The following is a 117,370-nucleotide window of genomic DNA, read 5'->3' as shown; positions in this document are numbered from 1 at the left end:
CTGAGGGGAGTATAGAGGATCTCTTAGAGGAAACGCAGGAAAATCTATGTGCAAAAAGAAACAGAGAAAAACGTAAGCAGAAGGGCAGGATCATGGTAGCAACAATAAGGGAGGTTATGGAACACAGGGAACACAGCAGGATGCCGCCACTCAGAGATGAGGAAAGTATAGGTGTGGAAATGGCGGGGAAGAAGAGAACCGGTAGAAATCAATCCTGGGAGTCCTTCAGGACTGTCAGAATTTGTATGAGTATGTGAAAATGTTTTTCTGTTTGTAGGTCTTTGTCTGTGTATGGGTATGTATATTTGTTAAGGGAAATGGTGCAGAGTGTGTGTGTGTGCTCATGTGTGTGTGTGTGGCATGGGCATCTGTCCTGAGCTGAGGAGAGAAAGTCTGAAGAGAAAGTCTGAAGAGGGAATGAAGGGAGAGAAAAGCTATGTGAGTTGAACGTGAGCTTGTCCCTTTAAGGAACTGAACTCCTCCACAGAAAAAGGGGGGAATGCTTCAGGTTTTTGGAAATCCATAGCCCTGGCCAGGCTGCGGGTCTTCAAAATTTTTGGCTATGCAATCCCTTCTGTTATTTGCTGTGAATGGAGGGACATGGGATTTGATTGTATCATGTGTTCAGTGTTGTGAGGAGGTGACCAATTTAATTTGTGTGGAAGGGAATTGGATAAAAGTGAATTAAATAAAGTGGAGGAGAAATAAGAATGAACTTGTGATGTTGAGATGACTTTGAGAGAAAGAATGTCTATAGGGTGGTACACAATTTTGGAAAAATATGGTTAGAGAGGGGACTAAAGGGAAAGAAGTTTTTCCCTGTAATAACACCACAATTAAGCACCAGAGAAAGATGGTTTGTTGATGGATCTAGTAAAGTAGAAGAGGGAAAGAGGAAGTCGGGTTTTGCAATTGAAGGGAATGGGGAAGTGATAGAGAAGGGAGCTTTGCCTCCGAGTTGGTCGGCACAGCGATGGTGAACTCTATGCCCTGGCCAGAGCTTTTGAATTGGCTGAGGGAATTGAAATCACCATCTGGACTGATTCGAAGTATGCGTGGGGAGTAGTTCATACTTTTGGGAAAATCTGGCAAGAAAGGGGTCTTATAAAAGCTGATGGGAAACAGGTGGAGCATGTCCAGCAGGTGGAACAACTTTGGAGATGCTGATGCGACCCCATAAAATTGCCGTAGTTTATATACCAGCTCATCAGAGAGGCCATAGCTCAGAGGTGGTGGGAAATCGGTGGGCAGATAAATGGGCAAAGGAGGCCGCTGGCCAATTGGAATTACAGATGGTGGCGGTGCCAATTTTGGACCCTCCAGAGAGCCCAATCTGGAAACCCACTGAGCAAGGAAAGAAAAAGTTAAGAGAGGAGGGTTGCAGAGAGACAGAGAAAGGATGGCAAACGGAAGGAGGGGGACAAGTAGTATCTCCCGAGGTTATGAGGGGAATTCTGGAATAAGTGCATGAAGGAGGGCATCGGGGGACCGATGCTTTGGTAGATGCAGTGAAAGGAAAGTTTTGGTGCTTAACTATGTGAACCATAGCCCATAGTGTGTGTTGGAAATGCTTAATTTGCTTAAAAGTCAACAAAAAGGCAGCTAGAAAGAAAGAGGCGGGGGGGGACGACCGTTAGCCTTTTGGCCGTTTCAAAGGGCACCGGTAGACTGAGCTGCCAGAAAAAGGGGGGGTGCTGGCAGAGCCCATAAATGAACAGGGTGTTTGCAGAACAACCCCAGGAGGAGAGAGAGAGAGAAAGAAAGAAAAAGAAAGAAAGATGAAATGCCTCGTTTTTAGCTCAAGGTTTGCGGCCCCAAAGAGGGGGAGGCAGGGGGAGTTCTCGGAAGATCGGGTCGAGGAGGTATTCCATGGAATGGAGGGCTCGGGAAACAGACAGGCGCGGAAAGGACCTGGAGAGACGCAGGCTCTCTGGGGAGGGGAGTTGAGTTGAATCACAATAGGGCAGTTGAGTGTGGATTGTCTCCAATAGGCATGGGAGCGGCTAGATTCATCTTGATGGGAGCTATCGCCCTTTTAATAAAGCATTCCTTTCTCCTGGCTGAGAGGCAGGGAGAAAGAGCTTCTGTGTTCCTGCAGGGCTGTGATGGATTGCACGTGGCAACAGCCTGTTGAGGCATTGGTGTGCGGTTTTCTTTTTGAGAGCATTTGTTTGTCTGAATGTGCGCGTACATGTAAAGTGGAGAAACTGTTTTGAGTTGTGAGAAGAGAGTTGAGAGATTGTGTGAGTCTATTCCTTAGGCGGCTGCAGGTTCTAGCCATGCCTGCATCCACCATTTATTCTGGTTTTGTGTGTGTGTTGTGATTTGTGTGATTTGAATGCATATGATGGGAAAGTTGAAAGGTTTTTGTCAATCCTTTCCCATTTGTTTTTTTGTTCTTTAATTGTTTGAGGAGTACGTGTGTTTCATTATTTGCCCAGTCTCACCCAAACTCCCCCCCCCTTACTGTCTGCCTCTTGCCTGCTTGTTGCAGTTTGCGGATCCAAATGAGGGGACAGAAGGGTGACAGAGGGGAGGGGCAATGCTTTTACAGAAGATCTTTTATTCCCCCATCTTTTTAGGATTCTTCCTTTTACAATACCTTTACACACACCGGGGGCAATCTTTTAAGTTTCAGAGATGTCTCTTTCCTTCTCATTTCCAAGAAGGAAATGATTACTCCTCTTGTGAAAAGGGGGGAAATGTGGGCAGTTTCAGAGAGGCAATGGCTAGAAAGGGGGGGGGCACCCCTTTGCTCTCACAGCTCCACTCTGCTCTGCCCCTGGCATTCCAGTTTTAGAAAAGTGTGTGTGTTTTTATAAATTTTATATGGATTAAATTTTAATCACTCCTCAACATGGCACATGATGATATAAAAACAGGAGAGAGAGAGGAAAAATTTGGACAATGTATGGTTTAGTAGAGCTTCCATGGACTGGAATGATCTATCTGAATTTTGTTTTCTTTTGGTTTTTTGTTTTTAACAATTTTGGCTATGGAAACAGTCCAAAAACACTAGATAAGCTCTTATGTCAATGCTTTCTTTTTTCTAGTTTTATAAGTTTTCATTTTAGGGAAGTTATTGGGAAATTAAATATTGGCGTTAAAGTATAATATTGTTTTTATTGAAAAATTGATTTTAAGTCATTGTATATATATTACAATTAGAGGTTTGGCTCTAAAAGTCTTGACCCAATTTTGGGGGTTTTGAAAAAAGTCTTGTTGTTTAAGCAATTGGGTCAGGTGGCGAAGAGATGGCCAATCTACTTATTTAGGGTGGTATTTTGCTAGGGCAGAAAATTAGTTTTATCCAAAGTAGTGTTTAGATATATCCAAAACTACACCTACCAATCTAGTCACATGGGACAAACACCTTGGGGGATTGTGTGTCTAGAATATTTATTTGTCCTGGAATCTTGTTGAAAGCCAAACAGGTGTGTGTGAGAGATATGTGGTATGCCAAAGGACAACCCAAAGACCAACCAGGTTCAACTCCAGGGGAACCTCCAAAAGGGGGGTGGCCCTGGGGTGAACTGTTTCTCAGAATGGGTGTAAGGCTTTCTTTATAGGCTAAAGAGACACTTGGAGAGGCTAGGACCAAAGGCAGGATTAACATGGACACAGCCTTTTTAGTGACAATACTAAGTCTCTGGATTGCTCCTAAGAGAAGACGAGGAGTCAGTCCATTTGAGATGGGTGACTCTATCTTGGAATTCTTAGTGGAGAAGTAGGAGACATGCATGTCATGGGGAAGAAATTTGTCTGCAAGCATTTGAAACAGTTATCTGCGCAAGTCTTGTCCTTGTCTCCCTATCTACAGGAACACAGAGCCCTCCTGTTGGAACAAGCAGGCATCCTTTTAAGTCTGGAAATCAAGTTAAACCAGACGGAGGGGAGTCGGCAAATGAGTTGGGAAAAACCCTAAGGAAGACACTGGTGTTGCCAAATACTGCTGGACACTGGACTGTGCAGAAAAAGAAAAATGCGCCTGAACTTTTCTTCTAATACCTTGTAGTTTTGATGACCATAATAGTTCCTGAACCTGGAAAAGAGAGTCACAGGGTTCAAGGGAAGCTTTGAAGATGTACTCAATTTAGAACAATAGGGAATGTATATTCTCATATAAGAACCTGGGAGAAGATGATGATTGGAGCTGGTTATGGAGCTGGTTACCAGGGTTTGGGTGGATAAAACCGCTTTTGCTTATAGTTGTAATCATAGTTTGTTTTTGCACTTTAATTTGCTGTTGTATTCAATGTGCACCGTTATGTCTTTACAATCTAACAAATTGTATAACAGAATGTTGTGATTTTGATAAAAAGGCTAAAATGATGTTATCTGAAATCGAGACAAGGTGGGCAGAAAGAAGAAGGGGGGATTGTGAGCTGGGGGTTAAAAGTAAAATAAAAAGTGTCTCGATTTCATAAGGAACAAGGATGAAGAATTTGACCTTTAAAACATTTTGCATATGCATCAAAAGGAACAAGGAAGTGACAGCTTATCTATTGTAAAATTGGTGATGGGGCAAGGTAAGAAAAAACCCCTGTATGTGCCTCAAACTCATGAAAAGGGAAATATGCCACCGGACCCTGAACTGAAGGGGGACTGGAGGATATGGGTGTTAGATAAAGTTATTTAGGTTAGAAATTTGTAGTTAATTGTGTATAAACTGCTGGCTGGCGCCAGCAAAGATATGCTTGAGTAGGATGAGACCCTGAAACAAGTAGGTGATAAGTGTGATAAGAGTTGCAGGAACATCCTGCTGACATGTAGAATCCAGCAATCAAGGATACTTGTGAAGTAAGATTGTGAGCTGAGCCCTTGAAGAGGGGGAGGACAGATAGGATATAAAAGTTTTGTGTTAACTTCATTCAGGGTTCCTTCTTGCACGGAGGGACCCGCCTTTGCAAACGCGTTACAAATAAACTCTTTTCTCTGTATCATCGAACCTTGTGAATTGGAATTCTTTTGGGAGGCTTTCCCGCTGACACCGTTGACCAGGGCTGTGGGTCTTGTCTGCTCAAGCCGCACCTCTCTGGAAAACCCAGGTAGAAAGCAAGGGGGGGCTGACAAGATCCGCGTGCCTCAACAGGCTGCAAGAGTGTGAGGGAATGACCATAAGCCGAACCTGGGAGCAGTGGGTGTGTTAACGCCTCCTAGCTTAAACAAACTCATCAGATCTTAGCCTATCAGCAGAAAGGCAAGATCAAATAATATGATTCTCTACAGACTATGTGTAAATTGTTTAAACTTTGAATTGTAGTGATTTGTATAAATATATTACTATTTTGATATTGCAGAACAACAGTGAAATTTCAATTATAGTCTATTATTAGATTTTTTCTTGCTTTCTCATTTTTTTCTTCACCTCAATTTTTCATGGGGGTGACTCTTGAATCTTCAAAGCCAATGTTTTCCACATTGATACTTTCTTAAATAATGCCATCCAATTTATCTCCCATGCCACCACTGGTATGTTTTCCATCTCTATTTTTTTCCAACTGGGTCTACCCAAATCAGACTTTGAAAATTTTGATGATGCTTATTTCAAACCAAGCCCACTTGGTTTTAATTGTGCCCTGCAATCCTAAACAAGTCCTCTGAGAATTCAGTTTTACTGAATTAAATGGAGCATACTCCCAGCTAAGGGAGTAAAGGACTGTAAAGATAAACATTTGAACAGAGGTACATAGGCTATATATTTTTAAGAAGTTTTACTAGAGCAGTAAAGCCATGCACTTCACACTTGGGTGAAAATATCACTAAATTCAGCTGTATCTAAGCTTCAGTCCTGTGCACATTTATCGGGGGGGGGGGGGGTGTTCCAATGAAATGAAAGGAACGTAAAGCTTAGCAGACCTGCACGGATTGGAGGCATGGGATGGAGCTGAGCGGTCCCAAGGATTTCAGCAGAACTTCCGTTTCCCTGCAAGGCATGGGTGTGCCCCTTAAGCAAGTTCTCCTCGTTTTCAGATCGTGGCGACGCGGCCCCCTGGTGCGATTCACCCCCCAAACACACTTGTCAAAGCTCCCTCGAACTCAGTGGAATGTAACTTAAAATTAACGCATTAGGGTTGAGGCGTGAAAGAACCCAAACTTCCAACCTCTTACTTGCAATCGGATTTGGGGAGCGGAGCGTAAAGAAACACACCGCGAGGTTGATCTGGGAACTGCACTCCCAGCTAAGGCCCAGCTTAAAAATACAGTATTTCTGAACGGGGGTGGGGGAGAAAATCATTCAGCTACCCAAACGCGAACCCGCCAAATGTCTGAGAACTCTACGGAAAACTCCACTCGCTCCGCGGCCGCGTCTTCGGCTTTCCAGGCAGCGCCGCGAGCGAGTTTCCAGCCCGCCCGCCCCGTCCCTCCCTCCGCCCCAAGAAGGCGCCCGGTGCCCACCTGTCGGTGCGCCCAGGAGCGCCAGCAAAGCGAGCCGAAGCGCCCAGCGGCCTCCCATGGCGGGGCGTCCCTCCAGCCCGACCTTTCCGGCGAAGCCTCCCGGCCCAAATGCGGAGGGAGGGAGGGAACGACACGCGCTCGCGCCCAGCCAGACTCGCGCGCAAGGAGCCCCGTCCCCGCCACCTGCCCCGCCCTCTCCGGCAGCCCCCCGGCTCCGGCGGACGGTGTTCGCGCTTCAAACGCCGGCGGCCCCGGGGGGCAGGAGGGGGCGCGCCTGCGAGCTCCGTTTGTCTGAAGCGGTGCAGCAAACTTCAGCCGTTTGCTTTCTCTGGAGGAGGGGGAGCATTTAACCGTTTTGTGCTAGTCGTTCAGCCTCGGAATCCAAAGCAGAAAAAGTGTTCTAGCGTGAAACAGAAGTTCCCCGACCCTGAAAAGTTCACCGGCTTGGCTTTTCCTTACTGAAATCAGTGGTCTTTCTTTAAGGCTGCTCAAGTTTGGTGGCTTGAGGCCATTTTTTTGAAAACCGAAGTACCAGTGTTCAAGACCACCAAATCACCTTGTCATTAATGTGTGTGGAGCCAATACTTTTGCAGAGCCTCTGGCTTGGAGGTGCGAGGAAGGGGCTGTGCGTTGGGGCTTTCCTCTGAAGTGTTTTTTCTGATTGCGAAAGAAACCCAAGCAGGACCAAGAGCTGAGCTCACCTGCTCTCCCCACCCCCCAGCTTGTGCAAGGAAGCGCCGTCAAGGAAAGAAGTGAGAACCCATGGCTCTGTTGGCAGGGTCCTTACCCATGATCAGGTTAGACCTGGTTTGCACCTGATAAATAAGAAAAGACGGTGCTTCAGCAATTGAACTCCTAAATGCTCTGTAACTGATGGGTTGGCCACACTGTTGGTGCCAGCATGCTTACAAAAACTTCCCAGAGCAACTACATGCTTCCTGCCTTGATATTTTTATAATAAAAATGGCAAGTTGCAAAGCAAAGGGGCAGCTTTCAGCAGCATATTTATTTCCTCAAATGGGCCCCATAATGCTTGCTTAGAAAACTAAAAAAAAATGCATTGCTGCAGCCCAATGCTCTGGAATTATGTCCACCTGCCTGGAAAAAGAGCAAAGGTAAGCAGGGATAGTAAGGAGGATTCTACATGGAGGGAGAGCAGTGGAAATGGCAGGCTACACGCTGGTAAACTGGGATTTATTTAGTGGATGCATCCCCTGTAACAGCTGACTGGTGTGTGGGCATGCACCCTACAGCAGCCAGCTTTCAAGAGCTCCCTCAAGAGACTCTCAAATGTTTTTACAGCCCCAAAGGATGGAGTCCCTGCTAAGTTTAATAGGCTCCCATTCTATCACATAGCCCCAGGCCTTATACTAGATTCCACTGTTTCGAAAGGGAAAGGAGACCCATAGAAGGCAAATGCACAGTACCCATTTTCCAATTATATCTCATATTGATGCTATACTGTAGTTGCAGGGCAAGTTCGCCTGTATTCATTTTAAAACCATTTTGATAATCTACACTGAGTATCTCAACTGAATTTCAGCTACTGAAAACACTATCTTAAAAGGAAAACTCCTGTGTTGAACTAATGAGAGTGCAATGAGGATTCTGTTTTCACAAGCTGATCTTGAAACCAAACCAGATTCACAACACAACACAGATGATTGAGTTGTGGGGCTCTGCTTCTGACCAGGAAATCACAAAATCAGAATGAAAAGAATCTATTTGATTGCCTAGTCCTTTTTTTTATTTAGTACATTCCACTTGTGTATCCCGCCCCACCCAGTACCCTAAGAGGCTTTAGCAGTTTCCAATATTATACCTCTTTGTTCCCAAGTAAGACAACAAAAGAAAAGGCAATAAATGAACGGGGGAAAGAGATTTTGGTACCAATTCTTTTTTCATGCATAGAGCATTTTAGGAAACAAAAATTTTAAGGGAAAATCTAAAATGAATTAACACTGACATATGGTAAGTACAGCTCTACTGTATTTGTAATATAAGTATATTTTCACAGTGGTCATTCTTGTGTGATAGGAAAAGATGGACGTGGAACAAAACTTCAGAAGAGAAACAGTTTTTAAAATACAACAGTTTATTTTCAACTGTTACAACTATTTTGTTTACATGAAGAGACCTTAAATGTAAGTTCCATGGAGGCTTAAATATAAGTTCCACTATAAGGACTGAGCCGTGAGGGATTAGTCATGAGAAAATGAGAACGCTGCTATTACAGTGTTTTCTCTGAGCATACTGGTACTTTCTACGTACAGTATACTACAGTATTTTGAATTCAGAACAGATAAGACTAACCAGACCCTTTTAATTCAGTTTGATTCAGTAATGAGCAGGAGTTAAGGAGTTCACTCTTGTAGGCTGCTAGGAAGAGGAACTGAGAAGTCATGGCTGCCTCCTCTTTTGCAGAATTTTACTTATTTATTTATTTACTTACTTCTTTTTCTTTCCCGCCTTAATTTTTACGAATAAGTCAAGGCGGCGAACATCCCTAACGCTCCCTCCTCCTCCTGTTTTCCCCACAACAGCAACCCTGTGAGGTGGGCTGGGATGAGAGAGAGGGACCGGCCCAGGGTCACCCAGCCGGCTTTCGTGCCTCAGGCGGGACTGGATCTCACGGTCTCCCGGTTTCCAGCCCGCTGCCTTCACCACTAGACCAGGCAGGCTCACATAATTCAAAGTTTCTAATAGTTTGAGAGTTCAGGTCTCACGCAAAACATTCTGTTTATAACCAAGTATTTTGCTTCCAATTAAAAGCCAGTTTTGTGTGCAGAACAGTCTTTTTACTCACAAGCAGCCTTAGTCTGTGGAACTCGTCCCCTGGAGTTAGCAAGGGAGCCCTCTGGAGCAAATGCAGGGTGGGGAGGGGAGGGGAGGGGAGGGGAAGGAGGCCCTGTCGCTTGCGCAGGCTTCAGAGGCGTTGGGAAGAAGGGTTTGTTCAAGCTCCAGACATCGCAGGGCGGTCTAATCCTCCTCCTCTCCCCTGCCCCCCACCCCACATACCAGGCACGAGGAGAAAATCTCGTAGTGCTTGTTCAGTATTTATTTTTTAGTGGCTAGCAATGAAAACCTCTGGACCAGTATGAATGAATGACTAACTTTATTATGGTGTTTGACCAGCCTTTACAATAAAAGAAAATAGTTTAATTTAACAATTCATTGTCAGGAGAGAGGAAAACAATAAAGGGGTAAAACAATATATCCGATTAAAAATTTTGCGTAATTTTACAGCTTGATAAAAATATTTGGCCTCCAGGTGTGTGAGTGGAGGATCAGCATCCCTTAAAAAGAAATAAACGCAAAATCTGTCAGTATGACCCACAAATTTAGAAACAATTGGGGAGATCAGAGCACGTCTTGGGGCATCACAAAAAGGGCACCGTGTGAGGACATGGGCAAGGGTTTCCACCTCCCTGGATCCGCAAGGGCAAAGTCTCTGTGAATAAATAAGGAGTCCCGTGAGATCTTCCTGCCAGCGGTGCTGAAGGGAGGGCATCCAAGCAGGCTCTGGAAAAGGCCCGTCTGTATCTGCTTAGGGATAGATACGGTGATGAAACTGGTCTTCAGATACTAATTCAAAGACTCTTGCCACAGACCATGAAAAGATATGAAAGAGATCTTTATGTAATGCAAGTGATCAATTTCAAAGCTCAGTCTGAAGAAAAACGCACGCCACAGCTAAACAAAAATCCCCCTTACAATTCTCACCCCTCCCAAAGGCTGCAAACATTCTCATAACATCAAACAGCAAAAAAAAAAACCCTGCTTAACTAACTAATGGTAAAATTCCATTCCACCTTCTGGCAGTTCCCCCCCCCCCCCATATTCTCATATTCCAGCCTAACGAGCACTGATAACCCCACACCGCTGACCTTGCAGGTGCTCAGCTCATCTTTCTCTTCCTTCCCAGGCCTAATTGCTTACTGCTACAATTACTACAATCCCATCTCAAATCTCTAACCCTTCAGCTGGCAGGATGGCACATTCCTGACAGATACCCTGCAGTAGAGGATTTGCAGCTATCTAGAATTTGGCGATAGAATTCGGGAGCACTGGTAATACCATTTGGACGATCAGCGTCCCTAATTCTTTCTTTTACTATTGATTTGGCCTTCTCCAGAGTTAGTTGGCCTAAATATTCAGGAGAGAGGCCAAGTCCGCAAAGCTCTTTTGTACAAGCGTGGTGCCAGTGAGATTGGTAGCTGTCTGACCACAGCAGAGGCATCAGGCCTGTAGGATGGAACATAATTTCAGGTCCTGAAGTTAAAATCATGATCCAGGCCTGAGCCTTGATACTTGGCACGTTTGCTTCAAGCCTCAAAACTGCATGGGGGTGCATTTTGGGTACCAAACAAAGACCTAAGGAAATTTGATTGGATGGATTCATACGCCCTTAGGTTTGTGTATGGGCCAAGTTGTATCCCATATAGCAGTTGGGCTGTGATGACCTGGCTTTTACCCAGGCATTGGGCTAGGAGGGAAGTGAGCCTAGCAAATGTAAAGAGCTACAACATTAGTGGGTTATTGGGTAGCCTGCAAGGTGTATGGAACAGCCTCCTCCCCAAAATTCTGCTGCTAAAATTCAGCACCCAAACACTTGCATTTTGAGGGTATTAATTTTTTTTAAAACTCCCATCCTTAAACACCTTAACTTCTCCCCAAAGAGCCCAAAATTGGGCTTGCCTCCATTCTTACCCTTAAAACCCCTCCAGACCCCTATGACCTTTCCCAAATTGGTAATTGCAAGCATCTTTGCAGCGGGTTAGAGGTTATTATATGACCTCCTGGCGTCTGATCCCTCAAACACTGCCCACTCTGGCCAGTTTCAGAGGTTGGGGCCTCAGTTGGGAACAATAAGCAGGGTCCACCATTGTTACACTGATCTCTGTATTGTGGCTGAGTTTGCTAACCTCTCTATTCTTTGTAAATTGAATGATTATTTGTCCCCCGCTCATGTGAGCATGCTAACAGAGCTAATTCTGCTCCCCACAATTTGATACATGAATTTCAATTTAACCAATTCCTTATTGGAGCTTTAATGTGAATTTGTCAAGAAACACTATAGCCAAAGTAGAAAGGCTCCCTGGCATACTGGTCTCAGAAATGTGTGTTGATTTATACTTAAACCCAGCATGGTACCGAGATTGCATGACCTGACCTTCTGTTCACCATTTATTGGTTTGTTTGTTCGTTTTTCAAATTTTACCACCGCCCATCTCCCCTGGAGAGAGGGACTCTGGGTGGTTTACAATAAAACTAGCATATTAAAACAATAACCATAAATAACATCTAAAATATAAATACAATTACTAGATATAAATATAAATAAATATAAATATAAAACCTAAGTGGCCATAAGCGATCTAATTCAGTGAGGAGAGCTCTAGGGCACCAGCCACCCCCAGGAATAACTACTGTACTCCCCTTCCCACCCCAAGTGAGGCGGCAGAGCATCAGGCAAGTTGACAGCACCTGAGGGGTAGACCAAGAGTCTGGTAAATGTCAAGTGCCAATTGAATTGAACAGAACAGAACAGAACAGAAAAGAAAAGAACAGAATAGAATATAGAACAGAACAGAACAGAATATAGAACAGAACAGAATAGAGAATAGAATAGAGAACAGAACAGAATATAGAATAGAATATAGAACAGAACAGAATAGAATAGAATAGAATAGGGAACAGAACAGAACAGAACAGAACAGAACAGAATAGAATAGAATAGAATATAGAACAGAACAGAATATAGAATAGAATAGAATAGAATATAGAATAGAATAGAATAGAATAGAATAGAATAGAATAGAGAACAGAACAGAATAGAGAATAGAATAGAGAACAGAACAGAATATAGAATAGAATATAGAACAGAATAGAATAGAATAGAATAGGGAACAGAACAGAACAGAACAGAATATAGAACAGAACAGAATAGAATAGAATAGAATATAGAACAGAACAGAATAAGAATAGAATAGAGAACAGAACAGAATATAGAATAGAATATAGAACAGAATAGAATAGAGAACAGAATAGAATAGGATAGAATAGAATAGAATAGAATAGAATAGAATAGAATAGAATATAGAACAGAACAGAATATAGAATAGAATAGAATAGAATAGAATAGAATAGAGAATAGAATAGAATAGAATAGAATAGAGAACAGAACAGAACAGAATAGAAAATAGAATAGAATAGAATAGAGAACAGAACAGAACAGAATATAGAACAGAACAGAACAGAACAGAATAGAATAGAATACTTTATTGGCCAAGTATGATTAGACGTACAAGGAATTTTACTTTGGCGCAAGAGCTCTCAATATATTTACATAACATCAAAAAATAAACAATAATAAAGTAATAATGTTATTTACTAAAACTATACAATCAAGAAAGAAAAAAACTTGAAAAAATAATACTACGGCTATTAATTAACACACACTTTATATTTAAAGGGAGAATTAAGGGACAATGTACTGCATCTGTTGTCTAACATATGTTCACATTTAACAGAGCATTACTGGTCACGTCTTAGCAGTCATGTCTTACCATACATTAATTAAGTAACCTTGGGGTCCTCCCTGACCTCCAGCTGTGTTAAGATTCCTCCCTTATCTCCATCATTAGCCAGAGTGAAAAAGCAAGCAAGTTAGACTCATCATGACTCAGACTGAACTCTAAACTTCTAGAATCTTCCTGATATAATTGGAGAAATTAAAAGATGTCACTATGCTCTTCCACAATGTCACTACAGTTTTTCAAACCACTTTTATACCCATTTAATTTTCATGCCACCATGCCCACCCTTAATTAGTTTTCTAACCAGCCTGTCAGAGGGCATTTGTCCAATGTATTTCTGAAATGAAGACACTGTATATGTTTATAGCTGTCCCATAATCTATGACGGAAGTTTACCGGATCCAATAACGAAGGAAGATTAGTCTGGCAAGATCTGTTATTGCCAAATCCATGCTGACTTCTGGTAATCAAGATACTAGATTCAAAGTGCTTGCAAATCAACCATTTTATAATCTGCTCCGGAGTTTTTTTAGCTGTTGGTGACAAACTGGCCTGCAGTTAGATCCTCTTTTTTTTCCTCCTTTTTGAAAACAGGAATGACATTTGCTGTCCTCGCTTCTCTAGAATTACTCAGTGATGATACATAAGAAATGTATTATCACTTCTCACTGATGTTCATGGTTTGGCCAGACCATCTGCTACTTTTAAATATTATTTTAAATAAAACAATAGCTTAATTAAAAAGGAAAGGGGAAAAAGCAAAACAGCAACAACTAAAATAAGAACAATAAATATTAATATTGTGTTTGTATATGTCTATATGTATATGTATATCTAAAAATCTTCCTGTTAGAAAACACTGAATCAAAATAGGACTTGAGTAGCACTGAGGCTTTGCTGTTTTGAGGTAAAAAGAAGCAAATGAAGGAAGCAGCCACTACATACAATTATTGCTGAAGACTTCACAACGAGGAACCATTCAAGTGTAATGATTAGCTTAACTTTTCAAGAACCCTGAAGTCAGTCGGCCTTTTCTGAGTTTGGGAGGAACCATTGAAGGCTTTCTTCTTTAAAAAAAACAACTACATTAAGTCTATGTTATGACTTATAGGTAGTCCTTGCTTAACCACTGCCCTGTTTAGTGACCATTCAAAGTTATGATGGTGCTGAAAATGTAACTTTGCAACATCTCACAGTCACACAATCGAGATTTGGGCACTTCACAATCAGCAGGCGCTTATGACCATCACAGTGTCCCACGGTCATGTGATTGCCATTTGCACACTTCACAGCTGGCCTAGGACAAGCAGAGTCAATGGAGAAGCCAGCAGTAAAATTGCAAGTTGTGGTCATATGATGTCTCGCTTAATGATCACAGTGATTCACTTAACAACCGTGGCAGAAGTGAGGTCTTAAGTCCGTCATGGCCACATGATGTCTCACTTAACAACTACATCGCTTAGCAACAGAGTTGCTGGTCCCAACTGTGGTCATTTAGCGAGGACTATCTGTACAGTCTTTCTGTCTGTGCCACTGATTTTTGCTAATTTCACAATCAATCAATTATTCGCTAGTATTTCTACCTTTCCTTCTGGATGGCTGTCAGTAGCAGAATCGGAGTTTCACTGTAGATTCCAGCGAACAGACAAATTCGTACTTTGGTCTATCTCTCTGCCATTGGTAGGCACCCGGCTCCACAAAGGCAGTGAAGTTGGGATTACTCAGATTATTGGATACTCTACCATATATTTATTGGCCAAATAACATTTTTGAGAAGGACATGGCCCTTCACAGCCAGTCTTCCTTCAGTGAAATTGGACTTATTACTGTTGCCTTTTGCTTTCCTTCTTTCTTGAGCTACTTCTAGTGTCTCAGCAGACAGCCATTTTGCCTTCTTGGCAAAATGATCTGAACTACAGTCAGCTCCAGGTCTTGTTTTGACCGACTGTATAGATGTCCGCCACCTTTGGCTGCAAAGGATGTAATCAATCTGATTTCGGTGTTGTCCATCTGGTGAAGCCCATGTATAAAGCCGTCTCTTAGGTTGTTGGAAGAGAGTGTTTGTTATGCAGAGTGAGTTGTCTTGGCAAAATCCTATCAGCCTATGTCCTGCTTCGTTTTGTTCTCCCAGGCCATGCTTACCTGTAATTCCAGGTGTCATCTGACTGCCCACCTTAGCATTCCAGTCTCCTGTGATGAAAATTACGTCTCTTTTAGGCGTGTTGTCCAGTAGTTGCTGCAGATCCTCATAGAATTGCTCTACTTCAGCTTCTTCAGCATCTGTGGTTGGGGCGTATATTTGGATCACTGTGATGTTAGATGGCTTGCCCTGAATTCGAATTGAGATTATTCCGTCAGTTTTTGGATTGTATCCAAGCACTGCTTTAGCCACTTCACTATTAATTATGAAGGCTACTCCATTTCTTCTGTGGTCCTCTTGTCCATAGTAGTAGATCTGGTGGTCATTTGATGTGAAGTGGCCCATTCCAGTCCATTTCAGTTCACTGATGCCCAAAATGTCTATCTTTAATCTTGACATCTCCCCAATAACCACATCCAATTTGCCCCTGCTCATAGATCTTACATTCCAGGTTCCAGTGGTGCGTTGATCCTTAGAACATCGGATTCGCCGTTCACCACCAGCATCGTCGGTCGCTAGCCGTCCTTTCGGCTTTGAGCTAGCTGCATCGTCACGTCTGGGGCTAGTTGAACTTGCCATTACCTTCCCCAGGGACCGCATTTAGTCTGACCTCTCTGTCATGACCTTCCCGTCTTGGGTGGCCCTACCCGTTTTAGCTCATGGCGTCATTGAGGTGCTCAAGCTCCAGCACCACGACAAGGTAACGATCCTTTGCTGAAGCCCTGGGAAGGAGGCAATGGCAAACCACTTCTGAAAAACCTTTCCAAGAAAACTGCAGGGACTTGTCCAGGCAGTCTCTGAGAATCAGACACAATTGAACAGATTAAAAAAAAGGGGGCGGGAATAAATTCCATTGTACTGAAAGAGCTTTCTTCTGTGTAACTATGCCTGAGATGATTGTTAACGTGGAGCCAAAGCCCAAGTGGAAAAGCCACAAATGTGCTGGGAATTTCAGGCTAGTCAGACTTCTCAGGATGAATTCCTCCGGCACAAGGGGGTAGTGCCTGTCACTGGAATGGTTTGAAAGACTGCTACGATGGAATTGGCAATATTTAGATATTACTCTGTGTTTGAGACCGCAAGACATTTTTGAGGCAAAGTGAAGATCACTGGAGAATAATTTTGTCCTCGTTTGGAGACAGGCTCAGGGCTGAAGATGCTAACTCTGAGTGGGTACCCACTTTGTGGCAAAGTGTAATTTATCCTTAGCTGAAGAATGTTGTGCAAACCTACTAACCAGTGGGTTGGAAGAGGGGCCAGGGTTGAAGAGCAGCTGGCTGAAAGTCACGCAGGCAGCTTTCATGACTAAGGGAAAACTAGAACTTAGCTCTTCTCAGTTTTTTAAAAAATGTGGAATTGTACGTGTGGAGCTGTTCTGTTTGCATTGATCAGCTGCCTTCAAAGCATTTTCAAGCAGCAGCACCGTGTAGAATCTGCCAAGCCCCAACATTTCTTTCGGCATCGGAATGAGATGCAGTTGGTTGTCAAGGCCTTTGTCTGAATGTTCTTCATTTCACATGTTTAATGCTGTTCTGTTACTTAGTTTGGTTATGTTACTGTGCTGTCTTATGTGCATAATTTATATTTATAAAAATATGCGAAGAACCAGTTTCAGCCCATCTCATGGTAAGAAAGCAGGATATAAGATTTTAAGTAAAATAAAATTCTCTGTTATTTGGGCAAGATTTTAATCTTGGGGAACGGTAGAAACACGCCTTAGGAAATTGTGCTTTTTTCCCTTCTGCTTGCAGATACAACCATGAGAACCTTTTCGCAGTTGATCTCACAAACATTTGCTACTGTTGGGCATATTAAAAACTCCAGAGCTAGGTTAGTTTTTGAAACTCTTCCCGTGTTTTGAAGGAGAACACAACCAAACGAACTGCATCTTTATTTGTGTTTTCAGGTTAAGCCCAAGCCAGTGCTGACGAAACTTCTACAGTGTGCTGGTGCAGAAAAGGATACTTTTACCACGAAGGAGGCAAATATATTCAGTGCAGTCAACATAGGAAGTGAAAAGGCCTTAGGTGTTTATTTTCCGCATTCAGTGAGTATTTCTGATTTCAGAAGGGCACCGGAATAGTATTATAACGGAGATGTTTGTATGATGTCCACACCCTAGGTTGTATTTTCATGCCCATGCTGGGATGTGATCCAGTGTTGGAAAGCAGCTTTCGCTTCGGTTGGTAACTAGCTGTCAGTTTAAGAGATGTAATGATTCTGTGAACAGTCTGTGGTAAATACGGTACAAATTCCACTTTCTAAATCTTGTGTTATAAAATTGTTCCATGTTTGCTGTTGCAGACTTTGTTCTATATCGGTCAGTATATTATGTCTAAACGTCTATATGATGAAAAGCAACAGCATATTGTCCACTGTGCAAATGACGACCTGGGCAATCCGTTTGGAGAACAGAGTTTTTCTATAAGAGAACGCAGGTAAAAAAAATCTTGTAGCTTGGTCTTAAATGCTGTGCTATAGCTTTGTTGGCATGAGTTTATGTGCCAGATGTATGTCAGTTCAGATTGGGTGTATGCTTATAGTGAATTCATTTTTTTATGTAGAAATCTAATGTAACCTTTTTATATTTCTGTATTGTCTGTCCTTAGTAGCTGCAATAAGTATTCTGTCATGTGAAAATGCTGTCTATGAGAAAAGCATCCAGATTTTGGCATATTCATTTATTGCATGTATATCCTTCTGAGAGCTCACAACAGATTATTGGGGGTGGGGGATAAGAGTTTCTTCCAGATCCAGATTTTTTAGCTTACTATAGCCAGCATGATATGGTGGTTAGGGTGCTGGGCTGGCACTGAGGATCCAGCTTCTAGTCATCTGAGCCTAACACCTTAACCACTGTCTCACACTGGCTGCAGTACTTTACACAGTCTGGATCTGGAAGAAGCTTTAATACGGCCATCTAGAATCCAGGTCTGGAAAACAACAAAATATCATGCTTTTGCAGCAAACTCTTCTAGGTTCAAAGGTGGACAGATGGTTAAAATGTGCCAGCTAGGCTCTTAATTGGTACAAGTAATGGTATCAAAGTAAAGGGAGACTGAGTTCTAATCCTGCCTGACCTTGGGTCAGTCCCTCTCTCTCAGCCCTAGGAACAAGGCAAAGGCAAACCCCTTCCCAAAATGTTGCCAAGAAAACTGCAGGGACTTGTCCAGGCAGTTGCCAGGAGTCGAGACTGATTCAAAGGCATAAAAAAGGGGCGGGGGGTATCATATGATACCTATACTGGAAGATCTGGACTGATCTCTGAATGGCTCAGAGTAGTGTTTCTCAAGTTTGGCAACTTTAATTTAAATTCCCCTGGCTGGGGAGTTCTCGGAGTTGAAGTCCACGCATCTTAAAGTTGGCGTGATTGAGACACACTGGCTTAGAACCTAACACAGGGACTGCCTGTCCCATTCCAAGCCCATCCAGTTAAAACAGAGAACCCGTCCTGGGTGTGCCCTCCCTGACCAGGCTCTCCTTTCTGGCATGCAGAAGAAAATCATCTGCTCTGCCACTCTCCCGTTATGGGAGTTTGCGCCTGTCCCAATATTTAGGTGATTTGTAAAGATGCATCTCTTTCTTTTAATTGTTAAGAGAATCTTGGTATTTAGTTACTTTTAACTCGTATTTTTTGTATTTTTTATATCCTGTTTTTAGTTTATATTTTGTCAGCTGTATTAAGTTTTTGCTAGAGCAGAAGGGCAAAGTATATATGAAATAAATAAACAAAGGTAGCCTAATGGCTAGAAATGAAAGAGGGGAAGATTTTTCTTTCTACTAAATAAGGAAGGAAAAAAACATTTTAAATCGTGCCTGTGTGTGCAAGCTGCTGTTAAAGCTGCAGTATGATCGTTTTCTTAAAGATGTGTCAATCTGTTTACCAGAACAGAATTGTTAAAGAGTTCTGAATACATCCAAACTCTTTTTAAATAATTTTATTAAAAATTACAACTACAGCAATAAAAAATGCAAATTAAAAAAATAGGAAAAGAAAAAGAAAAAATAAAAGGTACAGAAAAGAAAAAGAAAATAGAAAAGAAAGAAAAAATAAGAATATAGTAAAGAAAAAGTAAAGAAATATATAAAGAAATGACTTCCCCCTTCATCACGAGTATAAACAATTTTAGCAACATCATCTTCTGTTAAAATACAACAAATGATCTTTTCTTCCCATATCCCATCTCTTATCCATAAACAAATCCTTAAAAACCTTGTCATTTCAGTCCTGATCGGCAAAAGTCCATTACCAGAGATAGCAACAAGTCTATTTTAACCTGGATCAAATAAACCAACTTTATATTCCTTAATTTTAATGATCTTCAGTCCCTTCAAAAAATGTCCTAAAACTTTATTTCATTTCATTTGTCCCCTTTCATTTGTCCCTCCTCACAAAAACCTTCACAGCTTTAACAAGCCTCTTCTGTAAATCCAACATAGGAAGATTATCTAGGTCACTCTCTGGGTTTGTTTCTATATCCCTTTTAATAAGGCATCAGCCCATTTTTTTTAAGTCCACTGTCAGATTAGTCTCAGTCTGGTCCGGTAAACCTTGTTCCTCTTCCATAACTTCTTTTAAACACAATCTGTCTCTAGAGAAAGGCGCTCATAAAATTAACTTCTGGGTCCGTTGTTCAAAAGTATCCCTCAATATGTCGAATGTTAAAATATTTTGCTCCATTCTGTATTAGTAAGTCAAATTTAAGTGCTCTTCTCCTTTGATTGTACTCTTCAGTTCCTTCTGGTCCTCTAGTGTCCAACCTTCAAAGTCCCATCCTACCTTTTTTTTTTTTAAGAATTCAAAACAGAAGTATTTTCCCATGGAAAGGATTCTATGATTAATTCCAAAATCTTATTTCAAATTTATCTGGACCCTTAGTCAGTTTGTAACTTTCTAAAATCAAAGTCTTAAGTACCCATTTGCTGTTCATTCCAGAAAAAAAAAAATTAAGTCCTTCAACTTGTATTTATACCGTCTTTCGCTAAGGATTGAAGGAAGCTCAGCCAGTGCTGTAAAACGTGTTGATCCAAAGGTTCCTGAACGCTGAAAAGCGGTTTACAAGCAATTCCCAAAAGTGGTTGGAAAGGGAGTGTGCGAACCCACAGTCCTTAGAGGTGCCGACCATGGGTTGAGCAGGATGGCTATTCCCTCTCCTCCCAGAGCGCTAAAGCTGCCAGAGACGGCTGTCTTGTCCTTCGTTCCGCTGCAGTCGTCGGTTCCACTTCTGGCAGAGCCGTTTCGTTTGCCATTTCTTTCCCAGAAGCTCCTGAATACATCCAGACGTTCTTCAGCATTGTTTTGTTCACTATTCTTTCTGCCTAAAGCTGGGATCTTGCTTTATCTTTTAAAAGGCAGTTATATCTGATGATTTCCAAAAACCTGGTAACAGCCAGCCAGCAAGGTAAGTTAATTGCTCTAATAAGCTTGCACTTACAACTGATGGACAGAGGGCTTTTGCGAATTTTTAAGGTTAAGTTGCACAATGAGAATTACTTTGCTCTTTCTGAGAGTGCAAATAAATCCGCTGTCATGGTTCCTGTTCCAGTGTTTCTGAAGCATCGTAACAAGTTCCCACGCCGTGCTTGTGCTGATACGTGTTGCTGTGCGGGAGGGGGCTGCTCCTGTTCCCTTGTACCGGGCGGTGAGCTGGACGATGCGAGGAGTGAGGAATGCACGTTTGGGCTATCTTGGCTGGTCAAGGACGCCGCCCGCGGACCGGCAGGAACCGTTAGGGGCACCTGCAAGGGATGGAATTGCACTGGCTTTGGCGGGAGGGACTGGAAACTGCTTTGGGGTTTAACTGGGAGAAATCCTGCGCTTTTGCTATGCTCAGCTTTGCTCGTGATCCTGCCTACTATTCATTATTAAACCAGGTACCCGTAAGAGCCTCGTGTGAGTCTGATGGCGATTCTGAACAGGCAGTCATTACATCCGCTGAACTGTTGCATGCTTAAAACCTTGAAAAGAGAATACGCCCTGAAACGTAATTTATATAGAACTTTATGTGCATTGTCTAACCGCATTGTCCAACGAGCATTTCTGAATGTTAAGCGATTCATATTGATGCAACTGCAAATTATTAGTTTCTTCTTTAAATGTATACCTGAGTTGCCTGCTGTCCCTCTTTGGTGACTTCCAATATGGGTTTTTTTTGAAGACTCGAATAGTGTTCACACAGCTGTGAATCAGTCCAGATGCCAGCTAGAGAATGGGAATATGCTAAAGGTAATGTATATATCATGGCATGCTCCTCTCTGCTCTTTCGGTTGTAAATCTGGAACTGTACAAAAAGCAAATGAGCTTGAATAAAATGGTTACTTTATTAAACAGGAAGCAACACAAGCAGCAAACGAAGCAACTGCTTCCCAAAGAAGAGCATACAGTGAAACAGGCGCATACCTTTGTGGCTGTGCTTCCGTACTCGCAGCCTCCCAAAGGTCCAGAGCTAGCCACTGACTGGCAGTACAGCTGTCTGTGTTGTGTGGAAGGAGGATTGTTTGTTTGTTGGCTGACCTCCGACTGAGGTCTGATTTATCGTACTCTTTGGCCTCAGATCTGGCACTGGGAGTTCAGTTTGTCTGCCTAATACGGCATGATGTAGCACTACAGTATAGAAGCGTTTCAATTTAGACCTAGTGAAAAACACAGATAATAGTACGTATTTTATAAAGCCGCTGCTATACCGTTACTGCTGTCAAGTGGAAGCTCGTTTTTTTTTTAATCTTTGTAGAATAGTGTCTGATTTTAAAAAATATTTAGGACTGCTCCTTTTAAGATGGCAATCCCATGAACAATTTCCCATTTTGATTTGGGAATTGCACTGAAAAAATAGGATGTTTTTTACATTGGGGTGTCAGTAGATGCCTTAGTAGGCAGCTACCACTTTATGCTACCATTTTCAGTAGTACCTGGTGATTTTCCTTTGTAGCATGGAAAGAAGAAGATTCAGTATTCATAGTGAGAGAAATAAGACATAGCAATCACCTAAACTTTCTGAAGTTTGGGATTTGCAGCAAGCAGAGTTTCTTCATTCAACTCTTTTCTAACACAAAATCAGAGACCACTTATACAAACTTGGTAATTGGCTTAAGTGGGTTTTTTTTCCCAACAGAAGAAAGTGCTTCAGAAGAGATGAATTACGAAAGACAAAGAAAAAGGCACAAATCAGAAGTATTTCCCTTACATTTGCTGGAAGTCTTAAATGGTGTTTAGTACATTGTGAACCAAGCAACAGCAGCAGTTCAACAGATTCTCCACCAAGTCCAGTAAGTAAATACTAGTTTGAGTTTGTAAACAAGAAACTGACTGTGGAGTCCTGGGTGCTCTCTGAGCCTGGTTGTTTTCTTGCAGACGTTTCATTGCCAGACTCGGCAACATCTTCAGTGCAAAGAGGGAGTGGGCCTTGCTCTCAGTTTATATACTGTGGCTTGCCCTGCTTGTGTTGGTGGGGGTGTTGTTCTCTCTTGGGAGTTCTTTGATTGGGCTGCTGTTTGCTGCTTGGTTGATTGACTGAGTGAACAGTTCCTTGATTAGGGTGTATTGTGCTGTTTGTGGTGTTAATCTGGTGTTAATCCTAGTGTTGATTTTTGCATATCTGGGTGTTGATTGCTGGCGAGGGAGTGTACTGGTCTTTCTGCTTTTCTACTGTCTCTTTTGAAGGTCCGCATAGTTAAAGCAATGGTGTTCCCCGTAGTGACATATGGCTGCGAGAGCTGGACCATAAGGAAGGCTGAGAGAAGGAAGATCGATGCTTTGGAACTGTGGTGTTGGAGGAAAATTCTGAGAGTGCCTTGGACTGCAAGAAGATCAAACCAGTCCATCCTCCAGGAAATCAAGCCAGACTGCTCACTTGAGGGAATGATATTAAAGGCAAAACTGAAATACTTTGGCCACATAATGAGAAGACAGGACACCCTGGAGAAGATGCTGATGCTGGGGAGAGTGGAGGGCAAAAGGAAGAGGGGCCGACCAAGGGCAAGGTGGATGGATGATATTCTAGGGGTGACGGACTCGTCCCTGGCGGAGTTGGGGGTGTTGACGACTGACAGGAAGCTCTGGCGTGGGCTGGTCCATGAAGTCACGAAGAATCAGAAGCGACTAAACGAATAAACAATAACACTGTCTCTTTTGAATGTTATGTAAACGTTGTTTACCTCTATGTGTCTGTTGATGGCTGCTTGGTCTGAGTGCCAGGCTTCCAGGAATTCTCTGGCGTTTTTGGATTTGGCTTGGTTTAGGATGCTCACAGTTTCCCAGTTGAAACTATGGTTGAGTCTGTCCATGTGCTGTGAGATTAAGGAGTTCTCATCGTGTCTTCTGACTGCCAGTTGGTGTTCGTGGATGCGCTCTGCTAGTCTTCTGCCTGTCTGTCCTACATAGTGGCTGTTACAGTCTTTGCACTGTATGTTGTAAATAACTCCTGCTTTTTCTTCTTGGGCTATTGGGTCTTTTGGGTTGCTTAAGATGTTTTGAAGAGTTTTAGTTGGTTTATGTGCTACGGTGATGCTGTGTGGTTGTAACAGTCTGTTGGTGGTTTCTGAGATGTTTCTGATGTATGGCCGTGTTATCCTTTTCATAGTTTCTATTGGTTGGGTTGTAGTGGGTTGGGTGGTGAGGCACTTCTTGATAAAGTTGAGCGGGTATCCATTTTGTTGGAAGATGCTGTGCAGATGATCTTTTTCCTTTTTCTGGTGTTCTGGGTTGCTGCAGTGTGTAAGTGCTCATCTGAATAATGTTCTTACACAGCTTCTCTTGTGGGAGGTTGGATTGTTACTTCGGTAGTGGAGCGCTTGGTTGGTGTGGGTAGCTTTCCTGTAGACTTGTGTTTCTAACTTACCATTATTTCCTCTACTGATGAGGATGTCCAAGAAAGGTAGTGTGTTGTTGTTTTCTTCTTCCCTTGTGAATTTTATTCCATTAAAGATGTTATTGATGGTTTTGTGGGTTTCTTCCAGTTGTTTCTTTTGTATTATGACAAAAGTGTCATCTACGTACCGGATCCATACTGGGTTGTATGTGTGGGAGTGCTATCCTTTCCAGACGCTGCATTACAATCTCTGCTATAAGTCCTGGAATAGGTGATCCCTGGGTGTTCCTTTGATCTGTTGGTATATTTCTCCATCAAACTGAACGTAGGTTGTAAGGCAGAGGTTGATGAGGTCCATTATCCTGGGTATTTCTATTTCGGTGTATTTGGCTAGGTCCAGTGTGTTGCGCAGGACTGCCGCCATGGATTCTTTCGCTAGTCCCAGGTCTATGGATGTGAAGAGAGCTGTTACGTCGAATGATACCATGATCTCACCTTCTTCTATTTTTAGGTTTTTGACTTTCTGGAGGCACCGTAGTGCGGAGTTAATAGAATGTTCGCTGCCCTCTGTGAGGTGTCTGAGTTTCTTTGTAAGCTCTTTAGCTATGTTATAAGTGGGAGTCCCTGGTGATGATACAATGGGCCGAAGTGGTGTGCCCGGCTTGGTTATCTTGGGGCATCCGTAGAAGCGTGGGAGGACGGACCTGCTGCTTTTCATCCGCCTCTGTTCTTCTTGTGTAATTTGACCTTTCTTGGTGAGGTTGTTAGGAATTCTTTTTACCTGGTTGTCCAGTTTCCGTATGGGATTGGTGTTCACCGGGGTGTAAGTTTCTTTGTCCTCAAGTAATTCTTTGGCCTTTTGTATATACTGTGATCTGTCCATAATGATGGTGGTGCGACCTTTGTCTGCTGGGAGGATGATGATGGTTTGGTCCATCTTTAGGTGTCTGAGGGCTGCTCTGTCCTCTGCTTTCAGTTGGCTCTGTTTCCACGTCCTTCTGATTTGTGGTATGATTGTCTGTCTTATGTCGTCTTGGGTTTCTGTAGTGAGTCCTGTAGTTTTAAATGCCGCTTCTAGAGCTGCGAAGAATTCTAATTTATTTGCATCCTCTGTGTTGTTGTTCAGGCCTCTCTGTAGGATATTGTGTTCTGAAGTGGATAGTGAGTGGCTGGACATGTTGACCACCCATTCTAGCCAACCCCAAGTATGATTATTCTCCTCCCTGCCCCAAGCCTGATGGCAGAGCCAGGTCTTCAATTCCCTCCAGAAGGCTAGGAGCGATGGGGCTAATCTCACCTCCGGGGGCAAGATGTTCCAGAGGGCGGGTGCTACAGGTGCTACTGCAGAGAAGGCCTGCCTCCTGGACCCCATCAGATGGAATTCTCTTACGGACGGGATCTGCAGCATGCCCTCTCTGCATGACCGGGTGGGATGGGCTGATGAAGCGGGGATGAGGCGGTCCCTCAGGTAACCTGGTCCCATGCCATGTAGGGCTTTAAAGGTGATAACCAACACCTTGAATTGGACCTGGAAGCAAACTGGCACCCAATGCAGCTCGCAGAGCAAAGGAGTTATATGTGCTGATCTTGAAGCACCTAAAATCGTCCACGCAGCTCCATTTTGAACCAGCTGTAGCTTCTCAATACTGTTCAAGGGTAGCCCCCTGTAGAGTGCATTGCAGTAGTCTATATGGGAGATGACCAGGGCATGAGTGACCATTCAAAGGGCCTCTTACTCCAGGAAGGGGCGTAACTGGTGCACAATACAAAGTTGTGCAAAGGCTCTTCTGGCCATGACTGCCACCTGCTCTTCGAGCAGGAATCATGAGTCCAGGAGGACCCCCAAGTTCTGCACCAGGTCTGTCTGGGGCAGTGCGACCCCATCCAGAACTAGAGATGGCAAATTCCTGGGAGCCGAGGGCCATTAACTCACAGCCACTTCATCTTACCAGGGTTCAGCTGAAGCCTGTTGTTCCCCATCCAGGCCCCTACAGCCCCCAGGCACCGAGAGAGGGCAGTCACAGCATCACTTACCTCACCTGGGATGGAGATATACAATTGAGTATCATCGGCATATTGAGGATACCTCACCCCGTGGTGACGGATGATCTCACCCAGTGGTTTCATGTAGATGTTAAAAAGGAGAGGGGAGAGTACCGATCCCTGTGGCACCCCACAAAGAAGGGGCGGTGGGGCCGACCTCTCCCCCCATATCACTGGGACCGGCCCTGAAGGAAGGAGGTGAAGCAGCGCGGAACCGCACCACCTACCCCCAACTCCCTAAGCCGCCCCAAAAGGGTACCATGGTCGATGGTATCGAAAGCCACTGAGAGGTCAAGAAGGGCCAGGACGGATGCGCTGCCCTCATCCTGCTCCCACCAGAGGTCATCCATAAGTGCGACCAATGCAGTTTCTGTCCCATATCTTGGCCTGAAACCTGACCGGAAGGGGTCCAGATAATCTGTTTCATCCAGGACCCTCTGGAGTTGCAGTGCCGCCACCCCTAAACAAATAATGGCTTAGTACAGTAGGCAGCTGATTTTGGAAACATTCTGAAAGAGTAGGAAGCTGTAACTGTTTCATTTCTTATCTCATTCTTGTTCCCAAGGACAATTGCTAATAAGATTTTATTGATCGTTAAAATTATTCTGCTAACATTAAATATTGAGTAATTTTACTTGGGATAGAAAGAAAATACTTTTATTTTCTTCTCAGACAGCAAAATAATTGTTTGCAAAATTGATTATCATTGATGGAAGAGAACTAAAATTTCACAAATTAACTTTAATCTAGAGTCATAAAAACATGTATTTTGTGTGAATTTTAATTAAAATAAATTAAAAACCATTTTCATGGGGTAAATCAAGTAACTATATATCAGACCAAAGACAGTGATATGGATTCATTTGATGGAGACCCTGAAATTTCACTAGCTGTAAGTGAATTCTTGGTTTGAGACAAATTGCAGCTTTTGAATTTGCAACATATTCCTTAATTTATTGCAGATTCCAGGGGATAGCCCATGTGTCCAGAAACATACATACATACATACATACATTTAAGAACTCAAATAAGAGGTTAAAATGCATCTAAGATGATACTTAAAAATGGTGTTTTCAGCTTTAATTGAGTGTTATTTCAATGAATTGGAGGATTATGTTCTATTTTCAGGTGCCAATTATAGTTGTATAGTTTTCTCTAATAATTACTAATATAACCTAACTAGAAAAAACATACTTCACGGATCTTTTTTTTTTAAATCATTTTGTCATATGTGGGGTAGTAAGAGTGCACCTTAGGAAAGAATACATATCCGCCCCTTTCCCCAAACCATTAAACGAGAGTAATTTCCAAAATAACAGAACCAGTGTGGTTGCGTTGAGATAACCAAGTGAGAATTGAGGCTGTCACCAAATCAGCCTGCAGGAGATCAAGTATCTCTGGCTGCAGAGTGCGTTACAATAAACATGGTGCCAAGTCTGAAATCCTGCAGGGATCTTCCTCTTCTGAAATCACCTTGGGGAAAACACTCTATCAACTTTAAATCACTTTTCTCTAAGCATAACTATTTTGTCCCTGAAACCAAGGTACTGTGGATAGCTGTACCATAAAATACATTAAGCAGTCCAGACCCTAGCCAGCTGAAACATTTGCAACATGAGGTTTTGTTCCAGCCATGGACGTTTTGCCTTCCAGAATAGTCACCTCACATCTTACCAGAGGCCAAAGCATCTGACTTAGCACTTCCAGTCAATTGCTATTTATATCCAAGGCTTCAGTCTGTCATGAGAGTTGGAAGGAGTCCACACAGATGAAATATAGGCTCTACGGGTAGTCCTCGACTTGTGACCATTCTTTTAGTGACCATCTGAAGTTACAAAAGTGCTAGGAAAAGTGACTCACAACCGGTGCTCACACTTAAGACTGTTGCAGCATCCCTGCAGTGACGTGATCAGAATTTGCGACCTTCCCAGCTGGCTTCCAACAAGCAACATCAATGGGGAACCATGAGATTCACTTAACAACCACATGAGTCACTTAATGGCCACTGCAAAAATGTGAAATTGGGTGCAGTCATGTGATGCCTCGCTTAACGACCACACCATTTAATTACGAATTTTCCAGTCCCTATTGCGGTCGTAAGTCAAGGATTACCTGTACATATTTATATATGTGAAAACATCCAACATCTGTAGCTCTTCAAAATCCTTCTAGACGACAGCACAACACATCTATTGCATAGTGCCCCTGCTTCGAATTCATATGTCTATTTTGTGCAAGTAAGGATTGTAATAATCAGAGGGGTAGCTTGTAAGTTTGTCTTAGAAATATTGCCCCTTCTGGGAATTTCTTACAGCCCACCATGTGTGCAAAGAACTTCACAACTGATCTTTTATTCTGATAAAGTGTTTTCCTTAACACAAATTATTTCTGTCTAATTCACCAAAGGGTTATTGGAAATGCGCAAAGTGCAGTGAAATGGACCCGCCTCTTCCATCCCATTCCCCAAGTGCCGGACTCTTCGGAAGGACTGGCTCCCTGATAGAAAAGCTGAGATACTCAAGAAGAGCAAACTTCAGAATGCCCCACCGTTGGATATCGAGGAGGGCTTTGATGTTCCTGGCTGTAAGGAAGGGAAAACAAATGAGGATGCTGACAAAGAGGAGAGGCTGGGACCTGGACAGCCTGTCTCCCGCGGAGAGCCTTGTGTCACATGCCAGACACGACCTAAGAACGGTTGCATAGTGCATGGAAGGACAGCGCATCTGGTGTCATGCTTCGCATGTGCAGAAAAACTGAAGGAAAGGAACAGGCCTTGTCCAGCCTGCAGGCAGCCAATTGAGACGATATGTCTAGCTTATTCCTGCTAGCTGCGGAACACACAGAATTGCTCCCACACGGTATGCAATTTTGAATGTTTACAGAAACGTGCTTACCTTCCAAAATACGGAAATTTTTAAACTTTGCACTGCAATTGATAGCGTGAGCATAACATTCTCCAATTTTGTGTTTTGAAATTTGCCCAAACAGTAAGCACGCGTATGCATGATAACACGCAAAGGGTGATACTCAGAGCTTACTCTTTTGCTCTCCTGGGGACCACAGAGATAAAGTATATATTCTGTTCCAAAACTGAAAACCGCTGACTGACTTATCTGTGCTGGTCCAAAATGCTAAAGGACAAGCTGTGTGTGATGTAGAGCTTCCAGTTACCCCTTTCAGACACTCCTGATACAGTGGGAGTTGCTTAGCAATGATTAAGCAGTCCTAGGTGTTTTCCAGGTTTCCCCTTGTCTGCAATACCTTCATCGTGCCTAACTGGTTATGGGCTAGCAAGCTAAGATGGTCTCAAGAAGAGGTTAAAGCTGATGTGAAGAAACTTGGTTAGTGTGAAAACTAGTGCTGACAGATCCCTTAACCCTGATTAAAACAAGAGGCAGACAATTGTTTTGGCCCTGGGCAAGGACACGCTTATGACCTGCTCCCATCCTCTGAAGATCCCCAGTGTGAAATCTTACACCTTTGTCCCAGTGGAGCTTTGGAGGTCTGCTCAAGTTGTGTTCTTCAGGCCACGGTCACCGTATCTGTATTTCGTTGGTGAAATGATAAAGGACTCCTTAAATGTGTGCTGTGATCGAATGCTATGGGAAAGAGTTTTGTTAAAGGGGTTTCTAAAGAACAGCAATTCTGAAAGTCACCGACGGAAGATGTAGCATTCCAAGCACTCGCCCCCTACAATAACACATTCAGAGAGAGCAAATAACATGGTACAATAGACAAACTGCCAATTATCATTTACCGATATCCATCCGTATAGTGTTTTAGGGTCATCTCTTCCCAGTGCCCAACGGAGGATTTCTGGTTCTAGCCCTTGCTTAAACATTTCAATTAAAGTTGGCTCGGACCAATCTTTCACCTTCCCTGATAAGGCTTTAAATTCGAGCGCATAATTGGCAACTGAGAGGGACCCTTGGTAGAGTTTCCTCAGGGAGTTTTTGGCTGTCTCTTGGGCTAGAGGGTCTTCGAAATGCTGTTTAAGCGCCCACAAAAAGTCATCGAAGTCCTCTAACTCTGTTGCCTCGGTTTGGCACAGTTGCACATACCAATCGGCTGCCCTCCCTCTCAGTTTATTGGCAATAAAATTGATTTTGCCGTGTTCCGAACGAAAGCTTCGGCCCCAATCCTCCATATAATGCTTAGCGTTAGTGATAAAGAAGGAGAGGGTAGTGGGATTCCCATCGAACTTCACTCCAAACGGTGGGAAGTTTCTTACCGGCTCAGCTGGCTGTGGTGGCTCCGTAAACGTCAGGGTACGCCGAGCCCCCAGGGGTGGCCGATCCGTAGGAGGTCTTGCCTCACGCCCCCCCACCTGACGGGATGCTCGAATCGTGCTTCTCCCCCTGGGTGGTAGGGTGCTGGGCCCGGGGTAAGCCAGCTGTGACGGCTCTTCCTCCCAATCTTCCTGGGTTGGCTCTGCACCCCTGGGGAGATCCTTCAGGATTGTCACTACTAGATTCATTTTGTCCTCAAGTGCTTTCATACGAGCAGGAGTGACCGGCTCTTCAAGGGGTTGGTTGGTTACCATCACCCTCGGTGACAAGGGGATTTCGGGCTCCCAGGATAGTTGTGGAGACCCCCTCCCAGGTGCTCTTTCCATTACAGTTTTGTGTTCACTCCTCAGACTCTCCTGCATAGATATCAGCAACTCATCTAATTGGACATCCCGCATCTCCCGACGTGCTGCTCTTTGCGCTCTCGAGGTTAGAGCTGGCCGGGTCCTTGCCGCCTCCAACTCTTCTTCGCTCCCTTCGCTCGCGCGAAGCTGATGGTCGGTCATAGCTAGCGTTCCCTCTTATCCAACGATTGGATGGGGCTAGCGGAATATGATTGAAATTGATTCTCAGCTTTATGTAATGGTTGCCTATCCCAAATACTCAGTCTCACAAGCTCGGGCTTAAAGATAACTGATTTATTAAAGGAATAGTATGCAAATACAGAGAAAGCTGAGAATGAGCAAAAGCGCGCCAAATACAAACTTTAAAAGCCTTGCCTTCAATCCAGTTCCGCCCCAAGCGCTCGTCAGCACGCACCCCCTCCCAGGTGTTAGGAACCGTTACACACGCCTGGGAAAGTAACCTTGAACAGGATTGCAAACCCAAACATACATTCCACAGATCCAAAACAAAGGAGAGCGCAGGAATGGAAAAACCCCGAACGAGCCAAGCGAGTATACACGGAAAATGAATTGACATGTGAAACGTTACAATGTTAACAGAACATTGAAATGAGCAACATGACAGGATTCCATTGCACCAGGTGGATTTTATATCAAGTAAAAAGAGGACCAGTTTGCAGAGCCAGTTTGGTGTAGTGGTTAAGGTAGTGCTTCCCGAACCTGGGTAAATTACCCAGAATTGGGTAAAAGTGGTTTTTCTTTGGGTAAGGACACACAAACCCACTACTACCCAATCACAACTGGGACATTTAAAGTGTTTTACTTACATTGGGTAAAAATGACATTCTGATAAGCAGTTTTGGGTAATGAAGGAAAAATGTTTGGGAAGCACTGGGTTAAGGCATCAGGCTAGGAACCGGGAGGCTGAGAGTCCTAGTCCTGCCTTGGGCGTGAAACCAGTGGGGTGACCCTGGGCCAGCCAGTCACACACACTCAGCCCTGGGAAGGAGGCAAGGGCAAACCACTTCCGAAATCCTGCCAAGAAAACTGCAGGGACTTGTCCAGGCAGTCACCAGGAGTCAACACTGACCTGAACACACACACACACACACACACACACACATAAAGGTTTTATTTATTTATATAATTGGGTTACACTATAAAACACCACATAAAAAATACAGTCAGAATCATAAAACAACCATCAGCACAGCTGGGAGATGGGCTCTGAGGGAAAGCCAGGTTTAAATCCCAACTCAGCCCTGCTAGATCACAGAGTGGCTGTGGGCTGGTCATTGTCTCAACCAAAACCTACCTCAAAAGGTTGTTGTTCGGGGGGGGTAATGGGAGAATGGAGTGCTACATTGCAACCTTTAGCTTCTAGAGCAGCAGTTCTCAACCTTGGCAACTGTAAGGTGTGTGGACTTCCAACTCCCAGAATTCCCCAGCTAGCAAGCTGGCTGGGGAATCCTGGGAGTTGAAGTCCACACCTCTTAAAGCAGCCAAGCTTGAGAAACACTGTTCTAGAGGAAAGGCAGGCTATAAAGCTCATAAAATTTGTGCCTTCCTGGCAATATTTTTGGAAGTGGTTTGCCCTGGCCTCCTCCTTCCTAGAGCTGAGAGGGAGGGACTGGCTCATGGTCACCCAGCTGGCTTTGTGCCTAGGCTGGGACTCAAACTCATGCTCTCCTGGTTTCTAGCCCAGTGCCGTAATCACTACACCAGAGTGGCTCCCATAAAGCTAACTAACAAACAAATATACAAGAGAAACCCTCAACCTAGATTAACAAAACCGAATTGCTGTGTTCGCATAGTGCTACACCCCAGCAAAGAAATCACGTTAAAGCTTCAGGTCATGGCCTGGTTTATTCACACAACACTCTGAGTCACAAACTCTCCAGCGTGCTTCCGCTGAGCCTGCTGGGTTACGTGGCTTCAGTCAAAGCCGTGGGGCGTGGGGAAGGAGCTGGAGACCAGTTCTCAGCCACGGAAGAGCCTGGGGCACTCGGGCCAGGGACTCTCTCGCAGCAGGGGGCAGGGGGTGCAATGCTCAAGGAGTTGGACCAGGAAGGGGCAGGCCCGGGTCCCCATCCCTCCCCGCCCACAGATGGACTTTGGGCCAACCTGCCCAACAGGGCAGGGAAGAGGTGGAAGGATAAGCTTACATATAAATAAGTAAAAACAAGCCCCTTCGCTCCTGGACTTCCGAAAAAGACTAAACACCTGGTTTTATCAGCAGGCTTGGAATGGGAGAGGGAATAGTTATACCTGGGGATGGCTAGCACCCTAAGTGATTTTGAGGGGCCTGTTACACTCACGGACTGATTTGCCACTTAGATTTTATTATATTTTTATTGTATTGTATTGTTGTATTGAAATGGTTTTAAATTTTAACTGCATTTTATTGTAAACCGCCCAGAGTCCCCCATGAGGGGGAGATGGGCGGTGAATAAATTTATAAATAAATAAATAAATAAATCGAAATTGTTCAGTCTGCCGGTGTCTGAAAGAAAAGCCAATAATCCATATTCCTGTACAGTGACGAAGCGCTTTGCTGAACCTTTCCAAGAGTCCGTGCGATTGCCCAGGCAGAGTTCAGTGAGAAGCACAAGGCGACGTGTAAAGGGACCCTGCTGGCCTCCTGACCAACAAGCGCACGCGTCTCATTTTGGAGTTAGATCCCATACCCCACATCTCTCCTACGGAGTCTGGGTTTTTGAAAGCGTTCATCAATGATCATGAAGCCTTGTTACATTCCGTGGCTCCATCTCAGCATGGAAAATCTATCTTCAGGGCTGACCTCTTCTACGTCGTTTTCATTTCTTTATTCAGGTTTTAAACCCTGAATGGCAGCTCCTGCTTTGTTGTTTGCTGTTTGTCACAGACCGTTTTTCAAAGCAGGTCACAATGCAAGTAAAAAGGGGTGGGGGGGGCTTTGACTGCAGGGCAGGGTGCCAGTCTGACTTTTTCTAAGCTTTCCCTGCAGACACCCCTGTGTCAAAGTCCGTGAGCCTTGCCGTAATCTTGCTCCCGTAACGCTAGAGATGGCATCGCTTCTGCCTTCCCCCTTCTCTGGCCCCCACCCCAAGGCCTCGCCAAGATGGGCAAGGTTGCCTTCAAGTCAAGGGAGATCCGGAAGACAAGCCAGCTCACCGTGCAGATTGCCCAGGAAGGTGCTGAGTTGGAAGCTGGTGAAGGACGCACTGATGACTTCTGTGCCGTTGCCATCGCTGCTTGCAGGGAGCCACGTGACCCGGATGCCCACAACAAAGAAGCTGAGGCAGACAGTGCCCAGCACCACCATGACGATGAGGAAGGTGAGGAAGGTGGCCTTGGTGTAGACACCGGCACCCACGAGGCAGACGAGGCACAGGAGTCTAGGAGGACTGTGTCATACAAGAGGTCAAACCAGTAACTGCAGGGCAGGACCTGGGTGGCTCTCCCACTGGTCTCCTCTGCCTATAATGGAGAATTGTGTTAGACTTCGCAAAGGCGCGCACACACACACACACACACACACAGTCAGTGCTCCCCCCCCACAGCCGGAATAGCTCCCTCACTGGATCTCCCAATAACCGAACACTGAATTCCCTTGGAGGACCCAGAAGCAAAAGGAACAGCGTTTTCCAAAGTTGGCAACTTTAAGATGGGTAGACTTCAACTCCCAGAATTCCTTAGCCAGCATGCGGGCTGGGGAATTCTGGGAGTTGAAGTCCACCCATCTTAAAGTTGCCAACTTTGAAAAACACTGAAATAGAGGCTTAAGGATCATAGAAATACAAGCCATGGAAGATTGTTTCAATATGCGGCCCTGAACGACTGGTAATGCAGCCCCCCAAAATCGTAAACTTTTAACATTATTTTGCGATTTTTTTTTTCAAACCGCCGGCGCCTATTGTTGGAATTGCTGCTCCCGCCGCCACTGCCTGGGAGCGAGAGCCAAGTGTGGCCCGAAAGTGGGAGAAAAAAAGAAAAGGAGGGGGGCAAGAGGGAAGGGGAAAGGGGCAGAAAGCGAAAACAAGAGGCAGAGAGAGCGGAATGCAGAGGAAGCCGCTTCCTGGCTGGAGCAGGGGAGGGAAAGAAAGGCCTGCAGCAGACGGCTGAGCCTCCCCGCCCCCCCCCCCCCGCACGTGCGGGGAGCTGCTGCTCCACACACAAGGCGCCACCGAGCGAGCAACGAAGGGGGGGGGCTGTATGCCCCTGGCTGTGCTTCCTGAACGGTTAGTGCCCCACTTTTGTCAGACCCCTTGAATGACAGCTGAAAGTCCTGACTTCACTCCCATCTGGGTGTGTTTCCTTTCAGCTTCAGTGTGGTGGTGTACAGAGGCGAAATGCCAAAACAATTATCCTTGTTCCGATATTTCTGGACCTGACTGTATTCACCTAAATCCTTGAATATGACCCAAGCCCCTTCCCCCAACCCAGCTTATGTCTGATTGCTTTTCATGTTGGCTATGCTGTTCCCTTGGAAGCAGCCTGGAGATGTTCAGGCAGTGGTGGTTGTTGTTTATTCATTCAGTCACTTCCGACTCTTCGTGACTTCATGGACCAGCCCACGCCAGAGTTTCCTGTCGGTCGTCGCCACCCCCAGCTCCCCAGGGACGAGTCCGTCACCTCTAGAATATCATCCATCCACCTTGCCCTTGGTCGGCCCCTCTTCCTTTTGCCCTCCAATCTCCCCAGCATCAGCATCTTCTCCAGGGTGTCCTGTCTTCCCATTAGGTGGCCAAAGTATTTCAGTTTTGCTTTCAATATCATTCCCTCAAGTGAGCAGTCTGGCTTTATTTCCTGGAGGATGGACTGGTTGGATCTTCTTGCAGTCCAAGGCACTCTCAGGATTTTCCTCCAATACCACAGTTCCAAAGCATCGATCTTCCTTCTCTCAGCCTTCCTTATGGTCCAGCTCTCGCAGCCATATGTTACTACGGGGAATACCATTGCTTTAACTATGCGGACCTTTGTTGTCAGTGTGATGTCTCTGCTCTTGACTATTTTATCGAGATTTGTCAATGCTCTTCTCCTGAGGATTAAACATCTTCTGATTTCCTGACAGCAGTCAGCATCTGCAGTAATCTTTGCACCTAGGAATACAAAGTCTTTCACTGCCTCTACGTTTTCTCCCTCTATTTGCCAGTTATCAATCAAGCTGGTTGCCATAATCTTGGTTTTTTTTAGGTTTAGCTGCAAGCCAGCTTTTGCACTTCCTTCTTTCACCTTCATCATAAGGCTCCTCAGTTCCTCTTCACTTTCAGCCATCAAAGTGGTATCATCTGCATATCTGAGATTGTTAATGTTTCTTCCAGAGATTTTAACTCCAGCCTTGGATTCCTCAAGCCCAGCATGTCGCATAATGTGTTCTGCGTACAAGTTGAATAGGTAGGGTGAGAGTATACAGCCCTGCCGTACTCCTTTCCCAATCTTAAACCAGTCTGTTGTTCCGTGGTCTGTTCTTACCGTTGCCACTTGGTCGTTATACAGATTCTTCAGGAGGCAGACAAGATGACTTGGTATCCCCATACCACTAAGAACTTGCCACAATTTGTTATGGTCCACACAGTCAAAGGCTTTAGAATAGTCAATAAAACAGAAATAGATGTTTTTCTGAAACTCCCTGGCTTTTTCCATTATCCAGCAGATATTGGCAATTTGGTCCCTAGTTCCTCTGCCTTTTCTAAACTCAGCTTGTACATCTGGCAATTCTCGCTCCATAAATTGCTGAAGTCTACCTTGCAGGATCTTGAGCATTACCTTACTGGCATGTGAAATGAGTGCCACTGTTCGATAGTTTGAACATTCTTCAGTGTTCCCTTTTTTGGTATGGGGATATAAGTTGATTTTTTCCAATCTGATGGCCATTCCTGTGTTTTCCAAATTTGCTGGCATATAGCATGCATTACCTTGACAGCATCATCTTGCAAGATTTTGAACAGTTCAGCTGGGATGCTGTCATCTCCTGCTGCCTTGTGGTTAGCAATGCCTCTTAAGGCCCACTCAACCTCACTCTTCAGGATGTCTGGCTCTAACTCACTGACCACACCGTCAAAGCTATCCCCGATATTGTTATCCTTCCTATACAGGTCTTCCGTATATTCTTGCCACCTTTTCTTGATCTCTTCTTCTTCTGTTCGGTCCTTGCCATCTTTGTTTCTGATCATACCCATTTTTGCCTGGAATTTACCTCCAATGTTTCTAATTTTCTGGAAGAGGTCTCTTGTCCTTCCTATTCTATCGTCTTCTTCCACTTCCACGCATTGCTTGTTTAAAAGTAATTCCTTATCTCTTCTGGCTAACCTCTGGAATTTTGCATTTAATTGGGCATATCTCCCCCTATTGCTGTTGCCTTTTGCTTTCCTTCTTTCTTGGGCTACTTCTAGTGTCTCAGCAGACAGCCATTTTGCCTTCTTGGTTTTCCCTTTCTTTGGGATGTATTTTGTTGCCGCCTCCTGAACAATGTTGCGAACTTCTGTTATGCAGAGTGAGTTGTCAGGCAGTGGGCTGCATGTCATTTGCCCAAGTAAAATAAAACATTAAATGCTGGGCAAGGGAATCCCCCCACCCCACCCCACCCCACCCCAGAGATCCTTCTCATTCCACCTGCCGGATTTCCCATTATCCATTTGTAAAGAACATCATCTTGGCTTTGTAAATTTTACAGGGGTCCAGGAAGGATCCTGGCCATATGCTAGCCGCTCCCCAAACCTCATTTACAGGAACCCAGCACTCCCCGGGGGAAAAGAAGGAAGCGTTGCATTCCCGCTACTGCGGCCTCATTCATTTCTTTATTTTGCTGTTGTCTCTGTTCAATGATTCCCTTTTTTTATAAGTGCCATAAAACACATTTGCCAATGATTGTAGCACATCTAAAGAAACCGCATCCCTAATGTCATGGGCTGCCACACCCCTCTCTTTCTATGCTCTTACAAATCTCTCGATTCCCAAGGCTGGATATGTGGAGGGGAGCCATGTTCATTTATGGTGGCCAAAAATCAGAGGAAGCCTAGTGGCACGTTTGATGAAAAGGCAGAAGTTTTCGTAAGCTGCAGCTCACTTTTTTTAAAACACGTCTGATGAAAACAGCAGCTGTTGACGAAACCTTACACCTTTCCATCAAATGCGTTCCTTGGGAAAGGCCGGGCAAAATTTGTAAGGGGCTGCCTTGGCTGAGCTCTTCTTACCTGCTGGGGTACCCAAGTCGCCCACCACGGCCTCCATCAGGCCCAAGAGGTAGAGCGCGCTGCCCCAGATATTGGCAAAGAAGAACATGATGCCAGGGCTTCCACCAAACTCGGGGCCAAACGCACGGCTGATCGTGTCTGTGCCAAGCAGGTAAGGAGAAGAGAAGGGTGATGTTGCCACCTGACCTTGAGAGACCAGGAAGGGGAGAACTGGGCCCCGCTCCCCAACCAGATCACAATCCCGACCTTTGCTGCCCTTTTTAGTGCAAAAAATAATTGAGAGCTGGCCTTGGGAAAAACATGAGTGTGCCATAAGGAGCGAGCCGCTAAGTGGAACTTGGAAAAGAGATTACGCAGTCCAGAGATACTAGAAGGAAGCGTGAGAAAGAAACTCAGAATAACTCCACCTTGATTTTCTTTAGTATAAGACGGGACAGAAAGAAACTGGGAGAGGCTTTCAAGAGCCTGTTAATATATCCTAAAATGGGGGTTCTAGACCTTTTTGTGCCCCAGATCCCTCTGAGAGTCTGCTGAAACCTACAGACCCCTTCTTGGGAAAATGTTTCAATGTATAAAACAAAATGCATCGATATGGATTGTATTACAAGGGAAATCAAATACGCCCCAATACTGTTAACAAAATATTTTAAACTAGTAAATTTTAATACAGTAGGCCAGTTTGTAAGCCAATCTGATGTAGTGGTTAAGGCATCGGGCTAGAAACGGGGAGGTTGTGAGTTCTAGTCCCGCCTTAGGCACAAAGCCAGCTGGGTGACCTTGGGCCAGTCACACTCTCTCAGCCCTAGGAAGGAAGCACTTCTGAAAAACCTTGCCAAGAAAACTGCAGGGACTCGTCCAGGCAGTCTCCGAGAATCTGACACGATTGAATGGATTAAAAAAAATACATTAACATATGTGCCTTCAGCAAAGGATCGTTACCTTGTCATGGTGCTGGAGCTTGAGCACCTCAGTGATGCCATGAGCTAAACCGTGAAGGGCCACCCAAGACGGGAAGGTCATGACAGAGAGGTCAGACTAAATGCGATCCCTGGGGAAGGTAATGGCAACCCACCTCAGTATTCTTGCCGTGAAAACTAAATGGATCAGTACAACCAGAGATATGTCGGTATACCATCGGAAGATGAGACCCCCAGGTCGGAAGATGGTCAAAATGCTACTGGGGAGGAACAGAGGATGAGCTCAACTAGCCCCAGACGTGATGATGCAGCTAGCTCAAAGCCGAAAGGACGGCTAGCGGCCGACGGTGCTGGTGGTGAACGGCGAATCCGATGTTCTAAGGATCAACACACCGTTGGAACCTGGAATGTAAGATCTATGAGCCAGGGCAAATTGGATGTGGTTATTGGTGAGATGTCAAGATTAAAGATAGACATTCTGGGCGTCAGTGAACTGAAATGGACTGGAATGGGCCACTTCACATCAAATGACCACCAGATCTACTACTGCGGACAAGAGGACCACAGAAGAAATGGAGTAGCCTTCATAATTAATAGTAAAGTGGCTAAAGCAGTGTTTGGATACAACCCAAAAAACGACAGAATGATCTCAATTCGAATTCAGGGCAAGCCATCTAACATCACAGTGATCCAAATATACGCCCCAACCACAAATGCTGAAGAAGCTGAAGTAGAGCAGTTCTATGAGGATCTGCAGCACCTACTGGACAACACGCCTAAAAGAGATGTTATTTTCATCACAGGAGACTGGAATGCTAAGGTGGGCAGTCAAATGACACCTCGAATTACAGGTAAGTATGGCCTGGGAGAACAAAACGAAGCAGGACACAGGCTGATAGAATTTTGCCAAGACAATTCACTCTGCATAACAAACACTCTCTTCCAACAACCTAAGAGACGGCTTTATACATGGACTTCACCAGATGGACAACACCGAAATCAGATTGATTACATCCTTTGCAGCCAAAGGTGGCGGACATCTGTACAGTCGGTAAAAACAAGGCCTGGAGCTGACTGTAGTTCAGATCACGAACTTCTTCTTGCACAATTTAGGATCAGACTAAAGAGATTAGGGAAGACCCACAGATCAGCTAGATATGAGCTCACTAATATTCCTAAGGAATATGCAGTGGAGGTGAAGAATAGATTTAAGGGACTGGACTTAGTAGATAGGGTCCCGGAAGAACTCTGGACAGAAGTTGGCAGCATTGTTCAGGAGGCGGCAACAAAATACATCCCAAAGAAAGAGAAAACCAAGAAGGCAAAATGGCTGTCTGCTGAGACACTAGAAGTAGCCCAAGAAAGAAGGAAAGCAAAAGGCAACAGTGATAGGGGGAGATATGCCCAATTAAATGCAAAATTCCAGAGGTTAGCCAGAAGAGATAAGGAATTATTTTTAAACAAGCAATGCGCGGAAGTGGAAGGAGACAATAGAATAGGAAGGACAAGAGACCTCTTCCAGAAAATTAGAAACATTGGAGGTAAATTCCAGGCAAAAATGGGTATGATCAAAAACAAAGATGGCAAGGACCTAACAGAAGAAGAAGAGATCAAGAAAAGGTGGCAAGAATATACAGAAGACCTGTATAGGAAGGATAACAATATCGGGGATAGCTTTGACGGTGTGGTCGGTGAGCTAGAGCCAGACATCCTGAAGAGTGAGGTTGAGTGGGCCTTAAGAAGCATTGCTAATAACAAGGCAACAGGAGACGACGGCATCCCAGCTGAACTGTTCAAAATCTTGCAAGATGATGCTGTCAAGGTAATGCATGCTATATGCCAGCAAATTTGGAAAACACAAGAATGGCCATCAGACTGGAAAAAATCAACTTATATCCCCATACCAAAAAAGGGAAACACTAAAGAATGTTCAAACTATCGAACAGTGGCACTCATTTCACATGCCAGTAAGGTAATGCTCAAGATCCTGCAAGGTAGACTTCAGCAGTTCATGGAGCGAGAATTGCCAGATGTACAAGCTGGGTTTAGAAAAGGCAGAGGAACTAGAGACCAAATTGCCAATATCCGCTGGATAATGGAAAAAGCCAGGGAGTTTCAGAAAAACATCTATTTCTGTTTTATTGACTATTCTAAAGCCTTTGACTGTGTGGACCATAACCAATTGTGGCAAGTTCTTAGTGGTATGGGGATACCAAGTCATCTTGTCTGCCTCCTGAAAAATCTGTATAACGACCAAGTAGCAACAGTAAGAACAGACCACGGAACAACAGACTGGTTTAAGATTGGGAAAGGAGTACGGCAGGGCTGTATACTCTCACCCTACCTATTCAACTTGTATGCAGAACACATCATGCGACAAGCTGGCCTTGAGGAATCCAAGGCTGGAGTTAAAATCACTGGAAGAAATATTAACAATCTCAGATATGCAGATGATACCACTTTGATGGCTGAAAGTGAAGAGGAACTGAGGAGCCTCATGACGAAGGTGAAAGAAGAAAGTACAAAAGCTGGCTTGCAGCTAAACCTCAAAAAAACCAAGATTATGGCAACCAGCTTGATTGATAACTGGCAAATAGAGGGAGAAAATGTAGAAGCAGTGAAAAACTTTGTATTCCTAGGTGCAAAGATTACTGCAGATGCTGACTGCAGTCAGGAAATCAGAAGACGCTTAATCCTTGGAAGAAGAGCAATGACACATCTCAGTAAAATAGTTAAGAGCAGAGACATCACACTGACAACAAAGGCCCGCATAGTTAAAGCAATGGTGTTCCCTGTAGTAACATATGGCTGCGAGAGCTGGACCATAAGGAAGGCTGAGAGAAGGAAGATCGATGCTTTTGAACTGTGGTGTTGGAGGAAAATTCTGAGAGTGCCTTGGACTGCAAGAAGATCAAACCAGTCCATCCTCCAGGAAATAAAGCCAGACTGCTCACTTGAGGGAATGATATTAAAGGCAAAACTGAAATACTTTGGCCACATAATGAGAAGACGGGACACCCTGGAGAAGATGCTGATGCTGGGGAGAGTGGAAGGCAAAAGGAAGAGGGGCCGACCAAGGGCAAGGTGGATGGATGATATTCTAGAGGTGACGGACCCGTCCCTGGGGGAGCTGGGGGTGTTGACGACCGACAGGAAGCTCTGGCGTGGGCTGGTCCATGAAGTCACGAAGAGTCGGAAGCGACTAAACGAATGAACAACAACAAACATATGTGCTTCTTTATTAATCCATTCAATCACTAACTAGATACCAACAAGGTTAGTGAAATAACCCCTAACTGAAATTTAGCTTGCCTCGTAATGTTTTCCCCATCCAAGTTCACAGACCCCCTAAAATCTATCCATGAACCCCCAAGGGATGGACCACAAATTAAGAACCGCTACCCTAAACAATAAACTGTCATTCCTGGAATCTCTGCAGTGTCTGTGTCATGGTCACCGTTGCAATGTTCGCTCCATCGTAACGGTTCGCATGCCAGAGTGTTGACGCGCGTTCCTGGCTGGGAGGTGCTGCTGATAAACCTTGTACGGGGAGATGTGTGGGGCTGTTCCAGGAAGGAATGTGTTTGGGTTATCTCTTAAATGTCAAGGTCTTTTTGCCCGTCGATCAGCAGAGCTCCTTAGGAGCACCTGGGAATGTGGGATTGTTCTGTATGCAAGGGGGGGTTGTTGTTAGAAACGGAGCTATTTAGTTTGAGTTTAGGCGCGCTTTTCTCATTCTCAGCTTTCTCTCTGTTTGCACTCTATTCTAAATAAAACCAGACCTTAAACTTAGATTTGGAGTCTGAGCATTTTATTTGGATTAAGGCAATCGTTACATAAAGCTGAGAATCATTCCACGAACAAACCTCGCTAGTCTCTACCAAGAAATTTTCTTGCGAGAGAAGAAGTTAGTGACGGCAGAATTGGGGAAGGAGTCAACGGGGTTTGGGGAGGCGACCAGACAGCTCTTGGAGACGGCGTTCCTGAGCAGGGACTCGAGCCCCCTCCCATCCCACCCCGCACCCCATTCTAGAGATTCAAGCTCCAGCCTGGAGGTGAGGAACCCGACGGATGATGGGCTCGCCGAACACCAACAGTTCCTGTGGGATGCCATGGCAGACCCCCGGCCGGGGACGTCTCGCACCACATGGAAACTACGATGCCCACAGACTCCCGAGACAGAGTCCACAAAAGTGTCGGGGAGTCAGCAACCTGAAGTGCCGGGGCTGGAGGACTCCACCACACCGGATAGGATCAGAGTCCTTGAGTCCAAAATCGAATCCATGGAGTACATGCTACGCTCCCTTTCAACCGCAGTGAGTGACCTGGTAAAGGTTGTTACTGGTCCGGGGGCAGCAGGGGGTCCCAGCATCCCACCTACTCCATTGCCGGCTCCGAGGGGAAGGGGCCAGGCACGGGACTTTCCCCCGGCTCTCCGTGGTTCCACTCCGGTGGTAGTTACCCCGGCTCGTCCACCAGTTGGGGCGCCTCTGAGTGGTGGGATAGCTAAGGACTTTTCAGTGAAGTTTGATGGCGACCCCACCAACTTGTCATTCTTCCTTACCAACGCAACGAATTATATGCAACAATATGGACATTGTTTTACCTTGGAAGGGGCTAAAATCACGGCTATTGCCACAAAACTGAAGGGCAGAGCTGCTGACTGGTATGTACAGTTATCCGAATCAAGAGCCCCAGCGCTGGCTGCCTTCGATACCTTTCTAGCCACTTTGAAACGGTATTTTGAGGATCCCCTTGCTAAGGAAAGGGCTAAAGATGCTCTGAAGGAACTGGTTCAGGGACAAAAGTTGGTTGCTGATTATGCCCTAGCATTCAAAGTTTTGGCGGGGAAAGTTCCTGAATGGTCGGAAGCTACCTTGATCGATAGATTTAAGGATGGCCTCAATCGGGAGGTGTTGCGGTGGGCGCTGTGCAGAGACGATCCAGACTCACTGCATGATTGGATCTGTCTGGCCGGGAAGGCTGAGCATGCCCAGCGCACCTTTATGCAAGCTACGAAAGGAGACAAGCCCCCCTCCAGTGGGAAGGGGCCGAGGATGCAGTCTGGCTCAAGCTGGGCTGAGGAAAGGCAACGCCGTTTCGCCCGGGGCCAGTGCATCAAGTGTGGCAAAGCAGGTCACCACGCAGCGGAATGTCAAAGAGCTAAGACGGCGGATCACCCCTCTAAACCAACCCAAAAGATACCACAAAAGGCACCTAACCCTCCTCGCTGGCTGGCGGGGGAGCTGGCGACCGCAGATGAAGAGGATTATGTATACCTTACAGGAGATGCTTTGGCCGCCCTGGAGCAGCCGACGGGAAACGCCTTCCACCTGCCTTAAACAGCACCGCTGGGCAGGTGGTGGAGAATGGGCGCAATACCAATATGGTGAGTGCTGATTGCCCCATCCTAGCTGTAAAGATCCAGTTGGCCTGCCAATCCAAGACCGTCGACGTCTGGGCTTTGGTCGATTCAGGGTGTTCCAGATGTTTAATCCATCCCGACCTGGTCGCTGCCTTGGACTTGCCCTGCTTCCCTCTCCCAAAACCGCTGATTTTTCAGCAGCTTGATGGTTCCACGGTGGGAGGGGGTCCGGCCACCCAGTTTGCTGGGCAGGTTACATTGCAAATGGGCATGCACATCGAACTGATCCAGTTCATAGTTACCCCAGTGGGCAATCCTTTGGTGGTTTTGGGGATTCCCTGGCTAACCAGGCACAACCCATACATCAATTGGAAAACCTGTACTCTAACGTTTGAGGATGGGTTCTACCAGGCTCCTGTTGTGGGAAGATCCCTCACTTTGGCTGTGGGGAGGGCTGAAATTGTCGACCCTCGAGCTCCCGCTCTCCCCATGGAGGGGCTGCTGGCAAGGTACTCTGACTGCTGACGTCTTTGGGGAGGAGGCGGCTGACCAATTACCCCCCATCGCAAGACCGACTGTGCCATTGAGCTTCTTCCAGACGTTCCCTTGCCCAAGCTGAAGATTTATCCTATGACCAAGAAAGAACTAGAGGCATTGCGGGAGTTCATTGATAAAAACCTTGCTAGGGGTTTCATTGAACTGGCAAACTCCCCGGTTGGGGCTCCCGTTTTATTCTGTGAGAAAAAGGATGGCACCCTTAGACTGTGCATGGACTATTGTGGGTTAAATTCCGCCTCACTTTCGAACAAATACCCTCTGCCTCTCGTAAAGGACATTAGCTCATTTGTCCACTGGTAGGATTTTTTCCAAGCTTGACCTTCGCGAAGCATACTATCGCATTCGCATTCGGGAGGGGGATGAATGGAAAATGGCTTTTATTTGCCCCTTGGGTTCATTTCAATATAAGGTTCTTCCTTTTGGCCTAGCAGGAGCCCCAGGGGTTTTCATGCAGCTGATCAATGAGGTGTTACATGAACATTTGTTTAAGGGGGTTTTGGTTTATTTGGATGATGTTCTCATCTATACCAAAACTGAGAAGGAGCATGAAAGGCTCGTTACACAGGTTCTCACCAAGCTCAGGGAAGCTAAGCTTTACGCTAAACTTTCTAAGTGTGAATTCCGTAAGTCTCGCTTAGATTACTTGGGCTACAGGGTTTCTGACAAAGGCATTGAAATGGATCCTATGAAGGTTCAGGCGGTTCTCAACTGGGAGCGCCCGCGCACCCGTCGCCAACTTCAACGTTTTTTGGAGTTCGTTAACTTTTACAGGTCCTTTGTCCAGGGGTTCGCGGAGATTGCTCTGCCCCTGATTTATTGCGCACCAAGGGGGTCAGGGAGACACGCAAAGTAAAAAACCCAGGGGCTGTGCTCAATTGGACTCCTGCCTGTCAGGCTGCCTTTGATCAATTGAAAACCCTTTTTACAGCGGAGCCCATTTTATCCCACCCTGACCCTGAACGGCCTTACAATGGGGCTGGGTGGCCTTACAAATCTGATCTATCCGTCAAGGCCAAGAAGGCAGTCCTCTGCCTTGCCTGCTTCTGCTCACCTGGAAGCAACCTTTTCTCGTCTCCTCTCGCCCCGCAGGGCGTCAAACGGTCTGTTTTCCAGCTTATACTGGCACAACCAGGACTCTGGATCCTTCTGTACTTCATTGTAAGGACAGCCTCCCGCCCCCAAACTGGCTCCGTGAACTGTGGCAGGTCTGCCCAATGCCCCCCAAAGCCATTTTTTAAACACAAGTTTACCAGTGAAATGGTAAATGCTGGACTCTTCCGGCTTTATGAGTTCACTGATGGAACAGGAGAGCATCAAAAGAAGATACCTCATTTTGGGTTTGGGGGTTTTTAATTCTATGAAATTGAACAGGCTTCTGCCATTTCCCCCTTCAAGCTTGAGGATTACCTGTAGTTTAACATTTCCCCTGTCCCTTTCAGGGGAAATGTTAAACTACAGGTAGTCCTCCACTTATGACCACAGTTGGGACTGGAACTTCCATTGCTAAGTGAGGCAGTCGTTAAGTGAATCATGCCCAATTTTATGACCTTTTTTGCTGCAATCATTAAGCAAACCCAGCTTCCCCCATTGACTTTGCTTGTCAGAAGCTGGCTGGGAAGCTAGCAGTTAAAAACAATATAAAGATAACAGTAAATAAATGGCTTTTCAAGGCTTTTCTAAATCCTTTTAAAAATGCTATTATCTAGAACCCAAGAGGTGGCCCACCACTGAAAAAGTATCTTCCTCAGACTCACCAGTCAGAGGCACATTGGAAATGTGGATTTTAGCACATTAAGACCTTTTTCAAAGTAACTTGAAAGCCACTGAAGGTTTTATAGTTTAAAATCAGTACCTTACATTAGGCCTGGAATAAAATTAGAAGCCTAGCAACTATGTAGTAAAGGTGTCATATAGACAACTTGGAATCTTCCAGCAGTTTCCTTACTTTGACTGGTTTAAATTCCAGTTCGCTATTGGTTCCTCCTACAAACGCCTCCAGATGCTGGTTCAACACTCCCTGAGTTTCTATCAGAGTCACTGTAAATGACAGGTCTAGATAAGCATCATCCACAATTTTAGGTCCAGATGGAAGGTTTCATTTAGATGTTTAAAAGCACTGGGAACAGAATAAAAGTCTGCAGCATGCCATGGGCTAATGATAACGGGATTGAGCAAAGATCTTCTAGCACAATTTTCTGGGACTGCTCCTTCAGGTAGAGCTGGAAACCTATTTTTTCCTAGCATCCATTAGCAGCAACCCTGTTGTATTTTAACCATGAGAAGTATAAATTATGGAACGGAGTGAGCAACTTCCATGGTAACTACAACTGATACAGCTAGCCACCTCCAGCAATCTGTCCAGGAGCAAGGAATTCTAGGGATATAATCCTGCTGTAGATAATCTTGTACTCCTATAAACCTTTCTCCATCATTCAGTAATTTTTCAACCTGGCTGGCTGTATTGAAGGCACAACTCCTTGGTGCCCTGTAGGGTGTGATCTCATTTTGTGGCACTTTCCCCAAAGTATGGCTTCTAAAATTTAGTAATTTACCCTTGATGCTGATACCCTGAGACTAAAACAACTGGGCAGTTTTCTGACGGCCTATAAATGGGAGAATGACAAATACTGGTAAAAGTTGCAAAGAAGCTAAGCTGTTTGAAAAGGTATTGAATTTTTTAATGAAGTATTGAAAACATTTTATTTGGAGAACGTTAAAATGAAATACAACATCATGAACAATTACAACCCAGGCTGTTCCGTATGCTTCTGTTTACAGCTTGAGTAAGGCACTGGGTCTCACAAGCAGAACACCAATCAGTATCATTTAAAAATTACATTGTTAATGCAGTCAAGGAAGGTTAACAAAGATCAAATCATGGTTCATCTCAAACTTCCCATCTTCTCAATGTAACTGATAGTCATACAACTTTCTAGACATTTTAAACTTAGTATTCTTTGAAGAAACTCAAAAAATTGTGTTCAGGCATGTCCCCCCCTAGTACTGCCTACACTTGACTGATACAAATTTGGAGGCATGAAATACAGTAAGTCTTAACAAAATAACCATTGTGGACAGCAGTTTGAATCATTCATCTGTGACTGCAGGATTCACTCTTGGAGCAAAACAGAAACAAAGAAAAATTGTTATATTCTTTTCATGTCTCTGTTTTCAGATCACACTGTCACTGTGAAGAGTTAACTAATACGTCTTCATAAATTAAAGTTTTATTTTTAGCTTTTATTGGCTACTGTTTAACACCTTATATTTAATCTACACAGTGGACTTATTCCAATTCCCAACAATGTGTGAAACACAAACACATATATATTTAAATCTAGGCATCTGGACAGATTTAAATCACACAAATCTTCAACAACTTGAGGATAATGTCACCTGATGACCCTTTCTTTCAAAAACAGATTTAAAAAAAATCAGCTTTAAGGTCAGCACTGAAATGATTTGCAGATTTTGAGACTTTTAGAACATTTTAAGAGAAGGACATAATGAAAGAATTTTGAGCCCTGAGAGGACTTAAATTAAATGAACCAAAACTTGCCTTGATGATAATTCAGTCATCTGATGGTTTCTTGAAAGCTCCAACTACTCTATGTGCACATTTATCCTGAAATTATTAAATAACTTTCTACAAATTCTGGTAGCCTACTAATCAGGACTGAGTGGTGAAGAACTACAGCCTGAACTGGATACAACAACAATGAAGATAATGCAACTTGACTATAAATATTGTATGGGGCCAATCGGTTTCTTTATCACTTTATTCTGCTTTGAAATAAACAGACAGAACGTATTCTTCTTCAAGTTTTTAACATGGGCTTTAAGCTACAGGGATATCCCCAAATGCTACTGAGGAATTTATACTTCTGGGGAATTAGAGAAGCCTTGGAGATCTGTACTTCAATTGCAGTAGTTTAACCCACGTATGATATAGTCAGAGCTTAAACTGGTTATTTGTCTCTTGGTTCAAACCATGTAGGAGACTCTTCAGAGCTTTGCATTCTTAACCTCCATTAAGCTAATCACCATCATGGCTTGGGTAGTTTAGGAAAGCCAGCTGTCAAGACACAAGGCACCCAGGAGAAAGAAGAGTGCAACTTACGAAGAGGCTGGTTTTGTGCATGATCAACTCCGCTTTGGAACAGAAGAGTTCATGTAAAAGCAGCTAATAGCTTCAGAAGTCAAACTGCTTTTAGAATAGCCTATAAATTACTCCAAATCAGTGAGAATCAGCCATGCTTCACTGAATGCAGCAATAAGTCCACCCAGGTTTTAAGAATATGGGGCCTCTGTGCTGCATTTGATTAAGGAATCTTTCTAGATGGCTCTGTGGCATCATCTGAGGGACTGAATAGAGAAATTCCTTCACGTTACTGAAAGTGCCATTTTAAAAGGATACACTAATGAACATACAGATCCATCCAAGTACATCAGTATCCTTCTTTGAAATTCAGTGTTGGAAATAATTTCAAACTGTCATTTATGTTTCCTCCTGCAACTCTGACATTCTGGCAAGTGTTTTCTTTACTCGCAGGGCTGTGAGCCGAGAAGTGGGGTTGTGAGCCCAGCATTCGCTCATTAATTTTCCCATTTGCCTTAGGCACTGTGGAAAGGAAAGAGGTGTACATATATTTACATCTCTACACAAGGACACATTCTCTCTCTCTCTCTCTCTCTCTATATATATATATATATATATATATATAAACATAGTACACAGTATATACATACATACATACCAGGTTTTAATGCTGGCTACAGGTCGAATTATGCACTTGAAACCCATTTTTCTAATATAAATTTAACGCAATTTATCACAAAACAATGCAGTGCCCATAATACTGACCTCATATGCCCCAGAGACTAGCACTCTCCACATCACCCCACCTAAAAACATCTGTTTATTCCAACCTGATACTGGATTTGTCATTTTTCACTGAATGCTGTTGGTTGACCTTCACTGACACTGCTAGGCAATGTTCACCTGTCATCACATACACGTATGCAAGGCAATACATGTGACAGTAACATGTATTTTGCTCACTGATGAACGTATGTATTTCTGTGCCTAGCAACACAGGAAACAAAGGTGGAACAGCAGAACCAATTTGACTGTGAAGGTGGGAAAACGAATAGAATTAGGGCCTCCTTTCCAAACACAATACCATCTAACTGTCTCCCACTGTAACTGCATCCCTGTCTGGCTGGAACCGGTAACTGTAGACAAAACACTCGGAAGGCCTCACCTATAGCTGGTCCTGTAAGGAAACCTGGGAGAACTAAGAACTGGAGTTGTCAGTGTGATGTCTCTGCTCTTAACTATTTTATCGAGATTTGTCATTGCTCTTCTTCCAAGGATTAAGCGTCTTCTGATTTCCTGACTGCAGTCAGCATCTGCAGTAATCTTTGCACCTAGGAATACAAAGTCTTTCACTGCTTCTACATTTTCTCCCTCTATTTGCCAGTTATCAATCAAGCTGGTTGCCATAATCTTGGTTTTGTTGAGGTTTAGCTGCAAACCAGCTTTTGCACTTTCTTCTTTCACCTTCATCATAAGGCTCCTCAGTTCCTCTTCACTTTCAGCCATCAAAGTGGTATCATCTGCATATCTGAGATTGTTAATATTTCTTCCAGCGATTTTAACTCCAGCCTTGGATTCCTCAAGGCCAGCTTGTCGCATGATGTGTTCTGCATACAAGTTGAATAGGTAGGGTGAGAGTATACAGCCCTGCCGTACTCCTTTCCCAATCTTAAACCAGTCTGTTGTTCCGTGGTCTGTTCTTACTGTTGCTACTTGGTCGTTATACAGATTCTTCAGGAGGCATACAAGATGACTTGGTATCCCCATACCACTAAGAACTTGCCACAATTGGTTATGGTCCACACAGTCAAAGGCTTTAGAATAGTCAATAAAACAGAAATAGATGTTTTTCTGAAACTCCCTGGCTTTTTCCATTATCCAGCGGATATTGGCAATTTGGTCTCTAGTTCCTCTGCCTTTTCTAAACCCAGCTTGTACATCTGGCAATTCTCGCTCCATGAACTGCTGAAGTCTACCTTGCAGGATCTTGAGCATTACCTTACTGGCATGTGAAATGAGTGCCACTGTTCGATAGTTTGAACATTCTTTAGTGTTTCCCTTTTTTGGTATGGGGATATAAGTTGATTTTTTCCAGTCTGATGGCCATTCTTGTGTTTTCCAAATTTGCTGGCATATAGCATGCATTACCTTGACAGCATCATCTTGCAAGATTTTGAACAGTTCAGCTGGGATGCCGTCGTCTCCTGTTGCCTTGTTATTAGCAATGCTTCTTAAGGCCCACTCAACCTCACTCTTCAGGATGTCTGGCTCTAGCTCACCGACCACACCGTCAAAGCTATCCCCGATATTGTTATCCTTCCTATACAGGTCTTCTGTATATTCTTGCCACCTTTTCTTGATCTCTTCTTCTTCTGTTAGGTCCTTGCCATCTTTGTTTTTGATCATACCCATTTTTGCCTGGAATTTACCTCCAATGTTTCTAATTTTCTGGAAGAGGTCTCTTGTCCTTCCTATTCTATTGTCTTCTTCCACTTCCGCGCATTGCTTGTTTAAAAATAATTCCTTATCTCTTCTGGCTAACCTCTGGAATTTTGCATTTAATTGGGCATATCTCCCCCTATCACTGTTGCCTTTTGCTTTCCTTCTTTCTTGGGCTACTTCTAGTGTCTCAGCAGACAGCCATTTTGCCTTCTTGGTTTTCTCTTTCTTTGGGATGTATTTTGTTGCCGCCTCCTGAACAATGCTGCCAACTTCTGTCCAGAGTTCTTCCGGGACCCTATCTACTAAGTCCAGTCCCTTAAATCTATTCTTCACCTCCACTGCATATTCCTTAGGAATATTAATGAGCTCATATCTAGCTGATCTGTGGGTCTTCCCTAATCTCTTTAGTCTGATCCTAAATTGTGCAAGAAGAAGTTCGTGATCTGAACTACAGTCAGCTCCAGGCCTTGTTTTTACCGACTGTACAGATGTCCGCCACCTTTGGCTGCAAAGGATGTAATCAATCTGATTTCGGTGTTGTCCATCTGGTGAAGTCCATGTATAAAGCCGTCTCTTAGGTTGTTGGAAGAGAGTGTTTGTTATGCAGAGTGAATTGTCTTGGCAAAATCCTATCAGCCTATGTCCTGCTTCGTTTTGTTCTCCCAGGCCATACTTACCTGTAATTCGAGGTGTCATTTGACTGCCCACCTTAGCATTCCAGTCTCCTGTGATGAAAATAACATCTCTTTTAGGCGTGTTGTCCAGTAGGTGCTGCAGATCCTCATAGAACTGCTCTACTTCAGCTTCTTCAGCATTTGTGGTTGGGGCGTATATTTGGATCACTGTGATGTTAGATGGCTTGCCCTGAATTCGAATTGAGATCATTCTGTCGTTTTTTGGGTTGTATCCAAGCACTGCTTTAGCCACTTTACTATTAATTATGAAGGCTACTCCATTTCTTCTGTGGTCCTCTTGTCCGCAGTAGTAGATCTGGTGGTCATTTGATGTGAAGTGGCCCATTCCAGTCCATTTCAGTTCACTGACGCCCAGAATGTCTATCTTTAATCTTGACATCTCACCAATAACCACATCCAATTTGCCCTGGCTCATAGATCTTACATTCCAGGTTCCGATGGTGTGTTGATCCTTAGAACATCGGATTCGCCGTTCACCACCAGCACCGTCGGCCGCTAGCCGTCCTTTCGGCTTTGAGCTAGCTGCATCATCACGTCTGGGGCTAGTTGAGCTCATCCTCTGTTCCTCCCCAGTAGCATTTTGACCATCTTCCGACCTGGGGGTCTCATCTTCCGATGGTATACCGACATATCTCTGGTTGTACTGATCCATTTAGTTTTCACGGCAAGAATACTGAGGTGGGTTGCCATTACCTTCCCCAGGGATCGCATTTAGTCTGACCTCTCTGTCATGACCTTCCCGTCTTGGGTGACCCTTCACGGTTTAGCTCATGGCATCACTGAGGTGCTCAAGCTCCAGCACCACGACAAGGTAACGATCCTTTGCTGAAGAAAAGGTACCAACATATACTTTAATTTATTGAAAAACTGCTTTTTCAACCAGAATGCTTTTCTGGGTTATTTTAATATTGTCCTTTTTAAAGATGTTTCATATGTTATTTATAATTTTGAGGATCGTATGTGATTATTCACTTGACTTGGTTTTATTTGGGGAAAAAAGTATGGGGTAATAAATCGACACATCTATATACTACTAAAATTCTTGTGCCTGCTTGTAACCTTCAGTGGGGCGAAATACTGCATCACAGGGCAACAGATTTTGAACCAAGGTACCTCGAATGGGCTAATTTACGGAATGCATCCAAAATCCAGGACCCGTTACTCCTGTGGGATTGAAATTTGGCAAAGTTGTGGCCTCTTTAGCGCTGTCGCACTGCCACCGCTTCAGCACCACCACGCTGTCGTGGTCAGGTTATCATCGTTTCCAACGCTCTCTGCCAGCTTCCCACAAGGAAGTCAGCAGGGAAGCCAGCCAGAAGCCGGAAGCCGTTCCCACTGCTTTTTTGCCCGCCAGTGGTCATTCTGTTTCTCTGTTTAGGTAAGGAAGTATCTCTGAAATGATGACCCAACAGGTCACAGGTTGCCTAGCCTTTTTTAAAAATGGACCATCTTGCAAGTGTGAGCTGATCTAAAGGTTTCAAATTCTTCCATTCTTGTGGAAGGTGGAAAACTAAATTACTCACAGACATCTGTAGTTTCATCATAGTCTCGTTTTGTGCCTGCATTCCATAAAAGGGTTTCCAAAAGTATCCAGCAACGGATTAATTGAAGAGAAAACGAGAGAGAGGCAGGGGAGCAAGGAGCAGTGGCTGGTGTGCCCCCTCCGGGCTAGTGAGAGAAGCTGGGGCGGGGCAGCGAATGAGTGAGGCCCTGACAATGCTGAGAGCAGGAGCTGGTGTGTTGAAGGGCCCACCATCACGCTGTGGTTGAGTGAATGTGAGGGTGGGAGTGACTGTATGCTTCGATGGAGGAGTCTTTATTTTTAACCAGGGGTCTTCGGAGTCCAGGACTGGGGGCTAATGGACGGCAAGACTCTGGGGACTGTAGGGCAGGACAGAGGATTGAGGTGGTGACGGGTCAGGGATGTTATGACGGGAACTGGAGGGTGGGTCATCTTCAGGGAAGACGCCCCTGGTGTTTGTTACCGGTGGCGTGTTCCGGCCCTCCGTGCTCAGACCCAGGCCCTGGTCAGCAGACCCATGGAGGCCCTGGGCTTCGGCTGCTGCTCTGCAACGCCAGGTCTGTTAACAACAAGGCCCCCCTCGTCGGCGACTTGATCACAGAGGAGGGGGCTGACCTGGCATGCATTACTGAAACCTGGCTGGGCATGGAAGGAGGTGTTCCTCTTTCGGAGATGTGCCCTGCTATGTTTCGAGTATGGCACCAGCCGAGACTCCAGGGCAGGGGAGGAGGGGTGGCTGTTGTCATCCGGGAATCCCTTGTGGCTTTCAGGGGCCCTGCTCCACAAGTGGCCGGGTGTGAGACGGTTTTTCAAGTTGGGTTCTCGAGAACAGTTGGGGGTGTTGCTAGTGTACCAGCCTCCCTGCTGCATAGCAACCTCCCTGCCTGGGCTGCTGGAGGCCATCTCGGGGTTGGCGGTGGAGTTCCCCAAGCTTATGTTTCTGAGGGACTTCAACCTGCCGTCCCTGGGGTGGGCCTCGGAGGCAGCTCGGGAGCTCATGACCACCATGGCGGCCATGGACCTGATTCAGATTATCCGAGACCCAACTCGGGACAGTGGCCTCACCCCGGACTTAGTTTTCTTGTCGGAGCAATGACGGCGTGATCTGAGGGGAGAAGTATATCTCTCCCCTTTGTCATGGTCAGATCACGCCCTGGTGAGCCTGAGATTCTCCCATGCCACCCCTCTCCGCAGGGAGGCAGGACCCGTTCAATTGGTCCACCCCAGGCGACTGATGGACCTGGTAGGGTTTCAGAGGGAGCTGGGGGTTATACCTGGGGATCTGCTGCACAGTCCAGCGGAGGCCCTGGCGGTGGCCTGGAACAGGGAAGCGGCTAGGGCCTTGGACAAGACCGCGCCCATGCGGCCTCTCTCATCCCATTGAACCCGATACTCCCCGTGGTTTACAGAGGAGCTCTGAATAGGATTAAGAGATGCCTAGAGCACCGCTGGAGGAAGACAAAGACCGAACCTGACCGAACACAAGCTAGAGCCACTATTAAAGCCTACCTTGTGGCGGTAAGAGCGGTGAAATGTCAGTATTTCTCCGCCCTTATTGCATCCACAGAATGCCACCCAGCGGCCCTGTTTAAGATTACCCATTCCCTTCTGGGGAAAGGGGATCCAGAGATCCATCTACAGGGCCAAGCTGACGAGTTTTCTGGGCATCTGCAGGATAAAATCGCTCAGATCCGTACCAAGTTGGACTCTGAGCGTGAGGCAGTGTCTGGGGAAATACCCAGGGGACATTCTTACTCTGTTATCTGGGAACGGTTCGAGCCTGTTGAGCCCGAGGAAGTGGACAGGATCTTCCGGACTGTAAACGCTACCACTTGTCAACTAGATCCATGCCCCTCCTGGCTGGTGAAGGCAGCTTGGGAGGGGATGCGTGGTTGGGTCCAAGCGGTGGTAAATGCTTCCTTGACAGAGGGGGTATTCCCAGCAGCCTTCAAAGAGGCGCTGGTGTGCCCCCTCCTCAAGAAACCATCGCGTATTGGACCCTAGCGTATTGGACAACTTTCGCCCAGTCTCCCACCTCCCCTTTTTGAGGAAAGTGGTTGAGAAAGTGGTGGTGCTGCAGCTCCAGAGGATCCTGGATGAAACGGATTATCTAGACCCCTTTCAGTCAGGTTTCAGGCCCGGTTATGTGATGGAAACGGCATTGGTTGCACTTATGGATGATCTTTGGCGGGAGCGGGATGGAGGGAGTGCATCCATCCTGGGTCTTCTTGACCTCTCAGTGGCTTTCGATACCATTGACCATGGTATCCTTTTGGGTCGGCTCAGGGAGCTGGGGGTGGGCGGCGTAGTTTTGCACTGGTTCACCTCCTTCCTTCAGGGCCGGTCCCAGTCGGTGGTGATAGGGGGAGAGAGGTCAGCCCCACGGCCCCTTCTTTGTGGGGTGCCGCAGGGATCGGTACTCTCCCCTCTCCTTTTTAACATCTACATGAAACTGCTGGGTGAGATCATCCATCACCACGGGATGAGGTATCATCAATATGCCGATGATACCCAGTTATATATCTCCATCCCGGGTGAAGTAAGTGATGTGGTGTCCACCCTTTCCAGGTGCCTGGGGGCCGTGGGGGCCTGGATGGGGAGCAACAGGCTTCGGCTGAACCCTAGTAAGACGGAGTGGCTGTGGATTAATGGCACCTCACATGCCAGAAATTTGTCATCTTTAGTGCTGGATGGGGTTGCACTGCCCCAGACAGACCCGGTGTGTAACTTGGGGGTCCTCTTGGACTCACGGCTCCTGCTCGAAGAGCAGGTGGCAGTCATGTCCAGGAGGGCCTTTGCTCAACTCTGTGTTGTGCGCCAGTTACGCCCCTTCCTGGACCGAGAGGCCCTTCGAACAGTCACTCGTGCCCTGGTCATCTCCCAGATAGACGACTGCAATGCGCTCTACATGGGGCTACCCTTGAAGAGTATCCGGAAGCTTCAGCTGATTCAGAATGCAGCTGCGTGGACAATCTTGGGTGCTCCAAGGTTTGCACACGTAACACCTTTGTTGCGTGAGCTGCACTGGGCCCCAGTTTGCTTCTGGGTCCAACTAAGGTGTTGGTCATCACCTTTAAAGCCCTACATGGCATGGGGCCAGGCTACCTGAGGGATCGCCTCTTCCCCGTTACATCGGCCCTCCCCACCCGGTCATGCAGAGAGAGCATGTTACGGACCCATCTATAAAAGAATTCCATCTAACGGGGTCCCGGAAGTGTGCCTTCTCTGCTGTAGCTCCTGCCCTTTGGAACATCCTCCCCCCAGAGGTCCGACAGGCCCCTTTGCTCCTGGACTTCCAAAAACGACCAAAGACCTGGTTTTGTCATCAGGCTTGGAATGGGAGGGGGAAGAGTTATACCTGGGGCTGGCTAGTGCCCTAAGCGATTCTGAGGAGCGTCCTACACTCGTGGACTGATTAAAACCTCTTGCCACTTAGATTTTACTATATTCTTATTTTATTGTATTGTTATATTGAAATGGTTTTAAGTTTTAACTGCATGTTCTTCTTACCCCATCACTGCTCCACCTACTGGGAAACGAAGGCCGTAATTTCTCTATACATACTATTTTCTTCATGTCTTCATACGAAGGGTCACTGGAAACAAGGTCATGGTAGGGAAGCTGGTATTCTTCAACAATACCTGGCAGGGAGATCATTTGGCAAATATATAAATTTTGTCTAATTGAACATTCTTGTGCGTTTAAGAACTCACAAGTTTAAATGAAGCTCAATGAATCTTATTATTAATTGTAAGATTAGAATTAATTGTAAGATTAGAATAGATTAGATTAGATAAAATATACAGGTGGTAGCAGGAGAGTGACAGCATTTTTAGTGAGCTCTTAACTCTTCTATTTTAGTTACTCTTTTATTTAGTTTTAAGATAGTTTATTTAGTGATTTTATTTAATATCAATTAGTAATTTTAGTTTCCTGTATTAGGATTAGTAATTTCAGAATTTTAGAATTAGGATTAGATAGGATTAGGATTTTAGAGTCTGGAACCCAACAGCTTCGGACACCTGCTGATGAAGCGAGGCAGTAATGGCTACAAGACCGGAAGGAAGAATTCAAAGGGAAAGACCAAAGGGAAGAACAAGCCTGAGATGTCAAGAAGAGAAAATTCCAAGCATACCGGACACTCCAAGGCTGCGGCAACCTCCAGACAGCTAAAACTGAAGCATCTGTTTCAACACAAGGACACAGCATGTAAGTCCCCTTCTCCCCTCGCCATCCCCGTTAATAAACCCTACGCCCCATTCGACTGGAAAACGGATGATTTCCCTTCCTCCGGTGACGAGGCCTCAGCAGGAGACAGAGGGGAGGACAATTCTAAAGCCACAAGTAAGCGAGACAGAGATGTGGACTTGGTTGCTAAGAATTGCCTTTTAACTGCCAAAATGGTCACTGCAATTTTTGACCAGCTGCTAGATGCCAGTCAGAAAATTGACCAAGTTAAGGCTATAATAATATATATTAATATTAATATATTTATATTTATATATAGGTATACTCCAGGAAATAAAGCCAGACTGCTCACTGGAGGGAATGACATTAAAGGCAAAACTGAAATACTTTGGCCACATAATGAGAAGACAGGACACGCTGGAGAAGATGCCGATGCTGGGGAGAGTGGAGGGCAAAAGGAAGAGGGGCCGACCAAGGGCAAGGTGGATGGATGATATTCTAGAGGTGACGGACTCGTCCCTGGGGGAGCTGGGGGTGTTGACGGCCGACAGGAAGCTCTGGCGTGGGCTGGCCCATGAAGTCACGAAGAGTCAGAAGCGACTGGACGAATAAACTATAAAGACTATAATGGAAAGGCATATAACTAAACCTGTTATGGAGTCAGCCTCCAACTCAGTTGCTCCAGAACTTACTTAAAACCCATATGCTGTACAAGATCCCCTATGTATGGAAACCGCCAGGGACAAGCTAGTTTTGCAGCAACACAGGATTCTGCTCCAGGTTGCAATTAACTCTTTCAATGAAGGCAGGTGGCACAATAGACAAGCAGGACTTCACTCCCTCTCACAGTTTGGTCTAGTGGTTAAGGCGCTGGGCTGGAAACCATGAGGCTGTGAGTTCTAGTCCCACCTTAGGCATGAAAGCTGGCTGGGACTCCTTTCAATGATTTTCAAACTTAAATATCTTCTAAGGGGATTTCAAATAACGCCTATACGTGTCTTTTACAATAGCAGTGTACAGCCACTGCTAACTCACAAGAGCTCACAAGCAGCAATAAAATTTTACAGGCAACAGGGGGCAAATTATACCCCAGCAGCAATTAAACTGTTTATGGCCAAAACAGTTGCCCAACTGCTATATGGGGTACAACTTGGCCCATACACAAACCTAAGGGCGTATGAATCCATCCAATCAAATTTCCTTAGGTCTTTGTTTGGTACACAAAATGCACCCCCATGCAGTTTTGAGGCTTGAAGCAAACGTGCCAAGTATCAAGGCTCAGGCCTGGATCACGATTTTAACTTCAGGACCTGAAATTATGTTCCATCCTACAGGCCTGATGCCTCTGCTGTGGTCAGACAGCTACCAATCTCACTGGCACCGCGCTTGTACAAAAGAGCTTTGCGGACTTGGCCTCTCTCCTGAGTATTTAGGCCAACTAACTCTGGAGAAGGCCAAATCAATAGTAAAAGAAAGAATTAGGGACGCTGATCGTCCAAATGGTATTACCAGTGCTCCCGAATGCTATCGCCAAATTCTAGATAGCCGCAAATCTCTACTGCAGGGTATCTGTCAGGAATGTGCCATCCTGCCAGCTGAAGGGTTAGAGATTTGAGATGGGATTGTAGTAATTGTAGCAGTAAGCAATTAGGCCTGGGAAGGAAGAGAAAGATGAGCTGAGCACCTGCAAGGTCAGCGGTGTGGGGTTATCAGTGCTCGTTAGGCTGGAATATGAGAATATGGGGGGGGGGGGAACTGCCAGAAGGTGGAATGGAATTTTACCATTAGTTAGTTAAGCAGGGTTTTTTTTTTTGCTGTTTGATGTTATGAGAATGTTTGCAGCCTTTGGGAGGGGTGAGAATTGTAAGGGGGATTTTTGTTTAGCTGTGGCGTGCGTTTTTCTTCAGACTGAGCTTTGAAATTGATCACTTGCATTACATAAAGATCTCTTTCATATCTTTTCATGGTCTGTGGCAAGAGTCTTTGAATTAGTATCTGAAGACCAGTTTCATCACCGTATCTATCCCTAAGCAGATACAGACGGGCCTTTTCCAGAGCCTGCTTGGATGCCCTCCCTTCAGCACCGCTGGCAGGAAGATCTCACGGGACTCCTTATTTATTCACAGAGACTTTGCCCTTGCGGATCCAGGGAGGTGGAAACCCTTGCCCATGTCCTCACACGGTGCCCTTTTTGTGATGCCCCAAGACGTGCTCTGATCTCCCCAATTGTTTCTAAATTTGTGGGTCATACTGACAGATTTTGCGTTTATTTCTTTTTAAGGGATGCTGATCCTCCACTCACACACCTGGAGGCCAAATATTTTTATCAAGCTGTAAAATTACGCAAAATTTTTAATCGGATATATTGTTTTACCCCTTTATTGTTTTCCTCTCTCCTGACAATGAATTGTTAAATTAAACTATTTTCTTTTATTGTAAAGGCTGGTCAAACACCATAATAAAGTTATTCATAGGTGGTAGCAGGAAAAATCAATCTATATTTTGTTCTGCCCATTCTCATTCAATATGATAAGAGAATTTGCTGTAGGAAGTCTTTCAAAGGAGAAGAAAAATTTGGTGAAACGCTCATGATGGAGCGTGCTGTTTTCAAAAGTATTTACTGATGAGAGAGGTCCAAGGAAAACGTGTGAAGTGCTATATTCCACTGCATAATCATCAATATTCAATAGTCTGCAACTTTCCTTACTTTGATTAAATCCCAAGGGGGGCGGGGAGATAAGGCAGCTCCTCCCCCTGCTCTTTTCAACATTGAGGCAACCTTGCTTTTTGAGGAATTCTTAGTGAATTTTTTTTCCTCTGAAGAAATCCAAAGAAATCATTCACCCAATTTCTACACATTTAGTAGAAATCTCTAAAAGGCTATTTGTACCCAGCTGTGGTGGGAGCAAACTAGGGGCAAAATTTCACATTTACCTCTAATATATGTATAAAATGCCTTGAAAGGACCATGCGATGTCACACAGTACCACTCCCCCAGGCACTATCTACAATTACAGGAAGAGGCTACTTTTCTGATTGCCAATGGTCATTACAGACTTAACACCACTACCTCTAATGGAGAGAAGTTTTAATTTTCACACTTTCTATGTTGGGCAGTTATTTTAAACTCTACTCAATGCCTATCAATGGCTTAACATACTAATTTCCTTTAATTTTCTGGTGAAAATTCATGGAAATCATGCTGCCATTATTCAACCTAATACCAAGTTTTGACAGTGCAGTCTTCAAGATGCTGGGCACTGGAGTAAAGGGCTTAGAAGCCTACCACCAGCCATTCTTCTGCTAAGGTGACTGAAGACATCTTCTCATGGTCAGGTGTATGCGTGTTATTACTATCCAAGCCATTTGGCACTGCAATCCGTGTTCAATTCTTCGTAAGAAATAATTTGTTTACAATACCTCCATTGTAAAAGAATGGTACCCTGTGCAAAGCTGAAGGCACTTTCCTAGTTATTAATTTATAAGTCTCATGACCAAAACTTTACAAAGAAAATTGGATCCTGGTCTTTTGTTGTGAGATTAATCTGCGCACTGATTTTTAGTAATCAGAAGTGCTAATAAAATACCCAACTTCCTTTTTTAGGTGCCTTCAGCTTAATAGATCTGCACATTATACCCTTTAAAAAGGTTACTACAATGTGCAGATTTCACTTTACAAACATTTATGCATCAATTGTATAAATTGAATTGGTATCAGAATTGGTGGAAGACTCATTAACAACCTGCGATATGCAGATGATACAACTTTGCTTGCTGGAAGTGAAGACTTGAAGTACTTGCTGATGACGATCAAAGATTGTAGTCAGCAATACGGACTACACCTGAATGTGAAGAAGACAAAGATTCTCACAAATGGACCAATAAGCAATGTCACCAATAAACAAATAAATGGAGAAGAAATTGAAGTTGTCAATGATTTCACTCTACTCAGATCAACGATCAATGCCAAGGGAAGTAGTAACCAAGAAATCAAACGATGTATCGCGCTGGGAAAATCTGCCATCAAAGACCTATCTAAAGTTTTCAGAAGTAAAGACTTCAGTTCAAAAACAAAGGTGCATCTGACTCACGCCATGGTCTTCTCAATTGCCACATATGCCTGTGAAAGTTGGACATTAAAAAAGGAAGAAAGAAGAAGAACTGATGCATTTGAATTGTGGTGTTGGTGAAGATTATTGAAAATACCATGGACTGCCAGAAGAACAAACAAATCAGATTTGGAAGAAATACAATCAGAATGTTCCCTAGAGGCGAAGATAACTAGGCTTAGACTCTCCTACTTTGGGCATATCATCAGGAAACACCAATCGCTTGAAAAGGACATCATGTTTGGTAAAGTCGAGGGCCAGCGGAAAAGAGGAAGACCTTCAATGAGATGGATTGATACAATTACTGCAACAATGGATGCAAACACTGGAACAGCCAGGCACATGGCGCAAGACCGAACAGCATTTCGTTCTGTTATATATGGGATCACCATGAGTCGTAAACAACTTGACAGCAACTAACAACAACAACAACAACATACATCAAACAGTCATATAAAAAAGAATACAATGAAGTAGAAGATTTAGAGTTAGCACTCCAAGTCTTCTTGAATCTGAAATTAATTTTATACCAGGATAATACTGTTCTGTCCTACACAGTTGCAGGCCTTCTAAAGCCAACTAACACCTGCTAAAGTTGGCTTTCTGCTCTTAAATCTCAGTAATCTCCTTGTTAATTATGGTACCTAGGCAAAATCAACCTCATTGTATTTTTGCTCAAATAAGAGCTGTGCTCTTGCTTTAGCAGTAATTTTTATAACCACAAGAATTCCCATAAATGAACTCCAAATTCCCATTACAATTATGAAATATTGCATCTTTAAAAGAGTCTATTAAAATACAGAATAAATCTTTATGGCTAAACAAGACCTTACAGAAAAAGGAATAATAAGTCCCAGAAGTAGAAAGGGACTTAGTTTAGTGCCAGCAATTCTTTAGAAAAAGCTATTGTAATTCTTTTTTCTCCCTTGTTTTTTTTTTAAAGCAAGGACACACAAACATTTTCTGGGGAATTAATTAATTAATTAAACGTTTGTGTATCCTTGCTTTTTTTTAAAACAAGGGAGAAAAAATTAATTGATTGTGTTAATTGGTGGCAGCAAACACAAATTTGTGGCATCTTAAAACTAATAAATTCTAACATGAACTCTGTGTTGTGGATAAAGTCCATGAAAGCTAATGGCGCAATGTTAAAGGTGTGCAGTCATGCCTAAATATTTACCTCCTGAAACACATCTCCTTGCTATTTCCCAAAGGATGAGCCCAAAGCTGTACATATCAGCCATAATGTACGACTGAAAGTGATTTTGATTCAAAGTTTCATCCAGCACCTCAGGGGGCATGTAACGTTTTGTTCCTACCCTGGTGTTCGGTGAGGTATCCACTTCATTTGTACCACTGGAAGAAAGACACAAGAATTAAGCATGCAAAAAGTTTCTCTTCAAAAACTAAAACTGCTTATAAAAGAGAGACCCACACCTTTCCAAATTAAAACTGTATCTGTGCAAGTCAGAATTAACAGATAATCTCAATGGAAATTATTCTTACAGAGAAAGCTTGTCAAGTGCTAACCAAATGCTCATTTTTGAACAAAATCCCTACCCAGTGTTACATGAAGCATTCAATCGCGAAACCAGAAAAGAAGGAGAAAAGAACTCAGCCAAGGATGGTGAAGACACTTTTGAGAACTTGCTGGCAATAAAGTGGAATTCTGATGCCAAGAATTGCAATTATATTTCTCTTACAGATATCTTAAGATGCCTCAGATTCTAAGGATTTCAGGGGGATAATAAAAAGCTAAGGGATTACTATCCATTATCTTAAGGAAGATACTGATATACGAACACCTATCTAATAAGAACGGTCAGGAGCTGTACCATGTATGCTACCCTGTCTCTGCATCACCATCACCTTAGGCACATCTGTGCAGTGGCAGCGTAGTTCAGACTACTGAAGAGGACAATCTTCAGCCTGAAAATGTGTTAGTGGAAGCCGGTTTATTCTCATAATGCCACAGTTCATACACCCTCCCGCCCTGCTCCTTCTGGTGGGGAAATATCATCATAGGACAGCTTCCTGCAGCCTTCTGACAGGGCGGCAGGCTTGGCTGCGGCACCCAGCTTCTCAAACACTGCCCCCCCCTGCAGTAACCTAACACAGATTGGTTGCCAGAGAGAGCAAACTATTGCCAGCATTACTCCCCCCCCCCCAATGTTCATTTCAGGGATCTGTACAACCTTCCCCCCACTCTTCCTTTAAGAGAACTTTTAACAAACCTAGTTTCATTAGGAAAGGCAGCATTTTACCCACCTAACGAATTTCACCGCCAGACCAAGGTCTGCTACACAGCAAGTCCCGTTCTCCTTCACCAGAATGTTTTTAGTTTTGAGGTCCCGGTGAGCAATGGCTGGTTTGCTTTGGGCGCCGAAGATCTCCGTATGCAAGTGGCACAATCCACTGATAGACGAGTATGCCAGTTTTAGCATAGCTTTTGTGTCTGACGTGGTAGATTTCAGATAATCATACAGGGATCCATTCTCATGAAAATCTGTGATAAGATAAAGCTCTGTCCAAGATCCAGTCCCTTTAATATCTGCAGCAATGAATCCTGCAAAGGAAATTAGGACAAGACTTTTCTAACATCATCAGCACTTTTAAGAAACAGCAAATCCAGTTTCCTTTGCACTGTGCTCAGTAAATCCAAAGTTCATTAGAAAACGATAGATCCCAAATTCTTTCTATCTCATCCCAAAGTACGTTAATGTATTCAACTGTATTCGTCCTCATAACACCATATTAGCTATACTTAAGCATATTAAGCCAAAATGGAATGGGAGGATAGGTCTATATCATATAAATAAGTATCCCCTCCTTTATCTTACACTTACAACACAGTAAGATTAGCTAGCAGCCAACAGTTCTTAAATATTATCTGTGGTGTCCAATACATAAGAAAAAATTGTTTGTTGAATTAGTCTCATCTTAATATCACAAGGAACATTTATTTATGTATTTATCGAATTTTATCACCACCCATCTCCCCTCCAAAGGAGGGACTCTGGGTGGCTTACAAAAAACAAAACTTAAAATTCAGTACCATTATAAAACAGTAACTATAAATATATAAATAAGTAAAAAATATAAAATATGATAGGATCCAGATGGCTAAGATTGTATCTCAGTTAGTGAGTATAAAGGGCCATTCTAACATATTTCATAGTCTTTAAAACCTTTAGCCATTGATTTCTTAACATGGGATAGTCCAACTTTTTATTCCAGGATTCTTATTTATATATTATGCAATAATTTTAACTCAGCTCAGTCACATCAGCAGTGGAAAAAAAGAAAAAGATGTTTTCATTTAACTGCCATGTGATCTTCTGAAAGCTTCTGCTTCTGAACTAATGAAAGCCTCCTCTGTAGAAGGAGACCTAGAATTATCATTACCTTCTTTGCTTTCTATTCAAGGATTCCAGCTTATTGTGACAAATGCAGAACATAGTCTGTACTGTAAATCGTAGAAATCTCACAAGAATGCTGCATTATTGAGATAAATGAAAATGGAAACCCAACTATAACCAGTTTCAATTGCAAGCTTATATTCTGGCTGCAATGATGAAATCTCAAATACTCATTTTTCCATGAAAGCTGCTACGGCTTGTTCTTGCTCAAAAACATGGTAAAATCTGGAAGAAAGATAAAAACTTTCAACGTAGATGCAGTGGCCCGGCCTCCCACTGGGAGTGCTGCTCTGAGCCATAATCTTTGGCTGGTTAATGGACTTTGCAGCAGGCCACCGCAGCGGGAGCTGAGAGATGGCCAGTCCATTCTGTGGGAGGCCAGCTTCAGTAGCAGCAGCAGCAGCAGCAGCCATTTCATCATAATAATGGGATGTGGAACATCAACAATCCACTTGTCTGAAGGACCTAGTTCTATTAGTTTTCTCCTCCTCTCCTTTACTGAAGGGTAAACTGTATCTAGCTGATCTTTATACAGGAACCACTGAACTTGAGAATTGGTATTTAGGCTATTTTCCCACCCTGCTCTTTTTCCTATTTGAATCATAACCGTACAATTCAAAACAAGACTGTAATTGATTGTATGTAACTTATCATTACTACTTGAGGAATGGGTAAAAACACTTCAATTAAAGATATAAATACTGATACTGCTGAAACAACACGTAGCCCTTCTCATCTTTGAAATCTGGGACATTTACTGAGCTAAAAAGCAATCTACTATTAGTTTTAAAATACACGCATGCCCTCACACACAATGTGGAGACCTCACTCCAGGCCTCAGTCGTAACTGCTTATATCTAGCCATGCCACTCACCCAGAATATTGTCATGCCTTATCAGGACAGTCTGATAGATTTCTCTCTCTCGAAACCAGCTGGCTTCCTCTGTGGAGAAGAAAACCTTGACAGCCACCTTTTCTCCTCGCCACGTTCCCATCCAAACCTCTCCATAGCGACCTCTGCCAATCTGCTTCACCAGCTGAATCTGCTTTGCTATGGTCCTCTGCACCTGTCAGAGATAAGACGTTGGCATTACAACGGCTTTCTGCTAGACACAACCTTTGCAACTCCTCAAGGGCTGGAACCATTTTCAAGAACTGGAATTTGCTCATGAGCTAAAAACATTAGCACAGACCTGCAATATCAGACCAAAGGCCTATCTAGTCCAGCATTCTTTTCCCATTGTGGCCAATAGATACCTTGGATAGGCCAAAATCAGGACATGATTTCAGGCTTTCAGTTGTGTTCACTAACAACTGATATCCAGATACCTAGTGAGCTTCCATGGCTAAATAGAGAGCTGAACTGAAGCCTCAAAACTTAAATGAAGTTAAAAAATACAAAAAAAACAAAAATTAAAACAAAACGAAGCTGTTAGTTTTAAAAATGGACGATACATGAGCAAATTAATAAAACAAAAGCAAGAACAGAGGACCATATAACTGGGATCTCCTTAACTGCTCACCTGTAGAATATAGATTATGTCCTGTATTTTTTTATATGAAAGGCTAATGCTGCTACTTTCTTTAGCTGAGACGCAATACAAACAATATACTTTGAATGATGTAAGCTGTTGTATTTTATACATAGGACTGTTATGATTATGATTGCAGTACTCTTTCCTTACCAACAGAGGGAGCCCTGAGCTTTGAGACTGTTCAATGAGATCTTTCAAGGATGCTGCTGGCCGTTGCCGTTTATACCTGCAGGTGTATATAAGAATAACTACAGGTGACGCCAGCAAGACTGGCTGGTTATGAATACCAAGCAAAACTGGGTGTTTCAAATACTACCCTTCTTCCATTGTCAAATGCTATGAAGAATTCGGTATTTTTAGGGCGTCGTGACACTGTTGCGTCTCCATAGACTTGTACCCTTCCCTTTATATACATACATCACATCTCTCTGATTACATTTAACAACGAGTAAAAGGCTTATTAACTTTGCTGAAGCTTGCAGAGCTCTTGGCTCCTTTGTAAAGAAACAGAGTTTTCTCTGCAGTTTTGGCAGAGGACAGAATTTAAATCTAAATGTTCATGTAGGAGAAGAGGCTTTCACAGTGACCACGGCACTCCTGATCCGGACTGTCATCTGCCTGCACTGAGAGTGAGTCTGTAAATTTTCCTACTTCAAATATTCTCACTAGACAGACTGCAGGTAATTTTGCTGAATCAATCTCAAAAGTCGCCACTGATCACAACCATTTAGCTACGGTCTTTAAAAAAACAAGATGGACGCACAGAAGGAAAAGGGAAATAAAACCAGGGGGAAAAAACAAAACAAAACAAAACAAAATACAGATCATTATACTTGTCTGTAAATCAAAAATGGACCCTGGATCACAGCTTGGTGTTTAAGCTCAACTCCAAGCTGAAGAATTTGGGTTAGTGTTCTATAGTATACTGTTTCAAATTATGGAGCATGTATAGTACTTTGTTTAAAGAATGAAAATGTGTTTGTTTACTTATTTATGAAATTTATTTAAGTGCATGAAATCAGGTGGACTCCATGTATTAAACACAGAATGTAAGGGTTAAAACAATACAAAACAGGAAAAAATAAATTGGTGACCAAAAACATAAAGCTAAAAATTATGAAATTGTAAAAGTGGTATCACTATATAATAATTAATCCCCAAAAGCCCTCTGGAAATTTTCACCTGCTTCCAGGAGGCCATGATGGTGGGGGCTATACATGCTTCAGATGGCAAGCTGTCCATGGGAAAGCGTCTGCTAAAGAGAACACCTACCACTGGGCCCACACACTTCATTCCTCCTGGTAGGTGGGAATGCTCAGCAGCTGCTCCCAAATCGTTCAGGTAGGACAGAAAGAAACTACTGGGGAACACGGTCCCTAAGACACCCAGGCCCTGAGCCATGTAAGGCTTTGTATCTAATAGCCTGTCCCTTAAATTGCCTGAGGAATCTGTATAACGACCAACTAGCAACAGTAAAAACAGACCACGGAACAACGGACTGGTTTAAGATTGGGAAAGGAGTACGGCAGGGCTGTATAATCTCACCCTACCTATTCAACTTGTACGCACAACATATCATGAGACTTGCTGGGCTTGAGGAATCCAAGGCTGGAGTTAAAAGCGCTGGAAGAAACATTAACAATCTCAGATATGCAGATGATACCACTTTGATGGCTGAAAGTGAAGAGGAACTGAGGAGCCTTATGATGAAGGTGAAAGAAGAAAGTGCAAAAGCTGGCTTGCAGCTAAACCGCAAAAAAACCAAGATTATGGCCACCAGCTTGATTGATAACTGGCAAATAGAGGGAGAAAACGTAGAGGCAGTGACAGACTTTGTATTTCTAGGTGCGAAGATTACTGCAGATGCTGACTGCAGTCAGGAAATCAGAAGACGTTTAATCCTCAGGAGGAGAGCAATGACAAATCTCGATAAAATAGTTAAGAGCAGAGACATCACACTGACAACAAAGGTCCACATAGTTAAAGCAATGGTATTCCCCGTAGTAACATATGGCTGCAAGAGCTGGACCATAACGAAAGCTGAGTGAAGGAAGATAGATACTTTGGAACTGTGGTGTTGGAGGAAAATTCTGAGAGTGCCTTGGACTGCAAGAAGATCAAACCAGCCCATCCTCCAGGAAATAAAGCCAGACTGCTCACTTGAGGGAATAATATTAAAGGCAAAACTGAAATACTTTGGCCACATAATGAGAAGACAGGACACCCTGGAGAAGATGCTGATACTAGGGAAAGTGGAAGGCAAAAGAGGGGCTGACCAAGGGCAAGATGGATGGATGATATTCTAGAGGTGACGGACTCGTCCTTTGGGGAGCTGGGGGTGGCAACGACTGACAGGAAGCTCTGGCGTCGGCTGGTCCATGAAGTTACAAAGAGTCGGAAGCGACTGGACAAATAAACAACAAGCCTTAAATTGCACTTGGAAGCATACTGGTAACCACTGAGCATATGTGCTGCTGCATTCTGGACCAGAAGTTTCTCAGTGGTCTTCATGGGCACTTCCATTTACAGTGAGTTACAATAATTTAATCAAGAGATAAGAGCATGAATGACAGTCTTCAGTTTATCTTGTTTCAGGTAAGCCTGCAAATGGTGAACCAGCCAAGGCTGTGCAAGGGCTCTTCTGGCCATGTTGAAACAGGAGCCCTGAGTCCAGGGGAACCCCAGACTGTGAAGCTGCTCTTTCTGGGGAAGCAGAACCCCATCAAGGATGAAAGATGATGTTGCTGTTTATTCGTCCAGTCGCTTCCGACTCTTCGTGACTTCATGGACCAGCCCACGCCAGAGCTTCCTGTTGGTCGCCGCCACCCCAGCTCTCCCAAGGTCGAATCCATCACCTCTAGAATGTCATCCATCCATCTTGTCCTTAGTCAGCCCCTCTTCCTTTTTTCCAATCTGATGGCCATTCTTGTGTTTTCCAAATTTGCTGGCATATGGCATGCATCACCCTGATAGCATCATCTTGCAAGATTTTGAACAGTTCAGCTGGGATACCATCGTCTCCTGCTGCCTTGTGGTTAGCAATGCCTCTTAAGGCCCACTCAACCTCACTCTTCAGGATGTCTGGCTCTAGCTCACTGACCACACCATCAAAGCTATCCCTGATATTGTTATCCTTCCTATACAGGTCTTCCGTATATTCTTGCCACCTTTTCTTGATCTCTCCTTCTTCTGTTCGGTCCTTGCCATCTTTGTTTTTGATCATACCCATTTTTGCCTGGAATTTACCTCTGATCTTTCTAATTTTCTGGGAGAGGTCTCTTGTCCTTCCTATTCTATTGTCTTCTCCCACTTCCGCACATTGCTTGTTGAAAAATAATTCCTTATCTCTTCTGGCTAACCTCTATCATGAAAGATGACAGAGTCCTGGAATCAGTCAGCCTCAGCCTCAACATCAACAGCTACTCAGTCTTGTTTGGGTTGGGTGTGACTCTGTTTTTCCCTATCTAAACCCTGACAGCTTCCAGACACCAGAGCATGACTTCCACCATGTCCCCCAATGGGCCTGGGGTGGAGATATACATGCTGATGATACTTCACCTGGAAGCAGTGGATCACCTCTGCTAGCAGTTTTGGGAACATGTTGAACAGGACAGAGAAAAGATCTGAACACTGAGGCACCCCACAACCACCCTTTGGCCCACCTACTCAGGAAGGAGCAGAATCATCATGCCTTCAATTCTCAACCTTCCCAGATGGTCCAAAAGGATAATGTGCTCAACTGCACTGAAAGCTAGTGAAAGATCTAGAAGGACAAACCATGCCCTTGCCATACATGGCCCATCAAATGTCAGCCATGGGAACAGCCAATGAAATTTCTAGTCCAGACCTGGCTATGGAACTCAGACTGTCAAGAGCCAATTGGTATCCTCCAGACTGTCAACTGGTATCCTCCAGAGCATTCTGCAACTACAGCCTCACCACTTTTTCCATAATTTTGTTATTGGATTTTGTTGGATCCAGGCCTCTTAAAGAAAAAATGAAGCAATGCGTCTTAAGGACCTTTGGAATCTCCCTCTCCCTAAAAAAAGTTTTGACTGCAGCCTGGATCCAGCTTCTAGTCCCCTACCTGGCCACTTTAATTGGTGGGGCAAGAGTGGGGCAGGGATCATGTTCACGAATAGCAGAGCTGAGATTCAGAGGACTCTGTCCACTTTTTGTGATCCATATGCTTAAAAGTCTCTGAGACAACACTACAAGATATCACTTCTGTTATCTCAGTAGATTTTTTTCCATCTGATTTTCAACTCAAAGTGAATGTGAATTTATTCATGAAATGCTTGACCAGATGATCACAACTACGCTGACTGAGTCTTCTGTTTTTCCCCAAAACCGATCTTAAACACTGTAGCAGATGTAATATAGGCTGAGGTATAACTATGTTTTTCTGCCTCTATTGCCAGAGTAGACTCAAATTTGGGCTCCTATTCATGTCCAGCCATTCATTCATCTCTTCATCTGCTTTATATCAGGGAGCTGCTCAGTAAACCAAGTTGCTGCATAGGATCTGCGGGCAGGGTGGAGGCTACTCAGGGGCAAACCATTATTCCTGTGGTTAACAAGGCAAGCACTCTCCAAATCGCTGGGAAACTCCCCTAGAGCAGTTAGGAAACTACCTGATTCCATCAGGCATCTAGGGAGGACTATCTTAATAGGTCTCTCCTCCTTGCAGTGATCCTCTGCTGCCCATTCCCCAGAGGAAGTGATCTGTCCATGATGATGGGAAAGTCCACCAGAACCAGATCATGACACATCTGCTTCAAGGTGAACAGGAGATCTAAAGTGCAGCCAGGTATGTGAGTTGGGCCAGTGATGAACAGGGAGAAGCACATGGTTGTCATGGCAAACATTAACTCATGATCTGCCTCCTACACCAGGGAGAAATACACTAACCCTAATGAGAATGGACCAAAGCCTAACTGGTCAAAAACTAATGTCTGCGCATTCCACCTCAAAAATAGGCAGGCCAGATGTAGGCTTGCTGTTATCTGGGATGGAGTGAGTCTGGCACATTGTGAGATGCCGTGTTACCTCGGTGTAACACTGGACTAAACATTAACCTTTAAAAGACATTGTTGCAACTTAAAGCAAAAGATTTCCACCCGAAATAATCTTCTCAGGAAGTTGGCTGATACTACTTGGGGTGCTCACCCTACTACTCTATGCACAGCCGCCCTTGCATTGTGCTACTCGGCGAGAGTACGCCTGCCCCGTTTGGGGCTGCTCTGCGCACTCTACGCAGGTGGACAGGGTGCTTAGTGGCACACGCTGCATTGTTACCAGATGTTTATGCCCCACTCCACTTGTAAATGATGCATCTTGGTGGGAATAGCCCCGCCAGGCATTAGGAGGAGTGTGGCACAAGGTGAGGAATATGGCAAGGTGTTACACAATCCGGCACACCCATTATTTGGCCAAGAACCTCCTGCAAAAAGATTGACGTCAAGAAGGAGCTTCTTAGACTGCGCTGAGGAGATTGCTACTACACCTCAAAGAGGACGATTAAAAAGATGGAAATCTCAAGTAAAACACCTTCATAATTGGATAGAACCGCTTGAGGAGCTGCCTGGAGGTCCGGAGGAGGAGTGGACGGTTTGGAGATGTTTAAACAGACTGTGCACTGGTTTGGCCAGAACTAAGAATATATGGAAAAACGGGGGTTTCTCCCTGAGGGCAAGGACATTTGCTGCGAATGTGGCAATATTCAAACGACGACCCATCTTCTACAGCGCCCTTTGGGACCGACACGCACACAGAGTGACTTATGGATCGGAAGCACCTCTGCCATCAATGTGGCCCGGCGTTGGGCGAGAGTTATATAAATTTTATGTTTTTACTGCAGGCAAAATTGACCCTGAAGCAAAGGATAAAGGACAGAGAGAGACAAACAGACGTAGAGAAGGCCCCTCATTTCCTATCTTCAGAGCAAAATAAATATATTGTCAATACTGCCAGTTACCTTGATTCCTAGCCATCGGAAAGCTTTCTCCCTAGCTCGAAGCCATGCGCTCCCTTCTGCAGTCTTGGAAGGCAGATACAAAAAAATTCCAATAGCGGCATGGTCGTGCCCTTGTAACAGTGGAGAGCTAGAAACCACAGACCACGTGCTTCTCCGTTGTCCTTTTTATAAAGAGCTCAGGAGTAAATTAATATTACCTCTGATCAATAAATATCCTAGGCGGAAAGATACAGACTATATGCAAATGTTACTTGTAGACGAACATCCAACTGTCACGGCGCAAGTAGCCAGATGCTGCGCAGCTGCTATGAAGATACGTCAGATTATGACGGGGAAAATGTAGTAATGTACCCCGTGTAATAACTTTAAGTGGTTTTAAAGTATATATTTTACTCTTTTTATTACTTTACATATCGTATTTTATAGATACTTATATTTGATAGAATATTAGTCATGATAATGTAAATTAATAAGATTGTTTTTAAATTCGATTAAGGGGCTCATTTACATTGTGATCCAAACGTATTTTAACATTTAATTGGAACTTGTAAATTCAGATTTAGAATGATTTCAAATCAGATGGTTCATATTTTAAGGCTAATGTGTGTACCTCTACAGAATTGTAACTAGCACTCGTCAGTGACTGTAATGAAGTTGAACTGAACTATTTTTATTAAATGTTTTTAACTTTAAATTTTAACGAATACTTTCCCCCTTTCTATTCCCTGCGCTTCTGACACAAAACGAGACGAGGCCAGGGAGAAGAGGTCGAAATCACTCAGTACTAATAGTCTGCATGAAATCACAACCATTCCTGCAATGCCACTGAGAAACCCGGTGAGGTGTGCTGCCATGCAGCTCGGAGAATGGTAAAACAGAAGCTTCCTCGGTTTGTTCTTTGGGTCCAGCATACTAAGCAAGCCCTCGCATCCGCTCACCTGTACAACTACATCTCCCAGGACACAATTACCACACACACACCCTGCTCTGGGGTCCAGACTGAGGCACGGATCTCCACAAGGGGGAGCCCCTCGTCACCCGCAGGCCCCAGTCATATATGCCAGGTCTATCCTCCCATTCACAATTACACTTTGGATAGGGCTGGTGGCCGATACTATTTTCTAGCAAATTTTTCACACCAACTGATCCCTTCATGAGTGGGCATGACTGGTGAACGTATGTAATGTAGGACAGTACCTAAGTGAGCTACATAAAGCAAGGTTATATGTTATATAAAGCATCTCAGAGACTTGGTAGAAGAGGAGAAAGGGACAGGGGTAAACAAGAAACGTAAATCCATTCGAAGTGCCAAGGTACATAATGCAATCTAATGAAAATACACAATGGAGATGCAGGAAATAGTTTTATGAGTGGAAGAGCCAGATGAGAATCCACCCCAACTGAATCGATGGAGAAACAGTGTATTTCAAAGTAAGTTTGGTCAGTTGTTTTCCTTATGAATGAAAGTGTTTCATTGTCATGCTGTGTTGGTGGCAGAGCTGTCGGAGGAACATAACTCTTCCATTAAGACTGGTCAGAAATCTCTGCCATTTCATTTTGCAGGCCAGCAGCTTTGCCTAACTTGAGTATCTTCCAGATGTGAACAATTTAGCTCCCCCAATTATAAGCAGTGGTTATGCTGGCTGGGGAGTTGAAGCCCACGTGTCTAGAAGGTGTCCAGGTTGAGCAAATGTTCAGGAAACCTAACCTTCTTAGCAATATTTATTTATTTTATTTATCAAATTTGTAACCCCCAATATCCAACAGGGCTTATGCTATTTTATTTTTCAGTATCCTATCCAAGATAATTTGGATGCTAACTATACACATGCATGCTAACACACACACACACACACACTTAAAATTCCCTTCAGAAGGATGTGTCTCTCTGCGTGTGTGGATGAATAGATGGATAGACAGGTCATCCCTTTTTTCCAAGACACTGTATTGCCGAGAGAGAAAAACAGAAATGACAAAGACTTAAGCAGTAAGGCTGTGTAGTGATCCAGATTCGATGGGAAAAGGGTGATTTGGATATGGCATACCAGCCAGCACCTTCTCAAATCCAACATATCTTCTCCTGAGACCATGAAGGGCAGTAGCACACCCCCAAGAAAAGAGGCAGAGTTTAACCAGTCTCTAAGGATGTGCCAATAGGTGCCACTGGAGCACCCAAGTAAATCCCAAACCACCATCTCCCTAACAGTGGGGTGTGCACATCTACGTATGACAGCAAATAAACAGATAGAAAAATGAATTATATGAAAAATGCCCTTGAGAATATCACACAGTATAGTAGAGCGTCATTTCCATGAGGCTAATTCACGAAACGGCTCTGAAATGTGTATTTCAACTCTGGCATAACCTGAAGTAGTAGTAAAACTTTTAAAATTAATTGTTAAAAGAAACAAAAAGTACAATTTGATGTCTGTTCATATTTACCTGATAAATCTGAACATTTCACCCTACCCCTGAATATCAAGTACTTTTGGAATTACTACCTTACCCCAAATCCTAAAAAACTCAGAGGTTAATAATTTAAACCAGCATTGGTTACTATCTCTAAGATACCAAGCTGGCCATCCCTGTTTTACTTTATGCACAAGCCCAGTTTCCATTCATTTCATACACACAAGCTCAATTTTTGTTCATTCTCATTCCCACTGGCAAAGCCATGTCAAAAGTACTATTAAAACCAAATCGTTCAATCAATTTTCATACAAACCCAAGAAACTGGAATGCATTAAAAAATGATCATTTGTGTCAAACCATGCATAGGGTGTAAAGAAAGAGTCAAGGGAGAAAGTATGATTTTTTTCAGACACACCTGAAGTAACAGAAGGTGATGATGAACACCAGGAGGATGCTACAGACAGTCACTGAAATCAGCAGAGCCTTGTGCCACGCATTTCCTTCTGAAAAAGCTAAAATAAGGAAACAAAAGCCTTTAACAGTCAGAGAACAACTTTACTTGTCGCATTTAAGCGCAGCTCATCACCCATGTCCCTAAGCATTTGAAGGGACCGGCAAGCAGGATGAGAACGATAAGTGATGGTATTAACAAACTGCAGCATCAAGATACAATCTATAAATTTCTTCCATGTGACCAGATAAACAATTGCTATCCAGAACAGGAGCCGGCACAAAATCACATGGGCTCAAGGAACGTGCCTTTCCTGCACATCATTATTATTATTATTAATTCAATTTTTTTGCCACCGCCCATCTCCCTCCACAAGAGAGACTCTGGGAGGTTTACAATAAAAACAATCAATTAAAACAGCAATCATAAAACATAAATACAATTGTATAAAATATTGTCAGCGGGAAAAACCTCCCAAAAGAATTCCAATTCACAAGGTTCGATGATTCAGAGAAAAGGGATTTATTTACGCGTTTGCAAAGGCGGGTCCCTCCGTGCAAGAAGGAACCCTGAACGAAGTTAACACAAAACTTTTATACCCTATCTGTCCTCCCCCTCTCCGGGGGCTCAGCTCACAATCTTACTTCACAAGTATCCTTGATTGCTGGATTCTACATGTCAGCAGGATGTTCCTGCAACTCTTATCACCTGCTTGTTTCAGGGTCTCATCCTACTCAAGCATATCTTTGCTGGCGCCAGCCAGCAGTTTATACGCAATTAACTACAAATTTCTAACCTAAATAACTTTATCTAACACCCATATCCTCCACCCCACGAGTTCAGGGTCCGATGGCATACTTCCCCTTTTGTTTTAGGCACATTCAGGGGTTTTTTCTTACCTTGCCCCATCACCAATTTTACAATAGATAAGCTGTCACTTCCCTGTTCCCTTTTGATGCATATGCAAAATGTTTTAAAGGTCAAATTTTTCATCCTTGTTCCTCATGAAATCGAGACACTTTTTATTTTACTTTTAACCCCCAGCTCACAATATAAATACAGTCATCCCATACAAATATATATAAAAAATAAAACTTCCTGGATTTAGCCACATTTTTACAACTCACACTTGATAAATCCAGTTTGCCTTTTAATCTCCCCCATTCTTCGCTTCAACAATTTGGGCATTTTTGCCTCGGGAAGAGATGAAACGGCCATGCCATCCTGTAGCTCTATCACGACTTCAGTGGGAGTCGCGTCCTCGCTTCAGAGGGCTGCTTTACCTTTACTCTGCCTTGACATGTGCTGTGGGGCAGGGTGGCGGGGTTAAGGCTTGCAAATTAGAGCACCTGCTCTTCCAACATTCACCCGCCATCAACATCTTTCCATAAGAAGCTTTGACTCTGCGTGGGTCTATTGGCACAGAAACTTAACAAAGGAAGAAATATGCCTGCCACCGTGAGAAAAATCCAAGACGTCTACTGTGGGATTTCTAGGGCTGATTATTTGCAAGGTCTGCAAACAGACTTCATCGCTACAGACGTTTAGCGCTCATCATGGACTGATCAAACTCAGCTTAAAAATGAGAAGCATATTTTTCTCAAAGTCAAAGTTTACATCAGAAAAACACATAAACCAGCATCTGAACACCTACACAACAAGCAATGGCATTTGTAAAAGCTTCTCATGGAACTTCTATTAACAACTATGCAAATTCAAGGAAACTGCATGTAAAAATCTTTTTATTAGGGAACGTTGGGATGTGGGAAAGTTAGGGGAAAAGGATGTACAGTATTCAATTAAAAAAAAACTCCATAAAGACATGGACTGAAATACTGTCCACTTAACACAGTAACACCACCAAGGTTTACTGCAATTCACATTTGTTGTTTATTCGTTTAGTCGCTTCCGACTCTTCGTGACTTCATGGACCAGCCCACGCCAGAGCTTCCTGTCGGTCATCAGCAACCCCAGCTCCCCCAGGGACGGGTCCGTCACCTCTAGAATATCATCCATCCACCTTGCCCTTGGTCGGCCCCTCTTCCTTTTGCCCTCCACTCTCCCCAGCATCAGCATCTTCTCCAGGGTGTCCTGTCTTCTCATTATGTGGCAAAAGTATTTCAGTTTTGCCTTTAATGTCATTCCCTCAAGTGAGCAGTCTGGCTTTATTTCCTGGAGGATGGACTGGTTGGATCTTCTTGCAGTCCAAGGCACTCTCAGAATTTTCCTCCAACACCACAGTTCAAAAGCATCGATCTTCCTTCGCTCAGCCTTCCTTATGGTCCAGCTCTCGCAGCCACATGTTACTACGGGGAACACCATTGCTTTAACTATGCGGACCTTTGTTGTCAGTGTGATGTCTCTGCTCTTAACTATTTGATCGAGATTTGTCATTGCTCTTCTTCCAAGGATTAAACGTCTTCTGATTTCCTGACTGCAGTCAGCATCTGCAGTAATCTTCGCACCTAGAAATACAAAGTCTTTCACTGCTTCTACATTTTCTCCCTCTACTTGCCAGTTATCAATCAAGCTGGTGGCCATAATCTTGGTTTTTTTGCGGTTTAGCTGCAAGCCAGCTTGTGCACTTTCTTCTTTCACCTTCATCATAAGGCTCCTCAGTTCCTCTTTGCTTTCAGCCATCAAAGTATCATCTGCATATCTGAGATTGTTAATGTTTCTTCCAGAGATTTTAACTCCAGCCTTGGATTCCTCAAGCCCAGCATGTCGCATAATGTGTTCTGCGTACAAGTTGAATAGGTAGGGTGAGAGTATACAGCCCTGCCGTACTCCTTTCCCAATCTTAAACCAGTCTGTTGTTCCGTGGTCTGTTCTTACTGTTGCTACTTGGTCGTTATACAGATTCTTCAGGAGGCAGACAAGATGACTTGGTATCCCCATACCACTAAGAACTTGCCACAATTGGTTATGGTCCACACAGTCAAAGGCTTTAGAATAGTCAATAAAACAGAAATAGATGTTTTTCTGAAACTCCCTGGCTTTTTCCATTATCCAGCAGATATTGGCAATTTGGTCCCTAGTTCCTCTGCCTTTTCTAAACCCAGCTTGTACATCTGGCAATTCTCGCTCCATAAATTGCTGAAGTCTACCTTGCAGGATCTTGAGCATTACCTTACTGGAATGTGAAATGAGTGCCACTGTTCGATAGTTTGAACATTCTTTAGTGTTCCCCTTTTTTGGTATGGGGATATAAGTTGATTTTTTCCAATCTGATGGCCATTCTTGTGTATTCCAAATTTGCTAGCATATAGCATGCATCACCTTGACAGCATCATCTTGCAAGATTTTGAACAGTTCAGCTGGGATGCCGTCATCTCCTGCTGCCTTGTTATTAGCAATGCTTCTTAAGGCCCACTCAACCTCACTCTTCAGGATGTCTGGCTCTAGCTCACTGACCACACCGTCAAAGCTATCCCCGATATTGTTATCCTTCCTATACAGATCTTCCGTATATTCTTGCCACCTTTTCTTGATCTCTTCTTCTTCTGTTCAGTCCTTGCCATCTTTGTTTTTGATCATACCCATTTTGGCCTGGAATTTACCTCCGATGTTTCTAATTTTCTGGAAGAGGTCTCTTGTCCTTCCTATTCTATTGTCTTCTTCCACTTCCGCACATTGCTTGTTTAAAAATAATTCCTTATCTCTTCTGGCTAACCTCTGGAATTTTGCATTTAATTGGGCATATCTCCCCCTATCGCTGTTGCCTTTGCTTTCCTTCTTTCTTGGGCTACTTCTAGTGTCTCAGCAGACAGCCACTTTGCCTTCTTGGTTTTCTCTTTCTTTGGGATGTATTTTGTTGCTGCCTCCTGAACAATGATGCGACCTTCTGTCCATAGTTCTTCTGGGACCCTATCTACTAAGTCCAGTCCCTTAAATCGATTCTTCACCTCCACTGCATATTCCTTAGGAATATTAGTGAGCTCATATCTAGCTGATCTGTGGGTCTTCCGTAATCTCTTTAGTATGATGCTAAATTGTACAAGAAGAAGTTTGTGATCGGAACTACAGTCAGCTCCAGGTCTTGTTTCTACCGACTGTATAGATGTCCGCCACCTTTGGCTGCAAAGGATGTAGTCAATCTGATTTCGGTGTTGTCCATCTGGTGAAGTCCATGTATAAAGCCATCTCTTAGGTTGCTGGAAGAGAGTGTTTGTTATGCAGATTGAGTTGTCTTGGCAAAATTCTATCAGCCTATGTCCTGCTTCGTTTTGTTCTCCCAGGCCATGCTTACCTGTAATTCCAGGTGTCATTTGACTGCCCACCTTAGGATTCCAGTCTCCTGTGATGAAAATAACATCTCTTTTAGGCGTGTTGTCCAGTAGGTGCTGCAGATCCTCATAGAACTGCTCTACTTTAGCTTCTTCAGCATTTGTGGTTGGGGCGTATATTTGGATCACTGTGATGTTAGATGGCTTGCCCTGAATTCGAATTGAGATCATTCTGTCGTTTTTTGGGTTGTATCCAAGCACTGCTTTAGCCACTTTACTATTAATTATGAAGGCTACTCCATTTCTTCTGTGGTCCTCTTGTCCACAGTAGTAGATCTGGTGGTCATTTGATGTGAAGTGGCCCATTCCAGTCCATTTCAGTTCACTGACGCCCAAAATGTCTATCTTTAATCTGGACATCTCACCAATAACCACATCCAATTTGCCCTGGCTCATAGATCTTACATTCCAGGTTCCAACGGTGTGTTGATCCTTAGAACATCGGGTTCGCCGTTCACCACCAGCACCGTCGGCCGCTAGCCGTCCTTTCGGCTTTGAGCTAGCTGCGTCATCACGTCTGGGGCTAGTTGAGCTCATCCTCAGTTCCTCCCCAGTAGCATTTTGACCATCTTCTGGCCTGGGGGTCTCATCTTCCGATGTTATACCGACATATCTCTGGTTGTACTGATCCATTTAGTTTTCACGGCAAGAATACTGGGGTGGGTTGCCATTACCTTCCCCGGGGATCGCATTTCGTCTGACCTCTCTGTCATGACCTTCCCGTCTTGGGTGGCCCTTCACGGTTTAGCTCATGGCGTCATTGAGGTGCTCAAGCTCCAGCACCACGACAAGGTAACCATCCTTTGCTGAAGTAACGATCCTTTGCTGAAGGCAATTCACATACACCATCACAGATGGGAGTAAGACTCCCATTGGGAGATTCTGGTCTCCATTTGAGGTATAAATTTCTTTATCTGTGAACTGCAAACCGATCCAGCATGCACCTGGTCATTTCAGAGCGAGAGGAGCGCTTTTGGTGTCCTACCTAGTACAAGAAGATGAAGAGAAGCAACACCAGAAGCCGCAAGACCTCCGTTCTCATTGACCGGCGACCGCATTTCAGATGCACCAGGGCGGTGCAACAGGCAGGTGCCTATGGGACTCCTGGCTTTCCGTTAAGCACGTTTACTTCCAGGCTCTGGTTTCGTCTTCTGCTTTGCCCCCGAGCAACGTTTCCTTTCCGGTTTGCTTCTGATGGGAGAGGCAGACGAGGAACGTATCTTCTGCCGGGGTCAAGTTTAATGTTTTGACTTTATGGTACCTGCTACTAATGTGTGCATGGCACGAACACCCAAGACAAGGCTGCTATCCTGAAATCCCTCTTAAGGAGGGGAGGAGCACATGAGAAAACATGAGAGCATTCCCCGTGGGCCAGCGGGTTTGTACCTGAGCCGGCACTCCAAGCGCAGAGTGGTGAAAGGTGAGACTCCTCTCAGGCGTCCGCTTGCCTTACGAACAGGCTGCGATTGTGGGGAGTGGGGCACACACCAGGAATAAATACTCTCTGTGTACTGATGTTGACAGCGTGCCTCTTGACCAACCGTTCTCCTCCAAGAACCGTGATTTACTGATGTTTAAATACAATGCGCTGTCATCAAAAGACTAAGGACGGCACAGAGGGCAAAAAGGCAGCATCCAATCGAGGGTGCTTTTGTGCCAGGCAAAGGATCTCAAATTCCAAGGTCACGGGTCAGCAAGGAACGAGGAATGGCCCTTGGGTCTTACTTTGCACAGTTTCTGAAAACAGAGACCATGTCTCTTTTGCTGAATTCCATTCTGATCCCCTGATCCAAAGACACAAAGCAGCTATGGTGGTGCTACAGGTTAGAAAACAATGATTTTCAGTTAAAAAGGCAGTTGTGTTGAGCACAGAACACCGAAGGACATTTGGAAGATGCTGCTCCACGAAAGCGTCTCTGAAATTAGTAAGAAGGGCCGTTTGTGCGACAGGAAGCTCACCAAGACCCGCTGGGGGTTGCTTCCAGGGACATGTAAGCAACTTGGGGGATGCAGGCAGATGCCCAAAGTACTCTATTCCCTTCACCCCAACAGGATCACTCGTATATGTCAGCAGAACACAGCAGCTAGCTTTGAGACATTTTCCTTGAGAAGGAAAAGAGGCAAATATATTCAAATAGCCACTCTGACTTTACTTAAAGTTGGAGATACACTGTGGGTAGGGGCGGTGGGGTGGCGGTGGTCATCCGAGACACTTTGGAGGCCTCCGGGCGCTGCTCCTCAGACTGCCGGGTGCAGGATCCTGTTGGTTAAGTTGGGCTCTAACAGGGATGGGTTGGGAGTGTTGCTGCTGTACCAGGCTCCCTGCTGCATAGCAACCTCCCTGCCTGAGCTCCTTGACTCCATAGCCAGGCTGGCAGTGGAGTTCCTCAGGCTTATGCTCTTGGGGATCTTCAACCTGCCTTCCTTGGGGGTGGGGGCGGAGGTAGCTTGGGAGTTCATGGCCACCATGACAGCCACGGCCTGTCCCAACTCATCCAGCGCCCGACGCATAATGGTGATCATTTGCCTGACCTGGTTTTTCTGCCGGAGCAGTGGCAGAGTGCTCTGAAATTGGGGGAGATCCTGGTTTCTCCCCTGTCATGGTCAGATCACTGCCTGGTGAGCCTCCAGTTCTCTGTCGCCACCCCACTCCGCAGGGAGGCTGGGCCTGTCAGATCGGCCCGCCCAGGCGACTGATGGACCCAGCTGGGTTTCAGAGGGAGCTTGGGGTTGTTCCGGGAAGTCTGCTGCACGGTCCAACTGAGGCCTTGGTGGCCGCATGGAATGAGAGGGCCGCCATGGCCTTGGATCGGATTGCACCTGAGCGGCCTCTCCGTGCCCATGGCTCCCTGTGGTTTACCGAGGAGCTGAGGAGGCTTAAGAGGGCTAAGAGACGCCTGGAGTGCCGCTGGTGGAAGACGGGGAGTGAAGATGATCAAACACGAGCTAGAGCCGCGATTAGAGCCTACCTCCTGGTGGTTATTTCTCTGCTCTTATTGCATCCTTAGATTGCCGCCTGGAGGCCCTATTTCGGGTGACCCGGCCCCTCCTTGGAGGAAGTACTACCGAGCTCCACCTACAGGGTCGCTGTGAGGAATATGCTGCGCATCTAATGGATAAAGTCACTCACATTCGCTCTACATTGGACTCCAGCTTTAAGGCAGGGCCAGTGGAGGATACAGGGGCAAAGTCTGGCATGGTTATCTGGGGGGAGTTTGATCCGGTTGCACCTGAGGAAGTGGACAGGGCCCTCGCAGCTACTAGTTCGGCCACCTCTGTATTAGATCTGTGCCCTTCCTGGTTGGTCAAGGCTGCCCGGGAGGAGGCACGTGATTGGGTCTGGGCGGTGGTTAATTCCTCCTTGAGAGAGGGGATGCTCCCGCCGGCTCTTAAGGAATCTCTTAAATGGTGTCGGATACTCGACACATGTAACACCACTGCTACATGAGCTGCATTGGTTGCTGGTGTGCTTCTAGGTGCAATTCAAGGTGCTGGTTGTCACCTTTAAAGCCCTTCATGGCTTGGGACCAGGTTACCTAAGGGACCATCTTCTCCCAGTTGTTTCTACCCATCGAATTTGATCTGGCAGGTTGGGTATGCTACGGGTAGAAACAGGCTACGCTATCCCGTCAGCCAGGGAATGCTGGTTGGCAGGAACTAGAAGGCGCACCTTCTCTTCCATAGCACCTGCCCTCTGGAACATTCTCCCTCCAGAAATTAGGATGTCCCCGACCCTGTTGGCCTTTTGTAAGGCCATGAAGACCTGGCTATGTGCCCGGGCCTAGAGCCCCAAGCGTGTGAATGGTTCCATGTCTTGGATATATTAACATCCATACATTGCTTACTTGGCAGCCATGTATACTTATTTCGTATTTTAATTGTTTTAATTGTAAATGTTTTAATTGTTTTATTGCTTTATTGTAAGCTGCGCAGAGTCACTCGCTGAGATGGGCGGCTATAGAAATAGAATGAATGAACGAATGAACGAATAAATAAATAAATAAATAAAATCATTCCTTATAGGTTATGGAGTAGCAGCAGTATATGACGATGTCCAGCCACTGAAAAATAAGTAATCAAAGCTTAAGAAATTATTCAAGAGTGTAGACTAAGAGACTAAATAAGAATCACTGCTGCCTTCAGTAAGAGGAAAAATAATTACAGGGGAAAGAGTGAAGAGAACTCTCCTAATATCAGGCATTGCAAAAGATATCTGTGAAATGAATGTTTATTTAGGTATTTATTTATTTATTTATCTAAACCACACTCTCTTCTATCCTTCTCTCCCTTCATCCAAATGAGATATTGTTCTCATCTCAGAAGACAAAGAGATTCTGCTTCTCCACTTTCCTTCTATTACAGATAGAAATGAATGAAATGGCCGTGGCTGTTACGGAGCTGCTGCTGCTGCTACTAACTATTATTATTATAAAAGGGTTTTATTAATCACTGGATTGCTAAAACAAATACAGACTGGATAGGAATGAAAGAGGAAATACTGAACAGAATTAGCTGCAACAATATTTACAACCTTTTTTTTATACAGTTCTCCATAAAAGTGTGGTGCTAGTTTGAATTTTTAAAAAAACTTGCTGAAACTTGTTCAAGAAGTTTGAATTTTTCTATCCTTTTGCATATTTTTTAATTAAGGATTTTGATTACAATAGTAAAAACTAATACAAACTAAACTTAAAGAAAGGAAAAAGAATAGTAAAAAGAATAAAAAGTGCAAGAAAAAAGAAAACGAAAGAAAAAAGAAATAATAAAGAAAAAGAAAATATATAAAGAAGTGACTTCCAACCTTCATTACAGGTATAGACAAACTTAGTAACTCTTCACTCCTTATAAGGTTACAAACAGGTATCTCTTCAGCCCATATCCCTTCCCTTATCTACAAGCTTATCCATAAAACATCAACTTTTCAATCCTGGTGTCAGCAAAAAGTCCATTAAGGTTGCCAGAACTTCACAAATAAATGTCTTATCCTTGATCAAACCTTGAACAAACAAACCAACTTTATATTCCTTCCTTTTTGTCATGAGTACTGATGGTGAGCAGGAGGGGGCTCCTATCCAGGGGGAAAAACGCATGCATAGTTTAGAGGCTTTGAACTTTCCTTCTAAGAAACTCAGAGCTTGTTGTTGATTCGTTTAGTCGCTTCCGACTCTTCGTGACTTCATGGACCAGCCCACGCCAGAGCTTCCTGTCGGTCGTCAACACCCCCAGCTCCCCCAGGGACGAGTCCGTCACCTCTAGAATATCATCCATCCACCTTGCCCTTGGTCGGCCCCTCTTCCTTTTGCCCTCCACTCTCCCTAGCATCAGCATCTTCTCCAGGGTGTCCTGTCTTCTCATTATGTGGCCAAAGTATTTCAGTTTTGCCTTTAATGTCATTCCCTCAAGTGAGCAGTCTGGCTTGATTTCCTGGAGGATGGACTGGTTTGATCTTCTTGCAGTCCAAGGCACTCTCAGAATTTTCCTCCAACACCACAGTTCAAAAGCATCGATCTTCCTTCTCTCAGCCTTCCTTATGGTCCAGCTCTCGCAGCCATATGTTACTATGGGGAACACCATTGCTTTAACTATGCGGACCTTTGTTGTCAGTGCGATGTCTCTGCTCTTAACTATTTTATCGAGATTGGTCATTGCTCTTCTTCCAAGGATTAAACGTCTTCTGATTTCCTGACTGCAGTCAGCATCTGCAGTAATCTTTGCACCTAGGAATACAAAGTCTAAAACTCAGAGCAGACCCGCCTTAATTTTGGGGTTTATCTGTGAAGTATAGGACACTTCTACTTCTAACAGTCTTAATCTTTAGTTTATTTAAATATTGCCATAGGATTTGATTTCTCTTCAATTCTTCCATCACACAGACTTCTTTGAGGGTTTAACAAGCCTCTTTTGCAGATCCAATAATAAAACATTTTCCAGGTCATTCTCTTCATTTATCATTTGTATTTCCCTTTTAATTTTTAAAAATTCAGCCAGTTTCTTTTGTATGTCCAATAAAGTGTCCTTTTCTAAATCATTCTCTTGGCCTGTCATTTGTAATTCCATTTTCGGTACTTTCTCTGCCTTGTTAGACAACATTTGTTCCATATCTGTCATTTCTCATTGACATCTTTTAGACATTCTACCCACAGAAGCAGACATCATTACTAACCATGCTGATATTGCAGCTACTATCTTCTGGCTCCATTCTTCAAAGATCTCCTTTAGTATTTCCAATGTTATGATGTTTTGTATCATTTTGTAAGTCCCAGGTAACCCACATCAGCCTTTCTCTACTTTTTGACCCTGGAGGAACCCTTGAAATAGTTTTCAGGCCTTGGGGAACCCGTGCTCACTCAGGCTCAAATATACATGCATCAGCAGTGCTCTTAAACTAAAGATAAAGAATAAAACTTGCCTCTTTAATGTGAAGTTGCCTGAATTTGAAGTAATTTTTTAAGTCAATTGTGATCTCCCAGGGAACCCCTAGTGACCTCTTGCAGAACCCTAGTTGAGAAGCCCTGACCTACACTAACAGCTGACTTGTATTTTTCTTCCCTTCTACTTAGAATCTTTAGTCCCCTCTAGTGTCCATAACTTCAGCAAGGGATTGTTACCTTGCCGTAGTGCTGGAGCTCGAGCACCTCAATGATGCCATGAGCTAAACCGTGAAGGGCCACCCAAGACGGGAAGGCCATGACAGAGAGGTCAGACGAAATGCGATCCCTGGGGAAGGTAATGGCAACCCACCCCAGTATTCTTGCCGTGAAAACTAAATGGATCGGTACAACCAGAGATATGTCGGTATACCATCGGAAGATGAGACCCCCAGGTCGGAAGATGGTCAAAATGCTACTGGGGAGGAACAGAGGATGAGTTCAACTAGCCCCAGACGTGATGACGCAGCTAGCTCAAAGCCGAAAGGATGGCTAGCGGCCGACGGTGCTGGTGGTGAACGGCGAACCCGATGTTCTAAGGATCAACACACCGTTGGAACCTGGAATGTAAGATCTATGAGCCAGGGCAAATTGGATGTGGTTATTGGTGAGATGTCCAGATTAAAGATAGACATTTTGGGCATCAGTGAACTGAAATGGACTGGAATGGGCCACTTCACATCAAATGACCACCAGATCTACTACTGTAGACAAGAGGACCACAGAAGAAATGGAGTAGCCTTCATAATTAATAGTAAAGTGGCTAAAGCAGTGCTTGGATACAATCCAAAAAACGACAGAATGATCTCAATTCGAATTCAGGGCAAGCCATCTAACATCACAGTGATCCAAATATACGCCTCAACCACAGATGCTGAAGAAGCTAAAGTAGAGCAGTTCTATGAGGATCTGCAGCACCTACTGGACAACACGCCTAAAAGAGATGTTATTTTCATCACAGGAGACTGGAATCCTAAGGTGGGCAGTCAAATGACACCTGGAATTACAGGTAAGCATGGCCTGGGAGAACAAAACGAAGCACGACATAGGCTGATAGAATTTTGCAAAGACAACTCACTCTCCATAACAAACACTCTCTTCCAACAACCTAAGAGATGGCTTTATACATGGACTTCACCAGATGGACAACACCGAAATCAGATTGACTACATCCTTTGCAGCCAAAGGTGGCAGACATCTATACAGTCGGTAGAAACAAGACCTGGAGCTGACTGTAGTTCCGATCACGAACTTCTTATTGCACAATTTAGGATCAGACTAAAGAGATTAGGGAAGACCCACAGATCAGCTAGATACGAGCTCACTAATATTCCTAAGGAATATGCAGTGGAGGTGAAGAATCGATTTAAGGGACTGGACTTAGTAGATAGGGTCCCAGAAGAACTATGGACAGAAGGTCGCATCATTGTTCAGGAGGCAGCAACAAAATACATCCCAAAGAAAGAGAAAACCAAGAAGGCAAAGTGGCTGTCTGCTGAGACACTAGAAGTAGCCCAAGAAAGAAGGAAAGCAAAAGGCAACAGCGATAGGGGGAGATATGCCCAATTAAATGCAAAATTCCAGAGGTTAGCCAGAAGAGATAAGGAATTATTTTTAAACAAGCAATGTGCGGAAGTGGAAGAAGACAATAGAATAGGAAGGACAAGAGACCTCTTCCAGAAAATTAGAAACATCGGAGGTAAATTCCAGGCCAAAATGGGTATGATCAAAAACAAAGATGGCAAGGACCGAACAGAAGAAGAAGAGATCAAGAAAAGGTGGCAAGAATATATGGAAGACCTGTATAGGAAGGATAACAATATCGGGGATAGCTTTGACGGTGTGGTCAGTGAGTTAGAGCCAGACATCCTGAAGAGTGAGGTTGAATGGGCCTTAAGAGGCATTGCTAACCACAAGGCAGCAGGAGATGACGGCATCCCAGCTGAACTGTTCAAAATCTTGCGAGATGATGCTGTCAAGGTGATGCATGCTATATGCCAGCAAATTTGGAAAACACAGGAATGGCCATCAGATTGGAAAAAATCAACTTATATCCCCATACCAAAAAAGGGAACACTGAAGAATGTTCAAACTATCGAACAGTGGCACTCATTTCACATGCCAGTAAGGTAATGCTCAAGATCCTGCAAGGTAGACTTCAGCAATTCATGGAGTGAGAATTGCCAGATGCACAAGCTGGGTTTAGAAAAGGCAGAGGAACTAGGGACCAAATTGCCAATATCTGCTGGATCATGGAAAAAGCCAGGGAGTTTCAGAAAAACATCTATTTCTGCTTTATTGACTATTCTAAAGCCTTTGACTGTGTGGACCATAACCAATTGTGGCAAGTTCTTAGCGGTATGGGGATACCAAGTCATCTTGTCTGCCTCCTGAAGAATCTGTATAACGACCAAGTAGCAACAGTCAGAACAGACCACGGAACAACGGACTGGTTTAAGATTGGGAAAGGAGTACAGCAGGGCTGTATACTCCCACCCTACCTATTCAACTTGTATGCAGAACACATCATGCGACATGCTGGGCTTGAGGAATCCAAGGCTGGAGTTAAAATCGCTGGAAGAAACATTAACAATCTCAGATATGCAGATGATACCACTTTGATGGCTGAAAGCGAAGAGGAACTGAGGAGCCTTATGATCAAGGTGAAAGAAGAAAGTGCACAAGCTGGCTTGCAGCTAAACCTCAAAAAAACCAAGATTATAGCCACCAGCTTGATTGATAACTGGCAAGTAGAGGGAGAAAATGTAGAAGCAGTGAAAGACTTTGTATTTCTAGGTGCGAAGATTACTGCAGATGCTGACTGCAGTCAGGAAATCAGAAGACGCTTAATCCTTGGAAGAAGAGCAATGACAAATCTCGATCAAATAGTTAAGAGACATCACACTGACAACAAAGGTCCGCATAGTTAAAGCAATGATATTCCCCGTAGTAACATATGGCTGCGAGAGCTGGACCATAAGGAAGGCTGAGAGAAGGAAGATAGATGCTTTGGAATTGTGGTGTTGGAGGAAAATTCTGAGAGTGCCTTGGACTGCAAGAAGATCAAACCAGCCCATCCTCCAGGAAATCAAGCCAGACTGCTCACTTGAGGGAATGATATTAAAGGCAAAACTGAAATACTTTTGCCACATAATGAGAAGACAGGACACCCTGGAGAAGATGATGATACTAGGGAGAGTGGAAGGCAAAAGAGGGGCTGACCAAGGGCAAGATGGATGGATGATATTCTAGAGGTGATGGACTCATCCCTGGGGGAGCTGGGGGTGTTGACGACCGACAGGAAGCTCTGGCGTGGGCTGGTCCATGAAGTCACGAAGAACTGGAAGCGACTGAACGAATAAACAACAAGAACAAGTGTCCATAAAGTCGCTTATCTTTGTTATGAGCCGAGAGCCAAAATAACTCTGGTCCCACAAGAAGCTATTTATTTTTTATAGTTAATTCCAAAATCTTATGGTAAAAGTCAATATTCCAAATTTAATTGGACCCTTAATCTTTCTTTGATCAATCTCATTTAGCTTTTTTCTGTTTATTTCAAATTTTTTAAGTTCTTAAGTTTGTAATTAATTTCTATTTTGTTCAGAGTTGAAGCTAAACTCACCCGGCAACTTTTCAAACTTGTCGTTCCAAAGGTCTCTAATAGCTTTAAGATGGTTAATAGGCAATTATCAAAAGTGATTAGAAGGTGAAGCTCGCAAACTTAGTGTCCTTTAAAAGGCTCCGCCGCGTTTGCGAGCAAGATGGCCGATCCCTTCGCCTCCTTGTGCTCAGACCCACGGAGGACCGCCGTTCTTGCAAGGAGCATCCATCTCGGTGATCTCCTGTCCTCTCCTTATCCAGTCTATTCACCAGTTCCTTGGTGTTCCCATGGTCGTCAGCCACACTTTTGCGGAGAGGTCTTCAGTTCACCACGCCTCCCCCAGAAGTCAGTTTGAATATTTCTATCCAAAGATGCAATCTCCTAGAAAGATGCATCTGAAGAAACCCCTCTACGTTTCGGAAGTACCTGATATTTCCCAACTTACTTTTTTCATTCTCAAACTGACAGTGTTTGGGCTTACTGCAGTGGCAATCTAGGGCCTGAGAAGCCTGCAACGGAAGGCTATCAGACTCAATTATTTTCTTGTATCATCAGCGCCCCACTTATTCATCACCAGCCATCCAAGCAGAGCGCCAGACCTGGTGGCACCACCACTTCTGTTTACAGGAACGTTAACACGGTAAAGACAAATTTTTCACCTTCTCTGCCTGAAACCTGCTTTTTTACTTAGATTTCCAGTATTTTTATTCTTTCCAACATTATATTGGGAATTGACTGTTTTTCCTGTTTGCCTAATAAGCATGCTGCCTAACCATAGGAATAACTTACCCCCAGAGGTGAGGCAGGCCCCCATTCTCCTGGCCTTCAGAAAGGGAGGGAAGGCTTAGCTATGCCACCTTGCTTGGGGCGGGAGGGGGGACAGCTGAACATGGGGGTGGTTGGCACCCTGATGTGGCCCTGGGAAATTTCACTGAGACCGTTACATCGCCATCTTGGACTTTATATTTTATATTTCTTATATTTATATGTATTTATATTTTTTAACGAATCCCTTTTAATGATATTTTAATCTTCCATTCTTTTATTCGCTTGTAAACTGCCCAGAGCCATTGCTATACGAGATGGGCGGTGAAGAAATATGATAAATAAATAAATAAATAAATAAAATAAACCAGTATATGGTGGTCTTGTTCTCATAAGGACCTTCATTTTACTGTGCAGGAAAGCTGTTAGAATGACAAACATTAAATGGGGCTGAATGCTCCATTTTTATCCGGTTTCCAGTAAATTAAGACTTTTTCTGACCTTGTGTTTGGCTAGTTTTCACTCCTCATTCTGACATGTACATGTGCAGACAACTTCTTCATTCCTTTCATATTTAGAAAATGATCGTTTCCGTTCCTAGTACATGGGAGCACTTCGGGAGTACAGTACCTTTACTTTTCCCACCGTCGCCTCTGTGTCTGGGTTAATTTGCAATTTAACCACCTCTGACCTACAGCGGGAGGATCTCCTCAGACTCTACCTTCCCCCTGAGATATGGCTGTGGGCCGTACACCTCCTGAATCAGAAGCAAAATATATTCTACTTTTCACACGGCAAGTGAAAAATGGTCACATTTGGAAACTGTCTTTGGAAATGTTGTTTCCCGAGGAAAGAAAATACTGAGCTGGAGATTTTAATTCTTTGTTTTCAGAACAATAATTGGAGGATTTTGGACAGCTGACTACCGAGAAATCAAAACTGTTCAGAATGTTATTAAGAGTCCCAGCAGGGCTAAAGCCCTTCTTATTTCACAGCACATTTTAGCTTTCCTTGAGAAGATGACCATTTAGCGAACTGTCACAGGGCAAAATGAGCTGAAGAGTTATCGCGCAATAATCACAGGAATATCACAGAGACACCAACTCTCTGCCCCTGTGATTCTGGAGAGACAGAAGCCACAGAGCACATCCTTCTTTGCTGCAGACACTCAGACCACACTCATCTTCCCTCTGATCAGCAGTGATCCTGATCGCTCCGACTCAGCCTGCACCCAGATGCTGCTTACAGAGGAACTGCCATTTGCCACAGCACATGTGGCTAGCTTTTGCACCGCAGCACGTAAGGTCCCCCGGACCTTGACAGGTCGAGCTCTTGCTACGCAGGTGCGTTTTATGTGATTTCATACACTGTATTATTAAATTTTATGTAATTTTAGATACTACCTTACTTATAACCTAGACATAGATTGCTCCCCTTGGACTTTACTCACAGGTTCCAGTCAGGTTCTTTTAGAGATATATTTTAATTTTGCCTCAAATTTTATTTATTGATTTCTTAGGACAGATTTCTAAGTGCTCACAGATCACTCGCTGACACACTTCTTATACTGGCCTAAGACGGTAATAAATTGAGTGAACTGGACATCAACTTAATTACTGCACAATCTTTGATTGGATGGGACTCTTCATATTAATGAGTAAAGAAAGAGAATCTAAACAGGAAAGTGTTCACAAGTAACCACACAAAGGAGAAATACTACACGAAATGAAATTTCACATGCTTTTCAAGGAAAAACATGTTCTTAAAATGAAGCCATTTCTACTGAAAACAGTATGGATTACATAATGAATTATACATGTTGAAGCATATCAACCAATTGCCTAGCTAAACAGAAACAAGGATCAAAGACACTCACTCCTGCGTTTTAAGGCTATACAACAGATAGGTTTTCTTGATTTTGCAGGACCAAACTGTTTAGGAAACCATCTTAGATACATTTAGGCTGAATGAAAAAGAGCAGCATACAAAATCTTTACCGTTTACTATCACTGTCAATGAAAAACTTCCACAGTTTTAAAAAAAGAAAATTAGATACGGACTAGAAACTAGGATTGGTTTCCCTTCTTACCTTGATCTTCTAGTGGTGGCAGAGTAGGGTGAAGATCTTTATTGCAGAAATCCTGATCTCTGCAGCATGAAATTAATCTCCTTCGTTGAAACCGTGGAGTGCCCTGTAATAGTTATATGTAACTTTTATATAAAACAGCTATAAAACAGCACATTACATATTTAAACTATAAGGAGGGACATAAAGAAAATGTGTGTACATGCAAACAGTTCAAGGTTTGCATTTAAAAAAATAAATAAGAGTGCAACTATTTCAACATAGATGTAACCTATAATTCAGGTTGCTTATCTTTACCAAGCCTCTTTTGATTCTTTTTATGTTTGTAGTTTATTTATTTATTTATCAAATTTATCACCGCCCATCTCCTCCACAAGGAGGGACTCTGGGCAGTTCACAATAAAACATTCAACCACAATATAATATACAATAATATACAACAATATCAATGACAAAAAAATATAAATATATTAAAATATAATAAAATCCAGATGGCTAAAATATTCTCTCTATCCGCAAGCAAACAGGGCAATTCTATGGAGCGAACCATCCCCAAGAACTATTCTCTTTCCTGCCCCAGGCATGTTGGCAGAGCCGGGTTTTTAATTTGTTTCGGAAGTCCAAGAGCGAGGGGACCTGCCTCAACTCCAGAGGGAGAACGTTCCAAAGGGCAGGTGCTATTGCAGTTTAATTCCAATTTACTTAATTTACTTATGAGAAAAAGTAAAAAACACATTAGGATTTGCATATCTTTGAGTCAGATGGAAATAAAATATGCATTAAATACCATTGGCCCCAATTTAGCTGAAACCTCGTTAGTGACAATAGCTATGAATAGCTCTCAGCTTGTGAAAGGGCTACCAATGAAGAAGGTCCACAGTTCAGTGGCAGAGCAGATGTTTTGCACGTCTAATCCTTGATATCTTCAGGCGGTGTTAAGAAAGCCCATCTGAGCTACTACTGTGGTTTCAGTCTCAGCCGATAAAACAGATTCTGATCTTCCTGGGTCATCTTCCTGAGCAAGCTGAGCTAACCTGGTACTTACGGGCATCCGTAACTCTTGCTAGACCTTGTTTTCAAGCTTTAAGAAGTATACAGTGTTGTACTAAAGCACACACAGTATATACGAGGCATTTGTATTTGCGATCAAGTGATAAGCAACGTGAACTACCTCTCCTGCAAAACCTGCGCCGCCTCTGTCACTCGGAACGAACCTACCAGGTGGGACGGACAGAAAATGTAACCCTGCAGCAACTCTTGCAATGGGGAGGATGCAGCAGGGAGCGCCAGGACAGGCGGGGCCAGACAGACATGAACAGCCCCTGGATCAGGTCCATTCCTGACCATTTTGTGTTTCTCTCTGATCTAGAACATTCAGGTTGTCATCTTAAACACCTTATGAAGAAGTTTTGAAGAATACAGTGGAATTTATTTCTGAGCACTTGAGATAGGATGGGACAAGCGTTTAAAACCAGCAATCAGAACCACATGTTTAACAGTAATGGGGCAAAGCAGGAGATTCAATATTCGGCTTTCTTAACAGCTACTACTCCTACAATTCTGATCCAGCCCTTTCTTAGTGTTATTGATCAAACACAACAGGCAACTTCTGCTGTTTGTATTAATGGCAATTATATTTACAGTTAGGCCCATACGTTGGCTTCTTCGCAGAAGATAAAAAGACCCTTTAAAGAAATGTAGAACACTGGCATTTTAATTCCTGGCAATATTCAGACTGATTCTGAAAGTTCAGATTGAGTGCACGACGTCTTCTTACTCGACACTGGAAGCCAGCACCTTCCAAACCTATGCAGCCTGCGGTAAACGTCTGTCCTCCAGAGTCGTCGTCTTCCTCTTCCACCATTGCAAAACAGTAGCCATCCGTGCTGAACGCGCGAGAGAGAGAAAGGTATTTCATTTAGCCTGTAATACTCGTATTCTCATAGATGTCGTTCATAATTCACGGAGCATCTAAATTTGGAAATCATTAAGTTAAGGGCAGTAAAAATTTATTAATCCCAAACGGTATGCATGTTACATGGCTAGCTGTTTTTTTTGCAGAAACTCCCTCTTTCTCCAGAACTCTGGTACTTCTGGGGTTTAGGGGTTATTTTCCACTGATGTTTGCCTGGAAGAGAATAAGCAAGACTTGCGCAGCATGTATGGACTCTAATGCGCACCGCTGCACCCAATTATTTGACAAACAGCTATTATGAACTTCCTAATAGCGGCTCCCACTGCTTTGGGACTGCCAGGTAAAGGGATCAGAAAAAGGGTGGGGGACGCACGAGCCGGGTTTTGCTGTGCTTTGTTCACATCCTTCTTGACTATGGTTTAGCATGTTGCAAAAGCCAGCCAGTGTATCGGAGCAAGGGAATCAGCTTTCAAATCTCGACTGTGGGTTGTTGTTGTGGGGAAAACAGGAGGAAGGAGGAGCATTAGGTATGTTTGCTGCCTTGAGTTATTTATAAAAATAATAAAGGTGGGATAGAAAATAAAATAAAAATAAAATATTTATGCTATAGTTGATTGGAATGATTAATTTCAATGAGACAATTGTCCTTCTGATTACCAATATTATGTCATTATTGCCCAAACTGTAGAAGAAGAAATGACAGGAAGCACTGGCACTATCAGGTTTCACAGCAGACCCAACGATAAATCTCAGCTCTTCAAACTCTTAACTCTATTCAGAAACTTGCTTATGGCAAAAGCACAGACACACAACATAACCACATTAATTGCTTTAGTGAAGACAGTAAAGAAGCCATATACATACATACAGGTAATACACTTTCAGCAGTGCATAGAAATCAAAGCGTGTGCGCGTGCACACACACACACACACACACGTACTGTACAAAAATCCCCTTCTCACCCCTATGGGTGGTACGTGTCTTCCTCAACCCCGGGTCCTCTACCAGAGACCTGGGAGTTTGAGGCTTTTGTGCAGTATCTTAGCTGTTCCTAGCACTGCATCTTCTGGACAGAGAGCTCGGATGTTGCTCCTGGGATCTCTTGGAGCCTCTCCCAGCTTGGGGGTCACAGCTCCAAGTGCCCCTATCACCACTGGGACCACTTTGGCCTTCACTTTCCACATCCTCTCTAGTTCTTCCTTCAGGCCCTGGGACTTCTCCAGCTTCTCATACTCCTTCTTCCTGATGTTGCTCTCACTTGGCACCACTACATCTATCACCACCGCTGTCTTCTGGTCCTTGTCTACTACCATGATGTCCAGTTGATTGGCCAGTACCTGCCTGTCTGTCTGGATCTGGAAGTCCCGCAGGATCTTAGCCCTGTCATTCTCCACGACCCTCTGTGGAATCTCCCATCTGGACTTGGGAGGGTCCAGCCCATACACTGTGCAGATGTTCCTGTGCACAATGCCAGCTACTTGTACCTACCTTACCAGTAGGGATCCTTGGGCAAAGGCCCCCCAATGCTTTACCTGCCTACCTCAAAGATGAGAGTGACACAAACTAAGAGAGTCATGCCGGCTCGGGCGTCACCTGGATTAACGAGGTCCGCCTCAGGGCAAACTGACAATAAGTCAATACCATACATGGAGACAAGAGGACCTGGAAGTGATGGAAAGTTACTACAACCGTAGACCTAATGAGAGGGGATACGTATGTATGCACGTATGTATGCATGCATGTCTCTCTGTCTGTCTGTTAGTCACTGTTGCAAGGTTTAAATTATAGGCCTTTTCCTCCCCTGCTTTCAAGTCAATGTAAACTTGGATGCTCCCTTCTGAGCCTTGAGGTCGAAAAGCACCTGCTTGAAGTTTACATAGCACTTGCTTCCTCTGGGAAACACTGGTAACTACTTCATCAACTTTATCCCTTACACCCAGGAAAAGATTGAAATTCATTCATTGAAGTGATATATTGCATTACAGTGAGAACTCAGTTTCTCAGACCTTGATACAACAGGCCTTGCATACAACAGATCAAGTTTCTGTGATGGTTACAGCATTCCCATAATGATACTATTACACAACACGTTAATTTACACTGCCCATGTCACACATGACATACATTGAGAAATATGTATTTCACGTCATTTAGAGTAAGATGCTAGTATGCAAATGAGGAAAATCACAGTGATGATGTAGTTTAATATTTAATTGACACTCTTCCCATTAGTCAATTAAAATAAAATTATACTGTATTTTATTTATTCACATGGCGCCTGCCTTCCATTCATAGCAATGAACAAGGGCAATTGAGAAACACAGGAATAATTAATAGCAATTAACTTTTTTTTAAAAAATGAAAATATGGTACTAACATGCTAGAACATCTTCTGGATAGAGGATGAGCTATAAATATATACCATTTACTATAAAGTAAATAATAAATGACCAAATGTTTGGTAATAACATTCTGAAAATGACCTGAGAAATGGGTACTGAAAAAGCTTTCGTAATATCAGAACAGACAGCACAAAAAGAGGAAGGCGTGCTGATCATCCAGTGACGGCTAGGCACTTTGGGCTGCCTGACTTAAATGCAAATGACGTTGCAGTAAACATGAGAGACAGTATGGTGTAGTGGTTAAGGTATCAGGAACCAGGAGGCTGAGTTCTAGTCCCACCTAAGGCACAAGGATAGCTGGGTGACCTTGGGCCAACCACTCTCTCTCAGCCCTAGGAAGGAGGCAAGGGCAAACACTTCTGAAGTCTTGCCAAGAAAACTGCAGAGATGGATCCAGGCAGCCACCAGGAGTCAACACTGACTCGAAGGCACCAAAAAAAAAAGAGGAAAAAGTTACGGTCAGAGTAAGATAAATTATTCCATAAAATAAAGCATACTATTTTCTCTCTTACCCCTCAGTTGGATACCAAGGTTAGATATATCTCCCAAAAATGTACTGGGAGGCTTGGGAGATCCTTGGATCGGTATGGAAGTGGCTGCTGGAGGAAGGAATTAGTAAAATCAACTCCACCTTCAAGTGGGTATTTTATGATGGCTCTATTCTGTAAATGGAAGAAGGGTTTCCATTTGCAGAACTGCAACTCTGGATCCAAGCCACAATGATTTTGTTACCAAAAAAAAAATTGCAGTGCCCCACAAGCATAGCCGTGTGCAAATCTCAATGAATTCAGTAAGATAAGATTTCTAAATAAGCATGCAGATACCCTGTAAGAGTACAAGCCATTATTAATTAGACTGATTTTAATCAACTGATTTTAAATTAATGTTCCAAAATATTAAGAAAATAGATTTAATGTATTTATTTTCTAACTTGTGGACTAAGCAAAAATCTTAATTATTTTAACAAATAAAATACACATTTGTAGCCAAAAAGAACTTTCATATTACAGTAATCAAGTACATAATCCAAACATTTATTGTTGTTGTTGTTTATTCGTTTAGTCGCTTCCGACTCTTCGTGACTTCATGGACCAGCCCACGCCAGAGCTTCCTGTCGGTCGTCAACACCCCCAGCTCCCCCAGGGACGAGTCCGTCACCTCTAGAATATCATCCATCCATCTTGCCCTTGGTCGGCCCCTCTTCCTTTTGCCTTCCACTCTCCCTAGCATCAGCATCTTCTCCAGGGTGTCCCGTCTTCTCATTATGTGGCCAAAGTATTTCAGTTTTGCCTTTAATATCATTCCCTCAAGTGAGCAGTCTGGCTTTATTTCCTGGAGGATGGACTGGTTGGATCTTCTTGCAGTCCAAGGCACTCTCAGAATTTTCCTCCAACACCACAGTTCAAAAGCATCGATCTTCCTTCGCTCAGCCTTCCTTATGGTCCAGCTCTCGCAGCCATATGTTACTACAGGGAACACCATTGCTTTAACTATGCGGGCCTTTGTTGTCAGTGTGATGTCTCTGCTCTTAACTATTTTATCGAGATTTGTCATTGCTCTTCTTCCAAGGATTAAGCGCCTTCTGATTTCCTGACTGCAGTCAGCATCTGCAGTAATCTTTGCACCTAGGAATACAAAGTCTTTCACTGCTTCTACATTTTCTCCCTCTATTTGCCAGTTATCAATCAAGCTGGTTGCCATAATCTTGGTTTTTTTGAGGTTTAGCTGCAAACCAGCTTTTGCACTTTCTTCTTTCACCTTCATCATTAGGCTCCTCAGTTCCTCTTCACTTTCAGCCATCAAAGTGGTATCATCTGCATATCTGAGATTGTTAATGTTTCTTCCAGAGATTTTAACTCCAGCCTTGGATTCCTCAAGGCCAGCTTGTCGCATGATGTGTTCTGCATACAAGTTGAATAGGTAGGGTGAGAGTATACAGCCCTGCCGTACTCCTTTCCCAATCTTAAACCAGTCTGTTGTTCCGTGGTCTGTTCTTACTGTTGCTACTTGGTCGTTATACAGATTCTTCAGGAGGCATACAAGATGACTTGGTATCCCCATACCACTAAGAACTTGCCACAATTGGTTATGGTCCACACAGTCAAAGGCTTTAGAATAGTCAATAAAACAGAAATAGATGTTTTTCTGAAACTCCCTGGCTTTTTCCATTATCCAGCGGATATTGGCAATTTGGTCTCTAGTTCCTCTGCCTTTTCTAAACCCAGCTTGTACGTCTGGCAATTCTCGCTCCATGAACTGCTGAAGTCTACCTTGCAGGATCTTGAGCATTTATTATAAGCCTATTATTAAACAGTTATACATTGTGTGGAAGAAAAATTATGAAACTACATATTCAGTAAGGTGACTGGACAAGATTAACGTTACTATGGTATGGACATGATTTGGATTCCCTGTCTAGCCCTCTGCAGTGTGACCACAGGAGATTAGAACATTAACTCTTAAACCCCAGGGTTCTATAGGACAAGTTTATAATCATGGATAGGCTGATATTAAACCGTAATTTCTGATCATGGGAGGTTTCTTTAGACAAACTAAAAATTAAGAATTCTGATTGGGTTGACTTGAAAAGCTCTACAGCAAGAAGACCAGAATTGAATGTTGCTGTACTAAGAGTGACCAAGTCATGGCTTGACCATGTATACAACAAAGACTTGAGAGGTTTTTTAAATTAAACTAACTGAAACTAGAAGAGAATTTACGTATTTCCATTTATTCCATCTTTATAACAAGTGTTTACAATGTCCATCCTTAAAACGCATGCCTCAAAGACAACTGCCTAAGGCTGCCTTGTCAGCACAGATGATCCAGGCAAAGATCTTTCATTTTACGAAGACTTTGAAGTATTTGAGTATTTTTTTCTGAAGTTTTCTTCATGAGTCTTTACAGTTTCTTGTTGCATTTTACCTGTTTTAGCAAAAGTAATGGGTATCCTTTTGGGGAGCCAAAAGTGGGCTGTACAATTATGCAAACTATAATGGAGCTCTGATATTCATTTTTTAAATGCATTTTTGGTGGAAGACTTTTTCAATTCATTTTAAGCTTACTGTATGTCTTATACTACTATTTCTGTGTCTTTCCTGCTTCAAAGTGTGAAGAAACAGAATCATAACAGAATGTTATGACTGTCCTGGAATCCAGGATGAAAGGTAGCATATGGGTTATTCAACAACATTAGCAAAAGGTTTTACTGAGCCAGCTCAGATGTTAATCAGCGATCACTGAGTGGGAAACAAATAAATACCCACCCCAGCACTTTCTCTCCTCAGGAGCCCAACTTATTAAACCATGGTGTTCTATAAGGTCAAAATAAGGAAACTTGAGATTTAAAAGTTTTCAACAATCCACAATGTGAAAACAGGATAAGATACAAAGAATAAGCAAAAGAAGAGAAACTTAATCATGACTTACAGATGAACTCAAATATGCCTGATTTTTTTTAAAAGTCATATTTTAGCATTGACATATACGTGTTCATACACCTACACATGCAATCAACTGAATCCAATTATTTATAATAATAATTATTATTTAATAATTGAGTGTGTAGGTGTATGAACACATATATATCAATGCTAATATATACCCTACAGCCTTGCATGGAATAATTAATAAAGCAAAAATGTGGTGTGCGATGTTCTATTATCAAGAGTGATTTTTTATAGCCAAAGTAAACATCTGAAAAAAATAATAATCATATAGCATGTAACAGAAATACTGACAGACCCTGAAAATAGACGGCAATGTTTTAATAAAAGGGGATGATTTCAACTGATGTGTTTACTAAATGTCAAAAAAAGGACACAGCCCAGAAGCTGCTTAAGCAGGTATCATTGATGGAGTTTTTAAACATTAATAAAAGAACTCCAAGCAGCAAACAGCAATTTTGCAGAGTAGAAGCGTGAACCAAAAAAGGAACTTGCACATTCAGCTTAATTAAGTTCAGAAATAAATTCAGTCTTCACACTGTAGTTAGATGAAGAAAAATAGAGATAGCTTACTTTTATTCAATAGATCTGGATACAGGTAGGTTCATGGTAGAAAGCACTCAGCCCCGGTCAGCAGACCTTCGGAGGCCCCGGGTCTCACCTCCACGTCAGGTCAGGTGGTAGTATGGCCCCCCTTGTCTGGGACCTCCTCACAGACGAGAGGGCCAACCCGGCACGTATTACCGAGACCTGGCTGGGTTCAGGGAAGTGTTCCCCTAACCCCAGCCCAGCTGGGTTTTGGGGGTGGCATCAGCTTAGACACCACCGCGGGGGGGGGGGGGCGGTTGTCATCGGGGAGCCTCCAGGGGCACTGCTGCTCCACACGATGCCGGATGGGAGGCCCTGTTCCTGAATCTGTTGTTCCTGTACCAGCCTCCCTGCTGTGTGGCAACCCCCCGGCCTGAGCGCCTTGACTCCGTCTCAGGGTTGGCAGTGGAGTTCCCCAGACTTAAGGCCTTGGGGGTCTTCAAGCTGCCTTCCCTGGAGGCGGGGCCTGAGGTGGCTCAGGAGTGCATGGCCACCATGACAGCCAAGGGCCTATCCCAGGTCATCCAGGGCCTGACACGAGACAGCAGTCACGCCCTGGATCTGGTTTTCTGTCTGGAGCAGGGGCATTGTGATCTGCCACCGAGGGAGCATTCAGTGTCTCCCCTGTGATGGTCAGATCATGCCCTGGTAGCCATGAGATCCTGCCATGCCCTGGTAGCCATGAGATTCTACAACCGTTGCAGCGTTCCACGGTCACACAATCACCAGTTGCGCGCTTCACCGCCGGCTTCCGACAAGCAGAGTCAATGGAGAAGCCGGCAGTAAAAAGACTGTGGGTGATTCACTTAACAACCGCAGCAGAAGTGAGATCATAAATCTGTCATGATGTCTCACTTAACAACTGCATTGCTTAGCGACAGAGTTGCTGGTCTCAACTGTGGTCGTTAAGCGAGGACTACCTGTAGAAGCAAGTTGTGGCAAGTTCTTAGCGGTATGGGGATACCAAGACATCTTGTCTGCCTCCTGAAGAATCTGTGTAACAACCAAGTAGCAACGGTAAGAACAGACCACGGAACAACGGACTGGTTTAAGATTGGGAAAGGAGTATGGCAGGGCTGTATACTCTCACCCTACCTATTCAACTTGTACGCAGAACACATCATGCGACAAGCTGGGCTTGAGGAATCCAAGGCTGGAGTTAAAATTGCTGGAAGAAACATTAACAATCTCAGATATGCAGATGATACCACTTTGATGGCTGAAAGCGAAGAGGAACTGAGGATCCTTATGACGAAGGTGAAAGAAGAAAGTGCAAAAGCTGGCTTGAAGCTAAACCTCAAAAAAACCAAGATTATGGCAACCAGCTTGATTGATAACTGGCAAATAGGGGGAGAAAATGTAGAAGCAGTGAAAGACTTTGTATTTCTAGGTACGAAGATTACTGCAGATGCTGACTGCAGACAGGAAATCAGAAGACGCTTAATCCTTGGGAGAAGAGCAATGACAAATCTCAATAAAATAGTTAAGAGCAGAGACGTCACACTGACAACAAAGGTCCGCATAGTTAAAGCAATGGTGTTCCCCGTAGTAACATATGGCTGCGAGAGCTGGACCATAAGGAAGGCTGAGTGAAGGAAGATAGATGCTTTTGAACTGTGGTGTTGGAGGAAAATCCTGAGAGTGCCTTGGACTGCAAGAAGATCAAACCAGTCCATCCTCCAGGAAATCAAGCCAGACTGCTCACTTGAGGGAATGACATTAAAGGCAAAACTGAAATACTTTGGCCACATAATGAGAAGACAGGACACCCTGGAGAAGATGCTGATGCTAGGGAGAGTGGAGGGCAAAAGGAAGAGGGGCCGACCAAGGGCAAGGTGGATGGATGATATTCTAGAGGTGACGGACCCGTCCCTGGGGGAGCTGGGGATGCTGACGACCGACAGGAAGCTCTGGCGTGGGCTGGTCCATGAAGTCACGGAGAGTCGGAAGTGACTGAACGAATAAACAACCACCTGTAGAAGCAAGACAATTTAATGCCAGGCTTTTTATATTTAGATTTCTTTTAAAAACGGATAGCGACTAAAACATTTTTGACAGAAATAATTAATACAACTGCTCTTTTTCACAATTAGGATAAAACTTGCCAAATTTTAAAACTGACAGGCATCCTTTTTTTCTGCTCAACAGTGCCTTTATAATTACCGGGATGCTTAAAAGTTTCCTAAATTCCCTCTCCTGTCAATTATTTAATGGACATTTTTTTATAAAGTTATTGTAGAGCTGCTTCATGAGGAAAAGGACACTTAACTGTAGGAGGGCAGTTGCTGGCTATCTTTTTATAACACCATCACATTTGGGCTTAAAGAAGATGTCTCAAATTCAGCACCTCAGAGAAGTGTTGTTGTTGTAAACATTCACTTGGCTGGAATTGTTCATAATGCAGTGCTTTTAAAGAGATGTGTGAGTGCTTGGAAAACATCCAAGTTTTATTACAGAAAGGCTTTCCTAAAGGACTAACAAATAAATGTGTGTTTGGAAGTTCCCAGGTGCAGGACGTTTACATGGTGATGGTTAGTGTTCAAAAGGCTGAAGGTTGACGTAACCTTTGCAACCCCAGGTTTAGGAGACCCTTTCAATAGCTTTCACTTCCCCCAGAAAAAGGTCCTTGTCAATCAATCCATCCTGCAGACCCCTGTGCACTCAGCCATTTCCTCCTGCAGGCAGGCTGACAGCGTTTACATATCCTTTTGGTGATGTACGTTAACAATGAGACCCAATGCCACAGCCTTGAAAAGGGTCCAGAGCCTGCGGGTTTCCTTCTGAGCCCAAACTAAATGCTTTAAACAAATCTCCTCCCTCTTCTTGTGAAATTTTCCACACAGGGTACAAATTGCCAGCTGTCGATTTTGTGGCACTTGGACAGACAGGGAGGTGCATTCTGCAGTTAGATGTTTCACCTTTGCATCCTTCAAAGTGCACCCTGATCTGTGTGAAGTGGCACAAAAGGAACAGCTAAAGTTACACTTTCTAGGACACGAAGACTGGAAACTTCTTAGAGAGCTAGAAGCAGCAGGGAACACTTCTTTAAAAGTTGCTTAAAATTTATAATGTTTATAACATCAATTGTCACATTCACCAATACAGGCACCCTAATGTGTTCTGAACGGCCTGGGTGTGTTTACATGTGCGAACATATATTCTGTAAAAGAAGAGCCAAATCTTGTAAGTTTTAAATACTGTCTGTATAGAATATTCAATAAACTGGATTTACAAACTATGAAGTTTATTCCTTGATTTAATTCTAATAATGGATTTTTTTAACCCAAAGAATTAGGTGTTTTTTTTATAAAGTAACACAAGGCAGCAATTCTACTGTTAAGAAAGAAGGAAGGACTTGAAAGCCATTTAAACCATCATCTTAACTGAGTGAAAAACACTGATAATTGTATGCATCTAAGATGTCCCTGTACATTTTCTGGATCTTCAGAAACGTAAAAAGCATCATTTTATTTATTTATTTACTATCCCACCTTTATTATTTTTATAAATAACTCAAGGGGGCGAACATCCCTAATGCTCCCTCCTCCTCCTGTTTTCCCCACAACAGCAACCCTGTGAGGTGGGCTGGGCTGAGAGAGAGGGACTGGCCCAGGGTCACCCAGCCGGCTTTCATGGCTAAGGCGGGACCAGAACTCACAGCCTCCTGGTTTCTAGCCCGCTGCCTTAACCACTAGACCAAACTGGCTCTCCATTATCCAGAGAGAACACACCAGATTTCATGGACACTTCGCATCCTTACTCTATCAAGAACCATTCTCTTACAAGCAGGGTAGGCTGTATGTACGGCTTGGGTCTGTCTATGAAATAAATAAGAAGCACTGATAAACCGTGCCTATAGCTTGTAGGAAAATGTGTTCGCACGAAACAAATACGCTCAGTAATATTTTGTCTTGGATCAATCATTATTAATTCCAAACACCAAATACCAAGTTAGGAATCAGCACCACTGAATACATTTATCTTCTTTTTTCCTGCCATTATTATAATAATATTGCCCCATATCCAATGTCGTTCTTTGGCAGAGAGAAATTATCACCAGTCTAATACCAAGGGAACAATGACAAATAAACTCAATTTGTGACCTCCTTGGCCTAAGGAGCTACTATTTGATGCCAAAAATAGTCCACTGCGTGTTTGTGTGTAGTTCAGGCTCGAGCAGGGCTGTGGGGGAAGGAAACAGAATACGAAACTTTTCTGACCTTGGCCCAGCTGCCCCAGCATTTGATGGGTGCAGCCGTCCAACAGCACCTGCATGACCCTGAGCAGGAACAGACCGGCCTCAGAAGACTCGTCGGCTTAACACCAGCGTACAAGTAAAGAAAGATATGGAATGCCCGAGCAGGAAAATGAACTAAGGGGGAAAAAGAGGAACCGCCACCAAAGAGACAAGCCGAGGAGGAGCACAAGTGAGGCAGCCCTGCAACGCCTTTTCCCTTTCCCTAGCAACCGATATTTACTTTTCTAAAGCCTCAGATTTACTGGGGTAGCATCGTCCACCACCATCCCATTCACAGACGGATTTCTCGTTATTCTGTTACTCTACGAAAAGCGCTTAAGTCAAAGGACACTGAATGGACATGACGCCAGTGTAGCAACTTATGTAAAATACACACTGTGTGAAGATTTCCCACCAACCTGCAGTTGCTGTTTTCTGAATCGTCAGGACAGTAGTCTTGACAGTGACACCACAGCTTCTTCTGGGGAGGAGCAGCTGCTGTGCTCCCCCCATCTTCCTTCCTGGCATCGGTGTCCCCCTTCCCATAATTCCTCAAGGGCCTGCTGTCCAGGAAGTCTGCTGCACAGGAAGCAAATAAAGGTAAGTAAGGCTAAGGATTTTGGGTCTGCAGTCCACACGGTTCCGGAGGATGTCAAGATTTGGGTCATAAAGGACTCAAACAGACAAATGACAGATGTACTCACTGATGAAACAGTTTTGGAACCTTTCCTAATTCATAGCAACGTAAGTATTTTAAGTCTACGTTTTCTTTAATATTCAATACATAAACATCTACCACCCATCATTCCAGATTATGTATCTGTATTTGGTAAACATTCCTATTACAGGTCCCGCCCCACTTTTGAATCTGGGATCCTTGATATTTATGATGTTAAGGGCTTTTCCATGCAGCACCGTTTCCACTGCCCAAAGTTTTGAAGCTGAGCGCAGAGGTATTTTCAGCTACTATACATAGAACTCAAAATCTATATGCCGCAGGAAAGGGAACTAAATTTAAATGCTTATTCCCTCCAACAGACTATCTGATCAGCTGCTGCGAAGGGGAAGCTGCAAAGCTCCCAGTCTGCATTTCAGAGCCTATGGCTATCTCTGCAAGGACAGCGTTCTGACCATTCTGCAACCAGGAACTGCAGTATGACCTACCAAACTAGAGTAGAAACTATCAAGCAACATTAAACATAAAGCAGACGAACATACCATTTTTTCTAGACTGAAGGTGGTGGTTGACTGCATATATTAATACTCTCCAAACACAAGTATCTTAAATGTAAAGTACAGGTAGTCCTAGTTTAGCAACAGCCTTGTTTAGTGACCATTCACAGTTACGATGGTGACAAAAAAGTTCATGACCAATCCTCCTATCTATGTTTAAGAACTGCAGTACTCAGTTTCCAATACTAGCAGCTTCCAGGCACTACAGCAGATGCAGAAAAGGATTTTACTGGAAAGAAGTACGCAGGTCTGATACAAAGCTGCGAATGCCAATTCGCGCCTTTTTCTCTAATTAAAATGTTCCACTGCCCATGCAATCCCAGCCCCCCCCCCCCCGTCTCAATTCCACCTGCTCCAGATGTCTCCAAACAGCTCGACCTTGGCTTCTTGCTTTTTCCCAAACAAACCCTAAGTGCCCTTCCGGAATGCTCCCCCTCCCATCCAGTTCACAGCCAGTCTTGACACACCTTGATACGTAAGGCAGGAGAACACAATCAGACGCGCTGCGTTCGCCTGATTGTGGATCCTGACATGACGACCTTTGCAGGTCTGTAAAGCAAAGGAAAGCTGAACTGATTGTAAGCACAGTCTCAGTTTCACTTAGCAATCACTTCACTTAAGGACCAAGCTGCCAATCCCAACTGTGGTCACCAGATGAGGACTACCTGTACTGGCCTGTCCATTTTTAGCCTTCCTCCAAACAGCTAGTTAGAAAACTAATTCTTGGCTGGCAGTGAAATGTTTTGCTTCCAATGCAGCCTTTAGACAGAAACTTTCTAAATATTTCAGCATATTCCATGCTAGGAATTTTTCCCCCAGAGTCTCACATCAATGCATTGTAACAGATGATTTTTTTTTATTTTGTTAGCACAGCAGAGTACAGAATATATTAATAATTACAAATCTGAGATCTGAAGTTATTTTATACATTGAAAATGTATTTACTTAACAAATTTACACGTTGTCTTAACCAGAAAGTAACTCTAGGTGGCTTACACATTAGGACAGGCTGCTTTCTTATTAGGATAAGTTACTTCAGTCTGTAAGGAAAAGCCATAATTTGGCTCCAGTGCTTCTTTTAGAAAACCACTCTCACACAATACCCCTCAATGAATTATTTTTTGCATTAGGATATTTTAAATTCCAACCTATAAAGAGCAATTTAAAATCAACAGATGTTCACTTTTTGGGTCAGTGCAATGGAGCCTTTTAAAACTAAATCTCAATTTTCAGCAAATAAGCACAAAGCTGGGATTGTGACTAACATTGTCTTCCCAGTTGGCTTGGCCTCTTTGATTATGACTGACAGCTTTCAATCTTCTTGGTGCCAGGCAATACATGCCAAACTGCAATTATATGGCTTTTCAGGGGCAGCCATTATCTTGTTGGGCTATGAACGCGCACTAGCTGATCTCAAACAAAGGGCCATTGATTTAGAGCTACAATCAGATTTATCAGTTTTATCTAAAAACATTTTTTTGGAGGGGCCGTTCTGCACATTTTCTCCAACCAGCTAGGTATCTTAGCTGCATAACGATTCCAGAATTTAGAAGGGCCTTATCTTTGGCTAGATTCAGTGCCTGTCCAACAGCTGTTATCGGAGGGACGTATCAAAATGTTCCTTTCGATCAAAGATTATGCCCATGTGGCAGAGGAGTAATTGAAATGATGGAAGATGTCATTTTATACTGTCCCCTCTATGCAGATGCTCGTCAGAAATTATTACCTCAATTTTTTTACTAAACATCCAGGTTGTTTGGATTTTTTTATCTCAAGCTGTTTCTATCAGACCAATCTGATTTTACTTCACTGACCATAGCTAAATATTGCTCTATAATTTGTACAGCATGCCACAATATTTCTTCTAATTTTTCTTAGAATTTTAAGTGTTTTTTCTTTTATTCTAATTAGATGTGAATCTTCTGGTTTAATTGCTGGTCTATGGCCAAATAAAAATTGATTTGATTTGACAATATAAGCTAGCATAGCTTTACATTCTCATAGTGTTTTACAAATTCTAGTATTACTTATGTCCTTTTGTACTTATTTGCCCTAGTTATTTATAGTATTTAGATTATTCATTGTAAAATTAATTGTAATTCTATAGGATTCTTTTGTTTTTTAATACTTGCACTCTGTAATTTTACCTTAGTAATTTCATCTTTACCTTATTTTATGCTAACAATATGACTTTTTATTTGTATTTCTATTTTAGCATAATTGTTGTTACTAGTGTTGGTATGACAGGTTGTTATGCAAGAAGCAATTCACAGACAGGCCAGGTAGCCTGGTTACCATGGTAGTTGAATACTTTCTTAAGTATCGGCAGGGTGAACAGGTCAGACTTAACTGTCCTCAGGTTTGGGTGTGAAAAAGATGACCATATAAGGAAAAGCTGCTGTTTGGGGAAATTGCCTGGGGAAGGAATTTGCCTGGGCTTGTTACAGTTTCCGTTTCCTTTCTGCTGCCTTCCTTCCAGTCACAGCTCTGCGCGTGTGAATGCATGAGCTTGTAAATATGTTTATGTAAGAAGCTTTTGAGCCTATCCAGGATATCTGGATATGAAACTATTTATGTTTTTATGCTTTCTGTAAATACACTTATTTTTATAGAAATGCCTGGTGTGTGTTTTTTCTGATCTCTCAGGCCAAACACTTTCCAGCGCTCTGCCACAACTAGTTGTATGCTGGTCTATGACCGAAATGAATTTGATTGATTGATTGATTGATTGACTAACATTGTTATTCATGGACAGAAGACTGACTTTTAAAAATATTCTAGGCAGAGGTTTCAGACATCTGGCAAAGTGAAATTAAAAATATTAAAAATTAATAGTAATAAAGAATAAAAATACCAGTGTCTGTTTTCAACTGCCATGTAGGTGTCTTTTTTAAAGATGTAACTATTTTTTCCCATTTTCTGAAGCTTACAGAAGAAGCTAATTCAATCTCATACATGGCTGTCACAGATGCACAACCACCAAAAACAAAACAGCAGCAAACATTTAGGAACCCGAACTAGTCAAAGCTAAGCACTTTTTTAAGTCCTATCGGTTTAAAGCAGAGATGTTTAATAGAAAGAACTGCAATCTATTATGGGACTCTCCCTTAGACTTTCTGCACTGCTGTATATAGCCACAGGTCCTATTCTAACAGCTCAGTTTCAATCCATTTATAAAATAGCATCAGGAAATGCTCCTTAGCAGTGCTGAATTTCACAAAGGCACCATCAACTGACTGATTTCATCTGAACAAACCAAACTGCATTCTAGAATGGGTGCTTTTATGGGAGTATCAACGTTTTTAAACTCCCTATTATTTTTCAGGCATCATAATGAAAAACTTTTACAGGATATTTTTAGCAACTAACCAGTGATGGAGCAGCAGCACTGAAAGGATAACAGATCATGTCTCTCAAACCACAGCCCAGACTACTGTCCAGAGAAGGATGATAAAAGCAGTTTTGCTGATAAGACTTTATTAGCAATGATCACGAACTCTGTGAAACACAGCCTGGGCACCCCTACACAGTCCCTTTCACTATACAATTGGAAAAGGTCTTTTGAAAGGCCGTTATTCAAAGTTTTTGAGGAACAGGCCCAAAATCTCTCAATAGGGCAAGTGGAATCCTAATAAGGAAGTAAGTAAAGTTCTCCTTGCATCTTTTTTTGGCTAGGAAAAGTCTTAATTACAATTCTACAGAACAAATACACGAAGAAAACAAAACAAGCTACAAAAGTAAAAACAGATGAGATTGAAAGTGTTCTTACTCTTTAGGAAGTGACTTCCAAGAGCAACGATATCGATCCGAAACTAGTAGAAACTGTGTAAGTACAATGTTGAGGTTGTCTTAAATACTTGACTTAAAATCCCAGTTAACAGGGAACCCTAATTTATTTGATTATTTATTTACTGAGTTTACTACATAGCCACCCTCTCACGAGTGACTCCAGGTGGTGCGTAATAAAAGCAACAAAACACTGCAAAGTGAAATACAAATAAAATACAACATAACATAACATAAAACAAATTGTGCAAACAATTTAGCAATTGGAACAACCATAGTGGGTAGGTTCACAAACCCTCCTTACCCAATGCCTGGGGGGGGGGGGAACAGATTATCAAAGCCTTGCGAAAGGCAGACGGACACTGCTTCAGAGACGGGGTCCGCACCTGTCGACTCTCATCGGGTGGGCAAAGGTAACTGGAGACGGGCAGTCCCGCAAATAAGCTGTGCGCCGCAGGTCTTCAAAGGTAGCAACCAGAACTCCAAATTGCACCTGGAAGTCCACTGAAATCCACTGCAGTTCACCAACTAGCAACGTGAGATGGGATCGCTGAGGTGCACCCATAATTACCCACAGCACGGCATTCTGGGCCAGCGGAAGCCTCCAGGGCAGTCCTCCATAGAGCACATTGCAGTAATCCGTACAAGAGGTGACCCGTGAAATGCATGGCTCTGATTACAATTACTTTTGAGTATTTAATAGCTCTGTTGAAGTAATCCTTAAAGGTTTAGACGAGATAAGAGGAATTATCATCTATAGTCCACCAACGATCCATATTAGTGTGGTTAAAATCTACTCCCAAGTTACATCTATACTCATCTAATACGAAAGCTTTTGTAATCACCAGCATGCCGTGGGGACATGCAAAACGAGAGAACCTAATAATCTTCTGATTAAAATAAATGGGATCTTCTGAAAAACATCTAAGGGTAACTTGGAAACAACTGAATGATTGGACAGATTAAGAAAACAATTTCAGAGCAACTAACACGTAGAATTTTCAACCTTTCTTTTCAAGAAGGTACAAGTGCGCTAGAATGTTCTTAATCTAAGGTGGTATTAATGAACATAAAATGCACAGCTTTAAATAAAATCATTACAACACTTTAATTATGCGTATATTAATTTGCTGTAATCCTCACAGTCTTGTGAAGTAGATGAACGTCAACACTGTAAATTACTACTCCCTAGAAACTAAAAGCTATATAGGCAATCCTTGTTTAACAAGGGGAATCGGCACCTGCAACTCTGTTGTTAGCCAACATAGTTGTAAGTCAAACAACCATGTGATTACGCCACTTAGCGACAGCACTTCCGGCCGTCCCAGTCGCCATAGTTAAACGAGGACCTCACGGGATTGCGACTTCCGACTCCCTGCCGGCCTCCTCGCTGACACTGCTTGTGGAAGCCAGCAGGGAACTCCACCAGTCGTGATCGGGGGAACACTGCAATAGCCATCGGTGTGAGGTCTGGTCGTAACTATCATTTCCTTCCTAAGTGGACTTCAAAATGTTGTTGTTGTTTTTTAAATAAGCACCTCTATTTCAATAGCTAAATTTTCATGAAGAACAAAATCTACATTACACCCACTGTATGTGGAAGGAAGTTTTTTAAATGGGGCAGTAGCCAGGGAATGGGTGTCAGGTTGCATAAAGCCATTTGCTGCAAATCCATTTGGCAGGGCTGGCCTCCCAGAGGACGTGGGCGAGGGGACTGTCGCAGGGGTTGGACTGGAAGGTTCTCAGCTGGGGGCCATATGGTCCTGGGGCCACAGGGTATTTCAAGGGGGCCACAAGTGAAAGACAGGGGCCACGACAGGTGCCAAGAGGGCCACCAAAAATCAAAGTGTGTTACACTGCAAATACTGTCCTGTTGATGTCAGAAAGTTACTGTCCCAAGGGTCACATTAATCAACTAATGAATTACGTTAAGAGTAAAATTTTGTATGTGGTTGTCTACTGTAAACGGCATTGCTAAAATTAGTACAAATAAAAATGTATGTTCTAGTTAGAAGACAAGTGCGTAAGTGCCAATCTTCTTCGCTGGTTATGGGACCTGGACAGGGAGGCCACAGGAGAAAAGCAAGGTCAGAAGGGGGTCACGGGTGAAAGAAGTTTGAGAAACACCGGGTTAGAGGACCAAGAATGGACCAAAAGAAGCGAGTAATCCATGCAAGGCTGAATTTATCTTCCACGAACAATTCCTTGGATGGTTTTATCCGCATGAGCACAGACAGTTCTTCCTCCCTGTGTGGGATTGTGCCTTGGATACCAGCAAAGCACCCGGAGAGACCCGGTGCGTAACCTGGGGGTCCTCCTGGACTCACGAGTCCTACTCGAAGAGCAGGTGGCAGCCGTGGCCAGGGGAGCCTCTGCACAGCTTCACGTTGTGTGCCAGCTACGCCCATTCCTGGACCAACAGGCCCTTCTCACAGTCACCCACAGCCTAGACACCTCCCGTTTGGGCTATTGTAATGCGCTGTACGTGGGGCTGCCCTTGAAAAGTATCCGGAAGGTTCAGTTGGTTCAAAATGCAGCGGCCTGCAGAGTTTTGCGCAAGCCTAGACATGCCCATGTGTCACCTCTTTTGTGGGAGCTGCACTGGTTGCCGATTTGGTTCCGGGTCCAATCCAAGGTGCTGGTTGTCACTCCTCGCAGTTCCTCCATATACCACGGGGCCCGATGAGGTCCACGGGTCGGGAGAGGTCGCATAGGCGCAATCCTGTCTAGAGTCTCGGTCACCCTCCTATCCCAGGCGGCAACCAAGGTCTCAGCAGGACTACGCAGCGGATCCTCAGCTATAACCCCCAGCTCCCTCTGAAACCCAGCCGGGTCCATCGGTCGCGGGGGTGACCGATCTGATAGGTCCCGCCTCCCTGCGGAGGGGGGCGGCCCTAGCGGAGCTCACAGCCACCCAGGCATGACCCGACCATGACCCAGGGGGATCAGAGATAGATCCACCAGTTCCAGATCACGTAAGCAACGCTCCGACAAGAACGCCAGATCAGGAGTGTGACCACTATCCCTAGTCGGGCCCTGGGTGGCTTGGGACAGGCCCACGGAACTCATGGCTTCCACGAACCGCCGAGCTACCTCCGATCCCACCCCAGGGAAGGCAGGTTGAAGTCTCCCAGAACCATGAGCCTGGGAAGCTCCACCACCAACCCCGCGGTGAGGTCAAGGAGCTCGGGCAGGGAGGCTGGTGCAGCGGCAGCAGTCCCAGCAGATCCCTAGAGCCCAGCCTGCAAAAGAGGGTCTCACAACCGGGCACTTGTGGAGCGGTGCCCCTGGTAGCCACCAGAGATTCTTGGATGACAACAGCAACACCCCCTCCCCTGCCCTGCAGTCTAGGCCGGTGCCACACTCGAAAACTGGCCGAGCACATTTCAGAGAGAGGAACGCCCCCTCCGGCCCCAGCCGTGTCTCGGTGACGCATGCCAGACCAGCCTTCTCCACGATGAGAAGATCAGCAATCAGAGGAGCCTTGTTGCAGACTGATCTGGCATTCAGGAGCAACAGCCGAAAACCCGGGGAATTGTAGATCTGCTGACCAGGCCACTGGGTTGAGCTCCGGGGGCAGCACGCGAGATTGGGACAAGGCAGCGAGGTTGCGCTCCCTGAAAACGATGCCCCCGTCTCCCACCGTATTTCCCCATACCCGACACCACTGAGATCTGCTCCCCCCCACCCCACAAGTCTCTCCATCCCCCATCCTCGAACCTCCCCTCTCGATCTGAAGAGAACCCCCTCCAAATGGCACAGATACAGCGCACACGCCACCAAGGGGCAAAGTAAGAACCCAGCAGGTGCTACAGCGCTGGCGCCCAGCCCCTGCAGGTCGGCGCCCACATCCCAACAAGCACAAGCGCCCCCTGCCTGGTCGCTCTCGCCCACCCAGCAGGGAGCCACTCCACCAACCCCCCGCCCCCGCCGGCTCTCACCCAGGGGAGAGGATCGACCACCCACCCTGCAGTTCCCATCCGCCACCCCACAGTCCCCGGATCGTCCCTCGGTAGCTTCACGGGGCAAGATCACGAGCTCTGCACACGCACCCAGCAGTCCAGGAGCAGCTTCCTCAAACCCAAGTGCGGCGCTTCTCATTAGCAGCACAGGGTGGCCACGCAGCCTCTTCAGCAGCCGGGAGCAGATGGCACTTCGCCAAATGCCGCCGCTGCCGGCCAATCACCACGCAGCACTGATTTTTGCAGCAAGAGCAAAGATGCCCAGCGCCCTCCCAGAGACACAGTGCGTAACATTCCATCTTCTTACCCTTCCTGCGAAAGGAGAGCAGCGCAAGGAGGGAAATGTAAAGTTGCCAGTTCATTGCAGCAGCAGCAGTGGCGGCGGCAGCTCGTTGTTCACACCTCCTCCTCTTCCTCTCCCTTCCTTAGTTCGCTGAGCACCCGTGTGCTCCCACCTCCCAGCAGTGCAGAGCTTTGCCAGTAGAGCCTACAGAAGAGAAGTGGAAAGACAAGCCTGTTACAAACTGCTTCTGTCACCAGGTACTCTGGAGGCCGTGGGGGCCTGGATGGGGCGCATCGCGCTCATGGTAAGGAAAATTCCCACAATAACGACTTTCTGGAAATACTATATATATACTTGATTCTATAAAGGTCATGCCAATTTTAAATTGAAAATTTGGAATAAACTAGACAAAGTGATAAATCGCATACGTACAGCTATTCCTCAAGTTGATCCTTTTTATTCTTGAACAGGTGTGATTTCGTCTGGAGATACCAGAAAACTGTTTTCTCAATCACCTTCCACAAGCCTGCGTCCCCGTCTTACAACATTTTTCATGTCGCAAAACTGATTCTATTACAGTTCTCAATGCATCTTGAATGTGTCTGCTTTGTTTCAAAACCACTTTGCCATTGTGGAAAGTCTGCAAGGTGTTTTTAATCAACCGCTGACATAGCATTTTGAAAGAGGAAAGGGGCAAGACATGCATAAGAGCTTGAAGCGTTCCTACATTTCAACTTACTTAGCAGCTTACTCTGCTAAACTTTAGTGACCTAAAGTTTAAGGCACATCATTGGGAGGAAATCTCATTTAAGCAGACAACATCTCTTATGGCAATAAGCTTCACATTTAAGGGATTTTAACCCTTTGCAAAATGACAATGCTGCTGCTGAACAAGATGCCTCTAGCAAAAATTATGCTACCGCCACGTGTGACTCCACCCTTTATCTGAGTAATACATACAGATGGTCCTGACGTGACACCACTGAACACCTTGCCTCCTTGGCAGGGAAAATGAGGTGGCTGAACTGTAAGAAGCTTAAGGAATTCTATGGGGAGGATCTGATTTCATTTCGTTTCGTTTCGTTTTGTTTTCGTAGTCCGGAGGCAATTAAGAAGCCAGACTGTATCCTGTTTCTAAATGAATACTTAGGGCCCTATGTTTGTTAACAGCAGCACAATTCAAAATAAATAAAGTGTGACACTACTGTAATTGTGCCAGATTTATAGGAAGACCTCTATGCCTTTAGAATTTTTCATTTGATGTAATCCATATCACATTATTCAATTATATATCGCTACCACAAATATTTTATTAAATTCTGTATGGGGGTTCATCAATAAAAGTCTTTAAAATTATATATAAATATCAATGGTGTAGCTATACCTTTCTATTTCTAATTATCCTATTATGTATTTTTTTGTATTGGAAAGCTCTGAACCCATTAACTAACAACATAAACCAAGCGCTGGATATTACTGCTCTTTCACGGAGATGGAAGCGACTACCTTATACGAAATTTTGCACAGGTTAATGATTCTCACCCTTTAAAAAAATGCTACCTTGTTTCCCAGAAAGGGCCAGAGTGGTGCAAAAGTCAGAGTGCTGGACCAGGAAAGGGAGACCCAGTTTCTAGCCGACCTCGAGCTGCAGAGGCTCACCGGATGACCCCGAGCCCGGCCTCCCTCGCAGGCTTATCGTCGTGGGGAATGCAGGAAAGGGGGCCTCACCTGTGCTGCCTTTTGCTCCTGAAGGTAGAGTAAGGTAAGAAAGAAAGTGGTCAGAAATTAGCAAGTGCAAAATATTTCAGGAAACATCCTGCCTTCTTAGATGCCAGTTGCCAAATGGATAACCATTAATTAAAAAAAAAAAGCATATATCCACAGACTTAGGTTTCCTGGCTTTGAATATGCATATCGAAAAGAGAAAAACCAATTGAAATGAGACTCTGTATATATAGAAAATTTATCTTTACCTGACATCATGTCTGCACTTAAGACACATTATGGTCTTAACATGGTTTGTTTGATTTGGCTTAAGGTTGTACAAACCCAACCAAGGGTGACTTATTCCATAAAGCATGATTCAACAAACCATGGCTTAACGTAGTATGAACCCAACAACGTGCCAAACATTGCACTTAAACTTTGTTTGCCTTATCTGAACGTACAACATTAGTAAAACATGGGAACTTTACCCACTTCAAATTTAAATCACTTTATTTCAATCAGTCAGTGACCAGAACACCCATGTTCTAAAAGGGGATTTAAAAATGGTTGACTCCCTATTTTATATGTAAACCTGGGTGTGGGGATGCCAGGATAGTTCCCCCCCACTCCCATGCCTGGTGCGGCACCCATGGAGAGCAAGCAGGGAAACCCAAGTCCCTCAGATGCTCCCTGCATCAGCCAAGCTCACAGCAGGGAGACCTTTCTTCGGGTTAACTTTGGAGAGGGAAGGAGAGTCCAGGACAGACTGAAGGCTTAAGAAAGCTTAAAGCTGCGTCGCTGTAGACTTGGGTCCAATTGTCTACCCCCCGCCCCCCCCAAAAAGGTGTGTTTTTCAACCAATTCTCAGCAGTTGCTGTTGGCAACCAACGTCTTAAGACAGCTAGCTAAGAGAAAGTCGAAGAACAGATCAGCAAAAAGAGACTTTGGCATTGTTCTCATGACTCTCAGTAATAAGCATCAGCCAGGTTTCCCTGGAAGAAAAAAGAAGAAGAACAGAACTCCTTCTCTTGATTAGGAAACCGAGAAAAGGACTAGCACGTCGCGTTCCACCGCTAGAATGCTTCCCCTTTCCGAGAACGCAGAGCCCTTTCCCTGCCGCTGAGTAACGGCAGGCGCTTTCTGAAAGAGCGCAAGGCAGCCTTCTGCTGCCATCCGACATCCGCCGTATCTTTGGGGGCAGCAGCTGCCAGCACTGAGA

The 117,370-nt window shown here is 44.0% G+C and overlaps 1 protein-coding gene and 1 pseudogene across 1 annotated transcript; one reads left to right on the top strand and one right to left on the bottom strand.

Annotated features, from left to right (window-relative positions):
• The first annotated feature begins 15,962 nt into the window (after positions 1–15,962).
• LOC134487797 (E3 ubiquitin-protein ligase Mdm2-like) lies at positions 15,963–28,756 on the top strand (annotated as a pseudogene).
• A 20,318-nt stretch (positions 28,757–49,074) lies between these two features.
• LOC134487790 (bone morphogenetic protein receptor type-1B-like) lies at positions 49,075–114,523 on the bottom strand. Its single transcript, XM_063289848.1, has 12 exons — positions 114,469–114,523; positions 105,600–105,759; positions 94,369–94,477; positions 92,595–92,697; positions 75,388–75,486; positions 73,372–73,420; positions 66,736–66,811; positions 65,925–66,117; positions 63,900–64,197; positions 62,812–62,987; positions 56,845–56,975; positions 49,075–49,197 (listed from the first exon to the last, which is right to left on the bottom strand). The coding sequence occupies exons 1-12, from the start codon at positions 114,521–114,523 to the stop codon at positions 49,075–49,077; spliced, it is 1,572 nt and encodes a 523-aa protein (XP_063145918.1).
• Between the last annotated feature and the right edge of the window lie 2,847 nt (positions 114,524–117,370).

Source organism: Candoia aspera, chromosome 1 (assembly GCF_035149785.1).
Source record: "Candoia aspera isolate rCanAsp1 chromosome 1, rCanAsp1.hap2, whole genome shotgun sequence".
Classification (NCBI taxonomy): Eukaryota; Metazoa; Chordata; class Lepidosauria; order Squamata; family Boidae; genus Candoia; species Candoia aspera.
This window is presented reverse-complemented; position numbering and strand designations above follow the sequence as displayed.

Bases quoted from the DNA above. Each gene is read 5' to 3' on its own strand.
- LOC134487790 (XM_063289848.1), bottom strand. From the start codon at position 114,523: ATGAACTGGCAACTTTACATTTCCCTCCTTGCGCTGCTCTCCTTTCGC. The intron at 92,698-94,368 runs GTAAGAAGACGT...TAACTATTACAG, and splicing joins GTGCTGGCTTCCAGTGTCGA to GGCACTCCACGGTTTCAACG. The intron at 75,487-92,594 runs GTAAGAAGGGAA...TCCTTATTTTAG, and splicing joins GCCACCACTAGAAGATCAAG to CTTTTTCAGAAGGAAATGCG.